Genomic DNA, 144179 nt, shown 5'->3' with positions numbered 1-144179 from the left:
TACAAATGTTCAATGTATTATTCATATTTGGTTTGTGAAAAATTGTTGCTTATTTGTGCTTTATCAGGAAACACACAAAACAAGAATTGCACTCAACATTTTATTCATCATGCCTTACATCTTCCTTCTTGGTAAAAAGTCACTCTTTCTTTAGCCCCTCACCATCTGTTCCAGGGAAATTGCTTTATTTCACGGCAGACTATATTAATAGCTTTGCCTTCAAAAATTCGTTTCAATCAGTATCTTGTCATAATTATAATAATCAAACCTTTCTTAAAAAGGCCCCCTGTAGCTGTCCCATCACTTTACATTAGACCGTAGCACAGCTGGGAAAAAAAAAAACAGATTCGGTCTGTTTTCTCTAAATGCCTTTCAAAACCGTAAAATACTAGTTTCACATGAGCTTCTCACAATTCACCAGAGGAGTGTTTTGTACACAGGTTACACCAATGTGATCTCTGAATGAATGCAACAACAGCCCAGTGGCCAGATGTGTGTTAAACATAGTCATTTAAGATAGCACAGGTACGAATCTCACATCTGACTTCATGGTAGATAGGCAGAATGGCCTCCTCTTGTTTGGAACCTATCTAATCCCAGGAAAGATACTTACGTAAGTGGATAGTTTTCTGGATAGTTTGAATATCATTGTTGTATGGAAGTTATCAGGAACAATTAAGTTACCTGCAGCCTGTGAAGTAAGTAAGCACCCTGAAATATACCAAAATAAGGTTCCTATTCACATTTAGTGTAATGTAAACAGGAATATAGTACAATAAGGACAAAGAGAGAATGAAATGAAGAAACTGTTTTCAGAGTTCAGAGGGAGAATAGATGAGTATCATAGTCTCTCTTTGCTTTATCTTAATCTTTTAACAATTAATCAACAATGTTAACTTGTCCAGATTTTACCAGTTTATTCTGGTATATGTTGACATCCAAAAAATGTGCAAAACAAAAAGCAAAAAAAAACAAAATTACTTTGTCTAAGGTATAGACATAATTGTGGAGGTTTTGTCACACAGTTCTATCTTCATTTATCTCCCAAAGCTTTAAAGGCATGGGACCTGTAGAAATGTCAAACTAAGAGGCCAACTTCCTATGGAAACCCAACTGTCTCACACTTATGCTGTTGACATGGACCCTACAGACTGTTCAGCTCCTGGCCTCAGTGTCCGGAGCAAAGATACATAAACACATCTATAGGCTGCGCTGTAGAACTCAGATTGGACACTGATGGAGGAGGTGCTTAGTCTCCCCACCACACATCTCACCTTGCGCCAAGGGTGGTCTCTATCACGGCAGTCTGGAAGCCCTATTAGGACAGTGTCTGACTGCAGGAGATATAGTGGTATTCAAGGCTTACTGAATCCATTTCTCATGTATTACGTGAAAATCACTGTGACCACATAGTTTTTTTAATCCTAAAAAGGAGGACAGGAATTTAAAATGATTGAGGATGCTCTTTATACTGTAGATATGCCTGCAGTATCATTAGTTTTGACAGGGACAGGTAAGCCTCTAACTGTACAACACAGACGGTTTAAGCCTCAATCAGGACTTTGTCAGGACATAACACAGTGAACGCCCTGCCTAAAAGCTGAGTGTTGGAAAGAAAAGTCCATGTCATCTACTTGAAAAGCCATTTTTCATGGAAGGAAATGTTCTGTTGCAGAGCCATTGCAGACATTAATGTAGTTGTCCAAAGAGGTCAAAGCGAAGCAGTTTGTGATAGAGGAGAAGTAGTATATTAATGAAGTGTAAAATGGCATAGTGAGGGTAGATGCACTCCTCTCCTTGCCTTCCGAGGTTCACCCTCTGATAGAAATAAAAATCTTCCAGTATATTAAGAGTATAAGGAAATAACTTTCATCTATCAGCATATATACACTGATATATACACTGATAGTGTGGCATGTTAGCTTTCATTTCAATAAATCAGTATACACTTCGTGCAATTGTTTTTCAATTTAAGATGATGCAAGCTCATAAAGGAGCACAGATTTCACCAATTAGATTCCACCTTACGCGAGCTTTGAGCTATTGCCAATAATCCTTTTATTGTAATTTTTCAATAAATAAGTAATTTTTCAAAAGCTGTATACCTGCTCTTTCTTCATTTAATGATTAAGTAAATCAATGTGAAATGAACACAACAGTGAAATAGGCTTACACAACAAGACACTGCAAGAGAGATAAGGTGAAAAGGATTGGTTTGCGAGGCTGATTGAATGAAAAAGAAAAGGGAATACCACAAGTATTAAATTTAATCTGAGACAAATGCAATATTTTTAGATCATACTGGATTTAATTTTAATAACAAACTGGTGCCGTGGTCTCTGTTACACCTGCTGCCAGTATTTTCCCTTGAGGAGTACACACTATCCATTCCTTGCTAAGGAGAGACTCTGTCTCTCAACCTTAAATTCACAGCTAATAATAAGGTAAAGGGTTAGTCACAATATCACACCTGCCAGCTTGTCAGAGTCAGATCTCATGTAACTGGTGCATAACTGAACATGCCATGCTGAAACCAGGAGTTTAATAAAATATTCCTAATCCAGGTTTCAATCAAATGACAATGAATTAAACTCATCAGTCACATGGTTTGATTGATGACTGAAGGCACATGTGTTCTGAACATGTGTGCTGTAATGTTTTTTTGTTTGATCGGTGCTTCTGCGGGGCCTTTGATGTATTTTCTTATAAATCTCTCTTCCTGCCGAAGACAGTTGTCTTGTGGGGAGCAGTTGCTTTGGTTTGAATCTTATATGGACAGTGCAACTCTGACAGCACAGTCTGAGACAGTGGCTTTGAAATTGCTGTCTAAAAGCCTCCTGACACCTGACCCCACCACTTCTCCATTATCAGCTCCTCCGCACAGCTGGCTCTGTACTTCTTACCCACAACAGAAAAAGTTATCAGTAACATCATGGTGATCATAAGCACTTAGCCTACTACCTCAAATCTCTGACTGTTTTGAAGAAGAAACAGTTCCTAGCAGAACTAATCCCACACTGTATGAGTATGTACTTCTGGAAAACTATCTGCTTCTTTCCTATAGCATTGTTTCCTGGCAAATCTGTTAAGATTCCTTGCATTTGTTTTCTGCAAGATCAACTAGAAGAGCATCCAACTTTCTGTGCTATTTTCTCCAGACCAAATCTTGTTGATTTTTCTTTATCTGTCTCCAAATAATCTCTTTGAAAACTGCAAAGTAATCAGAATATTCCATCAAAATAATTTAAAAAATCTAAATATTTATGTGATGGAATATTAAATATTCCAGTAATCAGAATTCACACTGCCAAACTTGTATAATTATTTCCCAAAATGGGGGAGCAAATTTTCCTCCAGAGTCAGTATCATTTAAAATCATCCTGGCCTGCCTAACAGACCCTGGAGTTCCTTTGAAAACTTGTAAAGGCTTCAATCATGTCAATCCTTAGCTTCAGCTGCCACTTATTAAATAAATCATTCTTTGATTATCTTTTGGAAACCCATGAATTTAGTTATTAGTTATTTCTCTTTCACATCCAAGTCATGTAAACTTTGTGCTTCTTGCGAGCGCAGTAGTGGCATGGTGATTAGCACAACTGCCCCACAGCTTCAGGATCCTGGGTCAGATTCCAGTCTGGCCCACCTTCTGTGTTCAGTTTCATGTGTTGCCCTGCATTTGCATGGGCAATCGCCAGATGCTCCAGTTTCCTCCCACCTCACGAAGACCCACTAGGTTAAATAGTGTCTCTGAATCATCTTTGTGTGTTTTACCATGTGAAGGACTGATGTCCAATTGGTGCTCTGGTTTGGCCCACCCTTACCAGAGATAAGCAGCATTTTAATCATGTATGGATGTATTTTTTGAAAAACACTGCAGAAAAGATGGGGTTTTAATGTTACAGACCACTGTATACTGTCTTAATTTTTCTGTATTTAGCAAACTCCTTATTTCTGCACTTAGATTAAGAGGTTCTGGCATCGTTTTACTGCGACTGAACAATCTATTGAGTAGGACAAATGACTCATTACGATAGTTCACATTATTGTCCGTTTTCATTATTTTTAAAATGGTTATTTCTTACGGTCCTACAGTCAGTGAAACATTATCAGAACTTAACATTGCATCACCGTGGATAAATAGAATGTTTGCTCAGTCAGGCTTTCAGAATCAAAATAAGCTTTTATATGTCTTTTTAAATTCAGTACTACAGTAACTGTCTGTTCCTGGCCTGGTGCCCCTGATATTGCTGTTTCCACAGGGCTTGTTTGAACCTCAAAGTAGTGAGCTATAGCTTGCTGCCGCTCACAGCCTGTAATATTCATTGAGCATCTTAGTTTGGTGTATGCTTTTTTTCTGCTTGGTTACATCCAGTAAATTCATTTACATCCTTCAGGAGGAGAAAGTTTCTCTGTGCCCTGAATACATACAGATTTCGATCTAACCTCTGCATGACCCAGTTAGCAGAGCAATACATATTAGAGCAAAGATCCCAGGACTGTCTCACCTGAGGATTGTCTCCTGCAAGCCAAGAACTAGAATGGGCTCCTTCACACTGGAAACCCCACTAGGAGATGGATGAGGCTGGTCCGTTGATGTTCTGCTGCTGTGCACAGGCCCATTTGTCTTGTGCTCCTCACAAGCTAGGCCAGCTGGAAATGTGTCCTACGTGTGTGTGGTCTTTATTAAAAGAGTCTTCTACAACAATTAGCAATTGCCAATTAGATGCATGTAAAAAATAAAAAATACAAAAAGCATGCAGAAGGGTCCCCTAGTAAATAAAGAAATGGTCACATTGTTAACAAATTAGAAATTCCATTGTAAATTCTATGTAATGTAACGTAGCTATCCTCTTCTCATTATTAATTTAAGTATTAAAAATGATTTTATCCCCACATTTTTTATTAGTGCATATTTGAATAGAAATACATTTTTGATATGCACTACTAAAATGTTACTTGCCACCCCCAAACTAAAATGTAAATATCACTGCTTTGTTTGTTTACAAGAAAACTTAAAAGATATTGTTTTGGTAGAATGGATTTTTGGCACTTTTGGGAGGGGGCAAGCTGCAAGCTGCAAGCTGCAAGCTGACTAGCCTGTGACTCAAAATACCCAGCAAGGAATTGTGGGGACAAGGAGCTTAAATAGTGAAAAAAGGGACATGATAGGATAATGAGGTAATGAGTGAAATTAATGTGGTCAGGTGTGGTGCGTGGCCGTAACAGGTAATTTAAAAGGAAACTGTTAACTCTCGGACACACCAGTTTCACTACTATTGGAGCATAAGTCTCTCTCTGGCACTGCTTGAAGTGAAGAGCTGACAATTTGAAATTATATTTGGAGCTATTCCTAAATTGTTGTCTCAGAAGAAGTGCAAACAAAAAAAAGATTTCAGTGGAGTATGTAGGCTTAATAAATCCCTGCAAGTTTGCTTATAAGGAGGTTTTGAATTTGGTCAGAGTGTGAGCTGGCAGTGAATTTCTTATTAATAATCACCAGGAACTTGAAAGTGAATTATTAACGTTGTTTTAATTATCTCTGGTTCTTCTCTTATTGTACTTAATGAGGGCGCTGGGATGGAAGAGCTGTGAAGTAGTGAGATACCTTGTCTCGACAGTCTGAGACCTCTGTGTATTTTAATCTACTATGTCTGCCTCTAAAGCCTGTTCCCAAATTTAATTCTTTAAATGATAATCTTACTCTCGCTCTCTTCCCTCTGCATGTCTGTGATTAAAGCAAATGTGCTCTGCTGTGCTCTGAGATAGGGCTGTGATCTGAGCCTTCTGTGCACTCTCATCAACTTCTGAAATCATTTCTATCACTTAGTGTTCCCTTACCTTTCATCCCAAGAATGCCTTGAGCCCACTTTGCGATGTATTCTCTTCTTACAAAGCATTAAACGTCATTAGGAAATTGAGTTAAAATTATTTGGTTCTCATCCATCTCAGTTTTCAAAAGAAAACAGAATAAAAGAAAGATAAGCTGTGATACTGAAAGTAAGGTAAAATAAATAAAGGAACTTACTATGTACTTCTTAAAGCTATGTCTTTCAATAAGGAAATAAAGAGATAATTTTCAGTTTTGTTACTATCCACTTAAATTAGCTTCTTACCAAGTCATATTTTTATTCCTTTTAACTTGTACTTTGGCTGTAAATGTACTTTGGCTGTGAATACAGAGACTGTGATTGCTGTCATAAACAATAGTGTTTTATCAGAAATGCTGTAATTACTGTATCTTTACTTATTAAAGTTATATGTACAGGAGATCCTATACTTGGCTTTAATAGGGCTGTCACTCATGTGGCTAATCTGGTTTTAACTCCACCATTCACAATAGGTTTGAGTTACAGTGCTAATATCTGTAGTTCTGTCTGATTTTAAAGGTCTCTCAAAACTCACTCTCTTATATTAACAAATTGGAGTGCCCGTCTTGGGGATAATCTTATTTGAATTAAGCATCATCTAAATAAGCTGTCCCTAATTGTATAGCTGTAGTCATGGTGACATTAAGACATGCGAGTAATATTTTACTAACATGCTAATCTATAGCGATTAACCTTTCTGTATAATAACTTACATATTATTGCATTTGTAGAGGGCTGCAAATTTCCCAAAGGCCTATTTCTTCTAAGAGCTCCTGCTGGAGTTGGAGTTAAAAAAAACCTAACAACAACGGTTCGCTAACATTGTTTGATGACAGCTTAAGAATTATATTACATTCTTCATTCTTAAATCTCAAAATTATTTTAATTTTGTTTTCTTTCTCTTTCTCACCCTTCCTCTATTATTTGGTTGGTTTTACTTTTCTCTTTTTCCCCTAACTTTCATGGAAGTAATTTCCCAAAGTAGACACTCTACTTTTCACCCAAGGAGTCCTTGCAATGTTGTATCATACAAGGGATTTAAAAGTCAGTAAGTTCAAAGCAATTCAGGAAAGATACCAATGAAGGCCTAGAAAGGGGAGTATTTCAGGCATCAATGAAAACATAAAGAAGGTATTAAGTGCATATTATTTACTGTATGACAAGAGAGATGTCTCAGCTATACACTTTATCCATTTGGTTATTAATTAAATTTTGTGGCAGGTTGCCCCATGAGTTGACTAAATGCAGGTACAGTATCTTCCACTTGTGTCCACCAAAACGGGCCTCAACATCTCGTGATTATAAATAGTTGTGCCCGTGTCTCTAATTGTTTGATTAATTAATTGAAATGTGAGGATTTGAGAGAAACGAGAGGGTGTTTAGCACATTAGGAAGGACAGAGATTGGGCAAGAGAAATTGAAGTGTTTCAGTTCCTCTTCCCAGAAAATTCGGAAAAGAAAATGACAAGTCGAGTGAGAGGATGGTTTGTGCTTTGCGGTCTGGAGGTTAAACATCTGCATTTGGAAAAAGTCTTCTACAAACTGAGCAAACTGTTAATAAAATCAGGACTACCTTATTGCTTGATTTGCATTGGAGTCAATGTGTTTCCATGTGTAAAGGTTCTCTATGCTACAGTAGGCTTTTCCACAATATGTCAACCTTTTTTTTTCAAGGAATGAGCAATGGAATGGAATGAGCAATGGAATGTCTTATCATCACGCATTACCAGCTCATTTGGTTGGTAGTGACTAATTGATTTGAGGATCTTATCCAACCATTTCTTGAAAGAAGGTAATGCTATTGACGTGGTTGGATAGTTTTGTTTCAAGCTCCTGCCACCCTTTAACCAAGAAAAGGTTCCTACTGTACATTGTCAGTTTTAAACACACTTCCATGTCATTTCTACTTGTGTTCAGGTTCTGGTTTCACAGTTGATACTAAAGAACTCCATTGGGTTGACTTAATCTAGACTTTCTAAAAAATTCATGAAGCTTTTTTTCTTATTTGTGTGTTTAGTTTTATGCCACGTATGCCAATCTTATAATTATATATTTACATGAGAACACTGGTCTCATGAGTACATAAAATCTGCTTCCTATTGTGTTTTGTGGTTTATCTGCATTTTGTTTTCGTTCGTTTTTTAGAATTTATTTGCAAATATGCAAAAATATGACTTTTTAGATAGGAATGCATAAGTATTGTAGAAATAAGTAATATGCCATTACTGAATGAGTCTGGCTCTGTGTTGTGTTTACTCAGCCCTCAGGTGCAGAAGATATTCACAGATCCTTGCAGGACAGATTAAATATTTAAGACAAGTTGGCACAAGCTCTCAGAGTTTACAAAACATTTTGTGTTTCAAGTAGTATTGCATGACTGAGGATATGGACGGAAACAAAAAATAAAGAAGAAATATTTAAAGTTACAAAATTTGTGATTTACTTTTATTACCAATGTTGATAACTTAGCAATTACTACGTTGCTACTTAATATGTTTTTCATCAGCTTTAATACACTTTAATAAATAAAACACTTTAATAATTTAATAATTTTGATAATATTGTTTCACAACTGTTTCAAAGATTCAAACTGTCTTTGTTGTTACTTTTTTGAATGATCATTCGTTTCATAAAAGTTATTAAGCACCTATGAACTTGGTGTAGACTTGTGTTCATCCATGTTTTGTGAGCCATTTCTTGCCCCTTAAAACCCTTTGCCACATACTAAATCAGTATTATATGGATTGTCTGGGGCACCAAGTTTTCCCTGCTTTCCGATTTAATAAGAGACTACAAGGTCTCTTAATAAAATCTCATCATGGCAATGGCTGAACTATAATGACTCTTGGCTCTACAGAAATTTATGGTGTAAGGAGATGACATCACAGATGCGGAAACCTGAAATTGTTAATCAATTCTTGATTAACTTGAAACATTAATCTCTCACTTTTAAAGACTCTTTGTGGAGGTGACTGTTATAATTTAAAAAACTAGAGAAACCAAAAGTTCTAGGCGTAATAAATGTATGGTATTGTTTAACATAAGATCCACAGTACTGTATGTCTGATAAGGGATTGCTCGTAAATTTGCAAATGCTAATATTGATGCCTTGTGCATAACTGACACATGGTTGGGTCATAACAGGTCTTTTTCTCTCTTTTTCTCTTTTGTCAGGGGTCTTGTAAGGGTGCTACCTCACTTTTCTATCCAAACTATTTCCAACTTGTTACTTGGAAACTTCTAAATTTGGCTACTTTGAGCAAATTACAGTTGATATCTCTAGACACCAAAACTAGGTAACACTTATTGAATAATCCATTTTTATTTCCACCTTCATTTATTCTCACCCTAAACTCTTTTGGTGACTTGAATATTCATATAAACAATTGCTGTACTCTATTTACTTAGAAATGTACAGAATTATTTGTCTCTCTCTATCTATCACAGCACATAACTGCCTAGGGCAGACAGTGATACTTTACTGATTACTTGAGGAATCACATTGCATTCTTTTTCTGACCATTTCTTTTGAAATCCTTCCATCTATTTTCTAACCTCTTCATCCATCACTGGTTCACAGGACTGCTGGAGCCTATCCAGCAGTTTGTGTGTTTTTCCTGTGTTCTCATGGGTTTCTGCCAGGTGCTCTGGTTACCTCCCACAGTCCAAACGTATGCTAGTACTGTAGGTTAATTGGCTTTGGGAAACTTGGCTCTGGTATGAGTGTGTATGCCTTTTTCCATATTACCACAAGCTATGGGGTAAAGAAGTCTGTCCTGCTCTTAGTTTTTTCTCGACTTTTTGTCCTGCTACTTGCTTTTCAGGTTAAGAAACATTGTCAGTGTCACAATGTGTACCAAAAGTTCATATTTCTCTCCAGATAAGACTGTTAATTCTTTTAATGTTATTCTCAGAAGAATTCTTATCCAAGTTGTAGTTTAGAATCTTTCCATTTTAACTAGAAATCACCCTCCATGGCTTAAAAGTGAACTCAAACATGAGGTTGTACACTGGAGTAGTAATGAAGGTCAAATTGGCTTTGTATTGATTTTGATATCTGGAGGTCCCCACTGAATCAGTATAATGATGCCCTGGAAAAAGCTAAGGCTACATATTTTCTAAGTTTATTTTAAAAGGCTAAATGACCTGCTTATGAGTTTAAAACAATTGAGAAATTGTTAAAGTCAACATAGTTTTCTTAGGAATCATACCAGTATTTCAAATTCCTGCCCTCCCATGTTGGAATTTTGTCCATAAGACATAAGACAGGCTTCGGCTTGAAAACCTTTTTATTTAAATATGAAGAATCAATTTTAATTCTTTTGCAGGTATGTGTGTACATGTTTTATGGCTTGTGTTAAAGAGGGGTGCCCCTGGATGCTAAGGCATTAGGATCACTGTACATACATTGAATTTGACCCAACTTGAAGTACAAATTCATTTTTAAGTAACAGAGCACTTGGTTTTTAGTTATGCTGGGTTTAGCACACTCCTATGCGCAGGTGCTGAACATCAGCAAAATGTGGACAGGAGAAGAATCCCATCTCCAATATGCCACAGGTCACGATTCTTTTTTCATTTACAGCACACATTTCATATGGTTTATTATTATAGCTCACAGTACCTTTCCGTGTTTTACTGAGCTGTCATTAATGCAGGGCTAGGCATTGCTGTGCTTCCTCAGCATAGCAGTCATGTCCCAGATCGGCTATATAACCTTTCATTTGGACATAAAATTCACAGTTGGCGGCGAGATTGCAGTTTATCTTCAAACAGACCATGAAGCTAAGCAAAAACCGACATCCATTTTCCAAACATGTTCAGGGCAAGGCCTTTAATATCCCTATAAATGTTGTCTTTTAATGCATGTTTCTACGTTTTTGAGTGAAGGCTGGGCAAACGAATGCCATTTCTGAGATTGTAACAAGAAGGTACACATAATAACAGCAATAAAATATTGTGAGTATACACCGGTATAATATTGTTTTCTCTTAAAACTGATTCAAGTGTTATGTATCGAGAATTGGATATAAAACTATATATTTTCAGATTTATGTATTTTATCATCAGGATATACTTATTTTTTATCTACTAAAAGGTTAATCTTGTATAGTTACAATAATGACAATCCTTAAAAGAACAATATATCAGTCTAAAAATAATGCACATTATTAAGACTGTTTTCAAAACTTTGTAATATCATGGATACAAAAAGGTAATCACACAATTAAATAGTATACACAAACTTATGATTTGCATTTATTCATAGCTGAAATTGGTTGCAGTGCAAGCTAAAAAGGTTCTGTGAGTAGCAATTTTACTAAAAGTGGGAAGACTGCCCACAATAAAATGTTTATAAATCACAATCATTTTAGATGTTTATGAAGAAGGCAACAGTCGTGCTTATGCAGCATTCAAAGTGGTAATGATTATTTCTAACGTTACAACAAAACCAGCGATTTACTTTAGACGCACAAAGAAACAGGTTTGAAGTCCGACAACAATCTTTATGTTGATGAGGAGAAGTGCTGATAAGTATTGATATTTCTAATATACTGTAAATTGTCATATACCGTTGTCTGTGAAAACCATTGACTTACAACTAAGGAGACAAAAGGAAGATAGGCTTCAGGTGAAATATTCATCAGTCCTACTTTTACGCATGATGGCAGGAAGGTTTGAGCATATTTGAGCTTTTTAAGATCAGCAGTAAATGTAAAACTGTATCAAGACTACATACTGAGTGAACTTACAGTATATTATCTTAATCTTCTAGTTGTAAAATGTATATCAACAAATCAATACATGAAAATGGATCAGTTTAACTAAATTCAATTAGATGTCTCTTACCCATTTTAAATGCTAGGAATCACATTATGAATGTCTTAATAGTCACAAGAAAATGTTCAGATATTGTAGATTTTTAAGCCAAATGTACATAGTTAAAACTACTCTGCTCTTGATTCATTGTTTGTGTTGAAGTAGCAAAGCACGTAGAATGTCTAGAGTATTTGTTGTATTACAGGAACTTTTAACAACATGATTTTTTTCTCTGCTTTTGTTTTTTTATATCTGACTTTTTCTTGATTTACATTTGGACCTGGGGAGTAAACTATCTTATTTCAGTGCTTTATTTTGGAGATTCATGTGATATCTCACAATGGAAATGTATTAAATGCATCCCAAGGAAGAGAGTTTGGAAAATACTTGTAATAGTGCAAGGATCAGGGGGATATGAATAAGATTGTATTCCCACAACCACCTCAGCTTCCTGGTGTTTGAAATTGCTTTAGTTTGCAATATACTATACACTTTCCCTCTATTTTTCTAATTTGATAGATAGCATTCATCTATGTCAGAAACGTACATAATACATTAATTTCACAATCCACATTTTTCACATCTGATTTTTACTAAACTGAAAGAGCGATCACAAATCTGAGTCAATAAATACATCAATCACAGCATCAAAATTAAAAAACTTTAGACCAATGCCAGAAAGACCCATCCATCCATATAAACTAGATTGATAACAATTGTTTTTTGTACATTGAACTGCAGGGTACAAATAAATGAGAAAATCAGAAAAGGAAGGTTTTATACTGTATATACATTTTAAATAATTAAATTTAAAATATATTTAATTTTTTAATTATTAAAACATTGTGTATTATTTTATATATCCTTATGTTTCAGCAGTTTATTTGTGCACTGCGTTCTACCTTAAAAACTGATAGAAATACTGCCGTTTCATAAATATGCTACAATGAATACCTATGGAATTTACTGTAGAGGAAAGAACCACTGTAGATGCAGTGCTCAGTGAGGGAGACACTGGTCAGGCTAGGACTTCACTGTAAATTATTAAAGAGTGATGATGTAGTGCATTGTATATGTGCCCAGTGTGATCTCACTTTTAATTTTCTTATCGACAAGAAGCTGCTCAAATGACAAAACATTTTGCTCATTAGACATTTAAATAATGTGTTCTAGAGTCTTATCAGCTTTTCTGTAGAGTTGTGATTTTGTCTACATCTTAAACTGAATGTTGCCTTCAGTCCTGAACATTCAGAATGTTTATTATTAATTTAAGAAATGACTAGTCTGTCAGGACAGATTGTTACAGTACAATCTCCTGTCATGTTACAGCCTACAGTAAGTCTAAGAAGAAACGTGTTTCTTTAAACAAGAGCTTCAGTATTTATCATTCTTTTCTGACATTCTTTCATCATTAGGAATTTTACATTATTTAAAATATTTTTTTAATTCTGTTTAAGTTGATTTTTGTTTAATTTTTACATGACAATGCCCTTTAAGTAGGAGAAGATGGCTGGTATTCTACTGCTGTGCTATGAGAGGATAAAACAAGAGCTTACAAACCAATAAACGCATTTAATTGTTTTCTGCAATATGATGATACAGAACCCATTATTTGTCTCTTTCATGGGAATATAAGGACTACAACATTTAAAGCAATGTGAAAATCACGTTTCAGATCAAGAATCGGGATGTTTAAGGTGAAAATCTCGTAGAGGTATAGAGAAAACTGGTTAGTTTTATTTCTAACTATTTAAAAACAGAATGTATTTTTAAATATTTGGCTGCCCAAAATATAATGTAATGAGCTTGCCTTTATTTTCCATAAGGTTTTATTTTAAGCAATGCTTTTTTTATGAAAAAAGAGGCATGCGTGAGTCAGATTAGTCACTCACATTCATTCAGAAGGATCAAGAGGGTATATAGTGCCCTTTGGACACACATTAAAACCATCTTAATATAACACAACACACTTGGCTTTGTGACTGAGGGCTGGCTTCTCCTCAGAGGGCTTAATATCCCCTGGATTATCCTGGATATTGCCTCATCTGTAAGGATGCCACATCACTTGGTCCTCGGTAAATACTGCACCCCAGAGTGTAACCATGATTTTTAGGAGAGGAAGGGCAGCTTCAAGATGTCAATAGATCAATTAATTAGGTTTTTTTATTCTTTTCTCTTTATATTGAAAAATGCAAGGTCAAAACACAATAACTGCAACAAAGTTTCAGAGATAGAATGCCCTAAAATTAATTGAGAGTATGAATAAATATGTGATTTTGATTTCTAGCATTTTAGTTATACAGTATACACATGCAAAGCAGTAAATCTGGAATCATTCTGTACGATACCTTGAAGGATCACGTGTACACTGCCAATATAACCAAATTGTAATTAAGATGTAACTGTATGTAAATGTGAAGATAAACTGACAGACTATGCGATTAGAAAAAGATTTTTAACTGTAACTGGAATCATGAAAAATTTGAAGACAATTAAAGATTCAGATGTTTGCCCTTCTTGTTATTCTTTAACAACCATGACTTGTGGAGAGGGCTTTTTACATAAAGCATATAAAGTGTCAGTGTAAGGTGTTGTAAGCCATGTATTATAGACACTGACACGTTCCTTTTTCTGTTCTGCCATGAAATTGATGCTCTCAGTGAAGACAGTCCAGCTATTCACTCAAACTAGGTCAATTATTCAGACCCAGGTGACTCAGTTGCTGATTGTGCCTTGTTAAGCATTTTTTTCTGAGAGTCATAATTCAATATAAAGTAATGGTATAACTAAGTCATTAGATTTCTACAAAACTAGTCTTTACACTTTCATTGCTAGGATTTAAGAATATCCCTTATTAATCAAATAAGTCACTGAACAATACACTAAAAGACAGTGGTATTTAATTGCATTTTTTAAAAGATATTAGCTAATAAAATTACAAAGACATAGTGCAAATATTTACTTTTCAGTATTAACTTCTGTTGCTCTTCAACATATGTAGTCATAATCCAGTTTGAGAATATATTTGTGTCCGCTTTAGAAGTGGCAGTACCTAGGAAATACTGTACCACATGCTAAGCTACCTTATGGGCTGTAGGATTTATTTTTAAAGTAATTCATCTGGAAGCTTTTTTGTTTTCAAATTACTATAAAGAAATGTAAATACTACTGCACATACTGAAAGTGTTATTATCTGTATCACAATAAAACACAACATTGAAGGCAATGCCCTTCAAGGTTAAACTAAATAGTTAACCTTTAGGAATTAATTTTGTCCTGGAAGTCTTCAAGGTGTCTCTGTGTATTTGTTTGTAAATTTTCTTTTGTAATGTGGAGTAACTTCTTTAGAAACAGCGAGCAGTTCTCAGCACATACTGTAGCCCTCTCCTGATCAAATTAGCAAATCACATCCACAGATACACTCTCAGATATGAAGGAGAGGAAAAGAGGGAGGAAGGTTGCTGACTGCTTCACTGCTGATATTATCCTCCCTTTACTCACCTCTCTTCCATAAATCCTTGAAAAACATACATACATGTCTTCCCAGGTCCTATCACTCCACACTTGAAGGGCAGCTGCTAATATCAACAAAGCCATTAACTCTGCTGAAAAAAAGCATTGGACAGCTGCTAAAGCTATGAGCATTAAGCACTCTCAAGTGAAAAAGCCCATTTAAAAGACAGTTGCTCAATTTTTTTATGCATATTGGGGCGATGTAATGGATGGGTGATGACATAATTTTAAATATTAGTGCATTCTTTTCCTGACCAACCCTCTACAGACCAGACATCAGTTCCCTACAGATTGTATCGCAGTTTCAAGTATAGCTCTTATGGCTGCAACAGTAGGAACATTTTCACAGTTCGTCTGCCGAAAAGTTCCTATGTTTCACCTTACCACCTTCACATTTCAACTCTCAGTCCCTCATCTCACCCCTCTCTCGCCCTGTTTTGGGTACTGAAGAAGAAGAGTCCAGTGAAGAAGAGGTGTGTTTGAGAGTCACATCTGCAACATGGAACTCATCCACTTTCAGGAGTAGAACTGGGAATTAACATTTTGATCACATTTTCAGGGGTATTTTCTTTGGGCTCTTCAAATTCTAACAAGAAGCATCTTATTTGGAAGGCTCAAGCATCAATTATTTTTAATGTATTGGAGTAACTGTTGGTAATCCCACATAGAGCTCAACAGATTTTTCCCAAGAGTGCTCTTCTTTTCTTGTGAAGTCCAGTGCCGATCTGTGTGCATGACATTCTGGGTAGATGTTGCGCATTAGCACAGCTAATTGGCCATCAGGCTCCATCTGAGCTTCCATCGACTGCAACTTGGACTACAGTAAAGGACTGAAGGTAATGAGGCTAAACAGAGGAGGGGGTAGATGGCAGATATATTTCCTTAGAGGTCCTGACACCCTCAGAATAGGTTCTGAATGGATCTCACCTCACTTCACTTTGCAGCCAGGGGAAAATCGACGAATAACAATGGAAGGTGAAATTGGTTGCAGCCTCCATACTGTGTCACAAGAAATTGGTTCATTTTAACAGAGCCTGTCCTGAAGCAACAAGGACATATTTCAGATTCAGGCTGGCCTAAATCACAATGCTAGGACCCCCCTGTTTTACAGTGCTGAAGTGCTATTACCCAACTTGAACTGCTTGATTTCCTATCTACCACTAGACAGACAACAATGAAATTGCTGACAGACCGTTTGTAGGAATAAATAGGGGCTTGAGAATGACATCTAATAAGCACTCCATGACCCTTCAGAAAGTTTGGATTATTTTTTATAATAACCAAGGCCATGCTCTCTCTAAAGCCAGCAATTTACTCTGTTGGAGCTCTCGGTAATGAAAATAAAATGCTCATATTGTGCGCTTACAGAGAAGAAAATAGAGGGGGTGTGTGCATGCGGATGAGAAACAAAATGTTTCTCCTTCAGAAAGGAGTACTGACCTTCCTTTCCTTTTGTGATATCATACCAATTCTTTGTCTAAGAGTGAATGTGCCTTTGCCACTGAACATCTCTAAACAAACCAGTTTTTTATGAGCATTGACATACCAAATTTTTTCATATGTGACTTGTGCACATAATTAAAATATTTTCCTTTTCCCAGAAATAATTTTGCTTTCATAGTAACAGAAAACATGCCGTTCTTCTGATTCTTATCCCACAAAACTGAGCTTGAGTGTTTCAGACATTCCTGCAAAGAGCAGATGGACAGGTTATCTATGTAGCTATTATAATACCATATTAAAAAATTTAAAATAAGAACATTATAGGGTCAAAATAATCAAATTCATGAACATACTCAAGTTTGAAAACTACTCTATAGTTTGATATATACACAGAAACTCCAAACCACAGAGACTTTGCACACTGTAATAGATTCAATGTTTGAGATCCATAATCACTAAAAGGTGTGATAGCAAATATTGAATACTAAAATGTTATTATTAAATTGGTTTTACTTAACATTTAAATCTACTTGCAATTAATCTGTCTGTTTTTTTTCTTTAATCAGAAAAAAAGTCTATACTTCTTTTTCATTAAATTAAGACAGTCTAAGCCCAGGATGTTTTTACACTACTATATGAGAGTTTACAAAATGTATCATTGCTCCTGAAGGAGAAAGATTGCAAAGTGTTTTTGTCACACTTACGCCAGCTGTTGCTCTTTGGGCCAAGCTAGCTGTGTCGCGGCAGCCAGTAATATCATCGTCATCCTCCCTTCTTACAGGGAGATACAGATCACCTGGAGTAGGGGTCTTGGAGCTCCTGGACTCGCTTTACGACCATGCATGTCCCCTGTGGTCTTGAACATAAATACTCGGAGCTGACAGAGCTCGGGGCTCTGTCATTGAGTTTCAGCACTGAGTTCCTCAATCTTTGTTGCTGTGTTTCCGGTGATTGTTCCTGAGTTATGATTCATTGGTACACTTACCTCTGCTTGCTCACTGTTTATCTCATGTGCTGGATCACCCCTTTGTTTGTTTACTGTGTGTTCCTCAGCTCTGTCCCTTGCTTGTTTGATATCTCATCCTCAGGATCACTCGTTGGCTTTGATTACAGTGTGTTTTCTTGGCTCTGGCTCTGGATTGCCTCCTCAACGTATCTCCAGGATTCCCCACTGCTTATTCCTTTCCAGTGTTTACCCAGCTTTGAACCTGAACTGTTTCTTGGCTGTGACTCTCAGAATTGCCCTCTCTGCAGACTGAGTTCCTTGATTCCCTAACTAGCCACAGCACCAAATTTGTCTCTGCTTGTGGTTCCTCAGCTCACCTGTCAGCAAGCAGCCTGCGTATCCTCTCCAGAGTGTATGTTCCCCACTCCCTCCAGATACAGTAACACACAGAGTGCTGCTTGCAGGCTCCCCAACTCAGCTGCCTTTCACCCTGTTTCTGGTTTGTGCTACGAGTCCTGTCTCACTACAGCATCATTACAGTTTTCTTCTCACTTCTAGATCACCAGCAGCCATATCACTCTGCAACTCACAACTGGCAACCCACTGAAGTTAAGCAGGTGTGACCCTGGTCAGTAACTGGATGAGAGACCTCCTGGGAAAAACAAAGGTTGCTGTTGGAAGTGGTATTAGAGGGGCCAATAGGGGGCGCTCACCCTGCGGTCTGTTTCAGTCCAAATGCCTAAGTATAGTGATGATGACACTATACTGTAAAAACGAGCCATCCTTTGGATGAGATGTAAAGCTGAGGTCCTGCCTCTATGTGGGAAATAAAGATTCTAGGGTGTTTTTCAAAAAGAGTAGGGCTGTAAGCCCAGTGTCCTGGCCAAATTTCCCATTGGCCTTCACCAATTTATGGCCTTCTAATAATCCCCATCTATGAATTGGTTTTATCACTCTGTTCTCCTCCCCGCTGATAGCTGATGTGTGGTGAGCGTTCTGGTGCACTATGGCTGCCGTCACATTATCCAGGTGGGGCTGCACATTGGCGGAGGAGGGGAGTCCCCATTACCTGTAAAGTGCTTTGAGCGGAGTGTCCAGAAAAGCGCTATATACAGTAAGTGTAAATAATTATTATTATCATTTTTTATTTCATATAACCATGTGTGATAAATGTATGTTTATCGTAACTAGTTTTGTACAGGGTTAACAAATTTGAGATCAAAGTTTCTCCAATTTGACATTAGTTTACATTCACCAGCTAAAACCCTATTTCATAGATTCATAATCTTCTCTATGTAGGACATGCACCTCACTCTCAGTCTTGTGTACTATGACCGCAAAAATGTTTTAGGCTTTGAACAATAGTGTTATATTTTATCTGTACTATACATTCTTTTACTCAAATTAAATCCTGAGAATAACTGTTTATTAGAGTGTTAGTTCAACACATTGCAGTATGACATTGAAGACCATAACAATGTCACAGTGAATTGTTCTATTGCACTTAATCATTTTACTTTTGGTTTCACCCACCAAGGTACTACTGCCAACAAAGTAACTCTTGATACTTAATTTGCCAGGTCAATGTCAAGCTCTTGGCAGGGAACCTGTATGCTGCCACTCCTTCTGTCAGACAAAGCCAGAAATGCAGAGTGAAGCCTAAAAAAGCAGGCATTTTCAACCATTCAGCAAAAGAGATGATTCATTTGATCTGTACCTTCCTAGCATTTCGTTTGACGTCATTAAGAATTGAGGTAAGGGTAACTCTGTTTGTGGGGCGGTGATACAAGCACAAATTAAATCTTTCATGATTATATTCTGAGTGGTCTCATGTTGTATGTAACAGGCTATTTAAATGCTGTATATTTCCTGCCTGACCTATCTCTTTGTTTTATTCATTCCTAATACAGTTCTGGACTTGAAAGTGAGATGGAATGGAAGAAAATGATCTGAGAGGAACCCTTGGAGGAAGACTGGCCCTGCAGGATTAGTCACAGTGCTCTCCTTCCTGGACCATCTCCTCTTTGCAGTTCAGTCAGCTCCCTGCATGCCCTTTCTATTCATTTCACAGGATTGCTGGGGCTCAGCAGTCACAGGGAGCCATTAGAGCAAACCCCTGGTCAGCTAATGGAGTTAGACTGCTTTATTCCCCTCAACTGCTGCTCTATTACTCACTCATAATTAGGCACCTAACTGAGTGAAAGAAAAACACAAAGCAGAAGAACTGAAAGAATTCAAACACCTGACCTCGTGCCTGTGTTATTCTTTGCATTGGTTAGTCAGAGTAGTGAGGATGAAAGTAGTGGGGTTTTTGATGTCTGTATCCTCTGCCAAAGTACTTCCAAAAAGATAAGACAGGTTTTAAGCAATGGCTATTACAACAAAAGGGTCAGTGCACTGCTATTGCCAGCTTTGTGTATTTCTTTACATTTTTTGGACAAATGCCATTTTTTCAGCTTTTTTGAGCCAATTGGGGTCTGTACAAATTCAGTTTATATAATCAGATACAAACTGTTTTTTTTAATTAATTTACATTCCTCTGCAGGGAAGAAAGACTACTATTGCCATCAGTTACTGGAAAATGTCTTTGTTTTACCAAAATAAAATACAACAACTGGCATTAAATGGCTTTTGATATTCCTGGAATGTTTGGATTGGCACAGCTATTATAAAAAGGGATGCTTGATTCCATTGCTCTCTCTGTTTTTCCTGCTGTGATGTGGGAAAAGTAAAATCCTTCATTTTACATTGCACTTAGGGGCTGTAATTTTCCAGAGCTTGGTGCAGATCTCTGTCTTCCTGCTGGCTGTGGGTTTAAAGTAAAAAAAGGACAGAACTCAGTTTGCAGCATAGCATTCCAACACTAATGTATATTTTAACTTTGTCAGTTATTTTCAACTATTATCACAACAGAGAAACCTGTGATAATTGTGACAAACTTCATGTTGTGTAACCCATTAGCGAAAGAGTCATTTCAATAAACTCAGAAGTGTTGCCTTTGTTGATAACAGTGTTCTGGCTTTTCATGTCACACTTTGCTTTGCCTTTATTGCTTTGATCTGTGATCAGGTCTTTCAGTGGCTGTGCATACATGCACTACAGTTTTTCCATACATTTTGACGGTCTATGTCTTAATGAGAACTGAAGTGGACATAGACACCACCTTCAGTACTGGATGACCTGTTACCACTTTATCTTATTAATGGGAGTTTAAGGTCTTTTAATCCTCTACTATCCATCTTAATTTTGCTATGCTTTGTATAATATGATTTTGATCTATTTTGCATTAGTTTCCTCATGATTTAATTATGAAAGATTACAACAATAGGCAATCTTAAAGGGTATTCTTATCTCCAGTTTGCGAAGAGTCAAGCACTGCTGCTTCAGTGGTTTACAATGCTATCAGAATTGCATTTGAAATGCAGCCTTGTATCCAATTTCGTTTCATCAGTTATCCTGCATGTCACTCTGTTTCATCTATTCTCTGACTCACACCATTAACTCTGAGTTTCACAGGGTGTTCTGGTAGCCACATTACTTAAGAGAACAGAAAGATCACATTTGTGTTTATAGCTATAGGTTTTGTTTTTTTTTATTCAAAGAGTGATTTTCTATGTGTTGTTACGTATGTTATTCCATCCAGTATTTAACTTTTTCAGGTATTTATTTTTGTTTAAATTCAAAGGGAAATGTATACTACTGTATGTACAAAAGAAGATTAGTTTCTTTCAATGATTCATGAAAAGCTGTGTGAGTTTTTGAAGAAGTGAAAGAAATGTTCTCTATCTTACAACATTAGTTCCATAAAATGAAGGCAAAGTCAGTCTATTTGGGGCTAGTGCTTCTGGTCTCATCCATAGAATAACACACTTCACAATACAAGAAAGGGTTTTGTTTTTATCTTTTGCAGTTTCAACACCTTCCTTCAATGACACTATTTAGTTTACCGACAGTTGTTTGAAAATTTTGAATATGAGGTCTTGCTTTGATAGCTGCAATTTGGGAATACCTAAAGTGCACTAAACAAACCTGACCTCATCGCTCTCCAGGCTGGATTGACACCCACAGTGAGTGAGCGGTCGGAAAGCAATTACTAGACACAAGCAAATTAACTGCTATTACAACGGGGAATATTCTCATGAGGAGAGAGAACATTTCTTAAACCGCAATTTCTGCCCACTAGCCCTGATTAGCATAGCCTCTAATGTGTGCTAATGCACTTTCATGCACTCCTCTCTGGACTCACGCAGCTCTTTTCTGAGCTAAATAAAGAGTTATTGAGCTTGGGCTACAGCCCCAGTGATAATCAGAAAAACTAATTAGTACCATTAGAAGGCACAGCCGAGACTGGAATTCTGCAATTTCTGAACCTTTTTTTTTGCTTTTGCCTTGCTTTCGGTAGTGCATCCTGACAAAACTATCTGATTTGTCCAGTTTCATGAGTGAAGAGCTGGTTTTCAATGGCCTGTCAGTTTTAAGAAGATCAAATTGCCTTTAAATCTTCCCAGCTCTCTTCCTGCATAAGAATCTAAAAAGTTATTCCTTGTTGTGCATGACAGAGGCTTTGACCTAACCTTAAGTCAAAGCTTTAATGAAGTCAATTTTATGCTTTATGCTGTACCAATTGGAGACTGTTTGAACAAAAAACAAATACAGTGTGTAAGGTGAGGTTGCCTTTACATTTTATACTGCTTCTAATTTTTTTCTTATATTTAGACCTTAGGAATAAATATATACTTCAATATATATATAAAGATATATGAGGTTCTATCTCAATATTGCCTTTATTTTGAAGAAATGTGATTGAACTTAAAAGAGTACAGATTCTCCACTGCCAAACCTATTTGTGTTGTCAACTTCAAAGACAAACAAATGAAATGGCCTGAGCTAAAGGTTCCAAGAATTAGGTAATGAATTACCAAAAAAGAAGGGGAACAGTTCTCGGTTATGACACAATCTGCTCTCAATTTAAAATAGTCAGCTTTTCAAGCACTAGTTAAGACCTCCCCAAAGATGGGGTTCTTTCAGTATTTTGCATTTGTTGCACCATGCTCAACACCAGTCTATGCTCTTGTCCAAAAATCTGCAATTTAAATTCCTGGTGAGTATTAGCACAACTGAAATAACCGTGGTATTCTAGAGCACTTTTATTTAATGTTACCTTGTTTTTCAATATACATTCATGGTGATTCACAGGGAAAAAACAACAGTCTGTGTTTTACATGAACAGCTCATTGGGCACTTACTGTATATAACAAAGTATTTTTTGAAGTAGTGAGCAGATAGGTTTGTGAAGTAGTGCAAGAGTATTTTATGCTACCAAAATGCTCAGTCCATATCATATAATTTTATAATTAGTGATCTGAGTTAATTTCAAAATGTAAATCATAGTTGATTGAGAATCTATATAAATACTGTAGCTATTCAAGAAGATATTATTTTAATTAACACAAGAACAAAGAACAATATGACCATGAATATTACCTGACTGCTGTCAGCATATCAAAACATAGTTTGTCTGCGAGGGAAGTTGCCAAGAGATTAAGATGGTATGTTACAACAATCATCATACAACTGTAGTCCTGAAAAACCAGGAAACCGGTTTTGTGAGGAACAGACCACATCCTGGAAGCCTAATCCATCTAGTAATTATTTTCAGACTGCAGTGGGTACAGCACAAGAAATTCCTGGAAGAAATAATCTGCACATCAGCAGAATGCACATGACTGAATGAAAACTAACTGCATGTTCAGGGACTTTTCAAGGATAACATTGACAGCTTGGAGGCAAATACACCAACTTTTATGGGAGAGAATAGTCTTTATTAACAAATTAAGGCCATTTTTCCCTTAATCGGACCTGACTGAAGACAATGTGCTGTCATGGTATGCACAATGTTGGAAGTGCATGCCTGACAATGTGGAGAGGAATCTCTTTCAGCACACAGATGCCTCTGGTGAAGACTGAGGGGGGCCTTCAGAAAAATGCCCAAGCCATCAACAGAAGACATCCACGAGCAGCAGTCTTTGCCAGCTGGCTTCAGTGGCACGGGCTGAACATCCCACAGCACTCCATCTAGAGGCAGATCGGGTTTACAGTATGTATCAATGCTGCCAGGATTGTGTTAATGCTTAGTAATGTCATACCTGATTACAGTGGCACGACTGATACTAAGTTTGTGATGTTTTCATTGATGTTTTCATTTAACAGTGAGTAACATATCACACTGAAACTTATCATGCTTCTTTTATCTCTAGTTTTAGTCACATTTCATGTGGTTTTATTTTATACCTAGGTTTAAAATTAGATTAAATTCATCAGATCCAAGTGCTTCTTTTGTACATCAGTAAATTATCAATTTATTAACCACAAAGTTTAATTCAAACGAATAGTGTTTTGTTGATTTTTATGGGTGATGTTTTCAAAGGAAAAGTGGCATTTTCACCCCAAGATATGTACACATATGTATATGCGCATATACTGTATACTAAAAATTATGACACACATATAGAGTAACCCTGATTTCTACTTGAACACTCTCCCTGAATACTAATAAGCAACTTTAATGTAAAATAAATTAAAAATATAATTATCCACTGCTGCATACAGTATTATTAATTATGTTTAAAAAAGAAAAGTAAAATTATGTTTACAGTTTCAAACAGTATTTTTTGCATAATGTGTCATTTTATTGCTTAATTGTGTTTCCAGTAAACAAAGTAGCTGGCACAAGATATCTTTTTTTCCCTCTGACCTAGATTTCACTGTAGTTTTTTAACCCTGCTAACTACAGGGACAATGATGCATGTGTGGCAGCATTTCACATACAGTATATAAGAAAGAAATCTGATGACTCGTATGCTACATCTAAAGACCCAATCAAGAAGAGTTTATACACTGCCTGGCATGCAAAGCTTTAGCAATTTTGCAGTTTCTCCTGCTTCTTCGAATGGCTTATGATGATCCTTGGCATAACTTCATACTGAATGGAGAAACGAATTATGTTATGCCAGAGCTGACATTCAAATAAGCCACAGCAGCTCACAACATATTTTGTTGACTTTATTTACATGCACACACTCCGACAAGTAATTGGTTTCAATTTCCATCAGCAGCTTTCGGAAGCAGATTTGCGCTGGTTATTGAAATAAATATCTTCTCAGAATGGATTACGTAAGGCAAGAGAAGACAACTATGCTCTGAGCTTTTCAAGCAATCACTAGAATACTCAAGTATTGAAATAAAAATGCAGTAGGATTCCAATTCCAATGCTTTCTAAATTGTTTTCTTTAACCTGATTACCTAAGCAAATGTGTCTCAACTTTAAGCATCCTTCAACTGTGACTTTGCCGCTCTTTGGGTTATATAGAATGACTGTTCGTGCTGGAAAAATAGGCCTTTCACAGCTCTCTCCCTGTCAGAAGATGATAGACACACCCGGCTTTTCACCTGATTTTGTGGTGCCAAAGCCATTCCCAATGTTCTTTGATATACACTGAATGAATTGTGCTCTTGTACCGAAGAAGAATGGTCCATAGTTACTGTGTTCAATTCAGTTTTGTGTACACACTCTGTCCATGCCATCTGTAAAATCCAGCTCACTCCCAGATGTTCCATTCAGCTTCCCGTGCTTGTCTCACCCTCATGACAAGGATCCATCATGTCACTTGCATCTGGTCTGCCAGAAACTGTTTCTTTGTGACAGCTATGTCTGTAAACAAAACCTCTTTCATGACTACATATAAACGATTAGTTTCACCCAACTCCATGCATCACGCCGCCTATGATATCAAAGGATTTTGCTGGAATATGTTAAACACATCTGAAAACAAAAATCAATGGTTTCACAAGTTGCATGTTTTGAAAATGAAATTCTTAATTCTTTCTTTGTGTACAGAATTGGAAATACTCATAGGAACAGTGGGAATACAGTACAAATTGCTCATGACATATTATTACTTAGAATTAGATATTAATTAGCCCTCACCCAGAAAAGGGGGACTGAAAATGGATTGATTGTTAGAACAAGTGCATGCAGTGAGACCAATGCAAAGTTCTAAATATGTAGTGCTCACTGGTTGCTGGGAAGGAAAGCTCACATGACAAGAGCATAGAAATTCTAAACTCTCAGTGTAAATTATCCCCATGATAGGTGATGATCCAGTAAAGACTTTGAGAATAACCTTCCAACAAGTACAAGAGTTGCTGTTTTATCAAGAATAGTATGATGCACATTATTACACACTGTTGTCAATAGATATACATGTAGTTGCATGGAAAACTTTACTGCACCCTTTTTGTTTGGCAAATAGCACTTTGTGGGGCACATTGTGATGGTTTGACAGACATCCAGTAACAATATGACATTTGTAATAGTTGATATTTCAATTTGACACAAGGTATGTTCAGTTATAATGCGTAACCTGCATTATATAGCACTCCTCTATTTCCATAATTATTTCCAGTACTTACCCACAACCTAAACACTAGGCTTATATGTTCATACACACCCGAAGAAAAACATACTGTATACTGTATCAAACATTCACTAAAATGTGGAAAAGAGTATTAAAAACCATCTGTCCAATACAGCTACTTTAAATTAGAAGTTATTGTTTTTTTACAGTGTGACACCACAATCATATTGTGTTTTTCTAAGCCATTACAAAGCAATGTAAATGGAATTCTTTGGTGTGATTTTCAGGTCTAAATATACACATAAGGTAGCCATATAATTAAAGATAATAGACAGATAAATTGATTGAGCAATTTTAGATATGATCCAACAGACACGTGGATGAAAAAACAGAGATGATAACAAGGCAATTGGATCATCATACTGTAGATAGCAGGATAGGGACATCAGTATAAACCAGATATGTAATTACAGATAATAAAGAATATAGATTATTATTATAGATAGCAGACATGGTGATAAAATCATCAATGGACTCTAAAAGGTACAGCACAGAGATAGCAATTATAGATAATGGCACCAGAAAAATAAATAAGATGTCCAATGAACCCCTAGTATTAGAGAAGACAGGCCATTCAGATAAAAGGTTTGTTTGTAACTCTTCAAATTTTTCTTATCATAAATACCGGAACAAAAAGGCCGTTGAAACTCTTTCAGTAAAGAGCATGAGTTTGTCTTCATTTACTATTTGTCATACTCCTCAGCATTACCAATTATGAGATTCTATCCTGTCTTTACCTGGAAGAATGAAGACTTTACAGCCAGGAGAAGCTGGGTTATTACAAATCTATGTGTAACCCCTGGTCAATTCCTATAGTATGTACTGTAGGTTAGTCTACTTAGCACAATGATCTGAAAATTTGAACTTTTGCGAGCTTTTGTCATTCATCTCGTCATTCATCAACTGCTTTTTGAATCTAAAATTTGAATCTGAAATTTATATCAGACACTTTTTTAAATAATCCGGAAATTAGGCCTCAACCCCCTTTGGCTGGAAAATTAGTTTTTTTAAAATGTTTTGAGTAGATTCCATTTAATTTCTAAAAGTGACCCTGTGTACTTTTTTCCACGTCTGATTGTCATATAGTTAGGATGGCTATATGTCCCATTTTTAATGGGACTGTCTATTTTATAAGCAATAAAGCAAGTATTCTAACTTTTTCAGTAGAAGTGGCAAGTTATCCTGTATTTACAGATTTGTAATGCCTATTACATTACACAATAAAACATAACTCTGTTTTTCTAAATGGCACATATTTCTGAAACAAAACATATACAGTATACATGATTTCCTACTGTGAAAGATTATGCAATGTAAATGGTATTAAAAATAAAATCTTGCTGTACTCACAAGAGTGACAGAGGTTGCACTGAGCAATTGTGCTAAGCTTAGTAAAACTCGTTAACATGGCACATCAAAAAAGCCTGTCTGCTCTTACAATACGGACCTTCAAAAAGAACTTAAGTTTTGGAAAAAAGACAAGTTGCTGACATTAGTCAGGTAATATGTCAGTTGTGTGTAGGACACTTTGCAATTGCACTTGGCACTCAAAATGATATTTCTCAACATGTTCAGACAAAAGCACAAGGTTGCTGAACAAAGTAATTGTGTGACTCCAAAAGGGTTCTCATTTTTTGTAACGCAAAACGCATAAAATAATTACGTAAGTGCAGGTGAGGGATTGTTGATGTACCATTCCACGAACTGTCGCAGCTACAGATCTTATAACTGTACGTCACTGTTGAAAAACGTCACCTATCAAAATGTCCATCTGCACAGGCAAAATCTATTTTCAACATATTGTGGCTAATGTACACTAGCCTTATTTTGATGTATTTAATTACGCACATCTGACGTGTCTGGTTTGGCAAACAACATTTTAGATTCCGTTCACTTTTATTGAAAAGTTTATTTCAAGAACAATTTAAAAAATGAACAACTTTTAAAAGTTATTATTAATGTCCGTTATGTGTAATGCTCCATGTCCTATTCTGTCCTAGCTTTGTATGTTTTAAGTCTATGTATATGTTACATAGAGCATAAAACGCATAAATTAGCTATGTATATAGCTATATTAGCTATGAAATGTATATTTTATTAAACCATTCCAATATGATATCCTAATGGCCCGCTAGCCCCCAGAAATTCTAGCATGCTTGCAGAGGTTCTGATGAGCCCCAATACCAGTTCCCTCCCAGACATGAAATTTCCCCTAGGAGGAAGTGCTTGACCATAATGGACCCAAAACAGATCTTAAATCCCATTTGCTTTTATTGAAAAGTTTATTTCAAGTTTTGTTTTAGTTATCTGTCCCGAAAGGCTGCAAGTTCCCAGGCAAGTCTGGGAAAGGACGCAGCCTAAAGAACTTGACAACCAACTGAAGGACCTCAACTGGATGGCCGTACAAAAGAGACTGGCTACCAGAGAGGTCCTCTACAGACACTCGCTTACCAGGAACCCACATTGCCCCCGGGACACGTGCTTCGTCGAGGAGACTCAGGAGCACGTGTTCTGGAGCTGCCCCTTCGCCAAGGCGGTGTGGGGCAGAATGGACAACATTATGCAACTCCTGGGAATGGGTGCGGTGCTCAGTTACCAGTACATTTTGCTGGGGCTGGCACCTACCGGATTGGACAAGGGGACCCAGTTCCTGATGTGGCTGCTGCTGTCCCTCACCAAAAAAGGCCTGTGGGACGCGAGGAACAATCTCATCCGGCACAACATCAAGTGGGGAGCGAGGGAGCTGGAGGAGAGGATCCTGGCGGACCTCAGAAGGAGGATAAAGCGTGACGTCACTAAATGGGGTTTCCCCATGGCGAGGGAACGCTGGAAAGGACTTTGGGCCCTGTACAGGGATTAATGGACAACAGCAAGTAGTAGGGTTTGGAGGGACTCTCATAATAGCGCAAATCCGCCCACACTTGCAAGGATTGATAACGGACAATCACCGCCGTTCCGCCGTTGTTTATATTACGTGGAGTGTTAATATGTGTGAGATGTTTCTCTTGAGATGTTTTTTTTTCAGAATACAGTATATTTTATAAGAAAAAAAAAATCTGTCCACCCTATGTGTACCCCTTAGGATTTTCTAGATTATCAAGACTCATGATATAAGATAAATGCCACATGATATACAGTAGATAGCGAGTACAACTGAAAGTGCCTACACCCTTTGTGGATTGCTCTGCATTTATCAATGTTAAAATTAGTCAAGTTTCTCCTGTATTTGCCACCCCACCCCCATATTTTTACTTTATCAACACATTTAACTAGTTAATAATAATAATAATTGCTTACACTTCTATAGCGCTTTTCTGGACACTCCACTCAAAGTGCTTTACAGGTACTATTCCTCTCCAGCATCACCACCAATGTGCAGCATCCACCTGGATGTTTGCTATAGTTTGCTAACTATACCATAATCTTAATCATTTACATATATCAGAAAGACCAAAATGTCAAAAAAGTATCCCTGCAGTAAACCACTGTTTAATTCCTCTGAAATCAGTGCTATACCCTTAAACATGTTGTTCCCTGTTTCTTAACTAGTTCTCAGACTATTTGCATATTGTTTATCTCAGATTACTCTAGTTTTAAATCTGGGAATTTACCATTTATAAGGGACCTCATCAAAAGCTTATTGGAAATCTGAATATTTCATGTCATAAGCTTTAATGTTGTTAACTGTTGTTGCTGCTTATTTTCAAGACCTTCTCTAAGTAAATCCATGTGAGCTATCTTGGAAAATGCCATTGTTGTGTAAGTATTCCTCTACTTCAGTTCTTACTGTTGCTTCCATTTCTTATCAGTAAGATAAGACAAGGGGTCAGGACAGAAACAAGACTAATTGGTCTGTAGTTTCTTTGTTCAGTTTTGTCCCTTTTTTAATGAATTAGTATTGTTAATTTACAATTATCAAGTCTAGGGTTACTTTTCCAATTGTTAGTAAGAACTAAAACATTCTAAGAAGAAGCCAAGGATATGCTGTATGAATATCACCCTGTTTTCCTTACCTACAGTAGCAGAACTATTAAGAATGTAGTGAAACAATAGCCTCAGGCTCCAATCAGCATAAAACAATTTATTAGTTTGAAGCTGGCCTAACCCCTAGAGAACTTTAGTGTCAATTATATAAAAACTTCCAAATACCGATGGAGATCCTTCTATAATATGAGCCATGTTGTTGATATATTCTACTGTAAAACTGCATGAAATATTCATTTATCATGTTTTCTATTTTTTTCATTTTCTATTATTAATCATCTAGTGTCTCGTAAACTATTTATTCCCCTTTTTACTGTTCTTTTATTGTTTCAGTACAGAAAAATGCTTTGCATTATTTTTTGCCTCCATTGCAGTATTCTTTTCTGTCCCTCTCTTGATAATTCTAATTTCTTTTATCAGCTGTAGTTTGATATACTATTTTTCTATTTTAGAACCTCAGGACATTTTACGGAGTCTATACAGTGTTCTCATCATTCTGATTTTTTTTCTTTGTTTTTCCATTAAACCATTTAAGTAATACTTTCCTAGACCTGGACCTGTTTCAGGGGTGATTTTGTTTTGAGCCTTTCTTTTGACTCTGAATTTTTTCCCACTTCACCATTTGTGAGCTCCCTTCCCTCATAGTTTGCATTTCTAAAACTCTGAACCACAGAAAACATTTAAAAAGATTTAAATTAGACTTCAAAAGGTGTCTTAATATTGTAACATTATAATACATACATCTACTCTATGAATTATATCTTGGTTGTCTGTAAAGACTAGCACAACAAGCGCATATTCCCTAGTTGATGCTTTAGAAACTGAGTTAAATAATTAAATACTTCAGACAAATCCATTTCAACTTCTGCATTGTTCTTTACAATATTACCAATTTATGCGTGTAATGTTGAAATCTTACAGAAAAGCTGCGTGGACCCAAGTCTGTATTAGGTGGTCTACAGTATATGGGTTGTTAAACCCATAGAATTTCTATTTTCCAGTTTAACGATATAGATTCTGAACTATGTGTTTATGCTTGCATCAGCTGTTTGACTTGCAGGCTATTTATATACAGTATACAATCTTTCAGCACCACTCCTTATAGTCTACCCATTTTTTACAAAAAAATGTATTTATAAAATACCTGTATTTTAGTTATTCAAGTAATGTGCTCTAATATTGAAGTATAAGCATGTCAAAATAAGTGTGCAATTTGTTTTATTTTTAGTGTTGCTCTGGGCTTTCGTGAGCCAACCAGAATTGGACCTATATTTTTAAATATAGTTAAAAAAAATATTTTTAAGTGCCCTATCCCCTACTTTTCCAGCTTAAATACTCCTCCCCCTATCCTACATATACACTTTCTCAATACATTAGTGGTCTTCTGGTATTATGGGTATTATGTATAATTTGATACTGTAGGTTTAAGGTGGTGAAAAGGTGGATTTGACAGAAATAGAGAACACAGATCATATAACATATTTGCTGACTCTGAAAATGTAGCATTAAAAGCATAAAAAGGTTACAATCAAGAGGTGTTTCTTGAAAGAAGCCAGGCATTCTACTTAAACAACATACTGTAGCTGGATGGCTTGCACCATATTCCCACATCCCTTTGAGTCTACATGTTAAAGGGGAAAAAATTATCAGTGCAATGTGGAGTCACACAGCAGTAAACCCCTGTTAAAAACATAGATTCATCTGCTCATGAAAGATTGAATCTGTTTTTACCTACTATAGGAGTGGAAGGAAGCTGAGGCAGACTATTGTATGCTTGTCATACACGTAGAATTTCTGAAAAACTCATTTAAAAAACAAATTTTCCTTACAAAGAATGCACGGGCTTAATTTACCAAACATTTTTAATCATTGATGAATCTTGATTTACTCACCATTGTTTTGGGAGGCTGTGACCAGCATAAATTGAAAACAAATGCCAGTTCTAAATATTACCAGATTTAAAGTTGCTAAGAAATGAAAGCAACCATTTTCACACTACCTTAAATGAACCTACTTTAAAATAAAATTAAATTCATTTCAGCTCAGGTTTAGGTGGAAAGAAGATTCAAGAAAATCAATTATCATAAATTAAGAAACCTAGTGCAAACATTTAAAATAAAAGCATTCCCTACAGACATTTGGCTTTTAGAAATGGAAGTGTACTTTCTTCATTTTTAACTTTTAGTCAGATTTTTCATTAAAATTCAATAATTCCCAGAATTGCCTGCATCCTTCTCTCACCAGTTATGTTATCAGAATGATTATATTCTTGTATCCACCTTATACATACACAAATGCACTTACATCTAACTGACTCACATTACTTATGTTAAAGGACTGGGAAAGTATTTTTATTCTTCAATGGCCTTCAAAGACAGATGTTATCTTTGTGGGCAATAGTGCAAATTTTTCCTGCAACCAAAGTTAATTTCCTGCCAGCAGTTCCGCAATTAAAGATAATTTCCTTTCTGCTGTGATAGCTAATGAATTCTGATCAGTTCTCCAATGCACAAAAGGGAGTTAAGATTGTGGAATTTGGACTTGAAAAAAAATTCCAGTGAGTGCTTGGATTCTAGGAAACCCAGATGGTGTGAAGAGTGTATTAAGTTTTTTGTTTATTTTTTAACTGATTTATATCAAGTACCGTCGAACATAAGAAACCAAAGAAAAAATGACTTCCCCACTGCTCTTCAGAATTTCATTGAGCAATCTGATTTATTTAACTTCTGAGAGGAAAAAAAGTTATTCTTCTTCTCTGGGAATAAAGTCTTATAATTTCATGATTTATGGATGGCCCATCCTACAGGCAATTTAACAGGATTTCTACTGCATTACATGCTGATGTAATTGTTAGTGCAGTGTTATCAACATTCCAGCAGAAATAGATTCTGCAGCACACTGAGTATTCATATATGCATAACACTTTTTACAATTCTCCCAGCTCAACAAGTTTAGTTTAAATCGTTTTATTTGGCATTAGTCATATATACTTCAATATGACATCTTGGTAACTCTTACTTTTAAGGTAGAGGAGCCATATTGAGAAATGCTTACAGTATCTTTCAGAAGAATGATAAAAGTAATTCCAAACTCCAGACTCTCCAAATTACTGGGGGTGCTCATCTAAAGAGGTATTCACATTAATAAAGCAATTTCTCTGACCCCTGCAGAAAATAAAACATTTCTCACAATGAATGCTTCATGAGTTTTCTAAGTCTCTCTTATTGTGCTAATTATGCTAATTAGCACAATATCAGAACAGCATAATGCTAATTATGTTATTTAAGTTGTCCAGCAGAACAGAATGTCTATGAATATGGGACATGGAAATGCATTTCATTTTTCTTAGCAGAGCATATCATTACACAAGCGTTTTGCATGTTTGTTATTTTGCTTAAAGTGTTCTGGTGACAGACTGTTTATGCTTTTGAAATCTTTCTTTCACATGATAGCATCCTACCTTTTGAATCTTCTTTATCATTTCTGCTTTTATCTGCTTTGTTTTATCTTCTGCGATAAAACCTTATCACGTCTTGTCAGGATGCATGCCAAGGGCATGTTTGATGCCCGCGTTGCTGAAATATCCTGCCTTACGTTTTGCACAGGAATTGGTGCTGCCTCCTTTGCCATCATTAAGCTTATTGAAAGGTCACTCATTGTTATTATAAGAAGTCAAATTATGCGCATATACTGAGGTTTGTGTTTTTTGTAGGAATGGTTTACCAAATTACGAATGCATCAATTTATCAAATATGTAACTCCTGTTAAGTTACCTCATTGCAAGCAATTGTCCTGTGCAGACTCTTTTTCAAATCAAACTTCAGGTACTTATGATTCACTGATAAGTCATTAAACGACAGCTTTTTGTAACTGAGTTGTAACTGTCAGATAAATGGACTACAGAGTCTGCGACTTCATTGTGTAAATGTATAGACAGATCACAATCGTTTACATTTTTAGTATCTCTACACAGCATATAGCATTGAATAACAATGTTTTATGCCTGGTTTTGTGATTTAAAAAACAATTTTTAATTGTGATTTAAAAAACAGAATTAATATTGCAATTAATTGGTTAATTATTAGACTTTATTAGCATTTATTAGAATTCTGATATAATTTTCTTTCTCCAGTGAACAAACTGTTAAGCACTCAGTCCTGGAACAGCCAACATTTGTTTCAAAGAATCATATCAGTTGTACATTCTTCTTACCACAGTACATTCTGATATGTGTAAGGTCACTAAAAATAAGCCCAGGAATCTGCTATAAGATGCTTTATAAATATTATAATATTATATTTATGCAATATTTTTGCTTTAAAATGTATTCATTGGAAAAGTCACAGAAACCTTGAGATTACAGGGCAAAATTACATCCTGGATGGGATGCATCAAAGTGCACCTACTGTACAAAGTTTTGAGACACCAATTTATTCTGGTCATTATGTCTGAGGGAAGTCGGAGGAAGCCAGAGACCAGGTGAAAACCAACACATAACGTACACAGGTAGAATTTGCAAACTGAACTCAGATGGCACCACATTCTGCAATTGAACCCAAAACCAAAGAGCTCTGAAGCACATCTCCACACCACTGTGCTTTCTCGGATTATCATTCCACAATTCATAATTATTGTTATTTTGTTTGTTTTCTCTTTCTGTATAAGATTAAATTCTTTGCAAATGTAACTCTTAATAAGCAGTATAAAACATAAAGGCTTGTTTTACTCACTTTATGAGTAACCAATGTAATCTGACATTTTGTATGTGACTATTTTCAGTCCACAAAAACTGTCAGAGCACCTGAACTGTACTAAGTCCTAACCATAAAAGGAGCTCTATTTTGGCTAATTAATAATGCTACAATTATTCGAATGGGATAAGTGGAAATTTTCAGTGAAATAATAATAAGGTGATAAATTACTCCAAGTATGACATCCAAGAAGTATGTTATACCTCTTTATGAATAATATAGTTTTTATTAATACTTTATTCATAAGGACTGAAAAAGTTTTTAATGAATACCCGAGGACAAAAAGACACATTTTGAGTGTGGCAGTATACAAAATCAGCATACTGTATAGTGTTTATTAAATTAAGAGCAATGTAGGGGGGATTAATATCATATTGTTGAATATTTCTATTCAATAGAATATTAATATTTGTTGTATTTTTTCCAAGTTATGTACATTAGATCATTTCAAGATTAAGGACACTTTTGACAGGTGTTGTCAGTGCCATAGATAAGACCCAATGTAAAAATGGAACAGAGCCATTATGAGATTCTCAGCTCCAGGAGTCAGGTTCATGATGGCCTGCTTTTCTAGTGCCACTGAAGCATGTAAGACGTAATCTGGTGAGGTGAACTGTGGCTGGAGGAGTAGCACAACCTGTTCTTTATTGAGAAAGAATTTAGGATCTAAGACATCTTACAAACTGGAATCACCTACCACTGGGTGAAGAGAGGTAATTAAATTCAAAATCCAATTATGTGAAAAGTAATTAAATTTCCAATTGGGGACCTCTTAATCTGATCATTGAGGTGTTTAATTAGAAGTGAAAGTGTGAATGGGAGATATGGTGCAACCTTGGATTTAGTGTAAAAACTAATTTACAATCTAGTATGTACAGATATACTGTGCAAACTGTTTAAAACAGAAAGATTAAACATCTTAATTGGACAGTTTCAGTGAAATGGAAAAATGTCACATTTAAGCATGCCTTACTCAAATCCTGCTCAAAACCATTGTAGTTTAATCAAGAAGAAGATACATCTGTAATATAGTTTTGATGTTTGTGCACATCACTAAAAGCACATCAGGCTTCTTTTGTTTGGGTCCATTGGTGCAAAACTGAATTTTCTACATAATCACTGAAACAAGATATACAGTGAAAATGTAGTAGTGGGTTCCTCTACAAATAAGAACATAACACTTACTGAATTAAGAAATCAATAAAAAGTGTTACAAACATGAATATTAATTAGTTATTGCTGTAGAACTAGGCAAATCTGAGAAGCAGAAATATCTAACAATAATCCACATTTTGCTTTTGTATATCAAGGTTAACACCCATGCACAGCTGTTTCTACCTTCTTAGGTCTTACCAGCATGACATACTGTAGCTACGTTGGATTATGGGATCATAACAATTGCATGTTCTTTTAATTGGTCAAAGTTTGCTATGTCACACTAATAGTCCCTAATAAGTGTGAAACAGTTGTGCATGGAGGCAACTTTAATTTAATAGGAACAAAACTCAGAATTAGAAATCTGTTTGAAGGGTTCTGTCTCTCACGTGTTGTGAAAATGACAAGAGAAAAATGAATATTTGCTCACATAATTCATAGAAACTGCATGTTCAAACACCTGAAATGTGTTCCATGTACAGAATGCATGCATTGTGGATATATTTTGTTGGTGCTATCTCTGACAGATTCAGAGTTAAAAAATGATCTTTGTTGATTTCCTCACCATTATATGCTTTTCATGTTCTTATGTTGTTGTCTTTTGAAATTATTAAGAATTAAAATTATTGTGTGCCAATACTTTAAGGAAAATTCTAAAATAGAGCTACTCTAAAGTTTTCACAATAAACCATTTTCTTGGGAAATAATTACTATCATTATTATCAAGTTTGCTGTTCTTATATACTTTTTCTCAATGATAGCGGCAATAATAAACAGTACCTAATTCACTACTTCTAATATCTCATCTTTTTTTAAATAACATAGCACCCTCTTTATTCCCAGCTGTGGGAGATACAATCCATTCTCTGTTTTACAGTCTTTAACAAAGGAAAGCCAAAGAGCAGGCCACTGCCAGCCATTACTCCATCTCTGAATTTTCCAGAGGAGAGGTCATATGCTAAAGACACAAAGACGCTTGCTTGTCCTGGATTGAGAAATAAGCTCTCTATTATCAGATCCCTTAAAAACACTGCCCTGAATCTAAATGTACTACACAGGAGTTAAAAAGCCCAACCCCTAGGGCAAAATACATCTGCATACCAGATTGTCATGGGGTAATCATTTCTAGAAGAAACTATAAAGAAGATACAGTGCCCAGACTTCCAGACAGAGGCCCTGTTTACAGTGGAGTTCAATAGTTTGTGACTATTTACTTTTCTATGACCATGAGAAAAGTGATTACAGGATGAACCCCAATCAAAGCAAGCAGTTACTATCTGACCTCACAACACATCTAGTCAGCAATATGATTGGGTAAAGAAAGTCATTTATTTAAGTGCTCTTTTGCAGCCAAGCTAAATGATCTCTTAGATGGACAATGACAAGAAACCACTCTAAAAAAAAGTTAAGTGCAGCAACAGAGTGAATATTTTATTTAACATTTTAGCATGACCATTATTCTGACTTGTTTGGTCATTGTATATGGCATTTTTCTCTAATCACACTTAAAATATGGAGTTGTTATACTTACAAAAAGGACAAAGTATCTTGTAAAAAAGCCTGAATGGATACAAATGAAAGGGGCTGTTTGGCTCATAATTTATATTTGAGTGCCACTAGCTAATGAATCCAGCAATCAAACACCGAATGGGGTATTTTGTTTGTAGCTATTCTTATGGGTTGTCTTTTTCTAAAATGTTATGCTTTTGTCAAAGAGTTCTGTATTTGCCTTCTTCTTGACCATCTTACAGACCAACAGCCCAATTGACCTGCCTGCTGACCAACAAATATCACATCTCTTGCTTGGTTGGACCAAGCACTTTTCCATTTTTAGATATAGAGTCCAAAAATATACTGTATGTTGGTTGTTTTCTTTGTTTGAATTAAATTGACAAATGTTTGAACAAAGTACAACAGAACCTGACAATCTGCACTACAGTAGAGAACAGAACACAGCAGACCACTGTGACTGTCTGCATTATTATACTATTCTTAGGCTGTCATTGCAAGATGTTTGTTGTGTGCAAACCCACGATCACACGCATTACTGGAATGACTCTCTAATGTAACAGATATCCTTTTGTATCCATGTGATTGTTCAGACTGCACCTGAGTCTAATGGAAGATAATGCATCTTATATGCCCAGTATAGAGATAAATTTACAACATTAACAAGACCATATGCCATAACAATCAAATGTTACTTGAAGCAAGAGCTGCCTGCAAGCAAGAACAAAAAGAAGAAAAATGCCCTTTAACATTAATGTATGATTCATTTTAATGCTGCCTGAGGTTCCTTAAAGGCAACTAGAAATCTTTTACCTCTAGCACTTTAGGTACACTCCAATTCACAGTCCGTTTTATGGCCATACACTAGGAAAGCATTTTGAAAGGAAAACATTATTTTCCTTCCAAAAGCAATTTCTTGGAAAATGATTTGTTAATCTGTTGTTTAGTGGGGAAATATAAGATATAAATTGTTACCCGGTCACACACCGCTTCCACACACAAAGAATTTTAAGTGAAATGTTGAGTTTAAAATTAAAATGATCTGCAACGATTCAATAAAATCAGAGCAAAGGCACAGTGTTATAACTACAGGATAATGTGAAATCATGCATTAATATCATATCATTCTTTTCTCTTTGAACTGCTACACATCTTTAAAAGGGCACACATACAGTACTGACACATACACATACAGTGTCTGCTTGGTACTTGCCCTTCTTTATAAATGTGGTCTACTGTATATGCCACACACAGCACCCACATCAAAGCATTAAATTGCCACATCTGGTGAAAAACAACTTGCATTTTAAATCCCATAAGTGATGAGCCACCCTTGTATCAATCATTGTTTTAAATGGGCTGTATGCAGTGAAAGGTCAAAATGATTTTATTATCCACACATAATAGGTATTAAACAGATCAGAGGCATGTCCAAGGGTTAAAGGGCATTCTTTTAAATCCCAAGCATGGCTGCAATTGGATTAGCCAGCCATGCCAACACCAGTTAAATGATTTGTACATTTTTGTTTTTCTGCCTCATTAGAGCTTAGCCTTTGATCACCGCCTTACAACTGTAAGGGCAGGTGGCACTTCACACGGAGGCTGTTAGAAAGCCTATTACAAGAAAGCAACACGTCAAATGAAGCATGTCCATTCATTTGATTCTGTGTTCGCCCATGGCTTCCAGGGAACGGGCTGCCATAAACAATGCAAAACCATTCATCCTACCATGGATTAGGTGTCACTGTCTTTCCGTGCACTCCAGACGGTCCTCTGTAAAGATCATGGTTTTTGCTAGCTAGGGGCTGAATTCCAAAGTACACAGTCTGGTCCAGAGTTTTGGCATATTCCGCACTGGAGTGAAAATAATCACATAAAATAATAAACCTCCTATTCCATGCCTGGGATATTGATGTACGGACACAAATTGAGTTTTTAAGAGTGTCTGACGTGTCAAACTTCAAAGATTCCTTTAAGGCATTCAATGCTTGGAACTATTCAAAAGAGACGTTTTTGTCGATACGTATTATACCTCTGCTCCTACTTTTTAGTGTACCTTTTTTATGATGGAGACAACACAGAGAATAAAAGCATGAGAACAAATAAGAGCATGAGTGCAGGAGACACTGCATGAGCCTCGCATGGCAATAAATACATTATGAATATGGGCCTTTGTGCTGTCATTATTAAATATGTAGCAAAAGCCATCTGTTTTGACAAAGGTTCTTGGGAGTAAACCTAACACCTGGTGGTTATTATGACTGCATGCAGATTAATGACAGAGAACATAGGCTGCTTCACAACACCCTTTGAGAGACAATGCCCACATCCATTAGTTAAAAGATGGTTTGTTATACCTTTTTGTGTTTTCATTTTTTACAATTACTTAAAGGGATTGTTTGCTGGTAATCCTATTAAAATCTCAAGAACGTTTCCTAGGCATGACAAGGATCAAGTGCAATCAATAGTTTCTTTTTTTCTGTTAATTTTGATGAAGCAAGAGGTAAACATTGTAGTAAAAAAAGTGCAGAATACTGTATACTACGTGGAATACGATTAAAAAAATGTTTAAAGACTGGCACACTGAAACCCGCTGAAGTTCTGTCCTCATCAATATAGAGTAACTAAAACTGCACTGATTTTACAGTGTAGCTGCATTTATTGATACACACATAAAAAGCAATTCAAAAATCTTTGTGGGAGTGTTTCCAAAGAGTTCATCTAAAATGCATCACCTAAAATCTAATTTCCATAAATCACGCTCTCTACCTGTTACAACATGCTACAGCAATTTCCTTCCTAATCTAATCTCTTTCTTTCATAACAAGAATAACCTTGTAATCCTGAAAATAGGTTTTATATGAATAAAATTACATATAATAATTTCTGTTTTCTTCCAAAGGTCATTTAATCTTATCCTAGGTTTATTCCAGGCCAGTCTTCTTAGTAAGGATCACTGAAAGCCTGTGAATGGTTTGATTTAGTCAACTTTAAAAATGTCACATTAATCATGAAAGACCATGCAAAAAGAAGTGCAGTTAGGATTTCAGCTGGTGGGGCTAGACAACAAAATCAGAAATCTCTTACTTCAACCAAAGCACTTACATGAACATTAATATCTTGTGCATAGAAGGGACTGAGCAGAATGTGTGACTCCATTTCAGCTTATGGATCACAAGATCAGGTGAGTGTATGCAGACATAATAAACATTTTGAAAGTAATCATAAAACCTAACAGCAGCATTGAAGACTATGCCCAATGCAGTATGAGGACATTAAAGTCCCAAAGCAATTAACAAATCTAAATTTACAAAAAACATTTATACCAGGTGACATCTACTACAAGTTGGGATGCTCTCGTCCAAGTCCTTTTCTTTATATTTCTTTCAGCAAAAGAACAGCAGTATTCTTTCAAATAGTATGGTAACAGACAGAGATCACAAACTCAGATTTTCCGCGTAGAAATCTATGAGCAATAAGACACCGTCACAAATGTGCTCCAAATAAGAAGAAACACATTATGTATCCTGAAAACCCAGCTGCAAATATTTTCCAAATCTATTATGTAGGGAATAGATATATGTTACATAATAGTCTTTATTGAATACTGAAGAACCATTGCCCAGAATTCATGAGAACTGCGATCTAATAGTAAACTCACAGAGACTTACACTGTTTCGGAAAGCTACAATATGTTAGTATCTGAACTGTTATTATGCAGTTATGAACTTTTTATAATAAGCCAAAAGAGTCAATATGGAATTAAAATAGTGAATAAATATTCCTTTTATAATATTACTTTAAGGGATAGGTGGGCATTTGTCACTAATTAATTGACTTATTTACTATGAGTTTCTTACAGGAATATTTAAATAAATTTAAACAAAAATGGGGTATTGGCACTCTAAATATGTGTGACAAGTGCTTTGAATAACACTGCCAGTCTGAGCTGATTGAAATTGACAAGCACAGTCTGCAGTATTTAATTTCAAAAGCTTTCAGAACGCATACAGTATCAGGAATAAACCAGGCTGGGCAATGGACAGTTTACCAGAAGGACAAGCCAGTCAATTATTCATTGTAGGGCAGGAATAGAATGTTGTAAAACCTAAGATCAATTAAAGTTAGTTTTCCATGTAGGAACCAAGTAAAGCAGATCAAACTGACACATTACGTTAAGTGCGGTGCTCAGCTCTGAGACAGCCAGCCGAATAATTGCTAATATAGTTGACAGGCCATTGATCAGCCAGCTGGAATGGCAATCAGGGGAGTGCTGGACAGCGATCATAGTGAGAGTGGAGCAGCATGAAACACCCCCTTTAAGATAAATACTGTCATGCTGCCATTGATGCCAGGAGTTCATCTCTCATATTCTTTATAGTTTTACACACTGTGTCCCCCATATGATATAGTTAAAGATAAGATCTATAACCATATAGGGTCTTATTCATTTTTTTTCGAGAACACAGTCTTAGCAACGTTATTGAGTACAATATTTCAGCCTTTGTAGAAGACATCCCTGGTGTATCTGACAGTACTGTAATCATGGGTGCCACACAGCACGGTTAAATAAATCAATGCAAATTAGACTGAAGCGCACAGTTAGCAAAACAAGAACACAAATCTCTCTCTGAAGACCTAGTTAAAGTTATAACCCAAAGCCACTGGGAATGAAACATCTCAGCCTGTTGGGAGTTTTATATGAGGTATCAGGTGCAGCAACAGGGCACAAAAACAGCCAAAAGGAAAAGAAATGCACTGCTGCAGAAGATATTGGACCTCATAGCATGAGCAGCAGGAGGTCAAACTAAAATTACCTCTAACTTCCTTAACAAACATGCTTTTATTATCATTATGTTCAAAGGTGTTTCCATAACAGAAGCTCTGCATTGGATTTGGGCAGTGGCTTAATTTTCGAAGTTTTTTTTTCTAGGTACTGTAGATTCCCACATGTCAGCATCTTATGATTTTCCACATACAGTTTTATTTCTTTGTTTCTATTTTCAGAGTCCAGATTTCTGCATTTGGCCAGTCTAAATATTTTATTTGTTGCTCTAACTCCTTGAAATTAAAACAACAAAAAAGCAGCAGGGATATCACTGGCTGCTTTGTAGCATCTACTAAGATGACTTGTGTAGGAATATTTACAAATGCTTTCCAACATACTGTACAATGTTATAGATTTTTAATTGATCTTTGTATTGTACCCTTGCTTATTTCATTAGGTTCTTACCATTAAAAAGGAGGTTTGATGGCTAAGAGGTTAATGTGAAGGACTTGACCCCAGGAGGTCAGTTGGTCCGCCACCGACCAGACATTGTGCATTAGCTTGAGCCAGATACTGAACGTGGTTCTCCAGGGCAGATGTAAAACTGGGGTTGCATTATAAATTACTCTGCAAGAACAGTTGATCTTGCATAGTTCAACCTCTGGTCTCTGACAATCACTCTGTATGGGGCATCTGTCTATGAACTCTGCTCTGGGGTGAGTCAATTTAACTTTAGCTACTAAAAACAAAATGGCAAGAATGGGACCTCTGAGAAGTTAGCCATAGAAAGATGAAAATACAAATACTTATGTTGTTTTAGTAATGGTAAGAAAAGGAAAAAGAAGGTATACAATAACATTGATAATGCACATAGTATCGATACACAGTATAGTTCAGACAAAAACAGGTACTTGTGATTTTAAGATGTCTTTATATGCACAATTCAGTCTCAGAAGTTCTTCATTTACTGATCGACAAACCATAACCAAGAGGCACTGTGCCGTCAGTGCTGCCAGGTTGGGTTGATACCATAAATAGGAGGCCCTTTTACATTAGTGCCATTAGTGCCATTACATTAGAGTTGCCACTCTAGGCACAGCTGTGAATTCCAGGGCCACCCTCCTGTCATAAATGATGCCTAATTAGTTGTCTTTGTCAGTGCCCTCGAGGATTTTGAATATTTCAATCAGGTCTCCGTTTAGTCACACTGTCCAAGATTAAAAAACATCCAGTTCCTTTAGCGTGTCAAAGTACACCAGATACAGTAAGTCCAGAAACATACTGTATGTTCTCTCTTTTTCTGTAGACTGATTACAGAGCAGAAATATCTTTTTTTTAACAAGATATAATCTGAAGCTATATAAGAGTGTTTTCCATTTATACTTAAAGTTTGTTTTTGCTGCTTGAATGTCACACTCTACCCTTGTCTACATTCAACATCATCTGTCAGTTTTTTGCCTAGTCTTGAAATTAGTCCAAATGTTTTTGGCATTCCTTTGCAGCTTCTACAATACTACCTGTAGTCCTACTATAATCCTACCTTAGTAGTTCACTAACTATATAAGAATCTAGATTATTTTTTGTAAATTAGGAACAGCAGTGGTCCTAACACAGAGCCCTGTGGTACTGCACTTATTAAAGCATCCCAGATCAAACATTAACCCTTTACCTGTGCTCTCTGTTTCCTATCTCTTTACTAATTCTCAGTAGAAAGAAATAGAAAAGCATTATTGTACCTTGAATGGCAATACAATTCCAATCAATCATTCAATCAATCTTTGGTGAAGAGATATGATAGACCTTGTGATATCAAAAGTGTAAATGAGAAGTTAAGGTTTAGTTCTTGTCCTTGGATGGAACTATTCTCCTGAGCAATATACCTTACTTAAATTACTTCAGTTAAATATTCTCCTATATAAATGGCTTCAAATGACACTTGCTTTGGATTAAACATAAACCAAATAAATTAATAATAACATGTTCAATATTTATTCTTTATTTCCGTTGCTTAATAAAAAAAACCTGTAACAGGTCAGTTTTTAACATGTTATTTAATGTAAAGACAAATAATAGCATAACTACTCTTTATTGGCATATCAACAGATCTTACATCTTACATAAATACAGTATAAAGACCTGTGTATCTAGACTGAAAAAGAAAGCAAAGAAAAATGTAAAGACACTTACACAGTAAAAGTAAACCAAAGGAAAGTCTATGTATTACAGGAGAAGTGCATCACAGGAACCAACCAGAATGCTTTTACAATGTTCTGATGTACAGTAACACGACTCTGAATATGACACATTAAAATAGTATTCACCAAGAAAGGATCTTTCTAACATAAGGAAGTGATTGACTGACTGGAGGTTTGTAATGTTATAATGATGTATCGATGTCACTGTGTAGTTGAAGAACATGCCTATGAACTGAAGTCTGCAGTCCCTGGGGACACCTTGAGAAATTGTGTGTTCATATGTTCAGGGTCTGTTCTAGAGTGTGAAAAGCTAAATTGACAGTATAGCTGTTGCAGTATCTTTAAGGGGAGAGTATAATAATCTAGGATCAGTCCTGCACAGTCTGTCTCTGCCATCACCATCAAAGACATATGATTGTTCATTATATCTGTTTTCAAGAGGATTCAGGAGGTGGTGGTATATACCATTAAAATTTCATTTCATACTATATAGTCACTATCTCTTGTGTTTTCCTTGTTAAAAAAATCTTTAGCGCCAAAGATATGTTTCTAAATTTAAACAGTTTAAAACATTTCAGGGTGATAATGGGTGAAGGAACAGACTGTAGCAGACACTGGGAGACAGTTTAAGCAATAATATTGGAATCAGCACCAAGGAGGTAGAACTGATGATATCTATGGTTGATCAATTACTAAACAAGCTAAAAGGTCACTCAATGGGGACTGCAAATTGCATGTTCTTTGAGATGAAGCACTCTGTTCTTAGTACTGTAATTTTCAAGAGAGAGCAAACACATTAAATGTTTCCATTACATAGAAGACTAATATTTGTTAAGAGGATTACCAGTTCTGGGCTGAATCTTATTTCCCTGTACTAAAATAATATGAAGGTTTGAGATTAATCTGGAAATATGCAGACATAGGATTTTTACAGTAGCTTCCAAATGTATACATACACGCCATGAACTGTAAACTAAAAGTTGATTTAGCATAAAAATCCTGGTGTACAATCAATATTGTCCAAAATAAAATAAATAAATACTTTATTTAGTATCAGGTATAAAACATATCGTATTGTCTAAATGAGGCATCTGTCAAAAACAGTTACACGTATTTTTAAATCCATGATCACGATAATAAAATGTATTCATACCTCAGCCTCAATTGGCTTCGATAACCTTGAGGAAGAGTATTTCTGTAGTCTTAAACTATTCATGAGGGATATTTAACCACATGCAGAACCAGCTTTTCCAGGTTGTGCAACCTGAGCTGATCTGTTTTCCTTAGCTCATATCATACATTTTCTCCTATAGACTGTGACAGCCAATCAAGAACATTGATTTATTATGCTATCCTCACCTTTCGGCCATGGTGTTTGATGTAAGATTTATATTGTTACCGCATTCTGAAGTTCATTTGCCACCAAGCTTGAGTTTCATGACAAAAGGCAAAAGGTTTCATCTACAGTAGCTAAGAGACAGACCGATTCCCAGATTTACCAGAATATTTTAAGAACATTATAAAGGTTTAGAAACTTGCTGAATAAATAGGGCAGAATGACCCCTTCTTGTTTGTAAACTTTTTATGTTCTTATTTTCTTACTAGGACACCTAGACCAGGGAATGCAAACCAGCCCCAAAACATGAACAGTTCCATTTCATTTGCTCACCAAAGGGATGGTATTCTTTTCCAACATGAGCTCCACATTTCTGTGTTAACATTTGTGGACAGACTGTCCAAAACTTGAGTTTATGTTTTAGCCAACCACATCATGTGGTCCCTTTTGACTTTGGAATCAATAAGGTGTTTTTTTGGCAGCTGTAAAGTCTTTTCTTTTTATGTTGTAACTGTATTTATATTATTACAATACAAAAGACCCGATATTCATGACGTCTACCTCAAATGGTATTCTTGGAAACATTGTGTCTGGGCGAAGCCATAGAGTTTTAAGATTAGCCTGCTTGATGTTGGCACTACTGTTGAGGTCTTATGTATTTTAGTAGCTACATATAGCTACATACTGTAACTGCAACATAGTTGCTGAATTTGATAATCTTTTGTCTTAGATATTTATACAGGTTTCTGACTTCCCACAAGATGTTGTGGAACTGAGCATTTTAATTTTGTGTTCAGCTTCTTTTAGTATCCAGTGACAATCAAGATGATTTCTAGGACCTTCTATAAACTTTCTGAGGCCTTGTGAAAACTACCTGATCCATAAAATACACTACAATATTAAAATACAGCATTTATCTCCAACATATGTATAGTGTAGGATATGAATAAATGTGATCACATTATTTATTTAGAAATACGTGATATTAGTTTTTACTAATTGTAACTGTTGATATATATTTAGTACTACTTTTCATAACTTTCTAGCACATTTTAATCCATACATGCTGAAAAATATTGATGCACACCTGGATTTTCTGTGCTAAATCAATTTTTATCAAGGAAGTAAGTTCACTTGGAGACTGTACATATACTCTATGTAAAGAAATCTGTAAATGTATTTTTCTAAAAGCCTAGAAATTTTCTTCACCTGTTTGATATATATACTGTTTTCATACATATGTTAATAAACTTTGACATTTGGAAGACCTGTTGATTAATATGGAAAATTAAATTTTCTGAGACTCTGCCATAACCCTGGAATGTGACTTTGAAAATTTGCACTAACATATCGAAAGCATTTGTATGAAACCATCAAATGTTTGCTTTGCTTTTAAATGTCCCCATTTTGACTACATCTTGTCCTCATGCTGGTCAGAGATCCTGAAGGAAACATCAAAACTGTTTTAATCTCTTTAAGACTTTTAGCTGGTATTGAACAGTTTATTTTATCTTGGTTCACATGAAGAAACTCATGAATTAGTCATGTGGTAAATATACTGCACCATGTGTGTAAATATACTGCAAAACTACAGAAATGCAATACGTTTTTATCTTTAATTATTAATAATGCTGTGCTATGAAATATAAACTTAAGGAGTCATCTTGTTTTTATTGATGATAAATTAATTGTAGGGCAATATGATGGAAAATGTTTGAGATCTGTTTAGCACTTTTTGTTATAGAAAACACCACAGGTAAAGTAATTAATTAATATTTCAGCTTCATAATACACATCCAAACATAGCAATGTTCATTTAATAAGTCTTTTTGTTTCAATTTGAGATCAATAGCATATGTCAGTCTATTGCAGAGGCAAATCTTTTACTCATTGCTTCACCTGTTCGATGGCTTGTGATCTGGCAGTTGCTTTACAAACTGGGAGCGCACCTGAAATCCCTGTGCAGCAACTCTGCAGGCGTGATAGACTACATGTGGATGATAAATATACCAGGTACTGATTTCTAAGTTTTCTCTCAACCTGTTTACAAACACTGAAATAAAGTCAAGCAAATAATAGAATAAAATGCATTTGCCCACTGTTTATCTGGAATGTGGCATTAGTTTTTCAAGAGTGTCTATTTACATTATAATGCATTCATTTAAAGCAGATGATATTATTTGACAATATTTGAAAATGAGGGGAAGAATGCGATTCTTATGAAAAATAAAAGATTGTATCACGTGCATTTTTTCCACAGATTGGTGTTATAAACAGTGAGATTCAGTGGAGATACTGCAAGTCGAATTAGATGTAATACAAGTAATGCACAGTTAAGGAATTTATTGAGTTAAAACGTTTTATCAACAGACTTTTATTCCTGGGGTATCCAGATTAACACTCAAACAAATAGAGCCTTGAGAATCTAGTTCTCCTGTCTACTAATTGGCCCGTATGGGGAATTTTTCCTCTAAAAACATACCCCTCTAAGGATTTACTGTAGCTGCTAACTGCACCCACTCCTCTCTCTATCCCCTCCTCTGCTTCCTGAGCACAAACAGACAAATGCACACAACCACAAGAACTGTACATGCACAGTCTGACAAATGCACACACACAAGCAGTACACACACGTATGGGCACACACGCATGCACATGTACTGTAGATTTGCACAAGTTCAGACACACTCAGTGCCTGGGGATGTCAAGGCAGATTGATCTGTTTAAGGGTTCCTCTTCAAGGAGGAATTTCAGATTCTGCTTCATCCATCAACACAATGCTATCAGTGGTTATCAGAGCTTGTCAGGATAAAGGCTGTATTTTTTTTGTCTGTTTGTTTTTTGAGCCTTTCACCACAGTTCCTTTTAGTATAATTAAGGCTCACTGATTATAATTCATCCCTTACCTACACAATCCCTAGTTCTAACAAAGCAGAATGGCACTGAGGTATGTACACAAATCATTGTATTTCTAGATGATATCAGTTATGAGGGCTTTAGATAAAGAAACATGGGAACAAAATGGAACCTTTTCTAAAAGGAATTCTATTTTCTTTTACACACTACTCTTTTCTTGTGTTTTCTATTTTAAAATATGAAATTCCAGCTATAGGACTAATTTTTGCTAAAGTATTTTATGACATACTGCATGTGAATGACGTGTGTGTAGTTAAGTAATACATTACCTCTTAAAACCACCATCTGACACACATACTTCTTATTACAACAGTTATGGGTAATATAAAACTTGTAGGTTAGTATAATATTTATCTATATTGTGAGTAGAATATTTCCTTCATTACTTTTTCAGGTTACTCCAGTCACAATTGAATGCAAAATGACATAACAAACCTATTATAAATTAAAAATTTATACGCAAAATGAAATATAAAAGCCAACCCACATTTATGCAACCTCTTCTGCCCTATCGCAAAGCAGTGCAGAGAATACAATAAACAGACGCATAGACGAACAGACCTCTAGAGTTATATGTGATAACCTGTGATGTCTGTGCACAACAACTGGATGACAGGCTTTAACCTAGAAGAGCAGGCCAGAAAATAAAAACTATCCCAAATTAATATGTAAGGGACTCGGGCGGTTCATTATACACGAAGCATAGAAGAGACTAAAACGTTATGACAAGAATGGAAATTAGTTTTCCAAAACATTTAAAGCAACAGCAATTCCACATTCCACAGCCAGGGTCAAAAACATTACACCCCCCACCTTAAGTCTCCAACAGGAAAGAATGGTTCCTCCAGGTGAAACTGTTTAATCTTTATTTTCTATTTCCTATCCCTTCGTTATTTATCGATATTATAATAGATACACATATACATGGTATAAACCTGTCCTTCTCTCCTGTTGTACTGTTATAACCAGAAATGTCTGTTTGATAATGTTTCTGCCTTACCCGTGAGAACACCACCGGTGCTGCGCATCGCTTAGAGCCTATTATCCTTTACCTAATTTTACAAGCATTCCGGCAACGGAATCTCTGTGCACATTCGATAGAACTACACACGATCTCCCTAACGTTATTAGTTGACATCAATATTTTTTTTCCAATGATTTTACAAGAAATATTTAGTAACTAGGGGGGCTCTTTCGTAACTTGCTTGTATAACATTTTAATAATTATTCTGAGTGTCAGACTGGGATGGGAAGAGAAAGAGAAGTTCTTCAGTTCATTTCTTGTGTGTTTTTAATCAACCGATTTAACTAACAACTAAACGTGACTGTCATAAATATATATATATATCATACATAAATTTAAGAAAAATAGGCAAAGTTTGTTCGTTTTTGACGTTACTTTTGTCGTTTTATATATCCTTCTTACAGGCGAAAAAAATACTAAATTCCCACAATAGATTCTCATACACCTTTAAAATCTATTCACCTAATTTTTATTATAACATTATTAATATATTTTATATACTATTAATACATTGTAATGATCGTTGCATCAGTGTGGTGTTAAACCCTTGGGAAAAGCGCTTCCCTTTTTCTAAAATAATCTACTCCATAAATTAATAAGCGCAGCTGGAAAAGCAGCGCACATTAAGAGAACAGTCTTTGTGCTTCCTCAAAACGAGCGTCAAATGCAGTTAAAAGAATTCACAGAATGCGTCACGAGTTCAGAGATGATTAATTGAGTTTTGACACCCATTCTGGCTAGTGTTGAATTAAAACCAATAACAATAAAGCGCTTGTATTGCCCGAATATCTACACGCGTACTAACACGCACTGCTTGTCATCGCCTGCCTTTACTGAGAAAAAAAAAATATGGGATTTATCTGATTAATGTTAACTGCTTGTTTTTTTTTTTAAAAAAAAAAACAACAACAACCAAACAAACACAGTAAGATTAAAAATGACTGATTCTGACGCTTCTGGGGCTTCATTAATAAGAAAGGAGCCTCCCCGGCACTCTGTTAGTGTGTGGCACACGAGGGTGAAAGCCGCTGCATTTATTAATCTGATGCCGGAGAAAAACAGCATGCCGCTGCGGTCCCAATACCTCTACGTCGCAGGTCTGCATTTATGTCAAATCAGAGTAATTGTCCTTGCACTCTCTAGGTAGTCAACTCGACTCTTGCCGTAGCCTGTTAAGATAGGTCGTGGGATCTCCAGCGATGGCTGCGGGTATCTGCTCCCTGGCTTGCTGGTCCTAGCCTCCACGGAGCTCGCCCTGTCTGTGGAGTACCGTAAGAGCACTGAGCGACGCTGACAGGGAATCGGGGGAGCTCGCAGCGAGAGCCTCCCAGACCTGCATCCCTCTCACCCAATCAGTTCCGACGCTGACTGCCCCCGCTCCTCCCTTGCCAGGCTCCGCGGTCATGTGATCATAACCAGGCTGGAAACCTGCTGCTCGCATCCAGTGAAACAGAGTAGGCGAGATACAGAGCGAGGAGGGAGAGCGCCGTCTCATACAGCCAACTTAAGAGAGTCGGTTTGAGCACATACAAGTACAGACCGGCCGAGAGGTTTGCTCTACATGGCTTGTCTCCTTAGAGGAACTTACAACATCTGCAGCAGCCTTCTTGCCGTTTGGATTTATTAACGTGTTGAATTGTGTATTTTTCCTGGCTTTTTTATGAATAGCGCTTTATTTTGACATCGTACTTGCCTGCTTCCTAACCTAACACCCTTCTGGTCACCTAAACACCCAATCACCAAACCCCATCCCACAACCATCACCCCTAACCCCACGACATTACACAGCAACACCCCAACTCGGGCGGATTCGTCTGTACTTCATGGGGCTCTCTGCCTTGCTCGGAAGATGCGGGTTTTTTCGCAGCTGAGCACTCCACTACCACTTGTGCAAGGATCGGAGTTGCTGGTGCATGTCTGCGTTTTCTGTCCGCGTCGCTTTTCTTTTGGAGGGACGCAGCTGAACTGAAATGGGCTTCTCGGCGGCAGCGCTACAAGAGCCTAGACGCCGGCAGCAGTGGAACAGGAGGACACTGGGAGATAGGGTTTTTATCGCCTTGGTAACATTTATAACGACTTTACCTGTTCACCAACTTCGCGCTTTCCCTACCTCCCTGAGCGACTGCCAAACACCCACAGGATGGAACTGCTCCGGTAAGAGACCCTGGGAGTCTTTATAAAGCGAAACGCACCCGTAAACCAGCGCTTCATATAGCTTGTGCGTGCATGTGTGCGACTGTGAAACCCTCAAAGCAAGAATGAATTGGTCATTAATGAAAGTTATTATGGAATCACATGTATTTTAGCATATGACAAAGTCACTGCTAACACACACACAGACTATCTGTTATCAGTATGCATCATTTTGTTTGTGTGCTCTAGCGCTGTGACATGAATTAGAGATTATTTGGGGGTACTCTTTACGTCTTGCATTTTTTGGGATCTGAAAAATGATCAAGGCAGTGGCAGGGTGCTGAGGAAAAAGCACATTGAAAGGAACAGGTCTCAAGTCTAAAATACAGCATACTATGAAGAATAGCGATATTATTAATGATAAAATCTACATTTGTCGATGTTTGTAGTTTGCAATTATTGTGATTATGTCCACTTAATTTATTGTAGTTACCTTGTATGAGGAATCATGTAACATTTAAATTGTATATTTGTGCAGATTATAATATTTCAGATTGTTGTTGTACAGAGGATTCAGAGGATTAACACAGCCCTTATGCAGACTGACAGTTTTGGGAACTTTAAACTGTTGTTGTAATATAGCCCCTCAACGGATTTTAGGGCAGAAATCCTGAAATCTTTAAGTATTTCTGTACAACTGTGGACCAATAGTGATGCATTAGACAAGCTTATGAATTCGACTCACGACCAGACCTGCTTTTTGTTAAACCCCTTTTCGCAAAGCTACAAAGCTAAATTTTTACAATTATGGGATGTCTCAGAAAAGTGTTTTTTTAACACGATAAACCTTATATAAGCAGAAGACTTTCTTAGGTAATAACTCGCGAAGAAAATTAAAATAATTCACCTTCTTTCAAAAGTTATTTACGAGTCTTTATACTGAGGATATTGTTAAATTAAATTACAGTTCAAACTGTAGTCAGGTCAGTCTCAGCTTGGCTAGGACTAGATATAACTTTAGACTAAATCAGCCGAGTTTGCCTTATGGGGATTCAAGAAACAACTACAGAATTAGAATTCCATACAAATAAGTACCGGCGCCAGTTAACCAAACTCCCTATAATTTTTATAATAAGGTAGTGTTAAAATTGAATTGACTGTGACTCCGGGACTCCCAGATTATTTATTAGAAGCAGCGACAGTATATGACAAAATATTAAATCACAGCAGCTTAAATTTGATCTATATGATATTTTGCAGAAGCATTGTGATAATGGCATTTAGTATCCGGAGGTGTAGTTGAGAATCACAGCTTAGGGTACCAAGTGGTGTGTGTGTGTGAAACAAAATTATCGCTTCTGGAAGCTTTTGTGTTTGTTACACTAGGCAGCGAAAACACCGGCGGGGTACCGTGCAACTGAAAGTTTTTCTTCCCGTTTCTGCACCCAACTCACCTATACCGCGGTGTTTTCTTTATTATGGTTTCATTTACTGACAGCATCCTTGTCGGCTCTAAACCTCCTCGCCTCTCCTGTCTGTAGTTCGTGTTTATTTATTTCCTCAACTCTATAAAAGTTACCGCAAGGGTAATAAAACACGTCCGCGACGGGTTTCCTTGTAAATCACTTGCTGCTTCTGTTTATTTTCCTGCAACAACAGGCCGGAGTTTGAAGTCGGCTGGACCCCGGATTGCTTACAGTGTGATAAAAGAAGTCCCAGCACGCTGTAGGATGTCAGTGTCAAACAAGGGAAATATGATTTATTGATAGTAGTAGTCTATGCTTCAAACAGGACATTGATCAGAGCGTAAGGGAGTGCAAAGGTGAAAGCCTGAAATCTGTATCGCTTCATTCCCATTGTGTGGATGTTTCTGTCTTATCAAGTCAAAAAACATAAAATACCATACAATTTGTATAATGCACACGGTTAATACACAATCCGATAGTAGATTACTCAGAAGTGCACTAATAAAATAATATTGAATTTCTCCATGGAACTGTGGAATCCCGCCTTTAATAGTCTCGGAGAACTTTGGAGAATGCACGTGTTTTAATTTGTCTGAAATATGTTCATTGATGCAACAAATTTAGGACCTAGTGCCTACAGCGTAGATTTTTCAGTAGCCTATAGTTCAAGAAAAAGATACATTTGTAATCATGTTTGAGTATTAAGTTAATTGCTAGCCTTGTAACTCAATAATTTTACCATTATTACGCTTCTCATCGTTATCACCATTTGCGTTTTTTAGAAAAAAATGGGTGTACAGTTTAAGGACCAACCAGACATAAATCAAATACCGTGAAGTGTGAAGTTGGTGATTGACAACCGTGCAGGTGTCCTGTAGGATACCCAGGACTGGGGCAACTGGTGGCGCCTACTCCACCGCATTGCATTCTAATTTAGAACCTACGGTGTCTTTAATTAGGCCCCATAAAATTAATTGAAGCAATTAAGTTTCTAGAGGGAGTACACTCTGCAGAGGAATGCGGTCTTGCGGTCGAAACAGTACAGAAATTAAACCAGAAAAAATGACATTTTAAGTATACAGGTTAAGACTAGGGATCTATCATTTAATAATAATACTGTACATACCTCATGTCCTAGTTTTAATAATCCATAGAACAAAGAATTTTCCAATATGAAATTTGTTAAGTCACTTTCTAGGAATACTTCACTGAATGAGGAAGAAGATCTTTTCACTGGCTAGGCTCATGTAGAGTGACAAGTATCTCTGATTAGCCTGCTTGTTCTACAGTCTTCCCTGAAGTTACCATTCTGGCTGTGCGTCGATTGTGTTGTTCCAATACCGCTTATTAAAAAAACAATGTAATGACCACGAGAGGGATTAATTACCCACTGAGCTGTATTTATTTATTTGCCGCGGAGACAGTTTTCTAGCTTTACTTTTTTATCAAAGGCTATCAGGAACGAATGGGGAGAAGATGAGGCGAAGCTTAATACCTTTCAGTCTTCTTTGTGATAATGTGGTGGCTGCCGCTGGTTACAGCACTGAAGCTGCTGCGCGAGCAATTAACTTTCGGGAGTCTGCGAACCGTAAACCTAGACTGCAGTGCCGAGGTTGAATCGAGAAGAAGGAAAAGTTGCTAATTGCTCGCAGTGATAGAAGCGAGAATCGACTGACGCTTAAGTCGGGCAGGTAAAATTCAGTCGATGGACCTCAAACGGTAGCTATTTTAATTGAGGCTGTGGAACGCCTTCTCCTTTCCCCTCCTGTCATGTGATTCTTGTGAAATACGGACAGCCCCGTCTTATCTGTTTTATACCTAGCCTGCTGCGGAGACTGATTGTGATAAGACAGTAATCTGATACCCCCTTTTCTTCAGTCGAGACAATTAAAAAGTTGGTGGAGAATATTATTAAAACCTTAAAATATGCATGAGGTCAAATGGATCTGTTTGCTGTCTTTAAAACAATAATGGGGAGCGGTGAAGCAGAAGGATATTTGGCTGGTGTAGCTGGCACAATGCCCCGATTGTAGAGAAAAGCAATTCAGACCCCTTCAGCCAGTGCAGTTTAGGAATCTGGCTACCTGTGTAATTCAATTATAGACATATCACTGTTTTAATATTTTATGCTTGCCAACTTGTTTTGTTAAATTATTCATTTCACTTTCAATTCTCAGCTGAACTATTCAGTAACTCTTCTCATTCTGCATTTTATTTTATGTTTCATTATTACCAGCAGCAAATGTTCTATATGTTTATTAGGTGCTTTCTTCTAGAAAAATAATGCGCTATCAGTAACTGATACGTGAATATTGCCATCTGTTTAAAAAACCCATCAGAAATTTATCAAAGATTGGATTGTTATGGGTAAAAAACTTGGAAGTACAGTATGGTAATTATTGCAATTTCAGATGTACTGTTTCCAGCTGGGATGTGCTAAAAATACATATTAAATACAAGCTGTACAATTTTCTATTCTCAGAATAACATTACAGCAATGAAATGTATCAGCTAAAGTTTATTTGCTGCCTGGATGTACAATATTTTATGAGGGTTTCACCTTAACACCAACCAGTCCAAACTACTTTGCAGATTTTCCACACTGCGTTAAATGTGAATTTCTTAATATGAGCAAGTTCAGAAATTTATAGTGAAACAGTAAGAGTTAGAAGCAAGTTTAGTTATATGAACTTGCCTTGAGCAAATTGAAAATCAGTGAAGAAGCTGAAGTGTTTTTTTCTTAATTCTTTTTAAGACTTCTTAGGTCTTTAAAAAATGTTGTCCTTTGACAATTTTAAAAGCAGCCTGCGAATTGAATTAATTTCACTCGGAATTAAAGACACTGCATTATAGCTGGAGTACAATAAGACTGGAGGTCATTAATGATTAACCTTGTGTGTCCAGAGATTAATTCTAAGGTTATTTATCTTCCTTTACTTCTCACATACAAATAGAAAAAAAAGAACTGGCTTTATTTTCTATTAATGCACCATTTTTCTCAGTGGAAATGATCACAATGCGTAATACAAACACATTTTTAAAAATCAATAAAATCTATATAAAGCAAACATGTTACAAACATCATCTGTGTATATTTTCAAATTATAAAACTACAGACAAGGGAGTATTTAATGATCATAAATGATGGAAAAATGCTAGAACACAGTAAGATACTTATTGGCTTAAGCAATAAAAAGAGAAAGCAAATGTCAGAATTAAACCAAGTGATGTTTTGTAAACATTGTACACTAGTTAGATCTCATCTAAAATATTTTGTACAATTTTGGTTACCAAAGATCACAAAATATATTGCTGTTTCGTGAATTAGTCCAGAGAAAAGCAAACAGATACACTCCTGGACCTCAATGAATGCCCTACACAAACAGACAAAAATAACTAAATCGAAGTTATTAACTGACATTTGGAAGGGATATCAACAACAAGTCAATCTCACACAGTTGTTCCTAATCATAATCACTCTGGAAATTAACTGCAGTATTTACCAAACACAGACACTTTCTTTGGACAAACACAGACACTTTCTTTGGCATGTACGCCTCCTCCACCCCATCTCCATCATCTTGCAGCTTGGTTACTCCTTGGTTAACTCCTCTCTATGAATGAGGTTCAAGCTTCATCATCCTATGGCCAAGAGGCTGCCACTTAACCTAGCAGGTTAAGCCAAACCTATCCTACAAATAATTCAAGCATTCACAAAGCATCTGATTTTTTAAATGTTGTTCTGTCTTTTGAAACCTCTTTAGTCTTGAATCAAGAGACCTGATTCAAGTATCCAAAATGCTTGAAGCTACTAACAAAGTAATTCATTATCTGAGGGTAGTGGGTTTGTGTCCCAGGTTGGGTACAAGGTTCTCTAATAACCCATACTGGGCAGCAGCAGTAGGGGGCAGAGTTGGTGGCAGAGGGTCACGTTTCCGTGACAACAGAATAAAAAGGCCTGGCAATCTACTTCCGTATCTTGCCATGAAAACCTACATGACGGCATTCCCTCCCACCACCACCTCCTGTTGTTTCTGACGTTTATTATGTTCTTAACTAGTCTGTCACTAGACACACTGAAGTTGAAATAATTTCAGATTTTCACCGAGAATAATTAGGACAACTCAGGATGAATGTATAATTGGGCACTTCAGTCTTGTATTTGCATTTAAAATTCACTTGATTAATCCATCTATTGTGATTGAAATAATACTTAGTAGTACTTTTTGATGACTACTGATTCCAGTCATGAAAAGAATCTGAGAACATTCTATGCTATTATTCTTGACTTGGGTGGAAAATGTGAATTGGTGCAACTCAGATGAGAGAAGAGCACCTCCTACTGGACACTTGTGTTCCAGGTGCTACTATCAAGTCTGTGCTGATTATATTCACCAGGTGAGGGACATGATGATGTTCATTGTTAGTCATGGTGAGCTGCAAGGACCTACATTGGATCTTCAGATGTTTCATGACTTAAATCATTTACTAAACAGATTCAATAATCAATTGTTTTCCAATTCTTTACGCAGCATGTCACGAATGTACACTAATGTATGTTTAAAAAATCCAAAAAGTTTACAACTCAAACCATGCCGTACATAAGTCAGGCAATAAGACTGCTAAATAGCCAACCTGCAGCTCCTTTAGCAAATCACCTGTAATGGCTACATGGACATACAGTTTTCATTGTATTCATCATACTGCACTACTTGTATACATTGCATACACCATGGACACATAGCAGCTCTATTCATATTGAGTTTTATTCAATTTCTATTACATATATTATTATGTAACCTTAATTTAGTAACCTTAATTTTGTGATTTTTGTGATTCTTGTGATTCTTGTGATTTTTGTGAGCTTGGAGAAAAGACATTTCATTGCCAGCAACTACTGCTGAACGCTGTATTGTTGTGCATTTGATAAACTTTGATTTGATTTGATTACAATATACATTGCAAAGAATATCTGCTCATGGCATAAGGAACAAATGTTTATATTATCCTGTCGTTCATATTGTTTTTCATCAAGGGCTTCTATAATTTTGAAATTGTAACCTTTCTCATACCTTTCTCATATCACTTGTAATACCTTGCCATCAAGGGTGCATGTCTTTCTCAGATGAACTAAACACCCCACATTAGAAGCCAGGCCTGAAGAAAACATGTACAGATTGAGTGAAAACAGACAGGGGGAAGATAATGGGAGAATGAGAAACTGAGTGGAGTGAGAAAAGAAAGTAGTTCTAAGTCGTGTTGTGCTGTCGCTTCTGATTCATGGGGTATTTAAAAACTGGCTAAGTGAAGTTCTAGCTTCAATTAGGTAAATGGAAATCCGACAATTATTGAATCAATGAGCTGAAATGTCTCCTTTAGTCTGTAGTTTTTCTTATGTTCATTAATTCACAGTAATGTATTGTATTTTTCTTACTGAACCACAGTATGAATAGCCCATCTGTGCTGTGACAACAATGATGGTTACCTGAGTGTGTTAAGATCTTGTCTTAAAAGTCTAATGGCAATTTCCTGCCTCCTGTCAAAAAATAATAATTGGTTATATAATATTTCATTTCCCTCATTTGCACACAGCTTATTTTTCCTCGCTTGACATGGTCATAGAGGAGATTAGAGGAAGGTTCATTTGCCACTTTGTAAATCATAATGCAAAATGCATGAGCTAAGAAGTGGAATATGTAGACAACTGTGAATGGCGAAATCGAAATAATGTTTTCTTTAATGTTATCGTTTCTTTTTCTGGGTGGTTTCCAGTTAGCAGCAGGTGATTAAGCTACAGTATTTATGGATATACTCTAATGCTGTAGCGTCTACAAGCAGTCCTCTCGTTGTGACTGTGCTGGGAACTTGAAACTCCACCAAAAGTGTTTTAACACTTTGAAAACAAAAGTGTTTTGACTTTGACCAAAAAGTAAATACATATACTGTACAAAGAAATACAGTATATGAAAGTTTAGATTTATTTTTAAGTTTGTGTTTGGTATCTGTCATAAGCAGTTATATATGGTTCATACACAGTATATTTGTTGCTTCAGTACTCTCATTAGTGTGATATTAGGGCTTCTAGTTATGTCACAGTGTCACAAAATAGTATCTTGCCTTGTATCGTGCAGGAGCCTCACATCACCATACTGTCACCATACTGTAACTGTATTGCCAATATGATGATCCTTAAGTCTGGAGTTCATCAGCCAAAAACATTTTTTTATAGAACCAGTTTGCAATATTATAGTAGGTTGCTATAAAATGTGAGGTGCAAATCTCACTTGTTGGTGTGTTGATAAAACCTGCCAAGTTTCAATTGAATTGGCACAGCTGTTCACATGTCACAGACAGTTTGAATTGTCAGAAAAAATGGCGGGCAGGCAGCTGTCTTCATTTACACAGGAACCTAGATTTTGACAGATGTTAACTACATCGCAACTAGTATGGTAGCTACCAAGTTAGAAATTAATTTGCAAAGTATTTTTTTTTCCACAGAGCAGGTAACCATCCTGTTTTAAGCATACTGTATTGTCATTGCATTGACACTGGAATGGTACTTACTAAGAGCAAAGAAAAGTGGCCAAACAATTTTTAGATTAGCATCAGATAGAGGTAGAGAGTGTGTTTCTTTAAGCAGGAGATCAGAACATAAGAAAACAAAAGGTTACAAATGAGAGGAGATCATTTGACCTATTTAGCACATTTCGCAATTAGTAGGAATTAATCTAATTAAGTATCTCATCCAGATAATTTTGAAAACAAAAACAAAAATTTTGCTTCAGTAACATGGCTGGTAACCTTTTCCCCATTCCCACCACCCTTTGTGTAAAGAAGCACCTCCTGTTCTTAGATTAAATGCACTTCCATATAGTTTCCACTTGTGACCTCTGATATTTCTGTTTCATCATTGATACTGAAGAAATCCGCTGGGTTGACTTTGTTAATACCTTTGAGGATTGTGAGTACTCGTGTCCAGTTCCTTCACTGTGTTCTCTGTTGAGAATTAAAAAGGTTCAGCTCTTTTAGTCTGTCAGTGCTTTAAGCCCCAGATGTATCTGGTTCCTCTTCTGTGGTCAGATTTCAGAGCAGCAATATATTTTTTGTTATATGGTGACCAACATTATACACAGTATTCTAATTTAGGTATCACCGGTGCGTCGTGCAATTTTAACATGATATCCCTTCATTTAAATTCTTTGCTTTCTACTGTGTATCCTAACATTTGCATTGCCATTTTCATTTACTTCTCCTACAGTGTTAGCTAGCAAGATTTAGTCTGCAAACTTGCCTATTTTACAATCTACACCAGTATCTAGATCATTGCTAAAAATTAGGAATAGCAAAGGTCCCATCCTTGAGCGACTGTCTGGAGAGTTGAGTTCTGAATAACGTTATTTCTGTATAACAGTCCTACAGCTGGTATGATACCATGCATCCAGGGTATATTAATGAGTCCAGGATATATTAATCTCGGTTGTTTCTAGTACCTACAATAATTCTGTATCTTCTATATTAATGTTATTTGATACAGAATATTGTTCCACTTCCTGAGGCATGTTTGTTGACTTCTTCCTTAATGGACGCCTAAATGTATTATGCGTTTGATACATAAACCATTTCTTTTTCATCGTCTAGCTATTTCTGATTATTTTCCCAAATACATTTTACTTCAACCAGTTCTACAGTTCTTTTGCTGTTGTAGTACTAACATAACTTTTTATTATTTATTTTAACTCCAATTACAAAATTCCAATCACAAATCTTCTCACTTGGCCTTCCTTATTACTTTTTACCCGTGCTTGCAAAGGTTAAAAATTAAAACAGGTGTTTTTTTCATTATTTATTTAAAGTGTTTTCTTTTCCCTTATATTTAATTTAATTTATATTTAATCGATTTGTTAAGTCATTCTCCCATAAACACAATTCTTCTTTTATTGTACATGAAATTAAGAATATATTAAATAGTGATTGATTATAATTGATATCTCAATTTAGTGGTCTATAATTAAACTTCTAACTCTATACCTTTAGAATGTTTTAATAAGTGCAACCCTTATAGGCCCATAGACTCTATGATTTATTTCTCTTTGTAAAGTAACTGCGCTTGAATACAATATTTTGCTGATGATTTTGTCCAAAGCCACTTACATATATATCTAGTTTCCCAAATTAGTATTGGACTGTAGAGATCTGAGTTATATATTTGCTTAAGGGTACAACAGCAATATTCCACCTGGGATTTGAACCCTGTAACCCATTGTGGGCATAAAAGCATCTCTGCATCATTTGAGGTGCAAGTACAAAGCACATCTGGTTGTGATAAAACCTGCCACGTTTTAATAAAGAAGTTACCAAGGCAATGGCTGTTAACAGGAAAATATTGTTGTAAGATGGCCATTGTAGGCTATGCAGAAATCCCATTTTGCCACTACAACATACAGTATATAGCAGATGTATAGAATACTAACAGTAAAATTGTACCTACCAGGTCTGAAGTTAACCAAGTTTGAAGATTGCTGAAGAGCAGGCAATGGTACAGGATGTATATCAAGAATTGGTGGTCGGGTGGCATCCTGATTTTAAGAAGGGATCTTATTTCACTGTAGGATTTCATTGTAATTGCAAAGTCACTAGAATGATACCTACTGTTTGGAGTTATTTTACCAAACAGTTTTTGAAGAAGAGCCGCTAGTGTTATGTTAAAGCAATTCCCAAGACAACGGCAATTTGAATTTTGCAAACAAAATGGTGCTGTGGTGGCTATTGTGGTATATGCAGGAATCTGATTTAATTGTTTTACTATATTATTTACTGTATTATCACTAGGTTGACACATACCAAGTTTGGAGCTCGTTGGCTAACTAATCTTTCAACAGGAGCAGTTTGTATAAGAGGCTACATTTCACCCAGCAGTTGACGACGAGCATTGTGGGCAAAGTGCGAAACAGAAAATGCTTTGGTTGTACATTACATCTGCTAAGGTTCAATCAGTCTGTGGGTCCCAAGACAGAATCTGTGTAAGCTGTGAGAACAAAATGGCATCCATGCAGCCATCTTGATATATGGATGAACAACAATGTGTCAAATGTTAATTGTAGGCTCATTAGAATGACACTCACCGTGTTTGGAGTTAATTGACAGGTTTTGAGCAAGAATAAATTGCATAAGGGCCTGTGTTTCTCAAAACAGGTTATGACCTTTTGCATTCATAAGAATTATAATAGTACTTCTTCAGGTGAAGATTGTAAAAAGCTTCAGGTTAAAAAGCTTTCAATGTTGATAAAATCTGCAAAGTTTAAATTCAATCAGTGCAGTGCTTCATGACAAATATTTTGAAAGTTTTTTTCAAATACACAGTTGAATTCACCATTTTAGTTAACACAGGACCCCTGTGTCCTGCTGTCATTTCAGCTGTCATTTCAGTTTCCCACTGTATATATTTTGCATTATCCTGCCCTGTATTCCAAAGAAAGGAGTTTCAAAAATGGAAAGAGACAAACAAAACAAAAACCCTTACAGTCAATAAAAGTTTCCACTTGAAAGCCTTATAAGGATAATTCAGGATTAAAACGAGTTAACAGCTAGTCTCATAGTGCTTCCATGAATCAGAGGTGAAACATTGAGCGATGAGTGTGACATGCTCTTTGCTTCTGGGAAGTTAGGAGAGCCTTCAGGAATTCTCCATTCTTGAAGGGTTAAATACAATAAAGTTGGAACCCTGAAAGGGGAGAGTAGAGGCCATCATACCCTAATAACACCAGTGTGTGATTCCCTGGTCAGTAACCAGATAGTGTTCCTCTGTATCTCTTTCAGCTGGTGAAAGGCATCCTAAACCCAGACAAAATCTATATGAACAGTTGTGAAACAACCAGGGTTGCCAAACAACATAATCTTGTCAAAAAAAAGAAAAGAGAACAAGAGACTGTGAAGCCTTCAAACAGCCTTGTTTTTCCTAATGTTCTGATGACCGTAAAGTCAAAACCTTAGCAAAACCAATGCTGAATTTTATTTTTGGATTCCTTGTGGGACTGTGGTTTGCAGTTTGTGACTATGATTGTTGCCAATAGTCTGATAGCAGAAGGACACTCATCATAGTTTGAATATTCTGTGTATAACTAAAAGCTCTTCTTGCATTTTAGTGTGTAGACACAGAAGTGCCATTTAACATTTCTGGCAGAAGTGGTACCTGTTACCCAAGGTTCCACCCCCCCCACCACCTCGGTTCCTCCACGTACCCATGTATAAATGTGCTGTAGTACTGTTTCAAAACACCATGGTTCCATTGACTCAAATAATTGAAAAAACAAATCATTATAATTGGATTCTGAAACATAATCAGGGAGCACTTTCATATGGTGTAAACAGTCTGAATGAAGAGGTGTCTGCTCACCAAATCGTTAGGTGCTGATTTTCAATGTATCAGCCTACAAGAATGCAAAGGCACGACAAAGGTGCACTCCACAGCTTTAATTAAGCATGAATAATGTAAGTGACTTTCTAATGCTACTGTACCTCCACATTTCCCCAGGAAGGAAGCAGAACAACAGTAAAAAATATATGTTTTTAGACTGTAGGTGCACGTGCCTGACCACTTCTCTGTAGACTTTCAGTTAGCTGAGTAAAATTAATATTTAGTTTAGTTTGGAAGTGAAGAGCTTCCAGGTGGAAGGTGGAATGAAAAACTGAATTTCCTGAAGCTTTTAAGTCCTGGGTCTATGCACTACTAATATAGTGCAAAAAAGTGCTAGGTGCTTATTGTGCTTAACTCTATATTTAACCACTTATTCCCTCTACCAATCCTCTGTTGTATTTGAGTCCCAGGCATGGAAATAGATGTTTCATGAAATGGTAATATTCTCCAGAGATTAATTTAGCTGGTGTCTTAAAGAAGATTTCATAGGCCTTTGTGTTTACAATGGCAAGTGATGCTGTCTGAAGCAAAACAGCCTAAATGCAAAGATTTACAGCGAGTCAATCACAATGTGAGAGTGAAAAGAGAAAAACAAAAGAAAACACTGTTTGGAAAATGGTTTAAAAACAACAAAAAAAAGATATTATGTAAAATGCTTTAAAAGAGAATTTACTTTGTATCTACTGTAGTTCAGCTCTGAATACAAATCTAAAGGAATTTCAGCACAGTAGAGAAACATCAGTTGCAGTCTTCAGACTATCATAAAAGTGCCTATTGCCTACCTACCTTATCTTTTTTCTATGGAAATTTCACACAGTACCTTATTAATCATGGCATATTACAGATTGATTTCTCCTGGTACCTTGTTGATATGGAAACAGGAAAGAAAGGTGATTGATTGTGGTTTTTGGCAGAGTTCACATCTGTTAGCATTCCTCTTGTGCTTCATAACTTTGTCCAGTTGCTTTTAGTTAACTCACTAATATCTACAAAGGAACCGTACTAATACTGTTTATACTTGCCACATTATCCACCGTGTGTCTTTTGGAACATCCTTTATCTCACCTTATGGTGAAGTCATTCTTTTAAACCTTTTTTATCAATGCAATTTGTTTTTTTTCTAATCTTTAGATTTAAAAATGGGGGTTTGTTTTGTCTGTTTATAATTTGGCACTAATGCTGCCAAATTATAAAAATAATATGAACGGCCTCAACATTGTGTACAGTTGTGAGTTATACCCCTCCCTGCATTATTTCATTCTTTCTTACAAAGTGAATTATTGTTTTGAATGATGTTTTTAGCAGAACATATGTTTATCCATACCATATTTTTAATAAAATGATAAAAAAATCACTATAAAAGCAAATAGACTGTAAGAATGAAATGGACAGAGTAATTATACAAAAGGTCATTACATGACATGTCTCTGAATGGTTAGCTAGATGGAATTGCACCTTGGCATCTTGGCGTCTCTGGAGGCCTGCATTGAAAAGATTACAAGAATGAATAGCAACTTCCTTCAAAGTTATCAATCTCTGTTGGTGAGGCCTTCCTTGTGCTCTAGCTAACACAGCCCCTTACTGTTTTCAGGTTATGATGACCGAGACACTGACCTCTTTCTCTGCGACACAAACACATGCAAGTTTGACGGGGAATGTTTGAGAATTGGAGACACTGTGACGTGCGTCTGTGAGTTTAAGGTAGGACTCAACCTCTATGTTCTCTGTAAAGGTCTTCCTAAACACCTGGTGTACTAGTTTATATACTCTTACAAACATACACATATAAATCTTAAAAAATACTGAATTTGCAGAACAGTTTAACATCAAACAATGAGAAATACAATTCATCTTACAAGCTATTTTACACTACATCAGCGGTTCTGTTTTCAGCCTTTCCAGGTACAGGCCTGACAGAATTATAACATTAAATCCTTATTATTTTTTCATGAGTTACTGAGATTTCCCTGGATACATCTAATTGGAGATCTAGTACACAGCACTTTTTGACATCTTAGGCTGGAGGGCAGGTCAGTGTTTTTTCTCTTGTAATATACTTGTAAAGCTACTAGAATGTTACAAAAGATACTTGTGACACCAGTATTATTCATACCCAAACTTAACATTCCATTTCATTTATGCAGCTAAAATGCACTAATAATAAAAATATTTTAATATAACTAGATTGTTACATAGAGAACAAATTTAATGACGACCTGGGTAGTACCCACTTATAAAGCAGGGCAATTACCAGAACAATGTAACTGAATGATCTTATTCACCACCTCTGAACCCATGATGTTTTGGGCTTGAGTCTTAACCACAACTTCACACTTATGCCATCAATACAATCCAGTTACTAGCATCATATAGTGACTTTTACAATACTGTACAGTATATTGTTTGTTCACTTTACCCTCTGAATTAAAACAGTCTAGTGTACAATAATTTTCCCTAGATACCAAGAAATATATTTTTGTGACTTAAATGGAGAAAAATATATTCTAACAATACACTTCGCAGCTACTGAAAAAGGACTACATGTAGTCTAAGATCATAAGAAATAAAAGCTGGATGTTCAGCTCATTGAGTTTATTTGGTTGCCAGTAGCTTATTGATCCAAGAGCATCATGAGACTATATCCTAAAATACTCCTATGAGTCTTCTCCAGCAGCCTGGAATCTTAGCTTATACCACACCTCCCCTACTAACTTTTGAATTAGCTGCTTGTTAATATATCTACAGTAAACAGAGTGGAGATAATTCTCTTTTCAGTTGTATAGAAATATTTAAATATTAAGTACTCACAGTGGATCTGTTTGGCAAATAACAAAGTAATCTTGGTTGCATTGCTTTCCCAGACAAAACACAACTTATTAGGGCCCAGCTGTAGAGCTGACCTGTTGCCAGTTATAAAAAGGTTGAGTACTGATCTGTGAAGGGATATTAAGAAAGACAGTTTGTGAGAGAAGAAAACTATGCAACATTGTCCTTTCCATTATACCTTTGCCCATCCCGTATCTTAGGTGATAATGTAGGATAGAATACATGGACTTTCAAAACACAAAACAGAAAAAATCCTAAAGGGGTTTTATAGCAAACTAGTATTCAGGTTTTCTGCAGCTTCTGTACTGATTCTGAGTGATAATCATGGCAATCTTTAGTCTGTTTTTCTTATGGATATTGGCTGTATGTGAGGGAATGCAGACTCATAAACAGGAGACTGTTAATCTTTTTGTAAGATTTGTGCTTTCCTGAAAAAAATACAAGACTCTGCAGAGGTGGCTGGAGAAGGGCTGGATATTGGGAGTGAGGGGGAAAAGGTCTGCTGCACAGCACTGAACTGCTTCAACCAGAAAACTTCATGAGGAGAAGGTGGCGTAAACAGCTGGGCCAGAAGGGGAGGATCATTTATTTCACATTAATTTGTACAAACAGCATTCCTGTGCTGTGCTCCAATTGTCTTTTGTTCGCTGTTACAATTTCCTGTCTTTGAGGTATGTTGGGTCTAACACATCAAAAGTGCAAAGCCCACTGACTATGCTATTATTCTAAATACACAGGCTACAATATTAAGTAATAAAAGGATTAGCTTTGTAGGTGATAATTCATATATGACTTTAAAAAGGAAACAGAAGAAATTCTCATGACACATGAGGGGTGAGCTCCTCTGTTCCAAGCCTCACATTTTTCTGTTAATTTCCTCTTGCCTTTTTATCACTTTCAGCAACAGCAAGGAAACAAGCATCCCATTGCACGGGCATACCCTAAACCTAAAGGCTCTTATAACCACTGTCAGGTGCTGGACATTTCAAGCTTCTAATGTGCAGAATAAGTGTGAATTTAAAAAAATATATTAAAAGTCTTGCTTTTCTTCTTCATTGCTCATAAATCCTAAAGCAGATTAAACAACCATGTAAAGGGGGTCTTATTTTTTTCTGTTTCCTAAGAACAAATGTTTCTCCTCACAGAGTCTCCAGCTCATTAGAATGCTTGTCACTGGCAGGTTGTTTCGGTGACTGTATTATTTCAGCTTAATGACCTAGGTGACCAGTCATGTGCCTCAGATGGCTATGGGTACACTTAATTGCTTCTTGACAATGAATCTTTTTTAGCACTGTGGGCTTTGCAGGGGCATGTCAACGTCCTACCATGAAGAATCAAAGTGGTCTGGTAGTCATGCCCAAAGAGTTCCTGTCTCTTCTGGGGTGTGAAGAGTGAGGAGCAAAAAAAAACAAACAGAATTTGCTGCAGTTACACATCATGTCAGCCTTACTGTTTCTATGGTTGGGAAGTCCACTTTTATAGACTTCTGTAGATCTATGTCTATGGTGCTTGGACCATCTATGTCTATGTCACTCCTTAGTGATATACTTTTGTGCTTCTTTCTTCTCTGGTAGTTTTTAGTATTAAAGTATTAAAGATTTTTTAGAAAAACAGAACAGAGTTGTTCAGAGTATATCTAGATATGACTACGTTTTAGGGTTACAGATGAAGAAACGAGTAGCACACTCAAAACTTTAGAATGTGGCCTTTGACTTCCTGTCTTTGGATTCTGTTCCTGTAATGCTTACACACACAGTCTGTTTTTGGCTTCAGTTTTCAGGTGCTGTCCTTCTACAATGACGTTCTGCTTTTCCATGTCAGAACGATCGAGGAGAAAAAGAAATCATTCACTTCATTCAGAAATAATCATCTCTGCTACCCAAATGCACGTTTGAATGATTCTTTTTGAAATGTAACATTATAAAGGGCTTTCAAATATTTCTGCTTCCGCTTTTTTATGTATAAGGTCAGTGTTTCCTTCAAGCAAAAAATTAATGAGCTGACAAAGTCTGTGATTTTCTGGTTGTTTCTTTTCTTACTCTGTGCTGTGTTAGAGAAGTGTATCAAGCATCAATCAAGTCCTTCTGCTCAAGCAGAGCTTGCTGAGAGGAGGTAGTCTCTACAGAAAAGATGTAGAGGGAAACTGTATTTGAAGAATAAAGATGTGAGCTAATTTGTCTGCTCAAAGAAATCTATTTTTTAATTATTCTTTGAATCAAATATTTACCAACAACTAAGTTAAACAAAGAATTATAGAACTTTATTGCATAGTCATTGCAACTGCAAGAAAGGGCTTTTGAATGTTTGCATCTTACATCTGTGTTCCTCCGTTCAGCTATAATCCTCTTTATACTGTAGCTTTGAGTCATAGAGTAAAACAGCTTTTGGTCTTTTAAATAAACTTTGAAAATAAATAAATATAAAACTTCAGTCAAATCATGAGAGCATTCTGAATCACCGTCATCTAACCAGTGTTCAGTCTGTGAAACAATGCACACATACAATTTCAATTAAAAAAAATGAATAGAGATTAAAAACTTGCTTCTCAAGTTCATGTGGACTGTTTAAAGCTTAATGTTTCACATAGTATTTGATTATGCTTGCAACATATCTTTAATTTCTAAACTGCCTATTTCCTGTTTATTTCCTATTATTACTAAATTGCAGTATTCAAAATGTGATGCAGGGAATCTCTAATTTGAGTGGTGTATGAATACTGTACAGTATACTGTATATCTAATATACTGTATCAAGGCTGAAAATTCAGCTGTTTTGGTGTAAAACAAAAGAGAAATAAAAAAATCTGTTGGTGACAGGTATGCAGAACAGGGAGAGCCCAGAACAGACACCCAGGCCAGGTCAAATGAGACTGTCAAAGCTGGGTCAGAAAATGCCGTTAAAAATGTTCAACCAGACCCTGAGGTGTAGTGTTACAGAGCTGCCAGCCTGATATTGATACCTGATACTGGGGATCGGCAGGCCAGAGTGTCTCATAATGTAGACAAAGTGTCCAGGGGAAACATTTGTTTGAAAGTGGCACAAGCAGAAAGTAATGATGGAAAGCACTGTATCCTCTCTCCAAAGGAGGCATTAACACTGAGAGTCTGATAATGAGTACGTAACCCTCTCTGCCTTGATTCCCTGAAAGTGCCTGGACATCACAGAGAACAAGGGAGAAGTGCCTTTTAAAAGCTTTTTATTGAGGTGAGAGTGGGATCAAAGAGAGTGGAAGCAACCAAGAAGCTCCATTGCATTTTTCCCATTTTTCTTTCTTAAAAAGGAAGCTTTTTGACAAGACAAGACCAATTGTACCATCTGCCAATCCCACAAAGCTCTGCCTTATCTATAAGCCTGATGAAAGGTTCTTCTCAATTCAGTGTTTCATTTTTAATGCAGATAAGGCAGCCCCTTCCAAGGGCTCCATTATTGTTTTAAAATAATTGACTGAACATTACTTCACAGCCTCTCTGCTGGATGTAATTAGATACCCAGTGCATAATTTTATACTGGTGTGCCACAGAGAAAGTACTGTAGTTTTCTGCACAAGTACAAATATACACATAATGCTCAATAGAAATGTATATATAAATATACATATAGATGTATTAAATATAACTCTCAGGAGTCTGGGTAGGTTCTATGAAATAGCCCAGTGCTTTAGGCTAAGTAGACATCAAGAAATGTAACAGACAGTAAAATGCTAATTGCTTTTAGAAAATTACTTTAAACATTTAAAAATAGCATTAGACTTTTATAGTTTCTGAATACAAAGTGTAAAACACTCTAAAAACTACACACATTTTGATTTCTATTTAATAATTAATTAAGTTACCAAATTCCATCTTAATAGTAAATGGTGCAGCATAAGCTATTGATACTGTTGGTTTAAAAGAGCAATATACAGTTTTACAGGCTGTGAAATTACAAGAAGATAATTTGGTGATATTACAAATCAAGCCATGCTTTCATGATCACAGAACCACTGAATACAGATATTTTCTTGTTAATCAAAGCTACCATTATATTATTTTCATATATTGTATATAGTAATTTATGTAAGTATTAGTACTGTTTTGTCCAAATATTAATTGGAAAGTTCATTCACTACTTTCTTTTATTAATTAAGGCTTACGCAGTAGGACATTTTTGGATTTGGATTTGATTGTGGTGCAATTAGTGAAAATGAATTCCAGCAGTATTTGTCTGTTGTTCATTGAGAAAAAGGTTGATTGAAATAACATAGCAATACTTTGCTGTACCACAATATTGTCACTTTTGTGATTATGAAGATCAATAGCAGTGGAGCTATAATGAGGAGTGTAGTGCTTTGCTCAGATCTTTTATTTTTACAATAAAAATACACTCTGTGTTACACTTGAATGTTATTATACATTGTTTGGTTTTATTGCTTGCATCTTAATGTTCTGCATGTCATAATTCTGGATGATTATTTAATGTACACTTGAGTTCACCCTAGTAAAGAGATATATGTCACTTCCCTACCCTGCCCAGTGGGCATGGAGGTAAACCACACACTGTGGTGCTGCTCCACTCGTGTTGTTTCTGTGAGTAGGTTCCACTCAACCATCTTCAAGATGGCTGCCTGACTCAGCATCCTTAGATAGGATCGCTTTATTGGCCATATACAATTTGTTGTATTAGGAATTTGTCTTTTCGCATACCCCAACTTGCTCTCCATGAGACACACAGACAGGAAGAGAAGCTTGGGGTCAGAGCGCAGGGTCAGCCATTTATATGGTGCCCCAGGAGCAGTTGGGGTTAAGGGCCTTGCTCAGGGGCCCATCAGGGTAGGATTCCTCTGCCAGCCGCGGGATACAAACCAGCAACCTTCCAGCCTCAGGCGCACATACTTAGCCACAGAGCCACCGCTCCGCTCCCCAATCCTGTCCCAGTGCTTAGAACCAGGGAGGAAAAGGACTTCTCTCTTTTCCAGACTTTGCTGTTAGTGATGTGACCGAACAGATGTGAAGATCGGGTAGATGTAAATGAAAAACCCCAGCAGAACATAGTCACGGAACACACAGAACAGATTCACAGAACACATTGTGAATCTCCAGTCAGCTCTTTCCAAAACATCTTTGACTGTATTGGTCTATAAATATGGTAGAGTAAAATATAGTACTCCTGCACTCTCTTCACCACCTCTGTGCCCTTAAAAAGGTCTACACACTCACATACACTCCGTTGTCACGATAGCAGTTTATTTTTCTGTTTTAGGGGTAGATGGTAGAGTTACTATATATCTTATTGTTAGGAAGAATCAGAAAATTATTTTCCCATATAGTCATTTGATTTGACGTGGAATTAATCTCCCAATTCCGAGATGTTTCACTTTGGTAGATAATTATTATGTCTGTACAGACTGCCTTTTTTGAATCCCTGAAGCCCACAAAGGATTTCGAGATGATGTAGACAATTCTGAAAAATGTTGTTGGTAGGCATTAAAAATTTCCCTTGCAGGATTCGAACCTGGGTGTCACGGTGGTGAAATGGTTAGCACTGCTGTCTCTCAGCGTTGGGACCTGGGATGCTATCTGTGTGGAGTTTGTATGTTCCCCTTGTCCAAAGACATACTGGTACTGTAGGTTAGCTAGCTGCTGCAAAACCTGGCCCTGGTGAGTGTGTGTCTGCGTGTGCTCTGTGATGGACTGGCGTCCTGCTTAGCTCCCATTGCTTGCTGGGATAGGCTCTGGCTCCCCTGTGACCCTGAATTGGATAAAGCTATTAGAAAATGGATGGATGGATTACAAACCTGTTGCCATCATAGGTTACTAAAAACATGATAAACTGTACAGTATTATTTTAGAATTTTCCTCATTTACAGTCAAATGTTAAGAGCTAGTAGGAACTAAAGTGCTCAATTTTCAGTTAATTACCATAGATTTCTTGCTTTACCTAATACCATGACAACACATCGTTAACACTAAGATACTGTATATGTCAAGACTATTTCTAAAGCAATTACAAAGATAAGTATATGTTTTGCTGCATTATGTAGCTTTAATAAGGATTTATATGTAGTACACATTGGCTGTACAGCTTTACTTAATTATTTTTGCATCAAAGGTTCTGTCCCTTTTAATGTTCTGTCATTACCTATTTTACTACAAATGACAACACCCATGAATTAGGCGTATTAAAAAGTTTATGGAGTGTTTTAAGTTACAATAATTTGGCTTAACTCACTTGGCTGAAGGCTAAGTCACTGGCCATAGGACAAAGAGGCTGGGACCCCCATGTAGAGTGAGGAGGGACCAAGTTATATAAACTCCATTTAAAAAGCAAATCTACTAACATTTTCTCTAAAAATACACCTTTGTATGTTCATGCATGCTTACAAAGAAAAGTTAATGTGTCAATGCTTTGCGTGTTGGTTAATAATGTTTGCAAATTTATGGTGCAGAGAATGTTTGGAATGGCTCTTTAAAACTTAACATTTTTACTTTTAGTTGTCTTGATGTCGACTTGATCTGAAGATCAAGATCAATGAATAGATCAGTTAGCTGCCACACTAACATCCATGATGAATCCACAAACAAAAGCCCACCTGAAATAAAGCAGATGGAATGAGAGATCTCCATAATCTCTCTTCCATGTTGCCAGCATTATCAGGTTAGAGATATGTTCTACAATTTTAACAGTGTATTTCAGATAACAAATGAAGCTTACAGACAATTGTAATTCTATAGGCAAATGAGTCAGGGATACCAGCAAAAAAACAAAAATAGTACACTTCTCAATGCCTGGTAAACAGTAGATGCAGTATTTTTTTTTAAATAGATTTTGTTTGTTACTTTATACGACATGACAAAAACTGTAAAAAATGACAAATAAGAAATTAGAGAAACTTTACTGTTTTCTTAGTTTAGATTTTTGCAGAGTATTTATAGCATAGGTTAATAACAACATGGGTTGCCATTTAAAACATTCTCAGCTTTTAGAAAAAAAAACACTTTACCACTTGGAGAGATTGTCTTCATTTTTATATACTGAAATGCACCTTTATTATGAAGCCAGTTGTCAGATAATAATGCAAGACTTAACATTCAGGAGACATGACTGGGAGCAGAACAAATAGAGAGATACAGAGCTGAATGTCAGTGTGTCAGGACAGCCTGCCAGATTGGATTCATGTTCTCCAGTGGATATATGACATTTTTGTCTCATTTTTATTTCCTTTTTATCATTTTGCATAAGGCTCTGTGATCTGAAGAAGTGTGTGGCCATTGTCCTGCATGACTCTCCTTTAAACCTAAGGACCACAGCAGCCCCTGCAGGAAAGTGAAGGAACTGCAAACAATCAAATGTCATACTTTCTGAGTATTTAACAGATCAGTAATTTAATATACGTATAATATTAAAGATACAACATTTATCTTTTTGGTTTCTTTAGAGGTACTTTTAAAACTGATTTGTTATGTTGGAATTGCAGTGTATTCATGGAAAACAAAAACTAAGCCATTTTACAGCAAATCCATGTCATAAAAGCAAATGAGAACAAGCAAATGCCAGTGGTACAATGTGGTTGATTGCTGTTAAATGCAGCACCCTGTGCTGTTCATTACTGCTTACGTTCGTGATTGCCACCTACTGGTTTCTTTCTGAGCCAGTTTAAGGGATTATGCTTTCATACAGGTGGGAGAAATGTTTCATAACAGACTGGCTCCTTTTGTACTTCCTTGTTAAACAGTCATCTTAACAGTAAAACCGAAGACTAAAACATAGAAATGAAATCCAAATGTACATTTCATGCATAAAGACCTGGACTGCTGAGGGGCCATGTGTAGAAGGATAGTCTGGAGTGGAAATTAAGCAGATATTTTGAAGATCAAGGAGCACTATTACTAGTGTATGGATTTCAGACATCTCGTAAAGATGTTTTCACCCTTCGTATACTGGAGATCTGTTCAGCTCTTTTGATCAATCCCAGATGGAGGACAAGGTTAAAGAGTTTAGGAAGGTGTTTTTTTTTCCTAGTTGAGTCAGCAACTAAGAAAAAAGAGGAATGCTCCTCTCTCGCTGTGAGTTTCCCTCTAATGTGACCTTTTGTCGTGATTTGAAGCTAACAGTTGGTCAGAGTTCATGGATTATGTTACATCTTGACTGATAAAAAATGGATGCTAATTGATTTAACGTAAAAAGAAAATCAATGGTACGGTTATTTTATAATCTTATTATGTGACTGAAATGCCAGGTGCGGATTCTTTTAATGGAGTGTGTTGGATTTCCTTGTTAGCTGGAGAAAGTGGATCAAAATGACGATTTCTCTGTGTGAGGCACAGACCACTACAGGGAAGAGATCCATACAGTCATTTACTTCCTTGCTGGTTCATGTCTGCTCTTTCATATTTCAGTGATAAATACATATAATTTCTTACAGGTCTGTGATATTGCTCTGCATATTGATGACCCGCTGCTAGGTTTTAGTATACTGTAAGTTCCAAAAATATGAATATGTGCTGTGGTTGAAACACACATAGTGAAATACAGTGAGCAGCAGTGGCCCATTTGTACAGGAGGCTGCACAACAAATTTCACTCTCTCATTTTTGACGTTTTTTCTCAAAATATTGAAATATTGGTAAAATAAAGCAGTACCACACAGTTTCCACATTGTTATCAGAGAACAACTTCAGGACTCTGGCACACTGGCACGTCATTTGAAATATTATAGTGAGTTGTTTAATATTATCATCTCTCTCACACTACCTTTGCAGTATTATTTAAGAAAGAAAATTAAAATTGCAGGACTTGTTGAGTATTTGTGCTTGATCTAGAGGTATAATTATTTGCATTTTTTTCACTTTAGTTTTTGAGACACAAGCTCAAGCTGTACACCTATTTCATGCTGAAGAACGTTGTACATTTAAAGTGCAAATTTTAGGGTGTTGGTTTCTAATTGGCACACACTGCATGATACTCTCCGGCTGCAGTTTTCCCCCCTACCAGGCCCTTGCCTACAGATGGGGCTGTTTTGATATTTCTGCTGTATTCATTTCTCAGTGGTTCAGGCCTGTCATTTTTGTGTAACAAGTAATGAATAGTTAATTTTTCAACACACTCTTCATACTTATCGCTGTGTTTTGAAGTGTTTCTTATCTCTCATTGTGTTCATGAGCTTCAAAGCAAAATTACACTCAGCCAAAATTAGTTTATATAATTTCCATCTTCAATGACAATAAAATACCAGCCAGCTTCGTCCTGGGTCCATCAGAATACGTTTTAATTTAGTTCATTATTGTCCCTTTGTTGTTAATTGAACGGAGTGTTTGTTATATTAAGTGAGGTTAACAGGTTTTGAAAACATGAGTTTCAGCTTTAACCACACCATTTAAAACACAGAACAACTGACCTTTTTAAAAAAGGCAGGTTATGATATTGGAGTGAACAGCTGTATACACAATTTTCCACGCTCTTTTTGCAGTGCCTAACACATAATTGTTTGAGTCCAAATTGTTTTTTTTATGTTTTTTTAATTGTTTAGTTTGTAGGCTCAGGAAAGTGATTAGACAACATTTTAGAGGTCTTTTCTAATGAAAACAAAGTGCTTTTGCATGGGTCTCATACCACAGACTGTTGGAACAAAACAACTGCAGTACACATACAGCAGCATCTTCCTGCTTTGATTGAAGCTGGTGTAATTAAAACTATCAGGCACATAAAACATCACCTGTCTCCTGTTGTTTCCCCTGCAATGTAAGCAAGGTTCGATGTTTGTGACCTAGGGCTATAGCTGCTATGGACAGAAAAGAAGTTTTAATACTGCTAACTGAAGGAAAAATTTTAGATTCAGATAGTGTACATAGTTTTTATTAGTATAATGTAAATGAAACCTGCTGGTACAGAGAATAACCTGTTATCTAAATTAACTGGGACCCTGTTCCCCCTACTATTGTTAATGAATTTAGCATCATAGGAGCATGAGGGTCGCAAGTCTGTTCCTGTAACTTTATGAATCCAATGTGATCTATGTCATTCTAGAAAACTAGCATTATACTTTATTCCTATATTCAATAGGGAGTTTGGAATGTTTTGTCTTGCTTTGGGCTTACAATCATATAAACCAGATCATCTGGCCACCCCACATCATTGGGTAGTACATTATCTGAAGGCTATTTCACAATATTAAAAAATATATATATTCACATAGCCATTGTGAATACAAATTAATGAATCAATCACTAGTGTCTCCTCCTTCTTCCACAGTGCAACAATGACTACGTGCCAGTGTGTGGCTCCAACAATGAAAACTACCAGAATGAGTGCTACCTGCGAAAAGATGCTTGCAAACAGCAGACAGAAGTGCTGGTGGTGTCAGAGGGATCCTGTCCTGTTGGTAAGAAAAGCACATCGCAGCACTAAATGTAATGCAAGAAGATAGATATTAAGATACTGTGTAACATGCATTATAAATACTTACTGTAGTGTGTTATGGTAAGTACAGAGTATGACTATGACACAGACTGGTAAGGTTGGTATAGTATTAACTAAGGAGACCCATGGAAAAATAAAATGAAATGTATAGTATAGACCTGCTAAAATGAACCTACATTAAGAAAGTGATCCCAGACTGTTTTGAACCATGTTATATGAAAATAGTTGTCTCAAACAAGTAATTTGCACCCTTCAGTTAACCATTTGATCATATCTAGTCTCAATCTCTCTTCTGTGGTCTGTTATTAGCTCCTTAGTAGCTCAGTAATGAGGGTCCATTGTTTTCTGTGTTGATTTACTGTTGGTGTACCATGCCTTTAGAGCTGTCAGTAATTAAGGCTTATACACTCCCCAGTCTAACATTGAAGGATTTACTAACAATGAAAGGAGTTAAAGTATTTTTTTGCTGAATTGCTTAAACAAGATCTGTTTAACTCTTTCGGTGGTAGTTGTTTAATAATTTACCTCTCAAAATGCCTAGTATCAAAATAATAAAAAATAAAGGAATACAATACATCTGGGAGACCATACAGTTAATCACACTCAATTTTGTTAAATGTTTAACGATGGCACAATAACTTTGTTAGCAACTGAACTGCATCAGTAAACCAGGAATCAAGTGACATAGTGAAAATGTATTGAATATATATCATGGCCTTCAACATATAGTTAAGGAGGGTAATGTATCATCCCTGGCGACCTGGCAAAATTTCCCATTGGCCTTTACCGATCATGGCCTAATAATCCCCATCTATGAATTGGCTTCTCCTCCTCACTGATAGCTGATGTGTGGTGAGCGTTTTGGTGCATTATGGCTGCTGTCTCATCATCCTGGTGGGTGCTGCACATCGGTAGTGGAGGGGAGTCCCCATTACCTGTAAGGTACTTTGAGTGGAGTGTCCAGAAAAGCGCTATATAAGTGTAAGCAATTGTTATTATTATTACCATCCCAGCAAAACACCCCTGCCTAGTTAGTTAAAGTATAACTCTGGTGCAAAACAAAAATATAACATAAAGTACACCAACATGAAGCACAATCTTAGTATAAACACTGTATAACAACTGTATATTCCAAAACACCTCTGTAATGCCACACTGCCAGTCTCAAAAATCTCACTTCTTAATCAGCTTCCTGAGTCATGAAAAATATCTTCTGTATGTATCAACATTTATGCTGACATTTTGACACATACAGTGCCTTGCAAACATAGTCATCCCTTTCCAATGAAAATTATTTTATTGAATTACAAATTATGCATGCTCATATGTTTAAAGTGAATACTTTTAATCAAAATGTGAATGCACAAACTGAACACTTTTATGGGTGAAAGAAGTTAAATGTCAGCAAAGACAAATCAATAACAGAAATATGGTGTGTATAGTATGCTTATGTACTCACTCACCTAAGACACTTGGTGAAAGCACCTTTGGCAGCAATTACAACTATGAGTTTTTCTGAATAAGTCTCTACCAACTTTGCACAATGTTTGCTCATTCTAGGACAGCAATTTGAAGACCTGCCACAGACTCGAATTAGGACATTGACTGGACAATTTAAGGATTTTCAGTTTCACGTTAAGCCACACTAGTGTAGCTTTGGACGTGTGCTTTGAGTCATTGTCCTGATGAAAAGCACATTTTCAACCATGTTTTAGGTCTTTAGCAGACTCTGGCAGACTTTAGCAAGCTTTCCTGAAAGTTTTGCCTGTATCTTGCTCCCTCCCTTTCTATACTCTCAGTCTTAACAAGCTTGCAAGTCCCTGCTGATGAGAAGCAGCCCCATAACACAATGATGCCACCACCATGCTTCACAGTAGAGATGGTAGTAATTGGGTGATGTGCTGGGTTGTGTTTGTGCCAAGCGTAATGTGTTGCATACAGAGCAAGTTCCAGTCTTGTCTAATCTGACCACAAAATCTTTTTGCAGTATTACTTAAATGCTTTGTTTGAAATCTCATATGGGATTTAAAATTGGTTGGCCCTATACAGGCAGGCTTTGAGGAGTGACTCATGGATATTTTCTCCCATCTCAGCCGTTGAACGCTGTAGTTCTATGTCTAGCTTCCTTCTTGCCAGGATGTTCAGTTTGGAGGGACAGCTTGATCTAGATAGCATCTGGTCAATGGGGTACACCTTCCAGTTCTTAATGATAGGTTTTACATTACTCAAAGGGATATTCAATGTCTTTGAAATGTGTATACCCTTCCAAGTTCCCTCAACTGAGTTGTTTTGAAAGCTCTTTGGTCTTCATGGAGCTTCATCAAAATTCACTACCTGACTGAAGGAACTTCCCATGACCATTGTAGCTTACAGTTCTCCCACCCAGTCTGCAGGTTCATAGCTTGTCCTGTTTACACCTTGGTGTGACTTATGGGAATGATGTTCATGACCTGCTTTGGGTCGCAAACCATAGTTCAAACTCCCATATATTAAAAGTTCTTTAACACGAGCTCTGGGCTGTGACCAACAAAAGTTAAATGTGATCTTAGACCTCATTACTTCTTTCATTGTTGTATATTGTATAGCTAGCTACCTTTAACTAGAATAGTAGGTGTATATTATGTGTACTATATGAATAACCAAGATAAATTGATAAATAAAACACTGGCAGTTAATTCAGGAAATGCTGTGTATAGTATGATTAATTTTGGGGGCAAAGAAATAGACCAAATTATTACTATGACATACTTCATAGCACAAACACCATTAATATTAATTTGGTAAAGGTTTATTTATTAATATTTCAGAACATAACGGTGCTCTAAAATGGTGTGGTGCATAAGTTATAAAAGCACAGTGAGTGGACAGTTCAAGGGCCTCACTCACAGTTAAACTAATTATTTTCATTGTGAGACAAATCTAAGATTTTCCTTATGGTCTTTTACATTTGGTCACTCAAAATATTCGTTTCTTTACAGGTACAGTTAGATATAAAAACCCTTTGACCCTGGTTGTAAGTGTTACTAGCATTATTATAATATTTATAAGTATTACAATTACTGTATGCAGTAAAGGAAATGGACTTTAGCTCAGGTGGAACAAAAACTAAAATCCACTGTACTCTCAGGGAGTTGAATTTGAGATCTTTGGTTTAGTTGCTCTACTTAACATTTTAAAAGGTGGATGCTGGTGGTGGTAGAGGGGAGTCCCCATTAGTGCCCAGAAAAGCGCTATATAAGTGTAAGCAATTATTATTATAATTATTATAAAAGTGATTCACAAATACACAATAACTAATTCAGCTCAGATTGAAAAAGGAAACACATGATTCTTTCCATGTGTTCTTGAAAATCATCAAGTATTGGAATGTGTAACCATCTACAACCTGACTGGCACTCAATGATGTTGCCTGTGAGATGCAAAGTGTGTTTCAGACCTTTACAAAAATGGCCAATAGATGATGTCCCAATTCTCTGTATAGAAATATAGAAACCTACAGCTATGTAAGGAAAATTGGGGCATTTCTATAGAAATCTTAAATTTTATTTTTGTAAGGGGAGTCTCTCATTTTGGTTATTATTGGTTCTCCACCTGATACCCTGTGTTTTGGGGCTGGTAGCACAGGGTAGCTTACCCTTTTATTCCAATGGATGAAGGGCATCTTTGAGATCTTATGGCAGGAGCAGCACCATTCACTGTTTCATGGCTTTGTTAACCTTTCAAATTCAATGCAGTGAACTGACTGAAGACACTTAACCTTTGACACTGGCGTTCAGATGAGAGTGATTGGATTCCTTTTGTCTTTGGTGAGAAAGGCTGAGATGGATGTTTTCCAATGAAACCGACATTTAAAAAGCTCATGGATGTGCTTGGGCACCTGTGGCGCAGATCATGTCAAGAGAAAAGACTTTTCTTCAAGCAATTACAGTAACTTCCCTCTGTCAAATACATATTTCTGTTTGTTTTCTCTTTACATTTTCTCTCTCATACATGAGATGAACTTGAGCTGCATGAGTAATTAGTGTAAAACTAATGGGATCATAAGGCAGAAAACCTTGGAGCTGTAAATGAGCCATTAGAAAATGCATCGTCCATTAGATTATTAATTATTGATGTGAATTATCCATGAGCAGAAGTGTTCAAAAAGAGCCTGTTTTTTCAAAAAGCCTTAAATACCTGGAGCCTGTACCAGAGGGATCACAGTATGCCCTTAGTACTGCTTTCAGCTTTGATATTATCTTACTGAGTTACGTGATTAGCTTCTACATCTGAAACAGATAACATATCACCATGCATCTGATTATTTCCCAAGTAAATCAGGAATGAAACATTATAGGATACATATATATCAATCTAGCCACCTAATCTGTGTTATTTATGTAACTACCAGGTGATTACAAGATCCACCCCATTTAGCTTGTGAAGTATAGCCCAGTTTTAAATGGCACATTTATATTTAGAAAATGTATTTACTAACCTTTGAACCTCAAGATAGCCTTGAAAATAACGTTGTTAAATGTTTTAATAAATATGTTTTGATAATTTTTACTAAACAGACCTAACTACCCACTATTCTAGTGACTTGCTAATGGTTGTGAATAATATTCCCAGATTCCATTTGAAATACTGAAAAGCTGGCTCTGATTAACTTATATATGCATATCTGCAGACATCAAATCAGATATTTTGGACCTTAAAAGGGCAGTTGTGTATTGTGCCATTCTTCTCTTCTTAATTTGCTTAAGGGTGTGTTGTGCATCGACTGCTTTATGTCTAACTAAGCCCTGATGTGGTTAATTAAACTCGTACTTAAGCCTTCGACATCCTTTCGGCCAGGCATCTTCATAAAAATATGAAGATTCAGTGGCTCTGCAAATGGCATAACTGAGATCTTCATATTCAGAAGAAAAATTTGTTTGCCCATTGAACCATCACAGTTAATGCCAAAAGTGCCTGGCATTTAATGCTGGCATCTTGGACCAGCATTTTCGCAGGCTTGTTTCTTAATTACCAGCTGCTGCAGGAGAATAAAATGTATCCAAGCCTTCTAATAAGCAACAGTAATCCGTAAGGGATAACAGGTCAGGCAGAATTTGATAAAAATAACAAATGTGAAATATAACACAGAAGATGGCATATTAATTGTGACATTGATCACCCCAAGTTGTCCAGTTACAAAGTTCTCCATTACAATCAATCAGACAGCTGTATCTGTGTTTACACTAAAAGATAGACAGGTCAGGAAATTTAGCAATTGATCAAGCATTTGTAGCCATGGAAGGACGGACAGACCATTTAGGGTCATAAATCACTGGGATGTTGATATAGAAAGTGGCATTGTGAAATGGATCATTAAAATAATTCATCATTCCACCTTTTCCTTTCAGTGCTCAGATGGTTTTGATGTATGGATAGAAAAGCAGACACGGACAAATAATTTGGGCAATTAATTCAACACATCTCTGTGTTAAAGGATGACAAGGGAAGATAAAAACCAAGACAGAAAGACTGACAGGCAATTTGGGATGTAAACAGAGCGTGCTTGTGAATGCATAATGCCAATGGGCAGTGTCATTCCTGCATCAGTGCTGAGCGGCTGGGATGTAGAAACAGCAAGATGCAATGACAGGAAATCATCCAGACAGAAGGACAGCTTCTCAGCGTTACTACTGTATCAGGACTGTCAGAGTGATCTGGAAAATCTGGCACTAAGCTCTAGAAGACACAGTTGTCCAGAAATGTTCCCTTACTTTTTTAGTGTATTTTAATTTCTAGATTTGTAAAATAATTGTATGTTTCTTCACAAGCCCTGTTATGGCAGTACTGGCTCAAGTCTGACAGAGCTGCACACTTCAATACACAGAAGTTATTAATGGTATGACTGGCTTTTGGCCCTACAATTTCCAACTCTCTCTAAATGACTCTGATACTGATGTATACTATCCAGCAAGATATATTAGCAGTGGGATGGGAAACGTCATCCTTGCTGTTAGTTTGGGAAAAGAAACATTCAAAATCTATCTGTTGACATCTGTTGCACCTGCACTACCAGAGCAGAACAGCACCAAGGACAAACAAAAGTTAGCATTCGTTTTAGGCACGTTTGTGATGTGGAGATTGACCATCTTCTCCAGGCTCAACAGGCAGGGTTTTGCAGATGAGCCAATGCACTTTGTCCAGATGGTGTGAAAATCAAATGAGTGGCCCATATCCGCAGAGCTCTCCAGCAGCACGGCTGTCCCCTCATTTATAGTTTTATTATTGGCATTGCTGGCAGTAGGAATCACTCTTCACTGCTCCATCACTTTCCAAACCTGTTCAATCAAAGGATTATCTACATTATGTCATCTAGCCACTACAGGGCTAAAAAAGAAAAAAAGCTTTCTTTGATATTTATGATAACTAAGGCAAAAGGAATAAATAACTATCAATATTGTTCAATTCAGCAATAAACAAGGGTGAATTTTTCTTGTTCTGTCCTTTCAGCCCATAGGGATTGCTTGTAGGGCCAGGAATCCAACCAGAAAAAACACACTGAGATGTTATTCTGCTTTTACCAAATGTTTATTTGTTACACCTGTGTATTCATATTTTCTTTTCTTTCTGTCAGATTCACTTTTAGCCTAGTGATCAGGATGTCCAACAGAGCTACTTCACTCTATATTCAGATGCCAGACTGAGATACAGAGAGAGGTCTCAGAAGGAGATTGCCTTAGAGTTGTAGGGAGGAAAAAACAGAAATCAGTGTTTTTTTAAAAAAGGATCAGTGAAATTGTATTTTGCTTTGAAAATTGGAACAGGCCTGAGAAAATGGGGTTCAAAAATCACTATGGTGGTGCTCAGACTGTAAGCCTGGACAGTATATTGACTTTTCATGGTGAAATATTATTTAAATATGTTTTCATTCAGAACAACTGGGATGAAACGTCCTTGCTTTCCTAAAAGATTTTACAGAGCGTAGAATGACTGTAAGGTCTGTTTCTCTAAACTCATTACTGAACCCAGAGTACTGAAGAAATATGCAGCTTGAAATAATAGCATCACTCACTCTTTCAGCTCATCAGCACTTCCTGAAATGGGTCTCTTACATTGACATTTATGAGTACCAAATAAGACAGCAAGACATTTTTGCATCCTGTTAGTTTCCAGAAATCTTGGGAAAGGGGAAAAGATGTGACTTGTTTAGCATCATCTCACTTTAAATGGCTGGGCAACAAACAATAAATGCCAGGAGATTCAGAGCTATTGTGGTATATTGTTCAAATAAGCTGGTTGCTAATGTGCTGGAGTGCAACACCGTCTCTTTTTAAGAATGAAATTGTGTATGCATGTCCTTGTGGCTTGGAATGGAGATTCAAGGCCAACAGCCCTCACTGTATCCTCTTTAAAAACATTTTCCTTTGCTTGTCAAACTTGCAAAGTTTGAATTATTAGAATTCGTTTCTGTTTTATTGGCGATGCTGTTGTTATACTGGATGGCTTCGTATACAAATATACTAATGCAAAGACACTGGAAATTATTCATTCCAGTAATACCTAGCATTTCTTTGGCTGTGTCAAGAGATTTAACTGACTTTTGGATATCTGTATTTTCATCAGTATGTCATATTTCTAGATGCTTTGCTGTGTACATTTATGATTAAAATTAATAGGTTCTTAAAGTGTTTCTTTTTCTTTTTCAGATGCAGGATCAGGCTCTGGGGATGACGGTAAGAAATACTATACTTACTTTATACTTTTCAATGTTAATCCACATCATATACACAATACCATATTGGCATTTCTGTATGCGCGCTTATACAGTATTTTGTAGCATAGTGGAGAAGATAGCAGATTCCTAATAAGAGCTAATTTGATGTTTACAAGTAGTTTTCATTTTGAGAGATCAGTATTCAGAAAATATGGAATAGGAAGCATGTTTTTCACAGTGATGGAACTATTATTCTACTATATTTGTATTAACATGATAAATGAAGCAGATGAAGAAAAAGTGTCTTAAGTGGGCTTATAGATAGGCTGAGGATCTATCTAAAAGCAAGACACAGGCAAGAGGTTCTCAGTTAATAAAATGTCTTCATTGTCCTGAATATCTGTAAATGTCTACTAACTGTTTTTGCTTTGGCACTCTTTGAACTGGAAAAAAAAATTAATTTGACAGGGACAGTTACATGAGGTGGTGAAAGCAAGATGGAGAGGTGCTGGTGGAAGAGAGGAGAAAGTGAGGGTGTAGAAATGGCAGCGAAGAAGAAGGTTTTATAAGGAAAAGGTGGAAGGTGGCAAAAAACAGTTAAACACATAGCTAAGGGAAAGGGGTGACAGGATGGAATGATAAAAGATGAAGGATATATAGAAAGATATAGCATTTGGAACTGCAGAGACAGTTTTGTTGAAGAGAAGAGATAAGACCCAGAGGGAGGAAGTGGAGTGAGATGAAGAGAAAGATAAGCTTGGAGGAAGACAGGAGGGGGAAGCTGATAAGGGGAAAAGAGGGAAGAGTAAGAAAGAGGGGGGAGGGAGGAAATGGTGATAAGAAAAAAGATAACAGAGAGTGGGCGATGGAGAGATAGAAGAGAAAAAATATAGGAAAGAATATATAAATGTATTCTCAGTATATATATACAGGACGTAGGAGAGAAAAAAGAGAGTGATGATGCAGGGACATAGAGAGAACAGTAGGTTAAAGAGACAAAGAGAAACAGAGAAAAGTACAATATAGGAGAGATAACATCAAGCGTATTTTAATGGCCCGGGATGAATAATGTATGAGGAGGAGTCATTCACTTCTCAGCAGCTCTGTCACACTCTGCTGTCCCTGCTTCACAGCTGAATTTTCCTGAAGTGACTTTTTTTTTGCAGCTTAAGTGTTGAGGCACACAGAGACTGCCAAGCGTCAGTTTTTGGAAGATTGATTCTTGGAGCAGTGGAAGTGCTGAAGAGCACTTCCACTGTCCTTCTAGTACTCTGCAAGACATTCTCTGACAGGAGCTGACAGGAGTAGATCCCAAATGGGGTACTGAAGTAATCGGTGGCATTAGTTTCTTTGTTTACTCTAGAGCCTCCGAGGCTCTCATCTGGAGTCAAGATTCAGTCCTGCAGTACACTACTGGTTCAATCTACATTATATCACTTACTACTGTACTTGTACGTGTCACTGGATTCTCCATGTAGTGATGATCAATTGGCCTGAGAATTGTCCAGGGTTGAGTTGGCTTCAGTGGATCAGAGTGTCCTTGGCTTGCAACATCCCTGATATACTGGGGTGCCAGATCATTTGCTCCTGTGAATACTAACTCATGGGGTTCACAGTGTGAAAAGCAGCACATGGCTCTGATAGTATATGGTTTTGACAGAAAGTGTGCACAGTGCTTCCATGCTGGACAGAGGGTCATAGCAGTGAAGGGGAGGGATGTGTGTATAAACAAACAGTAATTTATTCCGGATTTTTTAAACAAAAAGTGCCTCTGTAACTTCATTCGGCTATCCGCAGAACAGCTAAGGATTCCCTCAAGGACTCTGTTTTCCTTTCATTCAAGACTCCTTAAATGAAGCAGAGATAAAATACTCTTAAGTGTTTCACACTGCTCTCCTTGCCCCATTTTCACATTGAAGCCGTCCCTGGTGGTGTGTGGTGTTTTGAGAGTCTGAGCAATCAGGAAAGATACAGGCACCCCATGGTTTTTCCCTATCAGTAAAGGATAAGAGCACCAATAAAATAGTTAAGTCTTTGGTACATGGTGCTGGAGGGGAATAAAATGCTTTGTTGTGCTAAGTGTTACATAATCAACCACAGTCAATAAATGGAACGTTTATTAGATTACCTAATTGAATCAACAGTAAAAGAAACAAGCTGGATGAAGTGAGACGCACTTGATTTAATTTCTGAAATAACACAACTTTCTGGTTGGCCTCTTATACTCCTGAGCATGGTGTGGCTATAGAGAGAAAATCGCTGATATTGTTCTCCATGAGAGACATGAGTTTCAAGGCCTGGTTTGAGTGTAAGAATACATAATGATAGCAGTAGAACATTGTGATTGGAATTTACAAATGCTATATTTAACTTAATGATGAGTGTTCTGCATTCTTCCTTTAGTAAAGTAATTAATGTTTTATTTCTCTACTACATGTAAAGTTGTAGAGTTGTAATCTTCTAAAGCCTGCTCATGTGCCCAGGCAGCAGTATAGAGTAGAGGTTATGGCTCTCGGCTTGCAACTGGAAGATGTGAAGCACTTCTGTTGTTCCCTTTAAGTGTGTGTGAGTAAGGTACACATTTGTTTCAGTAAAATGTTCAGCTGTATAAATGGGTTTACTGTAAGTTGTTTTGGATAAAAGCATCAGATGAATAAATTAACACTTTTTGTACGTATTTGAGAAGTTCTAATACTCTTTTTTGCATTTTACTGCTGTAATATCTCAGTGTCATCTCGTTAAAAATTTATGATTCAAACCCCTTGAAACAGCACACAAGTTGTGCAAAGCCTCACTGTGAGACTGTATTGATTATTTTTTACTAGGGTAGTAATAATAGGGTCTTACTTTTTATTGATATTCCAGTAAATAAAAAAGTGCTTGACTTAGCACCCTTAAAATCAAATCACTAAAAAATGTGTGGGTTTACAATACTTATTTAACGGTACTGATAAGACTTTCTAATTCGTCACCCCAGGTCATGTATTCAGAATTGTCCACTGAAATAACCACCACTTGGCTTTGTTTCACACTGTCGATCACAGCTTTTCACACATTTTCAATAATAGCTTTACCTAGCTCCCTGGCAGTGTCACGCTGAGATTGTGCATTACTTTTAAAAGCTTCAATTTAGAGGAGCTTTGAAAGATTGCGCCTTTCACTCTTTCCTTTGCACTCACTGATTTTTTTTTTCCAAAGAGAAGCAGTACTGAACTCCCCTGAAGAGCTGCCAAAAATACTGTTGCTCTGACACATTTGGCAGCAGTATGAATTTTGCCTTTTATTGCTACAAGTAGTTTTTAATGTGGACTATGGCGGACTTATAAAAGCCCACCTCAGCAGATCTTTTGTGAACCGTGCATGAGTTCTGCATGAGAGACTAGCCTTCTGCCTTTGGATTGCAAGGCCACCGAGCATTTTGAGGTCCAGAAAAAAGCAGTGGGGAACTACCATTGTTCTTTTTCTTGCAGTGCAGGGAGAAGCCAGTTTCAGAAACTGTCCAGAGTTGCAGGTATTGAATATGGGTTGACATTTTAATAACCCTTTATGGCCTGTTAGTCCTGCCAGTAGAAAAGCTTTGTGAACTCTGAATCTAGGGTTCCGGTTTGATGGGACTGCAATGGAATGTCAAAAGACATTAGGCTGCAGAATCAAGGTGAAATCTGGCCAGAGCTAGTCTCCCAAAGAGCCCGTGTAAATTGTGTGCCACTAAAAAGTCAAATGTCTCCCACATTCAAGGTGCACACTCTGCAAAGTTTTCCTTTTGCAATTTTTTTTTCAGTTTTGCCACACACACTAATAAATACGTTTTTTTCATAGAACATTCTCTGTAGATGGTTCATTATTTTTGAATGTATCTCACTCATCATCTTTCAAAATATGTGTAAGACTGATAATTGTATGCATCTAGTATAGCAATATGCACACTTTTTATAAAACAGCCAAAACAAACCTATTAACAAAAGAATTTCTGAAGAGACCTGACAGGACTTTTATGTCCGGTTGACTGTACATATTGTTGTACGACAATAAAAACATGAGTTTTTCATTTGTTACTTAATTTTTTATTGTAAATTCAAGCAGCAAATTTACAGTACCAGAACACTTTCACAGTTTTGTCCCTCATGAACTCCCAGTGAGTGTTCTGTTTGGCGATTAGAAAGCAAATGCATCTTCTGCCAAGTCTAGTTGGAAAATATCAACAGTCTGGTTGGCATTTCCCTCACTGTAACAGATAAATTAACCAAATGCCAGAATATTTTTAACATCTGGGTAGAGTAAATTGTACTTGTCGTCCCAGTGCTCCTAAGTTTACATACTCTACTGAAAAATATTTTTCCCCTTTTCATCTCTTGATAGCTCTCTGTTGTTCTCTTGTGTTATAATGCTATGTGCTGTACATCCTCTATTGCTAGGGGTGATATAAAAGATAACAAGCCTATAAATGCAGTTAGGGGTCATCACAGCAGGACATTAGCCAATTCTGCCTCTGTCCCCAAAATCCTCTCTCCTTCCTCGGTTCTTTTAAGTTGCCACAACACTTACTGAGGGCTTTTCACAAGCTTGAAAAGGAAGCAGTTTAATATAGTGACCTTGAAATAGTCTTAGAAGAAGAAGAATGTAGAAATAAATACTGTTTGTCCTCACAGGCCCTTCCTCTTTCTTTCTGTTTGATCATGTAACCATGGCAACAAGGTTACAGTTTAAAAAAGTGATACAAGGATTTCTCACAAGGAAACATTGACCAAATGTTGCTGTTATATGAAAATTGATGTTCTATCAAGGTTATCAACTGCAAATGAAGGTTTTTTAAGTAATGGCTGTCCCCCAAGCCCGTCTACATTGTATGGGTGACAGGGCCTTCTCCTGTTATGCCCCCAAGATCTGGAAATCTCTCCCCAAGGATATCAGAGAGCCACCTTCTCTAAACTCCTTCAAATCCAGACTCAAAACCCTCTTCTTCAGAAAAGCCTTTACTTAACTGGTTCCATTCTTTACCATTGCTTTTCTTAGTACCACCATCCACGGTCTCCTCTATATATTGTAATTGTGTTTTATCTTGTGTATTCTTCTTAATAATTGTTGCTGTCATCCTGTAAAGCGCTTTGAGAAGCCACCTTTAAAGGTGCTATATAAAATAAAGTTTATTATTTATTATAATGACTTTCTAAACTTTGTGACTATTTTCAGACAACAAGGCTAGTGAGTTAAACAAAGTATGACTTAGGAATGGCTTCTAACCTCAGTTAGCACTGTCAGTCCTGCCAGGGATGGGTAACAGATGTCCCCAAGTTCCTGAGGGGACTGTGGTTTTTCTTTTACCTGTCATGTAATTTCTTAAGAAAACTAGTTATTTGGATAGGTTAGACTGTCTTTTATAGGCCTTAATCAGTTGATTTTTGGAAAATATCTGTAAAACCTACAGAACCTCATTTGCTCATCCCCAGGTCCCGGCTAGCTTCTCTGGTCCAAGATCAGATTGGAAAATTTAAGGTTCAACATTTGGGTTGCATATACAGTATCGTACTATATCTGTACAGTACTGTTAGATCCATTTCTCTTCAGTTCCACTAGCAGTGTGATTCTATGTTTTAAAGCCTGCATTGCTCTATTTTTGAAATGACTGTTTTATCTATACTATTGCATATTGCTTTTTAGTCATAAAAAGAAAGACTAAAAAAATGATCACGTAAGACTTAGAAACAATTTCACTGTTGTTTCAGTGTCTTGTGAGACAAAGGTTAATGACTTTTCAGGCACCAAAAAAAAGAAATCCGTTCATCTGGAAAATGCAACTTCTATGGATACCCTGGTCTCACTCTGTCACATGTTTGGATACACTGGCAGCTCCTCTTGTTAATAATGAACTAAACATATTAATCTTAATAAGGGAGGTGGAGAAGGATTCCCCAGTCTGCATTTTGCATTTTTTATTTTACTGTCAGTAAATTAACCTCAATCCAAGGCACGTGCCTTGTATGGAAATCCAGGTGGTGTAAGAACATAAAGGTTTGTAAATGAGATGAACCCTTTCAACCCATCCAGCTTGTTTGGTAGTAGCTAATTGATCCAAGAACCTCATCCAGATGTTTCTTGAGGAAAGTCATGTTTTAACAATAAGGATGGGTTGATTGTTCCATACACCCACAACCCTTTGAGAAAAGAAGTGTCATCTCTTCATTTGTTAAAAGAGCAAAAGATCTCACCGGCTTGTCATCTCAAATTCTGGTCTACAATGAAGATGTTTTCTATATTTAGTTATATTGGGGAGCTCTGTCAGTATACAGGATGCAAAGAAACAGAGGTTGATCCCATTCTGAAAAGTAGAACAAAAGACAGAACTCAACATTTCAGCTATGGAAACGAAAAAGAGAGACACCTAAAGAATGCTTCACAGATTAAACAAAGTTTTTTTACTTTCTACTTTTCAGTTTAGAATTAACCTCTACTTGTCCCTTTTTAACGTTATATAACAGGAGCTGCAGCTGTACAGCAGAAGTTCGAGCTGTGTTGCTTCCAGTCAAACAATAGCCTGTAGCACAGAAGAAGCCAAGGTTCCAGTAAAAGAGCAGGTGCTGACTACAGTACTGAATCCCTGCCCTGACCTGTCACACTGTGCCATGCATGGCTGTAGAGTTGAAGAGCTGCTGTCTTTTCTTTAAGATTTCCAAATGCTAAGCTACAGTATGCAGAACAAAACTTTGAAATTTCCAAAACCGCTCCCAGAAAAAAAAGGTGCAATCCAGAAGCATATTTGTTCTTCTTTAAGCTGTTAAGCTGATAGGTGTTTTGAGTGTTATTCACTTTCCTGATTCTTTCTCAATGGATTCTCTGCTTCTGGAAATTCATCCTTACACCATTGCTGGCTGTGTCTTGAAAATCAGGGTCTTTACATTGTCTACAAGACAACAAATAGCAGTTAACAATGAGCATTCAGGAGGTACAGTATAAATTTAAAACTATAAATTTCATAATGATCTTCTCTCTCTTTCTCACATTCATCTTTCTGCATCCCCCTGCTCCACCTTGCTGCTACTCTTCGATAGCTTTTTTTTACTATGTCCTAGTGGGTTCTAACCGCCATTGCTTTGTACTAGGGCAAAGTGGATTGTCCTTAGCCAAGTGGAATAAACCAAAACGTCTTCTGCTTAGCTCCTCAATAAACATTCTAAAATTAATTATGCTGAGCAGTAAGTGTGAGCCTGTCATGCTATTGATTAGACCTCTCTTAGGACATGAAAGACATCTGTTTCATGCATCATTTGTTTGCAAGGCAAAGTAACATACAAAAAGCAAGTCAATGCAAATGGTTTAGAATTAGAGTTTCTGGTTATGGTTAGAGTAAAGATTAAGATTAAGGTTGGAACCAGAGTTAGAATTAGGGTAAACTTTGTAGCTAGATGTTAGAGTGAGAATGAGGTTTGGAACTAGTGTGTTAGGTTTAGTATGTGTGTTGCTGTTTTGGTAGAATTAGGTTGGAATAGATGGCCATAACACAACACTGCATAACTGCCCTCCTGCCAGAAAATATATTTTTTCACTTAATCCAATGGACCTTGGCTGTGACATTAGTTTTAAGAGATAATATTTCAAATTGCTTTTGTTCACTTTTTTGCTGTTGTCTACTTTTATTTCTGATTAATTTGGACTTCTTTTGCTTATGGATTTCAGTAGCACTAAAGATCAATCAAAAGTGTCTTTATTCCAGATAACAGGCAGTGAGATTCTCTGGTTCACCTGAACAGCGAGATCTCTTAGAGTATTGTTCTAGGTGATTTTCAATAGCCTGTTTTGTTGATCCAAGCAAGAACCAGCCTGTGCACCATCCCAATAATGATTTTTGTGACTACAACGTCTGCTGGGTTTCATTACATCTGGGCTCCTGAGGTCTTAATTGAACCCTTATTTTAAAAAAGTGTGATGTATTCCATATTATTCATTGTCTTCCTGTCCTCAAAATTTGCAGTATCCTACTTCCCAATATTCACAAGTAAATTTAAAATCTTTCACATTTCCAGGGTTGCAAAATGAAAAACTAATCACATTTCTGTAGTAAATTATTCATTAATATGAGGTTATATTAAATAATTAAGAAATCATGGACAACCAGCAAAATATTCCACCTGAAGTGCAAACATCCTCAATCAGTTTGGTATTAAAAAGCAAAGGGTCACGTTCTTCAAGAGTAGAATATCAGGTAAAGTTGCATAATTTCAGTTATAACCTAAATGATGCATGGGTTAACCTTGAACACTTACAGTACCTTTCAAGTAGGAAATTTCATTCAATCATAAGAGTATTCAAACCAAACTATTCCCCCATAATGTATTTGACACATCCTGTCTGAAAGAACTCTAGTATTTCTTTTCAACAACTTGTCTATGCATCACAAGTTTCAGAGGTTTCTTTGGAAGTTTCGAAGCACAGTCACAACACAATACCCATTCCACACTGTTTTCTTTATTCATGCTGTATCTACTTGATTTTTAGCTTTGTTGAAAAACTCTTTGAGGCCAAATTAATATATGTGGTGCATATAACAATGTTTTAGATGCTCTTAATGGTCAGATGTATGAAAAAATATCCTCTATATATACACAAAAATGAAAATGTTGATTGTTATTACTGTCACTGAGAATAGTGAAACAATCTAATTTGAATTCCCATTACCTTTCAGACTTCTTAGGTTCTTATAATTTTAGAATCCTATTATAACTGAGACAGAACAGCATGCTGGTGCTATACTGTAGCTGTTTTATGCCTGTATGACTGTGCTAACCTTTCTAGAACAGAGAAAGGAAATATAAAGGAGACAAATTTGATTTCATTGGTTTGTCTTGTTGCTCTGTCGCATGTCTAGTTTCTTTAGAATTAGCAATGATGAAAAGACTGGCTTATCTGCATTGATAACATGTAAATCTTCAATAAACACAGAGGATTTGGACAGCTGGTAAAGAAAATAAAACAAGATCTTGTCTCAGGGGTTATTGGATAGACTAACAGCCAGTCACAAAAGAGCACACTGTATTACATTGCACTGAGATCAACTGCATTTTAGAAAAATAACGATGCTGTAACTTTTTTTGGTGTCTTAGTCTTTAAAATAAGACTAAGACACCACAAGTAATACAGCTCTTATTGGAGCTGTGTATGCGTTTGAAAGGCTGGTAACCAATCTCAAATTGCAGGATTAAGCATGGATTACTATGCCTCTAAACTGAATTATGATTTTTTCTTATTTTCTGTTGGACAATAACTAAATGTAGCAGCCTCCTCTTAGCCAGTATCACTGGTGAGAGAATGTGACAGAGTTGGAGACAGAGACAGATTTGGCTACTCTTCTCTCAGTTTGTGCTCTATATTTCGGTTCAGATTTGTATTTAACCTTTCATTGATTCCATTTTCCATTGTTGCGTGTTCCACCTTCAATGTTCTGAAAGTTTTTCTTTGTGTCCTATTGGTTAACAGAGAGCAATCTTGTGATCACCTTTTCATTACATTACAGGTTTATATTGCTAATGAGCTTTTCATATTCAGTCTAAACACAAATAAAAATATTTTTTTCAGTTTTCTTTTCTCTATTGCACTCTTTCCCTGGGAATTTAGTGAAGACTGAGTCCTAAAAGCCAATCCAATCTTCGGGAGGGATCTGGCACTCAGATCAAAGGCAGGCGACATGAGGGCGGACTCAGTCAGTCCCAGTGATAGCTCCATGAGATACAGGAATTAGGAGGATTTAGTGCAAAATCCACTGTAATACCCTTTGTCTCAGAGAGGAGCTGGGGCTCTGAAACATCAATCCCACAGATTCGTGCTGTACTCTCAAGAGAAGACAGATGTCAAAACGTTTCTTTCCAGATTAGTTTGTAAAAACAGTAATTACCTGTAGGAAGTCTATGGCCAATTTGGGGAGAGAAAAAGAAGAAGTGCATGAAAAATGTGAGACCATAGCAGTGCACATCCATCATGAGAAAATCATCTATGCCTTGCAAGGACTGTGGCAACCAGGAACCTATCCAGAAAACATAAAGTGCATGAAAGAACTGTGCTCTGCATGGAATGCCAGTCCTCTCAGGGCACAGTCCTGTACACAAGGGGACAATTCACGTCTTTGGAAGGTGGAAGGTGAAGCACTTGAAGAACACCAACCTCAAACCTTGAGAGAACATGCAAACTCCACTCAGAAGGTGCTCACCCTGAATCCAACCCAGACTCCGAGGCTTGGGAGGCAACTTCAACACCTGCTTTGTTACAATCCCACCCCCTGCTGCCATTTCCCATAATATCTTTTTTCATAAATAACACAAGAATTATTGTTTACAGCACGTCTTAACAACAGTCTCTCAGTTTCCAGTCAACCAAAGGAATAATGTTAGCAAGCATTACAGAGTAAAGAACAGCCCTGCTGTGCAGAGCAGGGTCATTATTAATGAGCACCTCCATGGTTAAACACTCAGCAGAAAAGGACCTCCAAGGACTAGGATCTACAGAGACAAGATGTCTCTGCACTGTACACAAATGCTAGAATAAGTAATGGTCCATAATTTACTTACCTGCAGGGACAATTTTTGTCCTTTTTTGAAACAGGGTTTTTTTTATATTCTTTTTATTTTGTGCTTGCCTTGTTTTGGCTTTTCCTGTCAGACTCATTCTTTTTTTTCTCCTTGCGATATATTCGCTCGTAGCTGGCCCTAATATAATTGTCTGGTTCTGTCACAGTGAAAAAACACATCAGATAAAGAATGCCGGCTTTTTTTCTGGAGGAATTATTGCCTTGATGGTATCGTCAGGCTTGTTTGCCTGCAGTGTCATCAAAAGCAAATTACAGCTGAGATGTAATGCTGATGACAATCCCCGCAGGCTTCGTGCGGCCTGTCGTAGGCTTCTTCTTTGGTTTTTAGCCTCATCTTCGCTCAGTCTTAAAGAGGCAGATAACTCCCAACATACCAACATTTTAGAGAAAATCCTGAAGGGCATGAATTCTTTTTTCATCTCTATATCAGGAATTGAGGACAAATCCTACTGTGATTTTATTTTAGAAATCCTCTGAAAGAGTGGAATCCATTAAGTCTGTTAAAACCTTCTATGATTTTAATACTAAAGCTGCATTGAAATGTACAGGCCACGGTTATCCATATTTCCTATCTTGTTATTGTGTACTTTAAACAGGAAAGGTCTTTGATTGTTTTTAGGACACACTGCTGTACTGCGATTCCTGCATGAACACATTTGTACTCAGGAAAAAGCTGTGAGAAAGTGTGTAATAAGACATAAAGGGTTTTTAATTATCCCCATCTACCGTTCCAAAATTCTACAACTGCTTAATGATGTAAGCTATGTCGTGTAAGATAAATACAGTATGTTCATTTATTGAAAATGTGCATTGGATATTTATTTTTGGCTAAATATACAACATGTGGGTATTGTAAAATACTGAAGAGCTGTACAGTTATATTTCATGCATTACATCATGAGGGGGAGGCTAGTGAAGAACAGCTTTTCCTGTTCCGTCACCATGCTGTTTGTGTGGGCTGTGACCTGGCAGAGGGGTATACCTGGGGCAGAAGATTCTGTTCCCATCCTCTCACCATGAAGGCTGTGATAAGGCTGAGAACTGCAAGGCACACTGTTCTGAGCCCAGTTAGGTAGAAGTGAACACAGCAAGGCACACTGCTCTGAGCCCAGTCAGGAGTGAACACAGCAAGGCACACTGCTCTGAGCCCGGTCAGGAGTGAACACAGCAAGGCAAACTGCTCTGAGCCCAGTCAGGAGTGAACACAGCAAGGCAAACTGCTCTGAGCCCGGTCAGGAGTGAACACAGCAAGGCAAACTGCTCTGAGCCCAGTCAGGAGTGAATACAGCAAGGCACACTGCTCTGAGCCCGGTCAGGAGTGAATCCAGCAAGGCAAACTGCTCTGAGCCCAGTCAGGAGTGAACACAGCAAGACAAACTGCTCTGAGCCCAGTCAGGAGTGAACACAGCAAGGCACACTGCTCTGAGCCCAGTCAGGAGTGAACACAGCAAGGCACACTGCTCTGAGCCCAGTCAGGAGTGAACACAGCAAGGCACACTGCTCTGCTGTTACATCTGGTGCACAGCCCATAACCCAGCCCACCATATCTGCAGCACAAGGCAGTTTGGAAGTAGTATCTTTATCTTTATATACAATTTACCTAATAAATTAGATTTTATAATTCAAGAGGTATACACAGACGAATTGGTCATGCATTCGACCTTTCATTTTCATTTCAAAGACAGGCAGCAGAAAGAATTGATGAATGCTGGGCATATCCGTTTTGTAAGTACAGCACAGACACAGCAACATAAAGAGAAAAGACCTTTTATTTTCCAATGTAACAATACACTTGGAAAAAAGGGCACTCACAAAACCCTGCATGGGAATTGCACAAGGCAGGAGCCGTTGTATTTTTCTTCTAAGCTCGTACTGCCAAGCCTGGAGTGCTGTAGAGCTGGGTTCTCTAAGATACAACATGTCATGTATTACTCACATATCCCACTGGGAAGAAGTCCTTCATTTTTTTTTACTGGTGCCCCCAGAGGAACACAAGCATCACCACACATCACATCAATCAAACGTTACAGTCACGAACGTGAATATTAAAAATGGCACTATGCATATTTCAAGTGATAACCTTAGATCTGTACCCTCAAAACGTTTTGTAGATCACCAAGAGTCATTTTACAGGACTGGACTTTTCTTCAGGCAAAATGAAGGTGTACAGACCCTCTTTTCCCATGGGCCAGGCTTCACCTGGCTCCCTACATCTATAGGCATTGGGGTAAGGTTAAATCTATATGAAATCTGCTGGGGACTCAGTCAAGCAGTTGCAGTATTGCCTCTTCTTGCTGCTAATTGAACACATTTTTAAATTTGTTTTAGTTTATGTACAGTATATTACAATTCTTTGAGATCCCCTGTCCTGAAGGACACTAGGTGAAGGATGGGCTATGGTTGTTTTTGCATTGGTCATGCTCCTGCAGAGAGCATGGCTGTTCAAGATAGAAGGGACAATCCTCAAGTCAAGCTTTGCAATTGTCTCTTCATAGCTTTCCAGACCATGACAATACATTTCCAGCTTCACAGCTACTATTAACTTTATATTATAATGCAAATCCAGCACTTTTCTATGATTCTGTCTTTTTTTCTTATTCGAACTTTCTGTGATGGACAGATAATTCATGTACAATATCCATTCTAAGTAAGCTATATTGACCGAGCATTGATTAATGTGCTATTTCTGATCTTTTATTTTTCACAGATAACGTATAAACAACCTGTTTATAAATCAAGTGCAAATGTAAGTTCTGTTGGTTATTCTGGGTGGAAAATAGAACCTGAGGCACATTAATATGAAGCTGAGAGAATAAAAACTCTTGTAAATGCTGATTTGGAGATGAATAGAATAGAAAGGATGTGAGCACCGTGGACAGAGTATTGCTGTACATCTTTGGCTGTCCTCTTTTTGGGGTTGGTGGCTAGGTCTTATTATCATGTTCCTTTTGGCTGCCTGGTTCTTCTGACTGACAGGAACATTTTTTAGACTTTGTTCCTGTTCTCAGCATGTCCTCAGAAGAGAGGTGATCGGGCCACACGCCTGTGACATTGTCTGCCTGAGCCAAGCTGCTTCACTGAAGTTAAAGCTGAGGATAATAACAGCGGCAGAGAAGGAACAGCTTGTTCGCAAGATATTATTCACAAGTAAGCCCACTTCAAACCAGCAAGGGAATATGCTGCATAATCAGTCAAAGCCTTGAAAAATTGAAGTTAAAATACTAATTCTTTATGAAATCCTTTCCAAGCAGTTAACCCAGTTTGGACCTGTTTTACATTATCTTTTTTGTTTTGCTTTATTGGACTGAATCATGAAGCCTTTTTTTTTCATTTTATTGCTCTTTTTTACTTTGAAAACTTCTTTGAAGAACTTTGGAAAATATTTACACAGCTGTGCAAAATGAGTGTTGAGTTCTTCTTTTCTGAAACTTTCACATTCTTATGAGTGAGCTGTAAGTGAAAGAGCCACTTACACCTCAGGCAGGGCTCACAAGTCTTTCTGGTTGGAGGCCTTTTCTAACAGTTTTATGAAATCATTTTAAATTGCCGAAGTATTAAAGCATGACAATGTCACTCAAAGCGTGTGTTGTGTAGGTATTTCAAAATCTTCCATCTTCAGTACTAAATATGACAAGTGGTATTCTTAAACTGAACACTGATCACTGTGTGTAGGACTCATATGAAGTGATGTTGAACCCTGAGCCCTGAGAGGACGACCAGCCATAGAAGCAGTGAGGAGTGGTGTAAAGCATTCTGGACTCTAGACAAAAGATTCATGAATTTCAATCCCAGATGGGAAGCTGGCCGCTATTGTAACCTTGAGTAAGGTTCTTTGTTCTAATTGCTCTTCTAAGTGCTCTGCCATATAAATAAATATGCTCTCAGTCCTTATAAATGATTGTTTGTTCTCCATTGATGTCCTTTTTAAATAAAAGATTAGATTAAATTTAAAGACATTTTCTAATGTTACTGTTCTAGCCAGTGGGTGAGAGAGAGGCTAAGTCCCGATTTACCCCACAGAGGCACCGAAGTCAGACTGTTGCCTTAGAGGGCAGAGAAGGTGAGGAAATTAATTTTGTGGTTTTAGGCAGTTAATTTTCACTTCTCGTGCTCCTTCTTGGAATGAGTTCTGGCACTGCTGTGGAGTTAGAATCAGTACTCTTAAATCTTTGAAATTCGGGCTTCAAATTGAGCCTCTCCTGGCAAGCAATGGGCGCAAGGCGGGGTACACCCTGGAAGGGATACCTGTCCATCACGGGGTACACTCACACCCAGGGCCAATATTTACAGAAGCTAATTAACCTGCTAGTATGTTTTTGGGATGTGGGAGGAAACTGGAGTACCCAGAGGGAACCAACACAAAGCTGAGCAGCGCATACAAACTCCACACAGATAGCACCCCAGGTCTGGAATTGAACCCAGGGCCCCAGTGCTGCAGCAGTAACAACAACAATAAATTATTATTATTATTATTGTTATTATTTTGTATAGCTGCATTGGTAGCAATATTTCAAAAAATAGACCCAATTACATAGCAGCTCTATCAGCTAGTATCTGTAGCATCTCTATACTCATCACTTTAGGGACACAAATGACGTCAAGGCCAAACTCAGATTTATACTGTGTAATTACAGTTTATTAAGGCTCTTACAGGGAACTGCTGTCTTGACTTACCCTGACAGGGAGTGCCAGGGCTGTACGAATCAGTATGCAAAGGAGCTGTGACCCACATTAATGCCTGCATTAGAACCTGTTAAGAAAACAGCCTACTGGAATCCGACGTTGCGATTTAGGTCTAGCTGTTATTGAGGACTTCATTTTCCTGTTCATTGCTGCTCTTTCATTGTCTCTGTTTCATTTTTATCTCTTTGAATACTAAGTCATTCAAAGAAATGTATATTTACATTTAAAAAAACAAATCTTTTTGGAAGTTATAATGTTTTATTATCCATTCTGTGCTTCCTTTGGCGTTTACTGCCAGGCGCCTTAATTCGTAGGAAGAGCTTCTCAGAGAGGAGGACATTCAGCCTATCAAATTCATTGAAGTAGAGAGGGTTATAGACTCCACAGCCTCAGAGGCTACTGCTGGAGGGATCTAAGTTGCCTGTTTCCAGCTAAGAGAACATATTTGTTTTGTTTCTTGCCTTCAGAGAAAGCATCAGGAAAATCAGATAACCCAATGCAACCACACCCTATGGCCAGCACTCTTTGCCTTATTTGCTCCCAGTTTGGTCTCCACACTCTTCGTTCTGCAAAGTGAATTTTGTGTGATGGATGTGGGCATATTGTATATCTTACACCATGGCAAGCGAAACACAGAGGCTACTGTCAGACTGGAGGACAGAATTTAAGTTATTGTTGGAATATTAAACTAGGAAACAATCTCAAGCATTAACAAAATATGTAGTACAAAGTACATCATGGTCACAATTTATTTATTTTAGTCCAAAACTTTATGATAGGTCTGGGATTAAGCCATAACCCCAATCAGTCGTGGGCTGAACTTATTTTGAATATGTTCATAAGGCACAGTGATGATGTATATTAATAGTCGTTTAATCCCTGACTATAGTAGACAGACCATCATGTGTATATCTGATTAACTGTCATGCTGTTACTCTGTGTATTTGGGTCAGCCTTCTGAATAACCTGGATAACTGCAAAAACAGGATTAATATTCAAGCTACAGTAGAACTGGATCACAAGCCAATGTTTTCTCTAGACAGTGGAAATCCCTGAAAAAAGTAACTGTAAACTTTATATGATATCAACATTACCCAGAAATACCTTATAATATACTTTATGAGCCACCTGACAGCTAATTTCTAAGGTGACCTCACTCCTATTATCTTAACACATAAATGGACTTCAGCTTCTCTTGCTTTTGTTCCAGCCTCTTTCAGGAGCTTTACAAAAGGTCAGAAAAGTTAAATCTGCACTGGCAAAAATCATGATTGACATGTGCAATCAAATCAGCATCTCATACAATCAGAGCAACTCTGTGAATGAGCTGGCAGATTTGCATGATTCCAGTCTGGTGTTAATGAGACAAGAGGTGGCTGATTGCCATTTGGCTGCTCATTGTTTCCAATTGTCACCACAGAAAGCACCAATAGGTTACATTTGCACCCTCTCTCTTCACCTATCACCTCTAAACAGGACAGAAAGAGGACGAAAATGAGCAAGGAAAATAATAGGCAGCTCCAGAGCCAATTCCGACTGCAATCAGCTTTCGACACGGGGCGGGAAATGCATTTATATGATGCAAGATTGATTGTGAAGTTCCTCTCTGCCCGCATATTGATTGCTTTTCAAAGTGGGTTCTGTGCCTGAATTTTTAATTTAACTCTTATGTAGCTGTTTATTTGAATACTTCATTCCACGACTTCCTTGGAGACCTCAACTCTGCAGTGTTCAAGGTGGAAATTTAACCTTTCTCACACATTCAGAATGACTATATTGTGTGCTGCTGGTGTACAAACATGTTTCTCTAATGGTGAGCTTTGCAGTTTTATTTTACACCTTAAAATTGTAACCGTATTTCGAGGTGTGCCGAGACCAGGCTTCTTTGCTATCCTGGATTCTTTAAAGGGCAATGGTTAACACAGAATAAAAATAACCTTTGCTTAAATACAGACAGTAAATCTTAGGGGATGGGTCCCAAAGAGTTCTGTGCTTTGCAAGAGAATATTAAGAGGTTTTGAAAATGCTCTGTACTTCTTGTTATTTTTTGGAGAGAAAGAAGAGGGAGTGGGGGAGAGGTACTGAGGAAGAAGAAATAGTAAAGAAAGGAAGGGAGAGAGCAAAATATGGTGAGAGTACATGTGAGAGGGAGTTAAAGAGGGTCAAAGGGAGGGAATTGGTTTTTGTGTCTCCCTTCCGTGTGAGCTGTGAACTTTACTGCCTTGCCTTGCTGTGAAGGAGCCAGCCCTAGGGACCAACTACAGAGGAGAGAAAAAATTAAAAGCAATTTAAAACCTGTCACCTGGTGTTTTAAGCTGCTGCATAAGGGATCTTTTTAATTTGATAAACCCAGGATTAACTAGTTGCTCTGCTCTCTGGCCACATGTGCCTGAAGAGCAGATGAGCAAGAAGCTTAGCTACCCCTTATCTCTCAAAGGCGCCAGTGTCAAGCTGCTGTCTTAAATGATAGAGAAGCTGAGGAAATTAATTTGGTCGTTTTGGGCAGCTCACTTGCACTTCCTCTCCTGCCATGTCCTGGAATACATTCTGGCACCAATATTGTGAAGTTAGATACTCCTAATCTGTGACAGACACTTCTGGTCCACGTTTGGATGTTTCCAACATTACTCATCCTGAATCAGTTGTTTCCTAAAACTTCCTTTTAACTTTATACTGTTAGAATAATAATCTTTGGTCTATGTAACAACTTTCATGATGAACCATATCAAAGTGTTTTACAATACAACCAAAAGAGCCAGGTATACACAAATTAAACAGGTAAAATTAAATTAAAATACCATACAAATATACAATGTGTAGGTATATAGGGAGACAACAATTCCCTGGCTTAGTTATGACACAATCCTTTCAAGCCACATAAGATGAGCAGCAGGATTCCAGTGCAAGGAACCTAAAACAGGTGATATTTACTCGTGCATTCAAATTTTAGATCAGATCCGAGCAGCTGAGTTCTGAACTTAATAACATGCTCAGATACATCAACAAGCGCTGCATTACAATAATCATGCCTGGAAAACATTTATCTCAGAACTATTCTAATTGCAATATTAAAACTAGATGTTCATTGCCCAGTTGACAAAGCAAATGAATGTCAAAAGTTGTCAGTCAAGAGCTGGAGTGTTTTTAGTAATCCTGAACAGGGTCAGATTTCCTATTGATAGTATTTGATGGATAAAATAGAAACATTTTGTTTGGACTGTTAGACATTTAAAACAAAGCAAAGAAACAAAAAAGGGGAAGTTAGTAAGGCTTAGGCAATTGTACAAATATTTATTTAAAAAACATATTAGCTGCTCGGCATTCAATAAGTATCTTTTAACCTCTCTGCAGTCCAAGTCCAAGCATAAATGGTTAATTATTGATGGAACCTATTAGAATGAATAGTATGCCAAGTATTACAAATTGCAATAAAGATAAATAATAAGTCTCTCTTAAGTATAAAACAAGAAGACTAAAGAGCAGGAAGGAGGTGATGATTGTATGAGTGTATTCTTCTTTGTTTGATTTGTTTTTTTTCCTTTGTGAGGACAAAACATCTCATAAAGAATTACTGTCATGAGCTAACAAGGCAACACAGACAAACTCATCAAAATGCATACATAACATGTCCCACACAGCCCTTGGAACTGAAAAAGCTTTTCCTATTCTTCACCTACAAAAGTCCTATTTTGCAGTTAGTATTATAATTTCAGTTAACATGCATCTGCTTAGGAACCAAAGTCATTCAAATTACTATTTAAAAAAAAACTGAAAACTATTACCACAGGCTGACAATTTTTTTTACATACGCATACATTGAAACCTTTAATTATTTTCTATTAACATAACAATCCAACGTTGAAAATTATCTTCCAGTTGTGCTGGAGCCCAGACTGCTCCATTATTCTCTCTGATTGAAAAAAAGATGCACATATTTTTCACTACTCTTCATTCTCTGGTCTCTTTTTTAATATGCATATATGTCCATTCTTAAATCTATTCTTAAAGCAGGTGATAATAGAAAATGTATTCTAAACATACCAGGTGTCCACATCCGTCCATTAGCCCTGCTCATCCAGTCACTTCTTTGAGTAGTTTTTCAAGTTTAAAAACTGCAGGGCACTGTTTCAATGGGCTTGTTCTTTTTAAAAACTGCACAGCCAGCAGGGCCATTGTTTCAATGGGCTTGTTCTTTTTATAAACAACTTTCTTTCTAGAAGTATACTACAGTGCTTCCAAAGGAGTTTCTATTTTATTTCATACCACCAAATTACCTTGAACATCCTTCATACAGTAATTTTCTAGATCTATGAATCACTGTGACAGTTTGCACAGTGCTCTAAATCTTTCTCTGAGCTTCTATATTTACACTTATACAGAGCACAGCAGGTTGTCCAAACTCTGTCATTTATAGCTGCTCACTTTTAATCTTGATACTTTGTTCTTTCTTACTCTTTAAAGTGATATGATGTGTGTACTATGCTTATTATATAGATTGAAAGGATCAGCCACTCTATTTTCACATACAATACAAAAAAAATATTATTAGAAGTTCAGACTTTGAACCTATAGGTTTTCCAACCTAGTATTTATTTGTACCAGAGCTGTTGTTACAGAATTAAGGTTTTGCACAGATCTTACAGATTTCTGCCTGGCCTAAACTTATTCACAGGGGCCTATTGCCTGCAGTCTGGTCTGGTTCAAACTCACATGTATCCCTGATGGTGGAAGGAAGACTTTAATCTGCATTTCGGTAATAAATGAAAGGGATGCAGAGCTGCTTTAAGTGGGCTCTTTATCATTCCAGATCTATACCTTGCTGACTACAGCAGTGCATTTTAATATGGACCCGTTTTACTAGATATGAGAGCCGCAGAGAGGAAAGGCAGAGAAAGGGGTGATCATTACAGCCATTTTCTTATGCTTCTTTCATTCTCAGATTGCAGACAAATGTGTCAGCAATAAACACAAGAGCCTTTTTTCCACTATTACAACAGGGGATTTCTACATGGTTGTTTTTCAGTTATAATGTGATATACAAGTTTTCCATAACTATATAAATCCTATCGATACATATACAAACACATACACAAGTCAACACCAAGCCAAATAGATATTCATATTGACTTCTGCTTGCTCTTAAAACCACTAGCCCTGAAAGATGTTCTTTGTATGGTCCATGTAAAATATAAGCTCATTAAAATCGTCAGAGGATAGCTGCAGTATGTTAAGGTAATGAGCTCTAATAAGGGAAAACAGCTGTCTGTGGCAGCTTACTTTGACTTAATATATTTATTTTATATTTATAGTATGAATTAGAAGTCTTTTTAGATGATTCTTACATTGTGAAAATGAGAGCTAATTAATATTCATATATCTTGGGTAGAAATGGAAGTTTAAAATCCAGTGAAGCAGCAATGCTAAATTGCTCAATTTATACTAGATGATTCTGAGAAATATACATGAGAAATTTTGTTGACCTGGCTAAATGGCTTAGTTTTCATTTAGATAATGCTCTCATATTAAGTATAATATTGCCTCTGGCCACCTGGTTCAAAAAAGGCAGATTTGCAGACATAGAAGAAATATAGACTAAACTTTTCAGATTAATTCTTCATTGAAAAGGGAGAAGAATCCTCAGCAGTCTGGATACTATAGAGCCAAGACAAAGACAGAAAAATTAAACAACTAGGGAAAGGAAATACTTTAACATTGAATCACCTGCAGCACAGTGATTCTTCAACCTTTCACCCAGTAGCAAGTCACACACAATCATAAAAACACGAGCACAGCCAGTCTTCTACCACGGTATCATTATATTTACAGTTGTAGGGGTGAGATTTATTTTAAGTATTACAGAGAGGTTTGAGAGTATTGTTGAAAACCAGATAGACATTACACATGTGTGTAGGATAATGCATACTGAACACTTCTCATATAAAAACTATACAACTAAATGGCTTTTGTTATACAGCTTTTAATAAGTATGACCACATGTAAAAAGCTGTATTTGTGCTGAAATTTATAAAGATGGCTAGACCACAGCTTTTATTGACTGTGGCAAGTTAAAAACTGCAGCAGAAACACAAGTTGTCTATTCCTCATGAAAAACCTCCTCTTTAGCAGACGTGTAGCAGATCTGATATAACATCGGAAAGCTAAGGTAAAGTATATCGACACCCCCAGGATGGAAGAGAAATACTCACAGGACACATCTTTCTCAGCCTTTCTAAGTATTTGGGCTCTCAGTTGTAAGCATGCAGCGTAGCATGATACAGGACACAGGAGCATGATGTGAGTTCTCCTGTGTTCTGCCCTTTGAGGGTCACAGTGCCCTTCTCTGTATAACTGAGTGGGTATTTCTGCTTTGAGATCAGTAGCTAACAGGGAAACTGATGGTGTCGTGAAGTTCTTTTGAACAATGGTTTAGAATGATTTTTCAAAAGGCTAATGCTGTTTAGAGGACATGAAAAGCTCATTGGAAAAAAATAAATATTTCAGTCTTGTACAGTTCAGTTGCTTAAAATATACTGTAAGTGCATTGATCGGTTAGTGGAAATGAGGCTAATAACAAATGGAAGAAACATTTGTGCTTTTTAAGGGCCAGGAAAATTTCAGATGCAGCACCTGGGAGGAACAGTGGGCACTGTAACTCTCCCATTCCTGTATAGACCTACATTACCTAGGGCTTGGGGAGCTGCAGAAGGCTGTCCAAGTGAACGGTCATAAATGCTGTATCTTGAGAAACACGATTTAAATTCCAAACAGCTACCAATTACTTTCCCCACTGATATGTGATAGCTAAGTCTAAGCTACTTAGCTCAGAGAATGCACGGTACAACAAAGTTGGCAGACCATTAAAAAAAATAGTAATAATGAATTTCGCATGCCGCTTGGGAAGGATTTGGCTTGCTGAGAGAGAGAGAATTTGAAAGAGGGAAGCCTGAGTAAAATCTGTATACTTACTCTGTTCTCTGTTCTATGGATTAGCCACAGAAATTTGAAATGTGCTGTATCCTGTGCTCTGCTTGTAATTGGCTTTCCTTTTGCAGCTGGCTCTCTGGGTCTGGGCTTGACTCAGTGCACTTGTTTAATGCTGTGCTCTCCTGACTGTGTAAGAGTAGGAGTCTAGGAATTCTGGGACACTAAAAGCTCATCTTAGCATGTTTTGAGTTAATTAATAGCAAATAATATGTAATTTTATTTAATTATTCTATTGAACTTAATGAACCTGTTGTGTCCTGGCTTTTGTTTACATTGCTATTGTAACGATCCAGTGGCTCAGTAATTGTATAGAAGAACCCACTTGCTGGGCGAAAGTCAGATGAGATGGGTAACTGATGGGAAACTGTGGGCAGGATGCTGACAGGGAACAGCTGGATAGTGTTGCGTGTTTTCCAGAGGAACCGGGCTGAGCGGGGAGCGCTCGCACTGGAGACGAGTTGCAGGCTGCTTGCCAACAGGTGAGCTGAGTGAGCCGAGCACATGGGCAGACGTGATGCTGTGGCTAGCTGGGGACTCAGTGATGCGGCAGATCTGCGTTTGCAGGCAGGAAACGCAGTTCAAGTCTGTGGTTGAGCAGCTGAGGGTCGAAGCCGGTGGGAGACAAACACTGTCCAAAGCACGGAGGGGAGAACCAAGGAGCGAGGTCAAAGCAGGCGAGGTCCAGGTCCAAGAAACACAATAGAACAGTTCGTAGCAAGGGCAGGCCTAGGGGACAATGCTGTGAAGGTAAGCAGGGTCTGAAGCCAAGTAACCATGAAAAACAAGCCAAGGGGGAATCAGGGAACAAAGTCAGAATCAAAGCAGAGGTCAGGAATCCAATAAAAAGGCAACACTAGGGAAACAGGAACAAGGCTAGGGCAAAACTAGGGAAAACAAGGACAAGCTCGAGACTTGAGAGGTTCAGAGTACAAACACCATAACAGAGCCCAGAGCAGAGTCTGAGCTGCCCTTAAATATCCCTGAATCACCCAGACAGGCGAGATGATATTTGCCTCTAGGTGATTCAGGTCTCCTGTCAGTTGGTGTCCATGGCAACCAGGGCTGAGAGACAGGTGGATGGAGTGGAGGCCAGCTGCCAGCTGCCGTGCTAATGCTAGCTCTAAGCTGGTGTGAGCCTGACAGTTATACTTTTAAAATTATTTTTTTATTCAGAAATATTTGTACTTGTAAAAAAAGAATAAAAAGTCAAACCACCAGGTGCATAGGTAATAGGTAATGCAAGGTAATAGAGACTGTAACCTCTGAGTTGCAACTCAGTTGGACTTACCGTGTTTTGCATTGTGTAGAATTTCTGATATTTATTTGACAGCAAGAACTTTTGGTGAGGGTAGCAATGTAAACTTTAAAGCTTGAAAGTGGAGTTGGTAAAGTCTGAGTTCTCCAGTATCATCCTAACACTGAAAATGTGCTGTGTTTTGATTTTGAATTGATCTTTAATGGTTCAGCGATGACAAAAACGGCAGGGTGCTGTGTCTTTACTAGCTGTTGCTCCTCTCCAGGAGGTTAGCTGTCAGGACTGACAGGATGAGATGTTGTTTCAGTAACCCTTCCTACCTATTCTTCCTCTCCTGATTTGCCTTCCAATGGCTTTGCCCCTGAGTTTGTGCTATAGCTCATTTTGGCAGCCCTCCCCTGTAGTTATAAAATACCTACATAGGAGCAATTTCTTATACCAGCTGACTTGGATGTTACCATGGTTACAAGGTCTTCAGGCCCTGCTCTGACAGGAACTTCAGACTGCTTTAGAGCTCGGCCCAAAAGATGACCTGAGGGGAGGGGTTGTCACGTTTTTTACTTGGATTTATATTAATGGATTCTACAAGATGAGACATAGCCTACATTCAGAAGTATACCCTTTGTTGATGTTTTCTTAATTAATAAACAGAAATATTCTTCTCCATTTCTACTGTACAAGTTGGAAGTAGTGATTATGCATCACTGAAAAACTGCCCTCCGGCTAGGGCATCACTGAAGATGGCTTACTTTATGGTGTCAGACTCGATAGGAGTAATGATTTCAGTTCTGTTGTTTCACAGTGGATCCTTTCTTCTGCAACTGTTCTGACATTAACACCTCTGCCCATCGTGGTGTGAATAGATGGAGAATTTGATTTGTGGCTACATCAAGGTTTTAACAAAGGCCGCAAACACACTTTCTTTTAGCACCCTGAATTTTAAAGGGAGATTTCTCATTTCTAACTATTCCTCTCTTTCTAAGGCTTTATCATAAACACCTGTGCTCCAAAGTTTTGAATCACTATATCATTAACTACAACATGTTTCTGTCCATTATTGTACCTGCTGGTTACACCCTGTTTCCTACAAAAGAGGTAGCCTAGTGTCTTCCATCTGACCCGAGAGGACCTCAGTGAAGAGGTGAAAAGAGACTTTTTTAGCATGCTGTGAGTCATTCAATGTCTGGATTCCCACAACAGGAGATGGAAATTTTATTGATTTACTTCTCCTGTAGTCAAATTAAGCACAATACAAACTACAAAAAAAAACATATATATATTGTGGGTAGCTGCGTCAGCATGCGTAGGCTGCAAAGGAACAAGTAATAGGTTTATTCCATGCTGAAAAAAAGAAGAAAGAGAACACAATGTTTCGGCTGTGGAGCCTTCTTCAGGTGTCAATATATATATTGTGTATTCATACTAAAAATCTCACGCTGTGAAATTATACATGTAAGAAGATCACTATCTATGCTGAAGGGAGATGACTAGCAAACAGGAAACAGTACATCATGTCTAGGGACCTCTAACTGGGCAGAGGTAAGCAATGGTGTACCACAGGGAAACATTTTGGCCCCACTGTTTTTTTCTTATCTCTATCAATGACTTGGATATATTGCAAAAAGTAGACTATAAAACCAGGGATGTTGTGCTCAAGTTGTAATGCACTAGTAAAACCTAATTTATTGTGTTCAGGTTTTGTCCCATTACCTCAAAACGGTATGTTACATCCTCTGAAATCCAAAGAAGTGCAATAAGAATGATTCCTGGTTTAAGGTTTGAAGATGAGAGATTGAGAGATTTTACTTTAAGATGAGAAAAAATCTGTGGGGTAGAGATTGAGTCAGTTCCTACCCAATAGTGAAACCAGGACATTGGCTTACTACTGGAAATTAATCGGGACTGCATTCAGAACAGAGAAATGGAAACATCTCTGCACAAGAGCTATGGGTAAGACACTTCCCTGTCAGTCTCAAATTCTGGGCTTCTTCAAGAAATGGTTTGGTTAAAATTTTAGATTCAGTTAAGTACTAAAGTACCAAATAAGGAAGATATGACACATATTCTTGTGTAAGTCAGGAAATGCATGGGTCCATTTTATTATTGTTTTTGCCATTGTTGATATGCTGATAACAGCCACTGCACTCTTTTTAAGATTCTATTGTTAGAAGTTAATTAACGTCAGTATTAAACATTACAATAATCTTTTTGGCACCCACTCGCACAACTTCATCATGTGTGATCCTCTTGTCATTCATTTTTTTTCTGTGATTTTTTTTTTATGATACACTGAATCTCCTGACCAACAGGCTTTCAGGATGGACTACATTTCCAAAAGTTATAATGATCTTTAGTAAATATGATTGTGGTAACCCTGACAGATTCAATGCCAAGGTTCTATAGAGTTTTTTTCAGATTGCTCTAACACAATGCATGTTCCTACAACACAAACCTCTATTTATAGCATCAGGATCTTTAATCTGGTAGTAAATAAGTACAATATCTTATTTTGCTGAAATAATTCCTGAAACAGGAGAGAGCATCCTCAAATTGGACAGAGTAATATAATGACATGTTGATGCTGAGGTGAAAGCTCAGAGATGAAATGGGAAAAAAAACAACAGAGAAATGCAGAGCTTTTACCATTATACCAAGTTTACTGCAGTGTTTTTAAGAAAACAGAAGTATGAACTCTGAATGGAATGAAAAATATAAGCCTCAAAACTACCCAAGGGGTCTCCAGAATTAGCATTCCCCAAAATGTGTATGACAATTTGTCTTGTTTCCTTACTAAAAATGAAAGCAGGTGGAAACAGTGTGGTGAGAAATGTTTTATAGGCATGGCCCTTAGTCTGGTAGCAGATACTATATCTCACACTGCATCAGCTTTATCCTGTTGTTTTATGATTGAGTGCTTGCCACTATTGATCTGTTTCTTTCTTTTGAAGAGTTTCTTGTGGTAAACTAAAAGGCAGTGCCTCAGTGATGCAAGAGCAGCAAGTTTCAGCAGAGTCTCTGAGGTTTTATAGGAGATGGAAGTTGCTTTCCTACCACATTCCTCATTGCCATGCAAATAGAGCAGATATGCTTATAAGATGGAGATCAGGGTTAGACTTACTGCAGCCGTCCTTTGAAATCTTATCTTGCACCAAAATTAAATGGAGAGAGAAATCAGCCCGAGCTTAATTTAGCGTTCCTGACGGAGTTGTGAACTCCTGTGTGTGAAGGGTTGAGTATAGAGCCAGCTGAAGTTTAAACAAACACTGAAACTAATCTATTTATGCATAACATTTATGTTGTACCCATTGTACACCATCAAACAAAAATGAACACACATGTACAGAGTTTAATGGGATGTTTAAGTGTTTGAATGTTTTACCAGGTTTGGCAAGTTTTGTGCAGACGTTATGCTAGGTGGGTTGTGACAGTGTGACTGTTCCTGATGGAAGATGCCCCGTGTCCCTACAGGGGGAGAGGGCTCAGGGGAGACCAACCAGAAGGAACCATCCACATGTGACATCTGCCAGTTTGGTGCCGAGTGTGACGAGGATGCAGAGGATGTGTGGTAAGAGTAATTTAAAAGCAAATAAACAATAGGTTCAGACCAAAGAACTATGTGCATTGCTTTCATGGTAAAAAGTGGCCATTGAGAACACATTGCTGAGAATATTGCATATGAAAACATCAACATATTGATGAAAGATCAAAAATCAGTAAGAAAACATTCATTGAAATTCACAGATTTTGTAAGTAACTCAAAGCTGCATGATCACAGTGTGATAAATGTCTGTCTCTCAGAAATCTTTTATTCTCGTTATTGATAATGACAAAATACAGAAATACAAGAGACAGTGGGGGGGCATGGATTACATTTCTTAAAAAACAGTTCACATCTTTCAAACACACAAAGACATTAGATTGAAGAACGAAGTATATTGTTTTTACTTTTACAATTTAAAAGATGTGTTCACCGGGTTTCAAAGTAAGGAGGTTCCTGGAGAAGTGCATTCTCCATTTTCACATTCATATAATGACCTTGTTTCATGCTGCTATCCAAGGGAGTAAAGAAGACAGAGAGCTACTGAGTAGAAAGCTTATATCAAACATTTCCAAGTGTAATGGTCCCAGGACATCAGTACATGGTGCATGCCCTTCATGGTTTATATAATTAAAATGTTTTATTACTGAGACATGCTTTGAGTTAAGAGGAATAAAACAGAGAGAGAACAATGACTATGGATTTTGGCCGATTTGTAATGAGCAAGAGCTAGCATCTTTACCAAAACAACACAACAAGTTCATAAGGTTTCCTTGGCTTTCTGCAAAGCTGAGGATAGTCACGGTGACACAGATGTCTCTATCTGCACTGTATAGCAACATTAGCTGGCAATAGCAATTATTGCTCCTGAATTACCCAATTACAGCATGAATGAGGTTTTAAACAAGTAGGTAGACTGTCTATGTTCATAACCTCAAGTCATAACAAGCAATAGACTTGCTCAGAATGGCTGACTCTGCTTACCTAATTTGGGATGTAAGAGAATTTATCTGCACACAAACTTCAGCAAGTCTAACATAGCTGGCTAATTCTCCCAGAGTTAATGCAGACCATGAAAATGACTTTAACTTTATATCTTGGCCAAATGCCTGCTGATAGATAAGATTTATTTTTAGCATGGGATTTTAAAATGGAACATCACCACCCATTTTATTCCTGTAGATTAATTCTTTTTTACCTTAAAATGCATCTTCCCTAACTAAATGTTAATTGAATTGGGCCCACTTTCCCTTTACTGAGCTGAGTCACTGTGGGGAAAGATAGATTATTTTGTGCGATGCTCAGGGATGCCTAGAATGGCTGCTTACAGTAGCAGCAATTCTATCTTTCTTTAATAGAGTCTGAGCAGTAGGATTAATACCCAACAAATGGAGGCAGACAATTACTATTCAAATGGCTTAGCCAGGTAAAAAGAACCCTAGTTTTTAAATGCCAACAAGCCAAATGGAGAGTATCCAGTGGTGTGGATGGAAAAAAACTTTGGTGGGTAGAAACTTGGCATTACTCTAGAAGGGTGCAGCTGGAAAGGAAAATTTCTGTGGCTAGTGTAGTTTACTAATGATAATAAAACCTGAAACACTGAATAAATTATTTTATAACACTTTTTCATTGTGTGAATCCCTTGTGTGATGTTCAGCAGAGCAATAGTGCATAGTCAAAGTGAAATGGGAGTTCTCTTTAGTTACACACAAAAGCATAATCTACAGCTGAGCAGCTCAGAGGTAGATGAAATTGTGACAAAGGCAGTAGTTCATGACATTTTCCTCTGGCTCATTTTTGCTCTGGTCTTGTTAACTATAGTTGACCCAACATGAGTGAGTTCACGGTCTTAACTCTGTAGAAACATAGTTGCACTTGCTGCACTGACTGATAACAAATTAGATTAATTTAGAAAGAAGCGTTTTACAATTTGTGCGTTGGACTATATCTGATATTTTGTATATTTTTTCTTCACACACGTGTTATTTTAAAATATTAAGATTAGGGATTAAAGGGATAAATTCTGTATTTTTATGTACAGTAACAACCTTTGTCCACTGTGCACTTTCCATTGAATAGAACTACATAGTAATTAATTATTTTCTAATGCATGCACCTTAGGCTTAGAAAGTAACTGAGCTATAACTGACAGGAACAGACTACTAGAAAAGGTAATGGTGCCATGACTGCTTATCTGATTATTTGGCTCTGAGCTAAGCCTGGTACAAGGCTTTTCAAGCAGAGCAGCTGCATGTTGACCTCAAAGATCAGGTTAATATTCTCTCTGAAACATTTGAGTGTAAAAATAACAGATATTAAGTTGCTATTGTCCTGGTTCCTGGGTATTTTATGTAACGTCTTCAATTTTAGCATGTAAAGTGATGAAGATATGAGTAATGTTTGCTATCAGCTGTGCACTTTTCCAGTCAATGCTTTTTTGTTTACATAGAAACACATTTTCAGGGCAAGCATGCTCTCAAGACACTTTTACAGTGAGACACATTACCATAGGCCTATAGTGTCAGAGAGTGATAGAGTAAGCACAATAATTAATCATCAGGCTTAAAAAAATAGAATACATGATACTAGCAAATCGATAGTCCATGTCCTGCACAGAGGTTCATCCAGCACACAGCATCTCAAGACCTGTCTGACTGAGTGCACCATTAGCAGGAAGTAAGGCCTGAGTAAAGAACAATCAAGCAACATGACTACAACATGCATGTCAGCTGCCTTTACCACTGTGTCACTCGTACTGTGTGCCAACTATTATGTATGGTTATACTGCACACTTTTAGTTTTTTACCTTTTTGTTACCAAGATTTTTTCAGATGCTTCCTGGCAGTCAGAGCATGTATTTGTGCTTTTGGCATTTTTTTATGATTTAATGACTCATGTTTTTGGCCCCAGTTTTTGCACACTCCTTATCTACTCTTCTCATAGCTGTTCTGTCATTACTTGAGAGTTTTTTAGAATCGATTTTGTTTATAGAAGTGACTAATTGTCAATGGGTAAAGATGGTGTGGGATAGTAGTGTAGGATTGGATGTGTATATATGCTAGTGCCTCTGTTTGTGTGAATGAGAGTGCACAATTGCCAGATTTAATATGCGTGTTTGCAGAGTGTGGGGTCATGACTCCAGACTAACAAGGGAACAGAGTGTGATGCAGTGTTCTACTTTGTCTGAGGCAGTACTAGAGTATAGTGTTGCAATAATGCACAGGGCAGGAGAATGTGAGAAGGCTCATTAAAAATGCATGGGCTCCAGACACATTATCCTTTATGTACACCAGTGGGTTGCCGTGTTGGGGAACAAGCTCCATAATGCATTTTTGCACTTCTTTCTGTCTTTTTTTCAATGTGTGAGATTAAATGTGTGTGTGTGTTTGTCTCTTCAGTTTACCTGGTGTTGCTTGTCCTTGTGGTGAACTGGCTTGTGCTGTTCCCTGCCTTATTTAACGGGTAATAAAGCTATGATTGGGCTGATGTTCATCTGAGAAGAGGGTGACATTTATTAAGACTGTCGGGTAGTACTGCAAATGCAGAGCACAACTCTCCCACTCTGATTTTGAAATAGACTGGGGTGTAAACCATGTTCACTACAGTAACTTTGCATTGTATTTTAGCTGTTTGCCCATAGTTTTACTAATCCCAATGATAAAGCTTTGTTTCTTACTGCAGGTTATTCATGTTTTATAATGATATATCACAGTAAAATTTCATAAGGGGTAATGTTCACAGGGTAAGCTGAGCTTTTGCTAAATGCAGGAGCTATGACAACACATACAACTCAATTGTTTTTCTGATCTGTTGTTATTAACCCTTGAAGTTATCATTGCCAGAAATCAGCTTTAGATCTAGCAATGTTACAGAACTAACGACTATAGAGAGGGCAAAATATTTTCCTTCTCTTTCTAAATAATGATACACTGGGTCAGTATTGTCAACACTGTTCAGAAGAATAAGGTAGCTAAAAGATTTACTCTTCATTAATGTTTTGTCCTTCAGGATCTGAGAGGGTTAACCTTGGGTGAAGGTAAGGACGGGCTTAGAGGAATAATGCCGAATTGCTTGGACAAATGTCCAATCTTAGAAAAATGTGGTCTGTTGATTTTTTTCCTATATGTACAGTAGTTACCTTTTTGTCAGGAGGGTTTAAAGTCTTACCACATTGCCTCTCCAATCTGCTGTATTATGATGGTCCTGATTGCAGTGTCCTAGTTCAGAGGGAGTGCTTTTGAAGACACTGTCAGTGGTTTCTGATCTGAGTAGCAGTGATAATTACCACTTTCACCCCTTTCTGGGTTACTGAAACTTGAGTGCAGGCTCCTGACAAGACAGATCAATATCAATGTTTGTTTTTTCTCCAACATATATTTTTGAAATCTGATTTTTATATGTTAACTGTTGTTATTGCAATGTCAACTAGCCACTCCAGCACACAAAAAAAATATTTCTGAAAAGATTCCCCCAGGTGCAGTGAAGCAAAACAGATGAGTAGTACCATGGTTGCTATGCAAAACATTTTTACCAATGTGTCATTCCAAACCCTCAGAATCCACCTTGCTCACATATAAATACTAGTTACTTACTTGTAGAGCCCTGTATTAACTGAACAGCCTTGACATAGAGATCAGAAAAACAAAGTTACAAATGAAAGGCCATTCAACCATTAACTAATGGCAGTGTACAAACCGATGCCCCAGTATGACCAGTGCCCTGACTTTTTGATCATTCATGATCACATGGCACAGTTCAGTTCATAAAAGTGGGGATTTTCACCCAAATGTCCTGGCTAAATTCTACCTGGGGCTTACACAGTCACACCCCTCTAAAGTTCTCCCTTAATTTAACTGTTGTTTCTCACTTTTCCACTCTGACTTCTTGCTTTTCCACCTGATCTACTGTGTAGCAGGGATGCTCTGCATGTCATCTAGGTGGGTGCTCTGGGCTCATAACTGTGCATAGTGGATTTAAGTCCCTGTTGCAGTCCTGTTGCTGTGCTTTGATTGAAGTACTTTACCCCAGTGACTCCAGTCCATCCAGCTGTATAAGTGTGAACCTGCTTTGCTTGGGGGTAATCAATGTGATGGTCTGGCATCTCATCCACTTAATACCAGGTAAACCAGGAAAGGCTTTGGCCTGATAGCCGATATGGCTCACATGTGGATATTACCTATAATACTTCTAGATGTTTTCGTTGCTAATTAGTAATTGATGTGAGAACCTTGTTTTTAAAGGAAGCCAGGTCATCAGGTTCAACAATGAAATTAGTAAGCTCCCGTGTAAGATAGTACCTCCTGGTCTCAGCCTTAAATTCACTTCCCCTTAGTTTCCATTTATGTGTTCAGGTTTGTGAGCAACTTTTGATCCAGACAAAATCCATTGTGTTGACTTTGTTGGCACCTTTGAGGATTTTGCATATTTCACTCAAGTGCCCTTGTAGACTTCCCTCACACATTATCCAACACAAAATGAGGAAGACACAAACATAGCCCAATATGGTAGCCTGTCCTTGTGCATCATGCAGGGCCTGACAAAGCAGGTAATGAACTAATTGTGTGAAAATTGAATTTGACAGTATTTTGAAGAGTGCTCATTTAAAAATCGGTAGGGTTCTGTGACCACATCTTACAATAATGCAAAAGAGTTTGTCTTGCTCTGGTCTTCTTAATCAATTGTGAATGTGCTATAATGATAGTACTGCAAATAATAAGCAATAAATAGAGTTACCAAGTTCATTCAATTACTGAGCAGCCTGTAGTGCAGTTCTTTCAGATGTCATTGTTGATCTACAGTGCAAATATGACATGTGGCACTGTTTGAACATTGTGCACTGGGAGTTCCACACCCTTCTCCATTATTCAAATTTATCTAAGTGAGCTTCTTTTTTCCATATTTGGGAATGTCATTGTAAATAGAAAGACTAAATGATTTCATTCTAGATGGCCTTGTACAGTATTTATGTAAAAAAAATAAGATAAGATATATTCAACATGCAAGTTAATGGATTGCCTGTTCTCAGGACTAAATCATATCTTTTGTTTTAATAGTGTCTCCCAGTGAGAGCTACAAAAAAATTCATAAACATTAATCAGACTATCAATTTATTTCCACAGTTTTTAGAAATACATGAAAACCTGTGTATGAAGGATAACAGACTAAGGTATTGAGTCTTAAGATAGCTGCTAAAATATGCAATGCAGTTTTGCACCAATTCACCAGATACAATTCCTTGTACATATCACATACTTGGCAAATAAAGTGATTCTGATTCTGATCAGCAGTACTGTTAACCATTCCACTGTGCTGCTGTACTTATTAGTCACAAGCATTATAAAAGTTATGCAAAAGAGGACACCTTGGATGATCTTTCTTGTCCACTTTCTAATAGCTTTCCAATCTAGAAGCCTTGTCAGACTGAGAGCCTACCAGTGGCACTGTATTTCCAATGTTGAGATTCCTCCTAATTCCACTGCTGCCCATGGTACCAATCATTAGAATTTCAGTTATTTCACAGCAGAGCACAGATGACAAACACATATCAGTCTGAATTTCTCTCTAGAATTCCTAAAGATGGGTTGGTTTGTGGAGAACTCTGATGCACTCCCCATAAATTACATTTACCAAGTTATTGTATTAAATAGTACTGAATCCAATAGATGTAATAATATTGATAGGAAAACAACACTAGCAGCAGGACCAGAAGTTACAGCAAAAAAAGTAATAAGTAATTTGTGCTGTCTGCTAATTGGTTTGCTGTTATGGAGCTGTCCAAGCCCATGCTGTGTGTGGTGTTGATGGCTCAGTGGTGAAATGGAGATATCTGAGGCTCTAGAAGGCTGTCTGCCCCCTCTGGCCCTCAGACTGCCTGAGCGAGATCAGTAACACTGTGATCCCCTCCCCACACATCCCCAGGGCCTCCTTGCTGTCTACATGACCTTGCACTGTCAAGCTATCACCCCTAACATCCCAACGGCTGCCATGTCTGACAGCGTTTCTCATCTTTCACTCGTTCTCCCCCTACCTCTCTCTCTCTCTCTCACTTCCCCTCTCTCTGTCTCTCTCAACTCTCACTTCCCGTTCCTCTCCTTCACTTTCTCTCCGTGTCTTGTTTTGCTCTGCTGCTCACTCAGGTGCGTCTGTAACATCGACTGCTCCCACATCAGCTTCAACCCTGTCTGTGCCTCTGATGGCAAGTCCTATGACAACCCATGTCAGGTGAAGGAGGCCTCTTGTCAGAAGCAGGAGCGTATTGAAGTGAAGTACCTGGGCCGTTGTCAAGGTGAGTTCCTCAAATTCCTTCCTGTGACAGCTAATCCACTGTCTACAGCCCACTGTCATTTCCACTGCTCACTGACTTCCAGTGCCCTGTCATTCGGCATGGACTTGCTTATGATTACAATCAAATACAGCCTTCACACTGTTTTCATGTCATTACTGCCGTGCAACCCAGCTGTGCAAATACACATAAGCAAATTAACAAGAACACCACACTTATTGCTCTACAAGGCCTCAGCATGCCCTGTGATTAAGGTAAGATCTATGTTAATTGAAGCGGGCAGTGGTCCCTGTAGGGCATTTTGCACATGGTGTATTCTGTTGCCCCTATCATGCTGTGTTCTCTGTATGTAATAGTGCAATGATCAGAACCAGCCTGGGAAAGGTATGTTTGATGCTCTTGTCTCTAACAGCACTTCACTAATTTTTATTTCCTCTCCAGATGACATGACCACAGGGGCAAAGACTGGAGATGGCCATTATGCAAGAACAGATTACACAGGTGAGGCGTGATAGTGCCCTGTGATAGTGATTAAGGGGCAGCATGACTATTTCTGAGAGAACACCGATACTCTATCCAAAGTGGGCAAATGAATTAATACAAGCACAGACAATCACTGCTTTACCTACCTCAAAATGTTGTCTACAGTGAGAGGATTTTGTATGCCATCAATTTTCAGTGTATTTCTGTTGTAAAACAAAATCACATGCACATGCATATATACCAATGAAAAGTTTTATATATATAAATAGCATGTATACATATTATTTATGCTGTAACGGAACTTTCACAAGGTGAAATGAGAATGCAACTTGTGTTGCGTTTATGGAGCAGTATAGCATCTCAAGCATGCAGCACTTGCATAAAATCTATACTTAGGTCATTCAGAGGCAGTGCATGCTCCTCAAGGTATAGTATTCTTAAGCTGGGTTACAGCAAATCCTGCTAGCATTTTTTTCAAGACTTTATGCTTGCTCAGTTAGCATGGTGTGCGCTGCACCCTGTCGTGCCTGCCACTTTGATTGAATACTGCCATGGAACAGAGAATGCCAAGGGTCATAAGAGAGAGCAGTATTTTTGATTAATTGTATGCCTAACTAGTGTCCTCTACACTAGAGTGCACAGCTGCAGAGCAGCATAGACATCTGCAAAAAGAGGAAAAAAGAATAAAATACATCCAGAAATGGTACTGAAAAATACCTCCCTCCCTGCACACAATATTGCAAAAGCCTGCTTGTTATTACATATCAATGGAATTACTATGTGAAGTCCAGCACCTTCATATCTTAAACAGCTGTACAGCCATCCTGCACAATGAAAAGGCATTGTTTGAGAAAAGGTTTTGGCTCTTCAGTCTTATCACATGCACTTAATAGATAGTCAACGTTGTGCTCCTGACTGCTTAATTACATTGACATCACAGGGTCAGTAAGACAGTTACCCTCCCAATGATCACTGGGAGCTTTAGTAGTCAACAAGTCTCCTCTTATTCATAAAAAAGTCATAACAAAAAATAAAATTCATAATGGAGAATACTCACTTTCTGTGAAGCTGATCAACATCATTACAGTGAGAGGAAGCTGCTTTCAAAAGCATCTATGTTATGTCAGGGATATACTGCAAAAGATGCTAAGATTCAAGGAGAATTTATTAATTCTTTATGCATCTCAACAAATCAGTGAATATGGTCTCTAAGAGTAACTGGACAACATACGCTGTCTTCCCTGTTAATAAAGTGCATTTCCACATGACATTTGACATCTGTAATCATTCTCTTCTTCACAGCTTGGAAAGGTTAAAGGAGTGTAGAGGGCTTTTTCATTCTGCACTCTAGTCACATCGAAGTTCTCTTTAAAGTAAACATACATTGCAAACTCTGTCCTTGTGTGATATTTACCAGAGCCAGCAAAGCATGCATAATTAAACTCTCAGCTCTTTTCATATGTAAAATGCCACCTGTCTGGTTCAGAGGAGAACACGAACAAACTAGAGGAGGCAGCAAGAGGCCTATATATCCCCTGTCCAGAGCACTACAAGAACTACTGCGTTCATGGCAACTGTGAATATCCCAGCGGCATGCTGCCTCCTTCCTGCAGGTAACCCTGTTTTTGTCAACTCATGCAAAATGAAACTTCTAATTTGTCCAACTCCTGTAGTATGCAGTTTTAAGCAGCAAAAAGAGTAGGATTTTTCCAGAGGTACATTTTCAATTAATCAATCTACAGGATAGCATTATGGACTGACTGCTGCTACAGTGCCACGTTAATTAGATTGTGTGAAAAAAATAGTCAGACTTTCACCAGGTCGGGCAGAAACCAGTGTTATCCAGGCTCGAAAGGAGATGACACCATTTTCTATAACTGGATTAGTACAATCATCCCTTTTACGTGAGCACAGTAAATCTCGTATCTTTGGTCATTACAGGTCACATGAGCTGCTTCTTCAACTTCAATAACAGATAAAATGTGTAAAAAACATTTGCAAAAACACTTAGGTTTTGTTAATTTTCCCACCTGTATTTTAGTGGGTTTGAACATTGAGAGATGCAAAGGACATAGCAACAGATACTAGCTTACTAGGAGGGAGCATCACTATAACAGTTGATCTGTGATATTTGACAAAGTGAAGCCAGTTGATAATTTAAGAACAAAAGATTCAGTGATGTCAGTGATGCTGATGACAGGTGACAGAAGGAGGCAGGTCTCTGCAGGTGTTGCCAGTAATGGCCTCTCCTGAGACCTGTACAGATCCAAGCTTGCCAGGAAATGAGTGAAGCTGCTAATTAAAAAATGCTCCTCTTAGTCACAGAATGTGTGGTCTTAAGAATCTTGGAATTTAATTATATGTTGGGCAGAGTTATATGAAAATGTACCAGTATAACAAACATATCATATGTATAAATAGACTGATCACTGATAAATGGACTGATCGGTTTTATGCAGTCAGAATGAGGTGCAACTGCAGTGCCTGTAAAAGAGATCATATAATCTGCTGTTTATTTGAACAAAGCCAGGTATTACTCCAAACTCTTTCCACTTTATGGAGGGGATGTTACTGTATATAGTGATATGAGTGTTCTGCAGTACAGGTGCACAGAATACAGTGTAGAACTGAGATTTACTGGCTCTCTGGAGCCCTACTGTCCTGACTCTCACCCAGCCTCACTGTCTTGCAGGTGTGACTCAGGCTTCAGCGGGCCTCAGTGTGACACCAAGGAGTACAACGTTCTGTATGTGGTGCCAGGCTCAGGGAAGCTGCGCTATGTCCTCATCGCGTCCATTATTGGAGCTGTGCAGGTTGCCATCATCTGTGTGGTGGTATTATGTATAACACGGTAAGTGCATTGTGAGACACAGGCTCACAGATACAGCCTGACAGCTGTGGACAAACAGGAATTCAGACACAGACTCAGAGACATACCCAGGGAGGAACATAACCAGCAACATCAGAGGCAGGGCAGGAGTATTCCCTTAAACATAACCACAGACAAATAGATAATGACAAAATAGCAAAGCAAGGTTGATACACTGTCTCCCCTATTTTATTGCTCACACAGGGGTGAACTACATGGAGAAAACGCAGTTAGTATGCGTCACCTAGGAAAAAGGGCATTGTGCCCATCTTCACAGCTTCTTTCTTTTCTCATTAATGTCAGTCGGTCCCTACGGGGCTAAGTCCAAAGCATCAGTACACTTCATGCAAAGACATTATTGTCTATGAGTCATGTGTAAGGGCTATTAGTGTAATACTCCACTTAAAGCAAGGTATGTAACTTTATACAGATATGCCATCTCTTGTCTGTCATACTGTAGGGCAGTTAGGGAGGACAGACAACCCATCTGAATTACAAATCAAAAACCCAGAGAGAGCTGTTGGGAAATCACTGTGTAAATAAAGCCCCCAAAAGTCAATAAATTATTTATGAATTTAAAATTTGTAATACCTCTCGTTTTGAAAGTAGGGATACAAATGCAGAAGATGATCTATTTTTTTTCTACAAATATGCTGTGTCAGTGAATAAAAATATACCGTGCCTCAGTGTTATTTGTTAGTTATTATGTAAAGCAGTTTGATTATTTAGTTTGATTAAAAAAATAATAGAATAAAATTAAACTATGTATTTTTTAAAAAGGCAAAATCAGAAAATGCTTTTTTAGGCCAAAATAGCATGAAAAATACAGCCCAAAACAGCTTCTCACACATTGCTATTTCTTAATCAGGTTTACACCCTGCACAGAGCAGCAGTCCAGTCAGGATAGCCACTCCAATGTAATGTTAAATAAATCAGCCCTTTATAGCAAGCACCAGGAGTTTTCTTTTTTTCCTCTGCAATCCATGCTGAACATTTCCAATATAGCTAACAAGGCAACAAAATCAGTCACAGCCAAAACAAAAATCTTTAATAATCCATTTTAGTCCTTTCATTATGCTCTTCTGAGAAAAAAAAAGACTTCTGAAGGTTACACTTTCCCAAACTCAGCCTAAAATAAAAAAAATAAAAAGTGTTTCTATAGCAACCTTTGAGCTGGTCTTTTACCAATCGGTATCTTGTACTGAGATGTGTTTGGAGAATATTTTCAGATTCATATGTAAAAGGCTGAGATTAGAAAATTGATTTTCTTGACTGCTGTTTACCCTTGTTCAATTAAGTATTTCATTTCTGAAGTGCGAGCATCAGTAAACAGACACTGGGAAAGCTTTGACTGTTATGCTTCATCAAATAATGTACTTTTATTTATAAAATGAGAATAAAGTGGTTATGCTTAGCAGGAATAGCTTAGACATTCAGATGTAGATACAGGCACACTGGCATACAGATACATATACACTTGTGTTGCTGAACTCCGAGAGTATTGAAACATTCCGGGCTTTAGCAGCCTTTTAATGATTGCTTTCAGAGGCACACAGATCTGGGACTGAGCCATCCCAACAGGGCAATCAGCACTGGAACTTCTGACTGGTGACCTTTCCCTGAATGTTAAGTGCCCCCCCCCCCCTCCCCTCTGTTCAAGCCAGTACCTGTAAACTAGCCTCCTGTGGCTGCTTTTCACACTGTCTTTTTTATTTACTGCAGCAGCAGTGAATAAACACGTGAGGATGGTATTGAGCCGACAGACCGTGGTTCCCCACTTGCCCCCCAAAAACCATTTCCATCTCTACTACCAGGGCATTTTCTGGAAAAGAGTTTTTTTTTTTTTTGCACGTTAGGGCTTTCATCACAGTGATACCTTTGGGTTTAGTTATTGTGAGTTCCCAGTGACGTCTAACTGAGTTCAGCTACAGTGCCTTGCGAAAGTATTCGGCCCCCTTGAACTTTTCAACCTTTTGCCACATTTCAGGCTTCAAACATAAAGATATAAATTTTTTATTTTATGTGAAGAATCACCAACAAGTGGGACACAATTGTGAAGTGGAACGAAATCTATTGGATTTTTGAAACTTTTTTAACTAATAAAAAAAATGAAAAATGGGGCGTGCAAAATTATTCGGCCCCCTTGCGTTAATACTTTGTAGAGCCACCTTTTGCTGCGATTACAGCTGCAAGTCGCTTGGGGTATGTCTCTATCAGTTTTGCACATCGAGAGACTGAAATTCTTGCCCATTCTTCCTTGCAAAACAGCTCGAGCTCAGTGAGGTTGGATGGAGAGCGTTTGTGAACAGCAGTTTTCAGCTCTTTCCACAGATTCTCGATTGGATTCAGGTCTGGACTTTGACTTGGCCATTCAAACACCTGGATACGTTTATTTGTGAACCATTCCTTTGTAGATTTTGCTGTATGTTTGGGATCATTGTCTTGTTGGAAGATAAATCTCCGTCCCAGTTTCAGGTCTTTTGCAGACTCCAACAGGTTTTCATCCAGAATGGTCCTGTATTTGGCTGCATCCATCTTCCCCTCAATTTTAACCATCTTCCCTGTCCCTGCTGAAGAAAAGCAGGCCCAAACCATGATGCTGCCACCACCATGTTTGACAGTGGGGATGGTGTGTTGAGGGTGATGAGCTGTGTTGCTTTTACGCCAAACATATCCTTTGCATTGTGGCCAAAAAGTTCGATTTTGGTTTCATCTGACCAGAGCACCTTCTTCCACATGTTTGGGGTGTCTCCCAGGTGGCTTGTGGCAAACTTTAGACGAGACTTTTTATGGATATCTTTGAGAAATGGCTTTCTTCTTGCCACTCTTCCATAAAGGCCAGATTTGTGCAGTGTAAGACTGATTGTTGTCCTATGGACAGACTCTCCCACCTCAGCTGTAGTTCTCTGCAGTTCATCCAGAGTGATCATGGGCCTCTTGGCTGCATCTCTGATCAGTCTTCTCCTTGTCTGAGCTGAAAGTTTAGAGGGACGGCCAGGTCTTGGTAGATTTGCAGTGGTCTGATACTCCTTCCATTTCAAGATGATCGCTTGCACAGTGCTCCTTGGGATGTTTGAAGCTTGGGAAATCTTTTTGTATCCAAATCCTGCTTTAAACTTCTCCACAACAGTATTACGGACCTGCCTGGTGTGTTCCTTGGTCTTCATGATGCTCTCTGCGCTTTCAACAGAACCTTGAGACTATCACAGAGCAGGTGCATTTATACAGAGACTTGATTACACACAGGTGGATTCTATTTATCACCATCAGTCATTTAGGACAACATTGGATCATTCAGAGATCCTCGCTGAACTTCTGGAGTGAGTTTGCTGCACTGAAAGTAAAGGGGCCGAATAATTTTGCATGCCCCACTTTTCATTTTTTTATTAGTTAAAGTTTCAAAAATCCAATAGATTTCGTTCCACTTCACAATTGTGTCCCACTTGTTGGTGATTCTTCACATAAAATAAAAAATTTATATCTTTATGTTTGAAGCCTGAAATGTGGCAAAAGGTTGAAAAGTTCAAGGGGGCCGAATACTTTCGCAAGGCACTGTACCTTATTCTGCCCTTTTCCAAGCTTTGTCATCTAAATTATTTCTACCCGATGCTGTTTTTGGAAATCTCAATAGACCACTTATACTGATAGTTTACACATCTTAAGTGGTCATTTAGAATAAATTACTCAATCAGTCCAGTTGTTTTTTTTTTCCCCGAATGTGAGGCAGACTCCCATGTAATTTTAACTTGCCACAGTGCTGGCTGCATTGCGCTAATAGGTACTTGGTTGTCAGCCACATGTGTGAGCGGTAAGTTTTCTTTCCCATGGCCTCTAGACCTAGAAGAGAGCTTTGCTGTCAGTGCAGATAACTACAGTAATAATCAGCATTATAAAACCTAATCCAAAGGCCTGACAGGGAAGCACATCCAAACTATTGTTTATGGAAAACAGGACCTCAGGGCTACTGAGCTGATCTCTTACATGGGGAGAGTAGCTGCTATGAGACACCTTGTGTGTGGCGCTGGGCTGATTTCCCTATCCTTCCTTTCGCCCTTCACACCATGCCAGACCTAGGCAAAATATTGATTTCAGATCTTAAAATACTTCAAATTTACCAGAATGTTTTCTCAATGAGAAAATGCAAGAGTTCAACAGAATAGCGGACCTTGAATCAAATGTATGCAACATTTGTAATTCTCTAAGAAATGAAGGTCTCCATTGAGCATCCAGCCCTGGGCTTAGACTGAAACGCTTCAGCTAAACTCAGAACAATTAAGCCTTTTCCCCTTATGGTAGTGTTTTTTGCATTTCAATTGCAAGTTTTACTCCTTAAACTGAAACTACTGGACCTGTTAATGTTATTCCTTGAGTTGAGTAACTGGATTTGAACACGGCAGGCAAATGAGTTAAACATTGGGGTTATACAGGAACTCATACACATGTACATATACTGTTTAACCATTTTAAAAGTTCATCAAAACATCTGAGGAATCAAAATCTCTAAACATGTAACAAAAATGACACTAATGAAGCTTTACACTAAGTGCATTTTTTTAATTCCTCACTATTTCAAAGCTTTCAAATTTTGAATCCAAATTAATTTTTAGCCTTATTTGTCATGCAGTCAAAGAACGGTCTAAATAGACTGGCCATTCAAGAAAGTTAATTTTGAGAGGTTACTGAGTAGAAGCCAGCTTTACGTTACCCCCTTTATTTCTTACAGTGATTATGGGGAGTGTCTTCTGTAGCTTTTAAGGCATACAAATGGAGAATGTGTTATGTCTCATGCTTCACAGCAGGTTTATCCAACAGATTACTCTTAAAATGCTATACAGCTCAAGACATCCTAAAGACAGCTATGCTGTCAAGATTTACGTGAAGGCATTTAGTAAAAAAAATTCAGACCAAACAGTCCATTTATGGAAAAGTAATGCAGTGCTAAAGTGCTTGAATTTGTGCATTTATTTACTAGACAAACAAAGGGAGCTCATATTTAATAGGAATGATGTAACTTATTCCCAGAAAGCTTCTTGCTGTCTTTAAACTGTTTGTGTATGAGCCAGGACAAGGGATGGTGTCACCAGAACTACAACATTTCAGCCACATTTAATCTAAATCATTTAATGATTATGAGAGTAGCCAGTCAGGGCTTCATTAGAGGGCAGTCTCATCAATGTTAACTGCCTTATTAGGGCCGAGTAATTCCTTCGGTCTGCACCCACAGACCTCACTGTTCATGAATCATTTATAAATCTAGATTTTTGCTGTTATTCAATTTCACATTTGTTGAAGTACAATCCTCATGAAAGCTTACCACAAATTTGGACAGTACTTTTGCATTTTCCTATGGTTTTCATATTGTCTTCAATGATTGTGCCATTCTTTAACATATCTCTGTGCCTTCATATGATTCTCTTTACTTTTACCCACACTTCACACTCAGATTTTACATATCTTAGCCACAATAAGCATGTATGAGGGATGAGGCAGAACATAGGAACAGCCCACACTAAAGTCTTAAATGATGAGTTGTACTCTTTAAACATACTTGATGGACACAAAATGTGCATATAGGTGCATTAAATGTCTGAAAGTATTTCAGCAATGACAGAATTAATTTAACTATAGTTCAGTTTCACATTTGTGTTCATTTTAAGATGATTCTTTTTTCTCTGGTGATGCAGGTTTTGAAAGTGGAGGATTTAAAAAGACAAAAACAGATAAGGAGAGTGAGGCAGTTAGGTCTCACACCTCAATGCTCGTGTCTTGGGATTGCTTCCATGAGGAGTTTCTATTGCTCGTCCTGTGCTTGCTTGGGTTTTCACCAGGTGTTCCAGTTTCCACCTACCTGCCAAAACATGCTGGCTCACTTTGACTGGCTATTTTTATCTATGTTGGTGGAATGACCTTGTCCAGAGTGAGAATAGTACTATGCACTCAATCCTTCTATGCTCTCTACACTTCTACAGTTGTATCAAATAGCCATACAAATAACTATTTGATAATGAATGGATGATTTGAGAACCAGTTATGGCTTAAACAATATCTGAGAACAATTTAAATTGCCGTCTTATCTGATCTTAGAACCCAAAGGAACTCGGGTACTCCGATTTTCTATTTCAGACCGATTGAAAATAATCAAATTAATAACTGATCAAAGAACAGAAACCAATGAAAAAAAATCAATAACCACGTTTATAATTGATAAGAAAAACGTTTTTTTATTATGTTTTAACAGCAAATGTCCAAGGAGTAACAGGATAAACAGGCAGAAACAAAATGCAACGCACTACAGTTCAGAAAACACAATGCGAGCTTCAACCCGGCTCATCTAAGGACCATGCAAGAGTACTGAACCAATGCCCCCCCAAACCTGACCTCCCACCTCAACACTGCGGACTGCTCACAGCTGCGCAGGGGCAGGGGGGTGTCTCTCTGGACTGGGGCAGGAGCTACACATGTTGCCTTGCATTTGTGGTACACGACACCAATGAAGACATGATACTATGGCTATATTTGATTATGTATGAATATATTTCAAATAGTTATACATTGTCTTGATGGGGTTTTTTCTGTAATGTAAATAAATAATTTATATCACAAAAGAAAATGGAGCTTTTTATTTATTTTGATAAAGCACCTTGTAGAAGAACTTTTATGTAAAAATAATAAATAAAACTGCAAATTAATGTGTATGCTTCTAGGTCATCATCATCATCATCATCATCAACACCACATGCTCATTACCAGTCATGGAGGAGAGAAGGGTGCCTCTTTTATGTGTTCAGTGGTGGAGGGGTTCTATTCTTCCCCTCCACTGCTACTAGATGGGTCTCAAATTCCAGAACCTGATGTTTTTGAGTGCCAGGTTCTAGCCCCTGAGCTATCCAACCACCATATCATACATTTCCAAATGTGGTTTTGATACGAGCTGTGACCAGGGAGAAAAGCAGCAGAGGTCTAATCCTACCCTACCAAAACAAAGAATTTCACAGAAAAGAAAGAAAAAAAATCAACTTTAAGGAATCAGTCAAATTGATTTTAACATACTGTATGGGTATCGGCCTTTTAAATGTATAAATTGATCCCTTTTTTCTACACTCTTTAAGTCTTACCATCTTTACTATCAGTCATAGACATGCAAGGAAAATGCCTTCAATGGTCTGGCCTGGTTACTGCCCGTATTTTTGTAGCTTTGAACTTGTATAGATGGAACACTTTTTTCATAGTTCTATAAAGCATAGTGTGTGGAGTACGGTTGCTGTATTAAAAGTATTTTAGCCCTCGATAACCAGAGAAAATTACGAAATAAAATGTGTTGTTGAAAATAGTGTTTTTCGGTCACTCACCATTCAGAAATACAGGCTTCATCTGACCATCTACTCATCTGTTTTCTGTTATGTCTTTAAAAAAAAAGTCAGCAGACAAGTGGTTAATGAAGACTGTTCAGAAGCACAAGGAGAAGAGCTGCAGAATCAGGTGTATGCTTGTCAAAGAGTAGGTTTGTTTCTACAGACAAATGTTACCAATCACTTTCAGTAATCTCTGTCTCAAGAGCGATCATGTATCACATTAAATTCAATTGATCTAAAATTGTTGCTGGCCTTTTTATTTAAAACCTAGATGTTTTTCATGCTATCTCATTGTCAGTTTGGAGGCGAGATAAGAATTTGTTATTTGACAGAAAGAAAGCAATAACAATCCAATTTAAACCACAACCTGGCATTTCCAGAGATGAGATTTAGAAAAAATGTTTCCGAATGAGAACTAAATACAGCCAACATTTTAATGTTTACTGCTCAGAAAAAAACAGTACATCCTTCCCCTGTATAAATAAGACCTTGGCACCATTATCGGTTTTTCAATAAAACTGCATCCCCTGCTGAAATACCTTTCAAAACTGCATCTTGCATACAAAAATAAAAGTGTATACATATGAAAAGGAATTTGCTATTTAAAGAGGGATATAGTGCGCTTTCAGTTTCCAGTACAGTAGGTTTTGAATTTCTGGCATGTTTTTAGTCCTTCTTTTAAAAGCATTTCAGTATATCTCATCCCGTAGCCTGCAGGAATGCCAGTGCCTTACTGGCTGACAGTGACATGGTGATATATAGAAACACTGATGTGCAAAGTAAAGAAAGCTGTCTGCATCTTAAACTGAGCTGGGCTGCAGAGTGGAATCTCACTCTGATCGATCAATAGCATAATGCTGCCCATTACTCCCTAATCAATGCAGGCACAGAAGCCAACAGCAGAAAGCCTGTAATAATTGTATTTTCCCGTTTTCCTACGCAAGGTAGCTGTCAGATGGAATAAAAGCTAACAACGGGTGATGCTTCCAGTTGCCAGTGTTATTAGAATGAGTTTGTAGATTTCTCCTGGCATTGTCTTTGGTGTCTCATTGTACTGGGATATCAGATGAGTGACAGGATACGTCTAAGGTTCTACTTAAAAACTCATGGAAAATATTTGTTGCATTGTTGGAAATGTATAAAGCATTGTAGAACTTTGTACGATATATAGAAATTTTTTTTTAAAGCTTTAGTACAGCTTGAGCTCAGAGCCTCTACTCTGAATGCAGCAAATGCTTTCACACAGCACATTTACTTCTTCAACCACTTTGTAGGATAAATTAAAATATTTTTTTAAATCCAAAATATGTAACAGTATACACATAGCAGTTTTAATCCATTTGAGTTTTTATAAGCTAAGGGCTCTGGTATAAGTTATAGTAATGAAGTAAAAAAGAATTGCTTTTAATATTTTAGCTTCACACACCTGTCCATGTAAGTCTAGTAAAATCTAATGGTAACAAGCATGAATTATCCAGTATTTGGTGTTGTCTTAGGTAAGAAATTACTATGCATTCAGAATCTTAAATGTTTTCCTGAAAAAAAAAGTATTATAGAGTCCTTATTGAGTGAACTCAATCTCTGTAAAATGTGTTAATTCATTTAAAGTTTTATTTTCTGTCAAACCCAATGTCAGTAGACTTTATAGTGACTGTTTCAGATAAGAAGTGCTTCCTGGTCTGTACAATCTAAGAGCTAATGTCAAACCTAAGCATTATTTTTAGCATAAACAAATACCATGACATGGTTTGAGACTTCTTAAGCATAAGGTGTTGAAAACAATTTACTGGGTAATGTTATTAAGCAGAAGAGTGAAAAGCATTTGTCTGCCTCTCTGTATAAAAAGCACAACACTGGGAGTGTCAGGTCAGGTTAGAGGCAGCAGGACAATTGAAATGCACTGAACAACCTGAGAGCAGACGTGAGGAGAAAGCTCTGTGAAGCAGCTGTCTAACTCCATTCATATTCTTTGCGAACTGCGTGACTGCAGCACAGCAGACAGGAAGCAGAAGATTACAGTAAATAATCCATGAGCTGTACTACAGCATTGGGGCTCTGTATTAAACACACTGATAGGTGCCAAAGGGCTGGGTTTCTGGGCCAGCAGACAGTGGTCCGTCTTTGGAATGATAAGACTGTTTGCAGTACAGTGCTTGTGGAGTCAAACACTCAACTGAGAATCACAGTACAGTATCCATGTACAACTATGCCGTCATAAAGCAAAAGAGGTTAAAGACCATTAGTGTGAAGGAAAGTTCAATATCTGTATTACATCGTAAAGAGCATCTTCACCAGGTACCAGGAAACATCATCCCCGTTGATTACAGCTTATACACCTCAAATCTAGGTGTACAAGGAACAGCACATACAATTCAAGTGTGGAAAGCTTTACTTTTTTAATCTTTTGCATTAGGCTATCTGAATTTCACCTCTAAATGCATTAGAAGTTTGAGTTCATTACAATTAAATATATAGATAGTCCTCTGATTTAGGAAACCTTGAACATTTCCAAACATTTTTTCTTACTTTGACAAATTGAAGAAATTACTCCCTTTCACATAAAATACTTTTAAATGTGTTGTCATTCATTTTTTCAGCTTTTTAGAGTTTAATAAACTATTTTAAGAGACAGTTACAAAGAAATCCATAATATATGACAAACCGCACTAAAGATTTGAGTAGGTAGCTGCGGTTGCAAAGAAACAGGTAAAGGTTTATTCCGTGCTGAAGAGTAAAGAAACAATGTTTCAGTTGTGGAACCTTCTTCAGGGTTTTCAGCATGGAATAAACCTATACCTGTTCCCTAAACAGAGATTTGGTTGGTTTTTCCTGTACTACAGTAAATGAACAACAGCATGATTGTGACAGCGAGTTTAACTAACCCTGTGCAGGTCTCCGAAGGGGCCCAGTAGCAAACGAGTCCAAGACAGGCAAGGCAGGAGAGTGGTCAGTAGTTCCAGGCAAAGTCACTTCCAGAGAGAGGGTGTTGACGGTTGAAGAAGGCAAGAGCTCAGGAGACAGAAAGATCCCTAATACCAAGAGTTGGTTTGGACTGAGCAGAGGGTTTAAATAGTGAAGGAAAGGGTGTGGAATGAAGATTGAATAATTAGGGATAATTGGTGTTGTCTGTGCTCGTAACAATGATGTTTCATGTTTACACTAATTAAGGAAAAGGAAGTGTTTCTAATTATCTACAGCTTTGGAAAAACAAAGCTTTTGTCCTTAAAAGTGCAATTAATTTTAACACATGAAAACTTCCCAGCAAACTTACTTCTGCTAAGCTTTATTATCGTATATTTATCATAAACATTTTCACATTTTCACACTAATTCAGTGTCATAAATTTAGGTTCAGTCCCATTGTGTTTTCTTCTTCATCCCCAGGATAGTGATAACCTAATAGGTGTTTAAAAAAATTGATCCCCAATTAAGCTGTAGCAAAGAGGTCTTTTCCTCTTTTCCCTCCAGGAAGCACAAAGTCTCTCAGAGTAAGGTTCTGTTCTATTGTCCATCAGATGGACATTTCTGTGTTTTTCTTATTTACAAAGTCATTGACAACTCCTAAGAAACTTGTTTATGCAAATATGTGTTTAGCCCTGAGAGCTGTCACCATTCTTTACACACCCATATGCATGCATATACAGTATTTTCTATCATTTATAGATACACACATACTGTACAAACAGTTCCATATGTCTGCCTTTCATGTAAAGCATGGAATGTTCTCACATGGTTAAAAATCAATTTTCAACCATGCCACACAACTTGATTCATTTTCTGACATCTACAGAGAATCAAAGCAAGTAGGAGACATCTTGTTCTCTCTGCATATCCATCACATTCACATAAAAGCCTTCAATCAAAGCAATCGATGATCCTTTCAGACATCACTAAGCTCGCCTTTCACCACTATAACTGGTCAACCAAGACAAGAGTCAATGCTGTAGGCATGTGGCAGGTGAGCACTACACAGCACACTATAGGCAGCATGAAAGATTTTAGTTAGCAGATTGTAACTCAGGTATCAGTCCTCTCATTCCTATGACAGATCCCTATCTAAACATTTCAGGACAGTGATGGATATGAGAACAGAGTCAATGCATATAAATCTCATACCTTCCTATTTGCATACTCCAGAAACCTCTAATAACAGCTTTACATACGCCATGCTGATTTATAAAGCAAACTGGTTCATTTCAATACAGAAAAATAATGAAAATTGAAGGCAACAGCAATTCAAAGAAACAGAGTTTCAGTATAGTACAATTCAATTAATCAAAGTGGGATTTTTGATCCAGTGAATTAATAATTATTGCAATAATAAGTTAAGTTCCATGGTGTCTTAGTGATCATAAAAAATAAAACAGCATACACATGTACTGTAGCACTTCTCTGAACTTGTCTGGTCCTGGATTTGCTGGTTTGTGTGCTTGATCACAAGAGCCAAGTGTTTCCTTCCATTAGAGATACATCAGTTAAGTGAAAGGAGGTGTAAATGGCGTGACCTGAATTATTTATCTGTTTAACTTTTAGTGTTTTTATGTAGTTGTCTTGTCTCTCTGGACCAGAACTCTGTCAGTGGACTCCTGATGTTTCTCTTGAGTTATCTATTCAGTCATAGATTTGAATTCAGAATGTGCAGCGTGGAGCGAAGGTATTCATGGTTGATCATTTCCTTCACTTGGCAGTGGGCTAAGCAATTCAGAAATAAGCTCAATTTACAATGATTTACTTGTGTATTCATAGCACTATAGGGACTGTGACTAGAAATGACTGTGATATGGCCTCATAAAGATAACATGCTAGTCCAGGGAATTTTGATGTACAATACACTCAGTAAAATACATACCTCAATCTGCAGCTCAATGAGCTATGAACATTCATTCACGTCATTTTGATTTTCCCCCAGCTAACAAGCTCCTAAGAAGTGTAAAAGCAATCAAATAGCAGTATGAGTGCCCAAACCTCTTGCTGTGTTAAAGCCTTCACAACGTAGTGATCACAGGGCTATGAAAGTCAGATTACTATAATGATATGCTCTAAAGTATATTTTAAAAAATGCACAGTCAAAATGCAAAACAAAGGTTTACAATTTCAGGACATTTCAGGAAAATGTTCAAGAGAATTAAAAATGGAATTCCGAATGAAAGAAAAAATATTTTATTCAAAATAGAATAAGTGTATGAATGGCTTAATTGCATAGATATTCTACTTGAAGGACAGAACTAATTCATTCATAAGTAATGCAAGTCTAGAATGCTGAGGCCCAAATGATTCAATACATTAAAAAAAAAACATGAGGAGAAAGAAAGCACTATATAGAATTATTTCAAAACAGAAATCCAATCAATTTATAAAGGACATGCATATATGCATATTTATATAAATGCATATATATAAAAGACAAGAATGAGATAGAAAATAATATTGCGATGGTGGCTAAAATAAGTAATTAACGTTTTTTTTCTGTACTGTTACTGGAAAATGGCAGGAATGGATGAAGTGTCTGAGAGCGGCAATTTCAATAATGGAAAAAATTTTGAAGGTGAGAGACAATTGGCAAATACATTTAATAAATGTCTCATTAAGGCATTACTGAGGAAAAAACTGACAACATGGCTCCTAATTACTGTTATGAATCTGGGTCCTTAATGCATATCTCATTTGCAGTACTGTTTTTGAGTCTCCAAAAACATGTCAGCTTCTTCATTTTTGCAAAAAATGGTGGCAGTGGTGTTGAGGACACCAGTGTCAGAAGTTCAGGATTTGTGATACTGCCATTCTGGGAGTTCTGCCTTGAATTGTCAAGGTTTGCCTGTCTATTTCCATGTCCTAGAGCAAAGAAAATGTGTTTGTTGATATGATGTTATGCAGGGTTACTGTGATAGGCTGCTGTATTTTACTTCTTTTGACCAACTGGGACCAGTTTTTGGCAGTCGGTTTCACCGTGCTGTTGCTCTGGGGATTTCTGGTGCATACCCCCATTAATGTAGGAGGAACTGGCAAATCCATCTTCTAGTCTCTTTCAGTTCCTCTAGCTCCACCTCCAAGTCACCTTTTCAGTAAGGAAACAGACCCTGTTGCAATTTTTTATCGGATATAGTATGACTGTTGGGATTGATACAGGATGCTCCCCATGTTTCACAAGCCACAAATCACAGACTTACAGACCATTTTTTAAAATTGGATGTTTGAAAGCATTTTTTTAAATACAAAAGGGAATAAAGTGGAGTCCCACACTGATGCAGAATAAGCTCCTTTTTAAAAAATAAAATATTGCTGGTGAGATTTAGGGCAGCTCTTTATCTACGTTTGTCTAAATACCACTGGCCTATCCTCCTGCAATTGTCACCTTCTCGGTTTTACCTGTAATAATAGGTCCTAAAAGACCCAACATCATTAAAATGCCAACATACAACTTGAGTTCTATGCTTTTCTGAAAAACGTGAAATCACTGACTACAACAACAGATAAAGACCTGTGATGCCTGCACAAAACATTCAAGGCTGTGGAACCATTTATAAAGTGTTGTTACAGATAGGTGACCCCAAAAAACAAAAAAATATTTTTGCTTTGCAGACGACTATACTACCTACAATTCATCAAAAAGGATGATAGGACCTTTTTCCCCTGCCACAGGTTTATCTGTTTATCTCCCAGAATCACCATTGCATCTACAGATCGTACCATACAGTTATAATATCCCATTTACTTATAGTAATCAGTCTTCCCTTCACATTCTCAGTAACACAGCCATCCCTACAACAGTTGACACAATGCACAGAACACATTACGCAGAGCAGCTTACTCATGGTGCAGTCCAAGAACCCATAGAACCGAATGCCAGAAGTAAAAGACCAGCAGCATTATTTTGCAGAACCATTTCTTTCAGTACCTGGAGTGCCTCCTTACGACACAGCAAAGAAATGTTGAAATTCTAGGCAACCTCCTCATTCCTGGTGTCCTGAACAGTGTCCCTGTTCTCCACCACCTCCACCCTGTTTGTCTCCAAGTCCAGTCTTGGGGTAGAGGGGGGAGAAAGATGATGACAAGGTCTTCCTCCTCTGCTCCCAATCTCCGGTGTCCAAGCTGAGCTCTCCTGGGTCCAGCTGTTACAATCTCTCCTGCAATCCTTCGTTCTCCAAATCCTGTGTTTTCTCTCATTGGATTTTTTAGCCCCTCTTAAGAAGGGCTCTTGACTCATCCTGCATAGAGGGGAATTGTCTCTGTAATGTTTGAGGTGTGGGCAAAACTAACTGCCTAGGGCTCATTCGGGAAATGACTGTATACAGATGGCCAGGTGTAATGATGTATTGTTCAATCGCACCATGTTCTTAGCCCCAGCCACAATCAAACACAGGCAGAGTTACACCTGTTTAGCAAACCCAACATATCATCTCTGAATGGTGTGGTAATTACACAGTGTCTCTGCTAAGTGGGCCCCTTGATCAGGGCAGGAAACACAGAGAATAAGTTGTGAAAATGCATCAACTCCAGGATGTCACTGTTTCATCAATGCAACTTACCATCACACGGCCCTTGACACCAGGTGCCGCCGTACCCATTCTCTTCACTCTGTGTTGTAAGAGCTTCATTTAACCATAGATTTTGCTAGCAAATAGAGATATGCAGTTCGTGAAGGATTTATTTTTTAGTGAGTCAGCACTGGAAATGAACCAAAACTCAAACTCTGTTCCAAATTACAAGTTCAGAGAACAAAGGGAAGAACTTAGTAATGTAAGTCAAATGCAATACGGTAAATATTAAGCAATTATAAATTGCCCAACTCAATAAAAAGTTGCATTCATATTATTAATGTAGGTTTCAAAGCTGTGCGTGAAGAGTATATTTTATTGTTTATCTCTGACAGATGTGTTGATTCAACTCCATGGGTTACACAAGACTAAAATAATAAACATGGATATACCAACTACTAAGAGCAATGCATAATTTTGTCTGTTTTAAAGTTTTAGTAATGCATACATTATAATGTCTTCAACTGTGAATGAAACTGTGCCCATGAGTAAGAAAACAATAGCATGTGATATTATGTTGCTGTTTTATAGTTTTGCATTAGCATTCCACTATTAAATATTAGCCTGGTAACCTTGGTTTGATGGGTTCAGAAATAAGAATTTACAAATTAGCATTTTACCATTTTATTATTTCTTGTATATCTCATTTTTAATTAATTTCACCCTTACCTTTGGTGAGATGTTTGTTTATAAAAATAATCTAAATTTGATTTCCATTTACAGTACCTTTTGCTTTTTTCTGCAAAAGACAGCTTTACACAACAAACAGGGGAAGCTCTAATCAACCAAATTGTCTATACACAATATTTCATCTAGGATTTTCCAAAAATACAAATGTATTTTATTAATACATGCCCTTCAATGTGGAAGAAGGCAAGCTAATGAGACTTTTTTTTACAATTTTCCATTAAGCTTCATAAATAATTAAACCTTGTTTCAGTAATTATTTCTCTGAATATGAAATTCAGTGATGTTGTGTTATACAGTATGTACTGTATGTAATATGTTGTTCTACAAGCCAAACACAAGATAAATTATGCCAGCATTATTATTATTACTGCATTATTTGAATTTAAATAGCTAGTTCCTAGCAAAATTATGTCATGTTGAAGAATAAGTGTTTTATACCATTTCAAATGAAATAAAAGTAGTTAATAAGCAAATCAAACTTTACCATAATATTTTTATGATTTTGTTTGTATTTACAGACTGTCAAAATGCTGAGAGTCACGACTGTCATGACACACTCTAATTATTTAAAATAATTAGAAGTAACATTGGTAAAGACCCACCAGTAGTCGTTCACACAAGACTGGCAAAAAAAGCACTTTCTCCATATGTTACAAATTCAAAGCCCCTGGAAAGATACTGAAGAGCAGGATTAAATCAGTATTTTTTTCAAAAATTATATTTGAGCAATGCAAAGGTGAAGACTGGAAATGTTAGTCCAAAAACATACATTACTGAGACAAAAGAAAATGGTGTCCCAATGAAGGCTTCAGGTTTTGGGGTCATTAAAAAGTTTCCATAGTAAAGGCTGTTTATACAGAGGATAGAAACAACATCTAGATGAAACGGTTACCAGTCAGCTCAGAATAAGAATGTGTATAAAAGTACAAAATCATTTAAACTAGAATGTAAAGAAAATCCAAAAAAAGTTAGAGAAATACACAGATAGTATAGCCTTAAATAAAAACACATTGAAAAACAAAGAACCAGATAATTAAATGTTTCTACCTAAATGTCAGAAGTATTAGGAACAAAATACAAGACATAGAAGATAACAAGTGGCTACCATGTATTGGAAAAATTAAAACATAGTTTACATGGAGAGTGATGATGGCAAATACAGCATTACTAAATATACACTATAGCATTTCAAAGACACAGGAAAGAATTTATAAGAGTTAGAAAAAAGTCTACAGTTATCCTACAGACTATCAAATTTAAAAATAAATTATACTGCAGTCTTAGAGAATAAAATGAGAAACATATGTGTAAAGTTTGAAGTGATTATCATGGGAGATTTCAATTTTCCTCATATAGTTTGGGAATAACTGGGAATAAATGTCAGCAGCTGGAACTGAAATTTTAGTCACGGGTAAGAATTACTTCCTTAGTCAGTTTATCAGTACATATGGAAGGAATGCTAGTAAACTAGAATGAAAGTCTGTATTAATTTACCCTTTTCAAGCAATCAACATAGAGTGAGGACAACGTGACAAGAGAACCATTAGGGAACTGTGATTATAATATGGTTTGTTTTAAAGTACCTGTACGATTTGTGTCTGTATAGGTAGAATTAAAAACAATGTTTGTGAGGAATAACAACACCTATTGTATGTATTAAATTATTGAAAAGTGTTTATTGAGTGCTTAGCTGTAGTTTAGGTTGGCTCAAATCTACCTGGCCGTAGAAGAAGGCTAAAACATCTTGTGCAGAGAGAGGAGTTAACCAGGGGGTACCTGCAAAGGTGGAGATGGGATGGAAGAGGGAAGAAAAAGATTAAATGCAAAAGGAGATAAGGCTTACAAATGATATTTATAGTTTTTTGTCATTTCGGAAAATAATTGGCTCACAACAAATTGTAAACTTCATTTAAACATCTGGGAAAGCAGACTACAGTATGAAGGACGGAGAAAGAGTTTGATAACTGGAGAATCGGATCGAATACAGATGGCATCCCTAGATAATAGCTGGCAAAGGTTTAAAGCTATTCTGCAAACAAATCCAAGACTAGAAACAAACAGCTCAAATGGTTTAAAAAAACAAATAAAACATAGCTTTATAAAATGGTAAAAACGGAACAGAATCCAATTAAAAAAGTAGATTAACAAACTGCAAGAACATTGGACATATTGGAAAAGTTAAGAGAGAAAATAGTATTGCAATGGGTTCTAAAATAAAGTTTCTCTAACAGCAAATGGATGAAGTAAAGTGTCTCATAGAGAAACTGGTGAATAAACAGTGCAGATATATTAAATTAATAATTCACTTGGGGATTCATTAGGGGAAAAAATCAACAGTAGATCTGTTGTTGATGTTCTATATTAAATGGAATCTGTAACGAAAATTCTGATGGGATGACAACAATCAAGTTCAATCAGACTCGGCTGTCAGTAATTAGAAATCAATCCTGATGTTATTTCCCTTCCTAAAACACTATACAGTAAATACCATACGTGATCCCTTTCTCTGCCTTGCATATGTCTTTTGCATCCCACCTCCACCCTATCTCCATCTTTGCAGCTACCCCTTGGTCACTCTTCACTCTACATGGGGGTCCTAGCCTCCTTGCCCTACGGCCAGAAACTTAGCATTCAACGAAGTGGGTATAACCAAACTTTCACTAAACGCTACATCATCCCCTCAGGACATTTTATTCTTGGGTGTTGTTATTCCTAGTGAAACAATATTAGCATCAAAGAGAAAGAAGTGTTACAGGTGCTTGAATCTCTTAAGACAAATGTTCTGTCCTCAGGGACACTGCAAGTAAGATATGCATGCTACATGAAAGAAATTGTTGTTCTGGAATGATTTCAACAAGAAGAGACAAGGTACTATCTTGGTCTTCTACTGACAGATTAAAAGAACCAAATCACTTTTTAAGTCCTGAGCAGAGAAGATTATGATGGAACCTGATTAAAGTATTCAAAACCTTTGTCAACTCAAAGATCTGAAAAGCATTGTCAACCCAATGAACTTTTTCACAATCAACACTGAGACATGCATGAGAGACACGAGTGGAGATTATAGTAAAGTGCATGTAAAACTTTTTTTTTGCACAAATTGCTTTGATAGTCTGGAACTACTTACCCAGTCACGTTGTTGAAGCTGATAACTTGGCTTCATTCAAGAAAGCTAGATGACATCCGGCGATCACTTAGCTATTGTTAAGTTATTGTTACCTCTTTGTCACATAAGAAGTGTCACCAAAGAAAGATTAAATGAACATACGTTCTTAACAAAATGATAATTTGATTCATCAATATGGTCCCAAACCCTCATTAAGTCATTTTTTAACACTGTATAGAAATCATAGTCCATAGAATGGCTGTGTAGAGCTATGCACATCTCTCTGTGTAAAGAACACCTTTTCCTACCTCAGAATTGGATCTACCTGTTACATGAACTTTTTTTGTTTTCAGTGCTTTGTGGATAATTAGATCAGTCTCCTTATGGGCTTTCTGTAATTTCAACCAAATTCCCCCCATAAACAGTTTCTGAGAATAGAGAAGTAAAAACACTTGCATAGTCTTCCTATGTCCAGAACAGCTTGCTTGTAGGAAGGGTAGGCACTAAAGCCCCACCACTCATGTACTAGGAATCTAATGGGGAACCCAACAAGGGGATACATCCTGAGGGGACAATTTAACCTAACATGCATGTTTTTGGAAGGAAACAGGAGACAAAATGATATCACTGTATTCAAACTAGAATAAAATGTTTATCAATTAAGAGAAGATTCACATTTATTAAAACCAGTCTATTTTATTGAAACCCCATTCACCCGCATAAAACAATCGAGCAAAGTTTAATTTTGCAATAGTAGAAGTATGGCATAATGGAGTACATGATATTGATGTATTTTAAATGAATACACCGATGACTTGTTATGAATTATTAGATCATCTTGACAAGCGAGGAAAAATAGCAAAGCATTATGCAATTCACAGACAACAATAATCATTTCTAATTCCCCAATGATACAGAACATAGTGGCAGTTTAAAAAAAGGCCTGTCTAACTACATGTTGATAAAATAGTCGTCTCAAGCTGTACATAATGTTGATAAATGATTGTTGATTTTTTTTCTTCTCTGAGCTTTTACTTGGGGCTTGTAAATCCTCCGCTCCTGAAGAATGAGGAGCAAAGGTCTCTAGAGATGAAAGGAGAGTGAATATATCTCTCTTTGATTCATGATTATGACATGGCCAATGATATTAACCTTTACAAAATTAAGGTTTCCAACTATCCCAGGTGGGCATTGTCTCGTCTGGGCATTTCAGCACAACACACAAAAATGGGAAACAGCACCCTTTTACAGACTGAACAAAAGCATGCAGTTACATCTCAGCACACATGAGCTTCAAAACCTGTTCTGACACCTCCTTACTCCCTGCTAAGGTGAGAGAGAAATGTAATAAGAGCAATACAGTATTTTCTCTCAGAGGTGGAGCCTAACTTGATGGCTGTCATGGTCTGTTCAACCCCCACATGGGAGAAGCTTGCTCTAGATGGTGTCTTGTTTTCGCAGGACACAAGGAAGGAAAGGAGCTCTTTACTGCAGTGTAGCTGCACAAAGTAATCCCTCGTATCCAAAAGTCTGTGTCTCTCACCAACCGCCCAATCTCCACAGTAACAAACGTCAGTTCAACTTCAGCTTGAACAGGTATTCTGCATGCAGAAAATGCCTTCTTGTTTCACATTTTGTCCAGCTTCTCTTTTTCTGTCTTAACTATCAAACTGTGATGTTCACTTCATGTTTTTGTCCACTGTCCTGTCAAACTGACTCTACCACCTTTAAAGACAGCAAATGGGGAATGAGGGACCAGACCTAGTTCTACAAAGAATAAAATCCAAACAGCATCAGAAGAGAAAGGTTACAGTGCAATCTGGCCCTGTCAATCCCCTGGGTTATCCTTGTTATAGCCTGAATTGCTATAAAACCCAAATCTCACTTCTCAGGGGCACTTAAACCCTTTTTATTAATCTGCTCCTATTGCTTTGACTTTAGGGCTCTTGACTGGAACTCATTTCTTTGTATGTGTGTTTGTTGCATTTTATTTCTTTATTATTTAAGGATTTCAAGGACAGTGTATTTTTTTTTTCTTGTCAGATATCAGTTTCACCTTCTAGCTCAGATCCACACACAGACAGCAGGGTAAAGAGTACTGAACAGGGCTTTGGACTCGTAACTGAAAGTCCGTGAGATCAACCACTGAACTGAACACAGCTGTTGTACCCTTCAGCAAAGTTCTTCTCTGATTGCTTCAGTGAAAAGCCCAGCTGTATAAATTTGTATAATATTAAGTCATTAAAAACAGTAATTAAAAAATGAGGAAAGGAGGCCGAAGACAGGTGGATGTCCCCTGATTCTATGCTCTTGCTGTCTTCTCACTGTACCCATTGATGTAAATCAGCTGATTGCACTGACTGATCCTCAGACAACAGAGCTATATGCTGATTTCTGGATGACCTGCTCCAGTCTGGGTCCCTCTGACAGGATAAAGCCATTCATCCACAGACTGACGTTTCATCAATATATGTTTGTTCCCTTCATCTCAGAGCACTGGATGACTTTTTTTAAGCTTCAAAGCTTTGGCAAAACTATAAATAGACGACAGAAGAAATTTCGAAAGGGGCTGAAGATAAATCATTCATGAATAAGATACAAACTAAGTGCAAATTATTTATAATATATTAATAATGCAGTGGAAAGATTATTTTCATTTATCCATGCTAAATTATGTGTGTGTTAAACCTTGTGTAAGCAGCATTATTGTGAATACTTACAGTTGCTTAATGCAGAACCAAAAATGGCATCTTTGCCATTAGCAGTTAGTCATCTGTCTGAATAAGATGTTTGAACAATGCACGCTAGAAGATGTGCCCTACTAATGAATTAAGAATGAGGCATAATGTGCATCTTGAAAGGGGTCATAGATTCAAGGCATCTTCCCCATGTTCAAGAAGAGATGGTGAACTGTATTAGGAACCTGTGTGCCCAGGTGTGTAAGAAACTCTGTTGGGAAAGTGCTCTTGTACTCAGGCTATTTTGAAGATATGCAAAACTGTGATGCTGTAGCATCTTTCATTATGAATCTCTTAATGAGCAGCTGCTTATTATCTGGGGAAAATGGAAAATAAGTCAAAATGAGCAAGTTATTTCTGTGAAAAGGACAAATTTTACAGACACCCGAAGACATGCAGCCCCATCAGGACCAACGTTTAGCAGAAGGCGCCTGAATTTAACAGCTTGCAAAAAAAGGTCATTCT

At 37.3% G+C, this 144179-nt stretch overlaps 1 protein-coding gene across 1 annotated transcript; it reads left to right on the top strand.

The window, feature by feature from the left end:
* The first annotated feature begins 51123 nt into the window (after positions 1 to 51123).
* Positions 51124 to 128904, top strand: tmeff2a (transmembrane protein with EGF-like and two follistatin-like domains 2a). The gene is made up of 10 exons (XM_088929865.1): positions 51124 to 51858; positions 65309 to 65418; positions 76770 to 76899; positions 84620 to 84646; positions 111591 to 111687; positions 118797 to 118945; positions 119384 to 119443; positions 120912 to 121038; positions 122118 to 122276; positions 128533 to 128904. Exons 1-10 carry the CDS (start codon positions 51675 to 51677, stop codon positions 128627 to 128629), a joined length of 1140 nt encoding a protein of 379 aa, XP_088785991.1. The 5' UTR covers positions 51124 to 51674; the 3' UTR covers positions 128630 to 128904.
* Positions 128905 to 144179: the final 15275 nt, after the last annotated feature.

Source organism: Atractosteus spatula, chromosome 13, assembly GCF_055471065.1.
Source record: "Atractosteus spatula isolate fAtrSpa1 chromosome 13, fAtrSpa1.hap1, whole genome shotgun sequence".
NCBI classification, from domain to species: domain Eukaryota; kingdom Metazoa; phylum Chordata; class Actinopteri; order Semionotiformes; family Lepisosteidae; genus Atractosteus; species Atractosteus spatula.
Note: the sequence above shows the minus strand (reverse complement) of the source record. Positions and strands in the feature narration are given on the sequence as shown.

Excerpts from the sequence above, each read along its gene's own strand:
- tmeff2a (XM_088929865.1), top strand. The coding sequence starts at position 51,675 with ATGGGCTTCTCGGCGGCAGCGCTACAAGAGCCTAGACGCCGGCAGCAG. Across the intron at positions 84,647-111,590 it reads ATCAGGCTCTGGGGATGACG|GGGGAGAGGGCTCAGGGGAG; the intron begins GTAAGAAATACT and ends GTGTCCCTACAG. Across the intron at positions 122,277-128,532 it reads GTGGTATTATGTATAACACG|CAAATGTCCAAGGAGTAACA; the intron begins GTAAGTGCATTG and ends ATGTTTTAACAG.